At 40.0% G+C, this 136,125-nt stretch overlaps 7 protein-coding genes, 5 long non-coding RNA genes and 2 pseudogenes across 15 annotated transcripts; 6 read left to right on the forward strand and 8 right to left on the reverse strand.

Moving 5' to 3' along the window:
* The first annotated feature begins 42,716 nt into the window (after positions 1–42,716).
* On the forward strand, positions 42,717–45,276 carry LOC121760783. Its single transcript, XM_042156401.1, has 3 exons — positions 42,717–43,460; positions 44,353–44,521; positions 44,700–45,276. The coding sequence occupies exons 1-3, from the start codon at positions 42,717–42,719 to the stop codon at positions 45,143–45,145; spliced, it is 1,359 nt and encodes a 452-aa protein (XP_042012335.1). The 3' UTR covers positions 45,146–45,276.
* Positions 45,277–50,895: 5,619 nt separating this feature from the next.
* LOC121761124 lies at positions 50,896–60,755 on the forward strand (annotated as a pseudogene).
* A 106-nt stretch (positions 60,756–60,861) lies between these two features.
* LOC121762918 lies at positions 60,862–63,176 on the reverse strand (annotated as a pseudogene).
* Positions 63,177–78,730: 15,554 nt separating this feature from the next.
* On the reverse strand, positions 78,731–80,432 carry LOC121761469. Its single transcript, XR_006041992.1, has 2 exons — positions 80,296–80,432; positions 78,731–79,143 (listed from the first exon to the last, which is right to left on the reverse strand). It is a non-coding gene; the product is annotated as an uncharacterized LOC121761469 (long non-coding RNA).
* On the forward strand, positions 79,157–83,365 carry LOC121761468 (myb-related protein 2-like). 2 transcript variants are annotated; one of them, XM_042157115.1, is made up of 7 exons: positions 79,158–80,972; positions 81,053–81,271; positions 81,343–81,419; positions 81,602–81,659; positions 81,762–81,834; positions 81,923–81,992; positions 82,399–83,365. In XM_042157115.1, exons 2-7 carry the CDS (start codon positions 81,061–81,063, stop codon positions 83,143–83,145), a joined length of 1,236 nt encoding a protein of 411 aa, XP_042013049.1. In that variant the 5' UTR covers positions 79,158–80,972; positions 81,053–81,060; the 3' UTR covers positions 83,146–83,365. The 2 variants fall into 2 exon arrangements, with proteins under 2 accessions (XP_042013048.1, XP_042013049.1); XM_042157114.1 differs by having other exon boundaries at positions 79,157–81,271.
* A 3,605-nt stretch (positions 83,366–86,970) lies between these two features.
* LOC121760784 (pentatricopeptide repeat-containing protein At3g46790, chloroplastic-like) lies at positions 86,971–87,720 on the forward strand. The gene has a single exon (XM_042156402.1). It carries the CDS (start codon positions 86,971–86,973, stop codon positions 87,718–87,720), a length of 750 nt encoding a protein of 249 aa, XP_042012336.1.
* A 299-nt stretch (positions 87,721–88,019) lies between these two features.
* Positions 88,020–90,001, reverse strand: LOC121762886 (heme-binding-like protein At3g10130, chloroplastic). The gene is made up of 8 exons (XM_042158902.1): positions 89,701–90,001; positions 89,496–89,585; positions 89,308–89,378; positions 88,960–89,061; positions 88,771–88,881; positions 88,492–88,627; positions 88,293–88,402; positions 88,020–88,220 (listed from the first exon to the last, which is right to left on the reverse strand). The coding sequence occupies exons 1-8, from the start codon at positions 89,885–89,887 to the stop codon at positions 88,149–88,151; spliced, it is 879 nt and encodes a 292-aa protein (XP_042014836.1). The 5' UTR covers positions 89,888–90,001; the 3' UTR covers positions 88,020–88,148.
* A 1,886-nt stretch (positions 90,002–91,887) lies between these two features.
* LOC121761634 lies at positions 91,888–92,883 on the reverse strand. Its single transcript, XR_006042058.1, has 2 exons — positions 92,421–92,883; positions 91,888–92,305 (listed from the first exon to the last, which is right to left on the reverse strand). It is a non-coding gene; the product is annotated as an uncharacterized LOC121761634 (long non-coding RNA).
* An 18,992-nt stretch (positions 92,884–111,875) lies between these two features.
* On the reverse strand, positions 111,876–113,577 carry LOC121761526. The gene is made up of 2 exons (XR_006042025.1): positions 113,441–113,577; positions 111,876–112,288 (listed from the first exon to the last, which is right to left on the reverse strand). It is a non-coding gene; the product is annotated as an uncharacterized LOC121761526 (long non-coding RNA).
* LOC121761525 (myb-related protein 2-like) lies at positions 112,303–116,510 on the forward strand. Of its 2 annotated transcripts, XM_042157169.1 has the most exons (7): positions 112,303–114,117; positions 114,198–114,416; positions 114,488–114,564; positions 114,747–114,804; positions 114,907–114,979; positions 115,068–115,137; positions 115,544–116,510. In XM_042157169.1, exons 2-7 carry the CDS (start codon positions 114,206–114,208, stop codon positions 116,288–116,290), a joined length of 1,236 nt encoding a protein of 411 aa, XP_042013103.1. In that variant the 5' UTR covers positions 112,303–114,117; positions 114,198–114,205; the 3' UTR covers positions 116,291–116,510. The 2 variants fall into 2 exon arrangements, with proteins under 2 accessions (XP_042013103.1, XP_042013102.1); XM_042157168.1 differs by having other exon boundaries at positions 112,303–114,416.
* A 3,608-nt stretch (positions 116,511–120,118) lies between these two features.
* On the forward strand, positions 120,119–120,868 carry LOC121760786 (pentatricopeptide repeat-containing protein At3g46790, chloroplastic-like). Its single transcript, XM_042156403.1, has one exon. It carries the CDS (start codon positions 120,119–120,121, stop codon positions 120,866–120,868), a length of 750 nt encoding a protein of 249 aa, XP_042012337.1.
* Positions 120,869–121,201: 333 nt separating this feature from the next.
* LOC121762834 (heme-binding-like protein At3g10130, chloroplastic) lies at positions 121,202–123,150 on the reverse strand. The gene is made up of 8 exons (XM_042158840.1): positions 122,850–123,150; positions 122,645–122,734; positions 122,457–122,527; positions 122,109–122,210; positions 121,920–122,030; positions 121,641–121,776; positions 121,442–121,551; positions 121,202–121,369 (listed from the first exon to the last, which is right to left on the reverse strand). The coding sequence occupies exons 1-8, from the start codon at positions 123,034–123,036 to the stop codon at positions 121,298–121,300; spliced, it is 879 nt and encodes a 292-aa protein (XP_042014774.1). The 5' UTR covers positions 123,037–123,150; the 3' UTR covers positions 121,202–121,297.
* A 1,886-nt stretch (positions 123,151–125,036) lies between these two features.
* Positions 125,037–126,032, reverse strand: LOC121761630. Its single transcript, XR_006042055.1, has 2 exons — positions 125,570–126,032; positions 125,037–125,454 (listed from the first exon to the last, which is right to left on the reverse strand). It is a non-coding gene; the product is annotated as an uncharacterized LOC121761630 (long non-coding RNA).
* A 6,560-nt stretch (positions 126,033–132,592) lies between these two features.
* Positions 132,593–133,804, reverse strand: LOC121760125. 2 transcript variants are annotated; one of them, XR_006041825.1, is made up of 3 exons: positions 133,175–133,804; positions 132,999–133,084; positions 132,593–132,894 (listed from the first exon to the last, which is right to left on the reverse strand). It is a non-coding gene; the product is annotated as an uncharacterized LOC121760125 (long non-coding RNA). The 2 variants fall into 2 exon arrangements; XR_006041826.1 differs by having other exon boundaries at positions 132,999–133,099.
* Positions 133,805–136,125: the final 2,321 nt, after the last annotated feature.

The following is a 136,125-nucleotide window of genomic DNA, read 5'->3' on the forward strand; positions in this document are numbered from 1 at the left end:
GGACAAGTGGTTCCAGATGAATACTCAAATATTAACCACTTGATCAGTTTCTTCCTTGTTCTAATTCTTAATTTCCTATGTTTTTAAAACTAATAATACAAAAAATATTTACACTAACTACCAAGGACTTGACTGAGTGCCCTTAGGACATCACTTGATCAGTTTGTATGTTTAGAATTTAGTTGCTTGATCAAGCAGACTACCCAAGAGTACTCAGTCGGTCCTTATACCTGCTTTTACTGGAAAGAGTTAGGCATGAGCAGTGGAATGTCGTCCACCACACACACCTCCGTTCCATCTCTATAAGGCTTCACCCTATGCCCATTCACCAAAAAGGAAGGCGAATCATGATCGCTTCCTTGGAGTTCGATTGCTCCATTTGCTCGCATGGCGATGATGGTATAAGGGCCTATCCACCTTGACCTCAGCTTCCCAGGCATCAACTTGAGTCTTGACTGGAAGAGCAACACCTTCTGGCCCACCTTGAGTTCCTTCTTGCGAAGGTTCTTGTCATGCCACATATTTGTCTTTTCTTTATACCACATGGCAGAGTCGTAAGCGTCAAGGCAGAGCTCCTCCAGCTCTTGCAGCTACAATCTCCTTTCTTCAGCACCAGACTCGGCATTCATATTCATCTCTTTGATCGCCCAGAAATCTTGATGCTCGACTCCCTCAGGTAAATGGAATATCTTCCCGAATACCCGCCGGTAAAGGGACATTCTGAACGGCATCTTGAAAGCGGTCCTGTACGCCCACAACGCGTCCTCCAGTCGACGGCTCCAATCTTTCCTCGTGGGGTTCACGTCTTTTCCAAGATCGCATTGATCTCCCTGTTAGACACTTCAGCCTGGCCATTTGACTGAGGGTGGTAAGGTGTGGACAGTCGGTGGTGGACGTCGTATTTCTTCATCAAAGCTTCGATGGTCTTGTTGACGAAATGAGTCCCTTGATCAGAGATGATGGCCCTAGGTACCCCGTACCGGGTAAAGATGTTTGATTTTAAGAACTTGGCCACCTCCCTGGACTCACACATCCTTGTCGCCTTCGCCTCTATCTATTTGGACACGTAGTCCACTGCCACCAGAATATAGAGATTGCCTTCAGAAGATGGGAAGGGTCCCATGAAATTCATTCCCCATACATCGAATATCTCACAGACTATTATGGGGATCTGTGGCATCTCATCTCTCGCAGAAATCCCTCCGGTAAGCTGGCATCGGGGGCATCTCTTGCAGAACTCGTAGGGCCAGTAAAACCCATTGTCAAGCACCTTCCTCGCTGTCTTCTTTGGACCGAAATGACCGCCACAAGCTAGTGTGTGGCAGTGGACCAATACGTCATCTTGTTCCCAATATGGTATGCATCGTCGGATGACTTGATTAGCCCCCATCTTCCACAAATATGTATCATCCCAATAGAAGTATCGTGAGTCGCTTTTGAGTTTCTGTTTCTGTGGTCTCGTGGCTTCATCATTTCCGGGCTGCTCGCCCTTCACCAGATAGTTGGCCATGCCCGCAAACCATGGCTCCTTCTGCCTGTGTTGGATCTCTCTCTCTCGGTTAGCTTGATCAATCCTCTCAGCTCGGTTGATCCACTGAAGGCTGGACGTTGACTTGATCAGGTACAAGGGCTCCTCAGGGAAAGCATCAAGAGATGGCTTCCCCATTATCTTCTTGCATAATTCAGCTTAACTGATCAGCCACTCTATTCTCGCTTCCCTTCTTGTCGACCGCCTCCCAGTCAAACTCTTGCAATAGGAGCACCCACCTAATCAAGCGCGGCTTCGACTCTTTCTTCGCCAAGAGGTATTTAATAGCCGCATTGTCTGTGTAGACAATCACCTTTGCACCCAACAGGTAAGGTCTGAACTTCTCGAAAGCATAGACCACCGACAACATCTCCTTCTCGGTCGTATCGTAATTCTTCTATGCTTAATTAAGAGTCTTTGAAGCGTAGAAGATAACATAGCTTTTCCCGTCGATCTTTTGACCCAAGACCGCCCCCACTTCGTAATCACTTGCATCGCACATCACCTCGAAGGGGTAACTCCAGTCGAGGGCGCGTATGATCAGAAAGCTGATCAGTCTGTCCTTCAATAGCTGGAAGGCGGCCTTGCAGGTATCAGAAAACTCATAGTCCACATCATTCTTGAGTAGTCTTGTCAGGGCTGGGCTATCTTCGCAAAATCTTTGATAAATTGCTATAAAATCCCGCATGGCCCAAGAAAGCCCTGATCTCCTTCTGATTCATCGGGTATGGGACCTTCGCTATAACTGCCACCTTGGCTTGATCCACTTCTATCCCTCTGTTTGACACCACGTGGCCTAGGACTATGCCTTCAGTGACCATGAAATGGTACTTCTCAAAATTTAGAACCAAGTCCTTCTGCCGGCAGCTCTCCAGCACTTTGTTCAGGCTATGCAGCCCCTGATCAAATGTGTCCCTATAGACGGTAAAATCGTCCATGAAGATCTCTATGCAGTCCTCCAACAAATCAGAGAAGATGCTCATCATGCATCTTTGGAAAGTGCCTGGGTGGTTGCAGAGGCCAAACGGTATCCTACTGTAGGCGTAGGTACCAAAAGGGAAGGTGAAAGTGGTCTTCTCTTGGCCCTCTGGATTCACCGCGATCTGGAAGTAGCCACTGTACCCATCAAGGAAACTGAAATATTGCTTCTCCGCCAATTTCTCAAGCATCTGGTCAATGAATGGCAAAGGGAAGTGATCATTCTTTGTGGTCGTGTTCAGCTTCCTGTAATCAATACACATTCTCCACCCAGTGACAGGCCGTGTCGGAATCAATTCATTCTTCTCGTTCTTTACAACTTGGATTCCACCATTCTTCGGTACCATATGTACTGGGCTGACTCAGTTGCTATCCGGGATGGAGTAGATGATTCCTATGGATACTAGCTTGACTATCTCCTGAGTACCTCTCCCCTCATGTTGGGGTTGAGTTTGCATTGCTCGTCACGGTATGGCTTAGCTCCTTATTTCAGTCTGATATGGTGCATGCATAAATCTGGGGTGATGCCCACTAGATCTGTCAGCTTCCATCCGATGGCCTTCTGATTCCGCCTCAGTACTTCCAGCAATTTGTCTTCCTGCCCCCTGGGTCAACTGACGGTTGATGATAACGTGCTTTGTTTCGTCTTCCCCCAGGTAGGCGTACTTCAAATGTGCTAGAAGGGGCTTTAACTCCTTCGCAGGTTTCGGCACTTCAGTAGGCTGAGTATTTTCTTCTGCTTCTCTTCTCAGCTGAATGCCTTGATCAAACAGCTTTTCGAGTCTAGACATTTGAGCCTTCCTGCTTAGTCCAGCTGATCGCGGCCGCTGGCAAAAATCCATCACCGCTTTCGCGATGGCTTGATCATCCATTTCACCGACGTTCATGGCTTCATACCATTCAGCAACTTCTCTCTCAACTTCCTCGTCCAAGGCGGAGTCTGTGAACTGCCTTTGTAAGAACTCCTCTTCCAGATACTCCTGCACCAGCGGCTCGGTCACATCCACTGAATACACGTTTTCACTGTCTGTTGGCCTCTTCATTGCTTCATCAATATTGAACGTAAACTTTTCTCCATTGAAATCCAAGCTTATCGTCCCATTACAGACGTCTATTATAGTGCTGGCCGTCGACAGGAACGGTCTTCCCAACAGGACTCCACTTGACTTATTCGCCGCTGTCTCTGTCATCTTGATGACGAAGAAGTCGGCTGGATACAGAAAGTTATTCACCTTCACGATTACATCTTCCAGAATTCCCTCCGGGTGAATGCAAGATCTGTCGGCTAGCTGTATCATGATGTCTGTATCAACCAGCTTAGCCTCCCCCAGCTTCTTGTAGATGGAATATGGCAGAACGTTAATGGATGCCCCTAAATCGAACATTGCATGCTCCACTTGAATATCTCCAATCAAAATCGGGAGTGTGAACATCCCTAGGTCAGTCTTCTTTGAGGGATGTCGCTCCTCTGGATCACTGTGGAGACATTCTCTTCTGTAATTAGTCTCCCTTCTTCATTGACCTTTCCCTCCAGGTAGTCGTTGATGAATTTACTGATCGGGGGCATATTTAATGCCGTCAAGAGTGGTATCTTGACTTCCACATCTTTGAAGATAATGGGCACATCAATTGTGGCGTCTCTCTTCCTGGTAACCATTCTGTGGTATGGGTACGGCTTAACCTTCTCGGCTTCTTCTCCTATACTCTCCCCCGAGGTCTCGCCGCCTACTTTCGCTTTGCCTTTATCTCTTCCTTTGGCTTGATCAGCTCCACTGGACTCTCCTTCTTCTTGGTGGCTCTGTCCAGGCATAGACACTGGAGACACCGCGGGTGGGCTGGGGCTCTGGTATACCTTCCCTGACCTCAGGGAGACTTCGCTTATATTCTCACGCCCAGACTGTTGCACTGTGGCAGGAATCTTCCCTTCGTTGTGTAACACCCGGACTTTTTATAGTACGTGGAACAACACCAAGCTGCTACGAGGCAATTAATGAATGAGATGTTGAGATGGGTTTTAGTGCTTGGCGCGCATAAATCGAGGAACGGTTGAGGAATTTATATTTGGAACAACACCAAATATAAATTGTTGCGTTTGGCGATTTTAATCTTTGTTGGAGACAAGATAACGAAATTAATTAAAGCTCCGTGAATTTTTAATTATCGAAAAAAATGCGAGAATATAAAGTACGGTTTTATCTTGGGCTTCTCAAATTAAAAGTAGAGTCCAAATGTTTCTTTTAAATGGCTTGGGGCCATGACCAACTAAATAATTATACAAATTGGGCTTGCAACTTAATGAGCCCAAATCAATTAATTTAATTTGGGAGTCCAATTCTTCTTTCCAAACAATTGGGAACAAGCCCAAAAATGTTTGTCTTCTTCCTCACACATATGGCCGATTACTTCCCCCTCCACCCATGGAGACTTTCCACTTTTCATCTTCTCCAACTCATTCACCTTCTATCTTCCACCATCAATGCCCACAAACCAAGAGTTACCACCACTTCTCAATTTTTGCTCTTCTCTAACTCCTCACATTACACTACACAAAAAAAAAAGAGAGAGTGAGAGAACCGAGAGAGCGCCGAGAGAAAGCAAGAGGAGGAGGAGTTCATTCTTCACCATTCTTGTTCATTCACCACCAAGACCAACCTATTGGAAGGTGGTTCGCACGCACGCTAAAGTCGGAACGAGGAACTTTTTTCGGAAATCCTAAGCTTTCGAGGTGGGCTTTATTACTTAAATACTTTTTATTTGAAATTGATATGTTTATGGTGAAATAAGGGTGGTTTAAAATAGTATGTCATGCCGATTTTATGTTTTGAATTGCCCATCTGATTGTCTACTGGGATATTATCCTACTAGACTTTGATAGTTAACGAATTCGGGTCTGACTAGGGAGTGAGTCCCTACTCGGACTAGTGCACTGATAGGGATCGTGAGCCGTCCCCTAGGTCGGCTGGTCCAGTGATCGAGATTGTGGCCACTGTCTCGTTTCACATGATGGTTCAGATATGGTATATGATGGATGATGATGATTGTCAGCGCTGACACTTTTAAAGGAATGATTTTGGTGTCTCTCGGTCTTTTTAAAGTAAAACCCGAGTTTCACTCAACGATGGCTTGACATAACTTAAATGATTAATGTATTTCGGGCATGAGTTCACTGGGTGCATCAAGTACTCAGCCCCTGCATATGTTTTCCCTATGTGCAGGTTGAGCGAGGTCGGGAGGCGGAGGATGTTGAGCAATGAGCCAAGAATTGTAATCAATAACGTTCTGGTTACTATTGTGTCTTCATACATAGTAGTAGCTAACTCTCAATTGCTTCCGCTACTCTACGTTTTAAGAATTTCTTCTATTTCCTTGGAATTGTCAAACCATGTCATTCACGTTATGTACCTTCGGGATTTGAAACTTTGATTTGATAATGAAATTTCCTCTTTTGATCGTTAAGTTGCATTGTCTTGATTGTTTTCCCCCTTCTTCCCCGCTTCTTAATTCCCCCATTAGTCACGACTCCCCGTGCTTCCTATCCTTAGGAAGCGGTCGTGACACGTTGCCTCTCAACTCTCCCAGCGACATGGCAACTTGAGATAACTGCTTTGTAAGCATTTCCACCGCCACCCTCTACTCCTTCTGGACCTCCTGAATTTCTCGCATCGCATCATTAGGCTGGTGCGGAACCATCATTTCTCCCGGGACTTCATTGGGGTGCCGGTTATATCTTCTATTTGATGGACCCCCACCGTGGTTTGGCTGAGCGTAGTTAGACGGCCCATAGTGCTCTGGCTAGTACGGTGGCTGACTGTGCTGTTGATTCCCTTGGTACTGTTGGTTACCTCTTTGATGTGGCAGAACGTAGCTAACCACCTGGTTGTTCGGTTGTCTCCCCTAGTTGCATGACTGGGGGCCTTGATGTCTATACCCCCAGTTTCCTTCCTGCTGTCTGCCTGACCAATTAGGTTGTCCTTCACTGGACCAGTTACCCTAGTGACCGCTTGACCAATTGCCTTGTGGTCCACCTGACTAGTTCGCTTGACCACCCTTCATTTTGTTCCCTCCGTTTTTTATCTCTCTTGGTTTTGAGCGGGCCAATTGGGCTGCCCTTCAAAGGGTTGTATCTGCTGTGTCGATTGTTGAAGCGGTTCGTTTTGGTTCTGATCACTCCACCTGAAATTAGGATGATCTCTCCACGGAGCATCCCTCTTCTTCCCTGGATTCAGTTGCCACTTGCGTTCCAATAGCCGAAGTCATTCACCTGAGGTTGCGGCTCCGCTTCAGGAGGAAACTCGCAGTAATAGTAATGGTGCTCCTCCGGCGGTGGTGGCACATATGGCTTCTCCTTGGGTGCAGGCGGTGGAGGCACTCTAGTCTTTTCTACTGCCTCTAGCAGCTTCTTCTCCATTTGCTCGAATCGAGCCTCCACCTTCTCGTCACTTCTTGCCTCCGCTGCGTGCTTGGCCCCTCGTCTGTATTGGCCACGGGAGGTCTCATACGATTTCTTCGCTTCGATTAACCTCTCCAGAATACTCTTCGCTTGACAGAATGGGGTCTTGGAGAAATCCCCTTGAGCCGCTAGGTTGAGATTGTTCTTGCTGTCCACCGTGAGTCCGCCATAGAAGGTCGAGTAGATCTCCCGCTCTCCCATCTTGTGGTTGGGGTATGCTTGAAGCAGTCCCTGAAATCTGTCCTAGTATTGGCCCAGAGGCTCATCATTCTCTTGCTTTGCCTCTGTAATCTCTCTTTTCAGACCACTCTTCTTCGACGCTGGGAAGAATCGGTCTAAGAATATCATGCGAAACTCGGCCCATGTCCTGATCGATCCCTCTGGCAACCTCGATAGCCAGACTCCTGCGTCGCCCTTCAAGACGAAGGGTATAGCCTTGAGCCTATAATCCTCTGATGTGGATCCAGCCGACACAGGCTGAATATCACAGTATCTGCAAAATTCCTCTAGAAAAGCGTGAGGACATTCCTTCGAAAGACCATAGAAATTTGACAATACGGCTAGCACCTCTGATTTGATCGCGATTGTTCGCATCCCTGGAATGATAGCGATGGCATGGGTGGGCTCCTTCTCGTCATGAGCGTGCAGGGAGACAATTCTTGAGTCGTTGTCGATGAGGGCCATTTCTGCTTCTGCTGGCTCAAGTGGTGGTAGCTTAGGTGGCACGTTCTGTTCTCCTTCTTCCTCGCTGGTCAGTTTCTCAGCGGCCGCTGCTGCTGCTAACGCGGCTCTGTATCGAGTGGTTACAACACCGGCTTCCTGGACTCACCAATGAGCGTTTGTATCTGTATATGAGAGGATGATTTAAGTTTCCTCCGCGGTGGTACCTTCTCATGAATGGAAAGAAAAACAATTAGAAAAGAAACAAACAAAAACTATTTACACCTATGCACTAAACACATCCATGTAATAATACCATGCTTCCTCGGCAACTGCGCCATTTTCGGTGGAAGATATTCGAGACAGACGAACGTGGATGGATCAAGTTATATGGAAGATAACCAAACTGGGTGGATCAGTTAGCAAATGTCGTTGCTACTTGATCAAGGCGTCTTCTCTCGTCCACACAAATATATTTATAACTCCCGACCGTGCACTACTTTAATAGTAAAGCGACAAGTACGGGGTCGATCCCACAGAGAAACCGGTGCGTTGAGTGTGTGAATAGTGAACAGGGGTCGGCTGCGGCCACGCTTTAAGTCAGGAGTTTTAAAACTACTGGATTACGCTAGGTGGAATATAAACTAACTACTGGATCAAGTAACTCATCATGCTGGAAAAGGACTGACGGATCAAGTAAATGACAATCTCAAATAAAAGTCTTAACTACCTAAGCATGCTACGAAACTACAAATCACTTTGTCATTCATCATGATTAAACACTGGATCAAAGATTTTAAAGTTTAAGCTAAGCTGGAACAGTGGACAAAAATCCCGAAAACAAAATAACTTTGATTTTTATACTCAATACTCAAAATAGTACAGTGAACATGCGGAATACAAAAAGATCGATTCTTTAACTACGGAACAACACGGAATTAAACTTAAACAACTAAAACTGGAAAGTAGGAAAGCGAATAAAGCCGAGGAGTTCTCGGTTGGAAAATTGAGACAACGCCGAACATGTATTGAATTCTCTGTCGCGCTCCCTTCGGTCGCTCTCTTCTTAACTAACCATTTCTATTATCTAACTAAGCTATCTTTGGAACTGGGGAAGAACTTGGAACTGAAAACTAAACTAAAAAGTAAAGCTAACCTAGAAGCGGAAGGAAGAAAATCTTCATTATGATGCTGCGTCTTCTATTCATAAGCTCGTCGCAACAACCTCCAGCTAGGATAACAACTTCGGCAGCGAATATTCGTCCTTGCTGGGATTGAGCGCCTCATCGATTGATACGTGCTCTTCTTCTAGAATGTCGTCGTTCCTCTATAACAGAATGAGGATTCGGCTTCGTCCTTGCATCTTACGTATCAACACGTGCCCCCTTCTAGAATGTCGTCATTGATAACTGATTGATGATCGCCATCCAGCGCATCAGCCTCACGTATCTTTCTTATAGAATGCAGTGGTCCCCCTTCTAACTGCTTGATCACCTCCTTGATCATCCCACCCGATTTTGTCCATTTTTTCGCCTCCTGCGCCAGCTTGATCAGCTTGGCCTTATTGCCCTTGGTCAAGTGATATTCTTGCACAAATAACACTTGCTTGAGCGATAAACTGATCAAGTAGCATACTTTTTACCCCTAAACCGATGCATGAAATATGCCTTATCACCTACAAACACTCGTATGCATTCTATGTTTTCTTTAGTACACTCTGATGTTCGAGGCCCAGCGCCTTTTGTTGGGGGAAATGGCTTTCGATATTTTGTGATTTTTGTGGATGAGTGTACTAGGATGACATGGATTTATTTTTTGAAACACAAATCAGAAGTCTTTGATAGATTTGCATCCTTTTTCAAACTGATTCAGACACAATTGCACACCACCATAAAATCCCTTAGATCAGACAATGGGGGGAATTTGTTAATAGTGCGATGACCCAGTTTTGTAAAGATAATGGGATCATTCACCAAACTTCTTGTGCCTATACACTCGAACAGAATGTGGTAGCAGAAAGGAAAAATAGAGTTATTCTAGAGATGACCCGAGCCCTTATTATTGAATCCAAGGTCCCTAAACTTTTTTGGCCCGAAGCCGTCGCTACATCTATCTATCTTATCAATCGTCTTCCGACCAAAATCCTGAAAATGAAAACCCCCCTCGATATCTTGTCTAAACAAGCCCAAATCCCCGACTAGGCATGCACAAGGGTCGTAAACCGCCGGTTCCGGGCCCGAATCGGCGGTTCAAGGGTCGAGAAAATGCCGAACCTGAACCGGCCCGCCTAGCTCCCGGCGGTTCCGGTTCAGGTTCAAAAAACCGGCGGGTTACGCGGCGGTTCAAAACCGCCGGTTCCGGGCCGGTTCGGCGGTTCGACGATTTTTTTTTTTTTTTTTTTTTTTGCATTTTTCAACTTTTCAATTTTAATCAAATTAATTTACACTTTTCAAGTTTGTTTTTGTATGCAATGTGAGTAAATAAAATTGAAAAAAATACGGCTAAAGTTGCAATTTTATTGAAATTGCATGTTTACAAAATGACAAATGAGACTACTAGTGAAGAACTAATTACAAATGACAAGAAATGACGTTGAAGTTCTTAAACGTATAAGTGTATTATATATATACTCTTAACCGGCGAAGAAGATCTTTCTATATAACTAAATTAAGGACACATTTAGCAATTCAACTTTAAATGTTGAGTTTCGTCTAACAATCAACAATTATAGTAGAATTGTCAAAAGTTTCCCTCATTTAGCCGTATAGAGAAATATACTTCATCGACTAGAGTATATACAATACAATTATGTAATTGTATTTGCATATTTTTAAAGTAGGAATTAATGGGAAAAAAAAGAAATAAAAGAAAAAGGACTTGAGCTCAACTTAAATTAAAAAATTTAAGTTGAGGTGCCTACGTATCCCAATTGTTCATTTGCATTAGGGAATCAAAGTCCACGTAGTTCTCTTACCTTACTTACCTATTTGGCTTGGCCGGCGGCGGTTGACGGTTGGCCTAATCTTCATCCCCGGTGAATTCATCTTGTGATCCCTCTTGACGATCATTCCAATCATTTTCTTGTTCTCGGACGTCAGCTTTGGCCCAATCATCAAGTAACATCACGACTTCCATATTTTTTGCCGAGAGCTTACTTCGTGATTCATCCAAAACGCGCGAGCCAACACTAAAAGCGGACTCGACGGCGACGGTGGAAGCCGGAACAGAAAAAATCTCCTTGGCCATTGAAGCAAGGATGGGAAAATCTTTGTCGTGGGTTCCCCACCAATCAAGGACGTCGATTTGGGCGGGAGGAGTAGGACCTTCATCACCAAAGGAAAAGAGTGATTCAAAATATAAATCTAATTCACTGACCATACCTGAGGACCTTCCGCCGGTGCTGTAGTTGTATAGGTCGGCTAGTTGGGATTGCGCGTCGGGGTCATCATAATCGGCTTGAAATGCAAAGCCATAGTTATGTTGTGGAGGAGGTGGTCTTCTGACTTGGTGAGTGGTGTTATACTTGGTTTCATATTCGGTGTAGAGAGAGCGCAAGTTATACTCGAGGTTTTGTTGCACAACTGACCGGTCCGGGAGGTTTATTTGAAAGGTTTCTGAGAGGTCGACTCCAAATTCGTCACTGGTATCCGATTGGATTGCTTGAAGGGGACCAAGATCAATTGAACTCAAATTGTTATAATAAAAATCTAAAATTCTAGAGGTACCTGCTAATTTCCATTTTGGATCCAATACCTTTGCAATCAAAAACACGTTAGGAATCTCACTGAAATACTTGAGTCATTTTTCAATCATATAATACAAAACGCACATTAACTCGGGAGAAGAGGAAGCATTTTTCATTGCAGTTTTAAAACCAAGGGATATGTACATGCAATGCTCCAAAACACGAACAGCAGTGCAATAATAAACACCCGACAATTCAACAGTAGCATTTTTGAAATATTTGAACAATTTAAATAAAGCCAAACTGTTATCCCAACAACTATGCGAAAGATATAAATCACGGTAGGGGTTAGTTCTATAAAAATCACATAAAGCATCTTTATGTGGCAAGGTAGAATACAGACAATCATATGTCGAATTCCATCTATGAGACACATCCATAGTAAAATTCGTGTACCTGACATTCTTTTGATGGCAATATTTCTTTCATGCTTTGCCAATAGCTGGCTTTTGATGGATTAATCTAACTGCATTTCTAATAGGAGAGACATGCTTTTGCCATAATTCAAGCGCATCCTGTACACATAAATTTAAAATATGGCAAATGCATCTTTGATGAAAATACTTACCTCCAATTACCGGTGTACAAGCCGCAATCAAATCGGCAATACTTGCGGTGTTGGCAGTTGCATTATCAAAACCAATAGAAAATATCTTGTTGCATAACTGAAACTCATTCAACACTTGTATAATCAAAGAAGCAATTTCGGGTGCAGTGTGTGGACTTTCAAATTCTCTAAAACCAATTAAACGCTTGTTCAAAGTCTAACTGTTGTCCACAAAGTGAACCGTAATACCCATGTATGAATGACGGTTAAAACAATCCGTCCAAACATCTGAGCAAATGTTCACCCTGTGGCCCATGTTAACTAAATAACGTGATAATTCTACCTTTTTCTCCAAGCACTGCCGAACGGTAGATCGTTGCACGGTCATTCGACCTATTCTTTTGATTGCTACATTCAACCCACTTTGCATAGTAACCTTAAAACTTTTGTCATCAAAAACACTAAAGGGCATATGCTTCATAGCCGCCCATCTAGTCATTGTATCATCAAAATTCTTTTTATCATATTTAAATAGAGGCGCACCTGACGAACCCGAGCCGGCGGGTTGGAAGTTTAGTTGGCTTTGGGTAGAGGCAGTGCCGCATTCTACCGAATGCTTTGCCACTAAATGGCGACGGAGGGTGCCATATCCACCACCGGCGGACCATTTGTACACTTTATCGCAATAGTTGCAGTAAACATGAAAGTCCGAAGTCTCTTCTTGAGAGTTCGGATCGTGAGAACTTGGAATCACCACCGCCACCTTCTTGTAGTGTTTGATAAAAATGTCCGATTTCAAAGCTTTTGCCGTGTTAGTGGGTGCAGGGGGAGGCATCTCCTCATTTCCGCCGGTGCTAGAAGGAATACGAGAATGCGATCTATCCTCGTTGTTGTCCGAGTCCGACGATATAGTAACGTCGAACTCCTCATCTTGTTGGGAACGACCTCCCCTACCCCCACCTTGTTGCATTTCAGCCAGTAGCATGGCGGTCCTATGATCTTCTTCCATCTACAAATATTATGTAAGTAGAAGTTAAAAGTATGAACGCAAAAAAAAATTAATGAAATTTTGTGCATGTGAATTGGAAAACAAATTTTTCATTACTTACTTGCATGCGTTCGGCTGCCAATCGGGAAACCTCTTCCATAACATCTCGACGACTAGGTCGTCGAGATTTTGAGGGACGCGTAGTGCTTTGATCTTGGGCTATTCCCTTGCCCCGATCACCACGTCCCAATCCACCACGAGAAGAAGACATATTGAATATATTGATAAATGAAAAGTAATATTGACTTGGAATGAAATATGTATAAAGTATAAAAGAAGTGGTAAATTATGAGCACAACAAATATAGTAGTGAGCAGAAAGTGTAGAATTAAACTTGCGCAATTAGAGAGAATGATGAGAGAATAGAGAAATGGAGATTGAGAATGAAATCCTTGTTAACACAAGAATGGGGTAAGGAAATATGAAGGAGAAGTGGGGTATTTATAGGAGTAAAATTGGAAGAAACAAAAAAAAAATTCAAATTTCAAATTTTCAAATTTTCGGCCGAACCGCCGGTTTACCACCTGAACCGGCGGTTCAACCACAAAACCGGCAGTTTTTCCACAAAACCGGTGGGTTGGTCCACGGTTTTCCGACACAAACCACCGGTTTCTGACCTCACCTAGCCCCTACGCCTGAAAAGCTTCCGGAACCGGCAGAAACCGGTCGGAACCGCCGGTTCAAACCGGCGGTTTTCGTCCAAAACCGGTGGTTTTCGCCCAAAACCGGCGAACCGCCGGTTCATACCAATCCCTACTTTGAACCCCTACGGACCCCTACGAACCCTATGCCGTTCGACCCTTTGAACCGGCGGTTCGAACCGCCGAACCGCCGGTTCAGGTTCAATATATTGCCGAACCTGAACCGGCCCTTCCGACCCTGCGACCCTTCTGTCGGTTCAACCCGCCGGTTCTGGGCCCGGTTCCGGTTCCGGTTCATGAACCGGCGGTTCCGAACCGCCGGTTAACCGCCCGGCCGGGTCGGTTTGTGCATGCCTATCCCCGACTACCTCAGCCTCTCCTCTAAAGTCTTTTGGTGTACCGTTTACGCCCACATACCTAAACATGAAAGAACGAAACTCTCCCCATGTGCAATAAAATGTGTTTTTGTGGAATATGGGGTGAACCAAAAGGGGTACAGATGCTATGATCCCTACACCAAAAAAATCATTACCACCATGAACTGCAATTTCTTGGAAACCGAATTCTTCTACCACACCCACCTTAGTAGTCAGGGGGAGAGCGATCCAGATAGTACCATAGACTATCTAAGTTGGGTTGTGCCAGTTCCAAGCTCCTCGACTGAGGAACCAACAACAGATCCAGTTGTCACTTCTGTCGAGCAGGTCTCACCGCAAGAGCCTTCTCAACCAAGCCCCAGCGATCCTTCTCCGATGATATCCGAGGTAATATCTGAATCGAGTACAATTGAGATTCCAGTTACCACTGACCCTACTGAAACAGAGGCTCAAGACATACAGTCGATGGAGACACAGGAAGATATATGCTCCCCTGTCGAAGTACAAGGGGAATTCCACCGAAACGATACTCCCCAGAAAAGATTGGAAAAAAGAGTCGCTATGTCGTGGCAAACTTCGTGTAAGGGAATCTGACGAAAATGGCTCGAGCGTTTGAGGCTGCGCTGTATAAAGAAGAATAAATCCCACAGACGGGCGAAGAGGCAATGAAACATAAACGGTGGAAGGACGCAATGATGGTTGAAATGAAGGCGTTGATGAAAAACAATACATGGGTACGGAGTAAGCTACCTGAAGGAGTAAAGACAGTAGGATGCAGATGGGTATTCACGATAAAGAGGAAATCGGATGGTACTATCGACAGGTACAAAGCTCGCCTTGTGGCGAAAGGGTACACCCAGACTCATGGTGTAGATTATGATGAGACATTCTCACCAGTGGCAAAAATCAACACTGTCAGAGTACTATTCTCAATTGCCACTAATAAGGAATGGCCACTTCATCAGTTTGATGTGACCAATGCATTTCTCCATGGGGAATTGCCAAAACCCGTGTACATGGAACCTCCACCTGGTTTCTCTGGAGATTTTCTAGATGGGGAAGTGTGCCAACTAAAGAAGACACTATATGGGTTAAAGCAATCCCCAAGGGCATGGTTGGGCAGGTTTACAGAAGTGATGAAGAAGTACGACTACGAGCAGAGTAATTCAGACCATATATTGTTCATCAAGAAGAAGAACGGCAAGATCACGTGTTTGATTATATACTGGATGACATGATCATTACCGGAGATGATGAGAAAGAGATAGCCGAACTGAGGAAGAATCTGTTTCATGAATTTGAGATGAAGGATCTCGGTCTTCTCAAATATTTCTTGAGAATTGAGGTGCTAAGGTCAAGAAAAGGGATTTTTATAAATCAGAAAAAGTATGTACTCGATCTATTAGCAGAAGTTGGGATGGTCGACTGCAAACCCGCAGATACCCCGATGGTGCAAAATCACAGACTACAGATAAGGGAAGGGGCAAGACAAACCGACAGGGGAAGATACCAACGACTAGTAGGAAAGCTCTTCTATCTATCTCATACGAGGCCAGATATTGCATATGCAGCGGGAGTGGTGAGCCAATTCATGCATGCACCTCAAGAGGAACATTGGGAAGCAGTCTTGAGGATTGTCCGATATTTGAAAGGAACGACGGAACACAGACTTATGTTTGCAAAACATGGACACATGGAGATACATGGCTTCACTGAAGCAGATTGGGCAGGGAACCCAAATGACCGAAAATCCACTGCCGGGTACTTTACCTTTGTGGGGGGAACCTCGTAACATGGAGGAGTAAGAAGTAGAAGGTAGTAGCTCTATCTAGTGCAGAGGCAGAGTTTAGAGGAATCAAGAGTGGACTGACAGAGATATTATGGTTACGAAAGTTGATGACAGAATTGGATCTCCGACCGGTTCTTCCATACAGATTGTTTTGAGACAATAAGGCGGCCATAAATATCTCCAAAAACCCAGTACAACGTGACAGAACCAAACATGTGGAGGTAGATAGGCACTTCAGCAAAGAGAACATTGAAGCCAAGGTAGTAGAAATGCCTTATGTTAAGTCTGAAGATCAACTAGCAGATATCTTGACAAAGGCGGTAAACTCGAAGTCATTCCAGAGTCTCTAAGCACTACTTCATGAATCCATCTTCGTGGGATCGACCCCGCTTCCCTATACTAATTTATAGTATTCGGGTTGAGGGATTTAATATTTTTTTTAAGGGGAGTCGAGTGTGTCCAACGACAAAATTACTCCGTGTTCTCTTGAGTTCCTGGACCTGGTGATCCAGTGGATTTAAGGAGCGTGGTGTCTTGACCAAGCACTTGCATTAGTCCGTAAATACACACTTGCTTACTCCGTAATACACAAACACAACGTTACCTTCAAATGGCGCCGTTGCCAGGGATGGATGGCGTGCTTTGTGTTAAGTGTTCAGAGTCTGTGGTGTAAATAGTTTTGATTTATTTTCTTTATCTTTTATATGTAGTTTATGAGCAGAGGCTCAAGATCTACCTACTGGAGCAAGTCATCTGGGTGGAAGCACGGCCAGTTAAATTGGCGAGTTAAGGATACAGTCTCTACTGTGACCACCAGATCAGGGTTTACCACGGGAGATCCGTTTCCGAGTGAATTTACTAGCGACGAATCTTGGACGTCGTCAGGACGCGAAGATCCAGAGTCACCACCCGAATCAGAAACAGAGTCAGAAACAGGGGAAGCAGAGGAAGTAGTCATGGCGCACGTAGTAGATCTAGATCCAGAGATCGGCTCGCTCACTGCCCATTTAGATGGAGAACCAGCCCAAGCCATAGTAATGAACCAGCGCCAGAGGACTATTGAGATCAAGACAAACGTACTCAGCTTCTTGCCAACGTTCTCTGGGCGCAGAAATGAGTGTCCGTATGAGTTCTTAAATGAATTCAGTAAGTTGTGTGGAATTCAGAAGAGGCCGAATGAAACAACATAGGAGGATTATCGCCTACGGGCAATTCCGTTTACCTTGAAAGGGGAAGCTAATACGTGGTTATTGAGGTTGCCCCCGGATTCTATCCGCACATGGATGGACTTCAAGTTGGAATTCTTAGATTATTTCTTCCCATCTAACAAGACGAATGCACTGAAAAAAGAAATACTAGAGTGTAAGCAGGATTACGATGAATCTCTGAGTCAGTATTGGTCGAGATTCAAGGGGTTGTTGGATGCGTGCCCGAACCACTGAATGATAGAGGCAGAAACCTACTCTCTGTTTTACGAAGGGGCAACTCCTGAGTCAAAGGACTTAATGAATTCCTCGAGAGGGGGGAATTTCACAAGAAAAATGGGAAGTGAAGCAAGAGAAATCCTGGGGAAGTTGATCGACGCTAAGAAGGCGTACTATAACCCTAGGAATGCAGTGAGAAGAGGATCGGTGCATGCCATAAGAGAACAAGAAGATGATAAAGTAGAAGCGAGGATTGACAGGCTCGAGAAGGCTCTTTTGAACGCGATTGAAAAGACAATTCCACAAGCTTCACAAGGGAAGGATAAATCTCCTGGTCAAGGAGATAATCAAATTCAGTAATATTACGGGACCCAGGAAGGAGATTATCAGGCCCAGGTCAATGCAATGGGAAGTTGGAATCCCGATGGGAGCTGGAATCCAGGGAGACAGAGAGATGCGCCCTGAAGAAACCATCCAAATTTCAGATGGACTGACAATGAGCAGAATCAGCCAGCACCACAACAAAGTCAGCAGTTTGCACCTCAGCCCGAGAGACAAGGTAACTGGTCAGGAAGGAATCACGAGGGGCAGGGCAGCTGGATCAATCGGAACCAAGGAGACCACTTGAACTTGGGAAACAGAAAACAGAACAATCAAGGGAACTCTTATGTACCACCGCACCAAAGGAATTTTCAAAACAATTACCAGGGTCAAGGAAATCAATACAACAACTCTTCAGGAGGTCAAGGAAACGCTCGTCAGGGTCAAATGAGTGGACCAACTCTGAGTATAGGGCCAGGGCCCAGCCAGCCACCAAGGCCACCAAAGAGTATCGATGATATGGTGCACGATCTCGTCAGTTCTCAGCCACATATGCAAAACAACCTGCAATCGAACAATGACGTCGTGCACAAGCTTCGAGACACTCAACAGGAGCAGAAGGAAGCAATGGATATGCTGGCCAAGCAATTATCCGAGATAGCCACTTCTTTGAGTGATATGAGGGGGAATGAAGGAAAGATTCCCGCCTCGGTAAGGCCACCGGATAGAGCGAATATAAGTCAGATTACTTTGAGATCCGGGAGGGGATATGATGGGCCATTGGTAAGAATGAAGGAAGCGACAGACCCCAAGGAAGGCAAAAAGGAAGAGGATACAATTCCTAGGTCTAGGAACTTGGAGGGAGAAAATTCCTTGGTCAAGGATGACCTTAAGACAGGAGATTTGGAGAAACCTCTGCCTAGGTCAACTGAACCATTCTTCCTCGATCCAGAGCCAGCATTGAGAAGTAAGGCAGTAGGGGAAGAAATCGAAGAATTCTCAATTGAAAGCTCTATCGGAGCAGGGAAGCGGCTGAAGCCTTTCCCATGCCGGGGGGAAGCCAAGAAGAAGAAGGAAGAGCCGGTGGATTTCATGGATATTTTTGGGAAATTGGAGATTAATCTACCATTCTTACAGGCTTTGAAATTGCCGGTGTTTAGCAAGTTCATCAAGGAATTTATAGCTGGGAAGGCTAGACCCAGTGGGAAAATTTTGATAGGTGAGAACGTCTCTGCAGTGATTCAAAAGCGGAGGATGCCTTCGAAATTCAATGATCCAGGTATGTTTACCTTACCCATCTCTATTGGTGATGTAAAAATCGAGCATGCTATGTGTGATTTAGGTGCATCCATAAATGTGTTACCACTGTCTATATACAAGAAGTTAGTAGGTGTAGGCATGGTGGACACCAAAGTTGTGATCCAATTGGCAGACAGGTCATGCATTTGTCCTGAAGGAGTGCTTGAGAATGTAATAGTAAAGGTACATGACTTCTTGTACCCAACTGATTTCCATGTGATTAGAATGAGTGATAATGAGTCTACAGAGTCCGGCGGCGTACTACTAGGGAGACCCTTCCTGCGTACCGCTAAGACTATCATTGATGTTTTTTATGGTACCATCTGCCTTGATTATAATGGGGAGAAATATACATTCAACATAGGTGAGGCAATGAAAAAACCTCTTGACGTTGAAAATTTGCATACTGTAGATGTTATTAACCCCTTGGTCCAGGAATATCTTGAGGCAGAGTTAATGCAGGAACAAATCGAGAATTCCGAGATGAGTCATGCCATTGATAGAGAAGTAGCTAGTTGGTGTCAAGAAATGATCACGAGTGAGTTATCAGACGATGAGCTAGCTGAAGCGATTCTGGAATTTTGTACGAACTCGGAGCTAGCTCGATCAAGGAAGACATCTTATGTGGCGAGCATGGACAGTTCTACTGAGTCTAAGAAGGGAATAGCAATTGAGTCGACAGAGAAAAATCCCTTGCCCCAGGAAAAAGATGTTCCCAAGAATTGAAGACGCTTCCACCTGGGCTCAAGTATGCGTATCTGGAGGGGAATGAAAATTTCCCGGTGATTATTAACAGCAGCTTGACCGAGGGACAAGAAGAGGAATTGTTGAAGGTAATTCGGAGGAACAAGAAGGCTATTGGGTGGACACTCTCTGACTTGGTTGGAATTAGTCCAGATATGTGCATGCATCACATTCGCCTAGAAGAAGGAGCAAAAGCCTGTAGGGACCCGCAACGCAAATTGAATCCGAACATGAGGGAAGAAGTGCTGAAGGAAGTATTGAAGTTGCTATCCCTAGGAATCATATATTCCATACCAGACAGTGAATGGGTTAGTCCAGTACATATGGTACCGAAGATGTCAGGAATACAGGTGGTCAAGAACGATAGATATGAGTTGGTCCCCACTCGACTTGTAACTGGGTGGAGGATGTGTATTGACTACAGGAAGCTGAACGAGGCTACTAGGAAGGATCACTTCCCGTTACCTTTCATTGACCAGATGTTGGAAAGATTGGCGGGAAAGCAATATTTCTGTTTCCTGGATGGATATAGTGGGTATTTTCAAATCTATGTGGATCCCGAAGACCAGGAGAAGACAACTTTACGTGTCCCTTTGGAACGTACGCTTACAGAAGGATGTCGTTTGGTCTGTGCTATGCGCCAGACACTTTTCAGCGGTGTATGATGAGTATCTTCTCGGATCTTCTGGAGGATTGCATCGAGATTTTTATGGATGATTTCACTGTATACGGGAATTCATTTTACTCATGTTTGGCGAGCTTGGACTTAGTGCTGAGAAGATGCCAGGAGAAACATTTGGTTTTAAATTTCGAGAAGTGCCACTTTATGGTCCCTGAGGGAATTGTCCTAGGGCATGTGGTATCGGAAAGAGGCATACAAGTAGATCAAGCAAAAATCAATGTTATCTCAAAACTGCCTTACCCGACGAATCAAAAAGAAGTGAGAGGATTCCTAGGGCACGCAAGATTTTATAGGAGGTTTATAAAGGATTTCGCAAGAATTGCTCAACCGCTCACTCATTTATTGCATAACGATGTGGAGTTTGTTTTCGATGAGGAGTGTAAAAAAGCTTTTCAGCTGTTGAAGGACAGATTAGTATCCGCTCTCATTATCAGAGCACCTGACTGGAATCTACCCTTTGAAATCATGTGCGACGCTAGCGATTATGCAGTTGGGGCGGTGCTGGGTCAAAGAGTTGATGGAAAAAGCTACGTGATTTTCTATGCTTCGAAAACGCTAAATCAAGCCCAGAAGAACTACGACACCACTGAAAAAGAGATGCTGGCTGTTGTATACTCATTTGAGAAGTTTCGACCATACTTGCTGGGGTCGAAGGTGATCGTTTTCACAGACCACGTAGCTATTAAGTACCTGCTGGCGAAGAAGGAGTCCAAACCGAGATTAATCCGTTGGGTGCTACTTTTACAAGAATTTGATTGGGAGGTTAAGGATAAAAAGGGAACTGAGAACAAGGTGGCTGACCATCTGAGTCGTATTTTTCAAGGGGAGACCGAGGAAGCAATACCGGATGCATTCCCCGAGGAACATTTGTATTATTTAGGGGAATTTCCTAGACCTATCAATTGGGAAGAGATTATGGCATTAATAGGTCCAGGAGATTCTGAAAAGGGTAAATGTCACCTAAACGATGAGCCATGGTTCGCAGACCTGGCAAACTACTTGGTCACTGGAGAGGTGTCCAGTTCGCAGGAAATCTCCCGGGCCCAGAGAATGAAGCTTAAAAGTGAAGCCATGTATTATTTCTGGGACGACCCGTATTTGTGGAAAATAGGAGCTGACCAGGTGATTAAAAGATGTATACCAGAATGGGAACAAAGAGATGTGCTGAACCATTGCCACGCCCTAGCTTGGGGAGGTCACTTTGGACCTAGGAAGACTGCAAGGAAGGTGTTGGATAGTGGTTTTTACTGGCCTACGTTGCACAAGGATTCATTCGAATTTTGCCAGAATTGTGAGAGGTGTCAGCAGACTGGTGGAATCTCCAGGAGAGATGAAATGCCGCAAGTCCCTGTGATCGTTTGCGAAATCTTCGACGTATGGGGAATGGACTTCATGGGTCCATTTCCGACTTCATACGGGAACACATACATACTTGTGGCGGTTGATTATGTTTCGAAATGGATAGAGGCCAAGGCGACCACTTCTTGTGAAACTAAAGAGGTAGCAAAATTTCTTAGAACTAACATCTTTAACAGGTACGGAGTGCCCAGAGCTATAATATCTGACAATGGGACGCATTTCCGTAACCAGACTATTGAAGCTCTAATGAGAAAGTACGGAGTTCACCACCGTCTTTCCACACCGTATCATCCTCAATCAAATGGGCAAGCAGAGATCTCCAACAAGGAGATAAAGTGATATTGGAGAAGACAGTTAATCCGTCAAGGAAGGACTGGAGTAAGAGACTTGATGACGCATTGTGGGCATACAGAACAGCGTATAAAGCACCCATTGGAATGTCCCCTTACAGGTTAGTATTCGGCAAGATGTGTCACTTGCCGGTGGGAATTGAGAATAGGGCGTACTGGGCGGTCAAGGAGATTAATATGAACCCTCAAGTTTGTGAGGGAGAGAGGAAACTACAGCTCCAGGAGTTGGAAGAATTGAGGCTCGAGTCTTACGAATCAGCGATGTGGTACAAGGAAAAGACCAAGCTTTGGCATGATAAGAATCTCCGGACCAAGGAACTGCAAGTTGGGCAGAAAGTTCTCCTATTCCAATCCTGGCTCAAGTTAATGCCTGGTAAGCTTAAGTCCAAATGGATTGGACCATACACTGTTGTGAGTCTTCGTGCAAATGGGGCAGTAGAGATCCAGGGAAGTGCTTCAAACTCTACTCCTTTTCTGGATAATGGTCATAGAGTGAAGATATTTAGGGATAACTCGGAGATGTGTGTAGTGGACGAAGTGCCGCTACGCGCACTCCTTGAGATCGCCTGACTGGTCTGGGAAGGAAGTGTTCTTAGAAAATTCCTGGGTCAGGTGACTTAGATTTCTTTATATATACCTTGACCCAGGGAATCTTGAGAACACTTGGAAACAAAATTTGTAAATATTTAATTGCTTTCTTTAAATAAAAAAAATATAATTTTCCAAAAATATTTTCGAAATATCAGACTCCTCAGGAATGTTTTTTATATTGTCATATCCTAGACCTGTGGGGTCTGGCGTTTCATTTTTTTAGTTTGATATCTTTTTATGTGCAGTTTTGCAGAGAGTATCTACTGGGGCAGGGAGTTGCGGAGTACAAAATTTGGAGGGAGTTGGCACCGGTTCGGATTTCAAAAGGCACTTTTATGTGGGAGGCGTACGGTAGCTAGCGTCATACCTGCAACAGCCTGCAAAACGTCCTCTCCCATACCTACGCTATAACCGTGTTTGTTTTTTTTACTCATTCTCTCTCTACATTCAAAAAAAATTCTCAAATTCTCTCTCGTGTTTTCTTTCTCTAACCCTAATCAGGATACAAGTTTCGTCCAAGTTTCTCCAAATCTTTCTACAGAATTCCTCATGGATAACAAACAGGGGACCGGAAACACGTCAGAAACCACCGATTCAAGCGCGGCAGCGTTTATGGCCGACATACTACGAAAATTTGGGGGACCAAAAAAGGCGATGGAGGCGTTTGCTATGTTCGCGGCTGTGATGGGGAAATCCGTACCGGCAGATTCAACATCTGTCGTACCACCACCGGAAATTTCAGGGGTTTCAACATCCCAACCGGAGGCTGTCGCGGAGCCAGTACCCAATATACCAGAAGCCGTCGCAGAGCCCGACACTACTGTTCCAGAAACGACCACCGCAGAAACTCATGCAGAAGAAGCAGATCTGGCGGCAGGGTTGGAGTTGTTGGCTATGAGTGAACCCAGGTTAGATTCTGCCACTGAGGAAGAAACCCCTGGTGTTTCTGAGGGGGTAGGTCCTATTATCGCCGCCGTGGATTTTGTTGAGGGGGAAACCCCTGGTGTTTTGGAGGAGTTTGTTGAGGGGGAAACCCCTGTTGTTGGTAATGATGTTCCAGAGGGCAACGAAGCCCTAAATTCTGAAAGAAACTTAGCGGGGGAAACCCCAGAAGTGGTTGGGGGCACCGAAGCCCAAATTGTTGAGGAAGACGTCAAAGAGGGGGAAACCCCTGAGAAGTCTGTGGGTATTGAAGCCCACGTTGAACAAGAGTTGGTTGGGGTAGAGTCCCCTGTTTATCTCAAGGGGGCGACCCCTTTTATGTTTGAAGAGGAAGAAGCCCTCGTTGCTGATGCTGAACAAGACCCTGTTGAGGACAAGGTTAAATTGATTGTGGATCTGACGGATGTCCCATAGGGGAAGAATTTACCGATCGACGCAAGGGACGCAAGGAGGCAAGCTCGTCGGAGTTTACGTGATGAAATCGAGGAACACGTTCCACAGATAGAAGAAGGGTCGTTGGGTCTAGAGACCGCAGCACCTGAGCAGGTAATCTCTCCTAGACCTAGCGATAGGGAGAACGACGAGGAGGAGCGCCGCCACGCGGTCGAAAGGAAGAGAAAAGAAAAACAGATTGCTCCTTCCTCGACCAAGAAAGCAAAAGGGAAGTCCGTTGAACCCTCTCTCCCTTCACCTTTTAAGGTACCGTACGCTGCTGAGTCCGAAAGCCCTAATGGGTCCGGCGACTCAGAAGAAGAACAAGAAGAGAAGCTCAACTTCGAGCCGAAAGAAATCTGGATCACCAAAGAACTGCTGAACGAGATGAGGAAGTTTACGGACCTAAAACGCGCCGCCATACACAAAGAGAAGAGTGGTTTGGGAAAGGTTACTAAGTCCAGGAAAATGTATGACTCGGCGGTACTCAAGGAGATCGCGTCAAATGACGAGTTTCGGGGGTATATAGATGCAATCGGCTTTGGCTGGTTGCTAAAGCATAGCACCCTTAAGGTTCCGATAGACTTGGCACGGTAATTTTTCTCGACTTTTCGGTTTAAATCCACCACCGACTTGGAGGCCGATTCCGTTAGCTTCCGGCTCTTCAATGAAGAGCGTGTGATGAGCATCCGTGAGTGGACTTTACGGATGGGCAAACGCGTACAGAAGATGACGAAGGATTATGGAACGAGAGAATGGTCGGCCCACCGAAGTTCACACCAGGTTTCAAAGCGCAGAGTGCATGGGAGTTCTTGACTCACCCGAGGGTGGGTCAATTTAAAACTAGTTTTTCGAAGGCCCACCATATCGAGAACAGGATCCTGAGGTTCGCCCAAACCTTCATTAGCTACAATCTGATGGGCACAGCCAACAACGCATTGACGACTCCCGACTTATACTTTACCTGGTGCATGGCCACAGGTGTACGTGTCCACTTGGGTTACTGGTTAGCTCAAGCCTGCCACCAAGTAACTGCCAACCCTTCCCAGCATCTATACACATGCCATCTTCTTGGGGCGTATCTACAGCGGAATGTGATTATGAAGATCCACAAGTCCTGCCGATAAGTGAAGATGTGTCTACCCCCAGAGGTTTTCAACATGGATTACTTCTTCAACAAGGGGTTGCTAATCACGCACGAGAAGGACGTCTGTTTCTATGAAGTTGGTAAGTCGGAAGCCCAGATCAAACAGGAGCAAGAGGTGGCGGGAGTGAAGGAAATTGCTGATGTGGATGAAGCCAGAAGATCAGTCGTGGAAGTTGAAGAAATGAGGAAAGAAGTCGGATGGATGAGATCCGAAATTAAAATGGTGAGAGAAGAGATCGTGGCCCTACGGGGCAAGGAAAGGACAATGCTGAAAGTGAGAGAGTACGGAAGGAGGTCCCGGGAGTAAGAACGGAAGTACACAACATGCGAATGGAAGTTGGGCAAGTTAGGGAAGAGATCGTGGCCCTTAAAGGGCGTGTTTCCGATCTAGTGGCTACATCAGCCAAGTATACTGAGAAGATGACGGAGGCCGTCGCACTGATGATGACGATGGCAAAATGGTTTAGAAGGAAGTTCCCAGACACACCAGAGTTGCTTCCTGGACATGGGAGCACTTCGGAATCGCCGGGGCAGGGAAGTTTATCTCTTCAAAAGCTTTCCCAACCGACAAAACCTCTAACCGCCCCGTCTGCAAGCAAGCCCGTGACTGTGAAATCAATCCCCAAATCTGTGACCCTGAAGAAGACCGTACCCATACAGACAGCAGAGACGACAGAGAAGCTGGAATCGCCGGCGAGAAAGAAAGCTAAAGTGACCCAACAGGCCGTGCCGCCCAAGTCTGGCTCCCGAAGGGGCTAGACCCTGAATTGAACCCCCCTAACCCAAGTAACTTTTACTTTTCATCCATTTTGTTATTGCTTTCCGTTATGTTTATCCGTGCCAGCATGCTTTGTTTTGTACATATGTGTTGCACCTTCCCACACTTAGCCCAATCTTTGGTCTAAGTGTGAGAAGGGGTTGCGTTTATTTTTGCATGTTTGGTTTTGTTTGTTGAGCCTTCTCCCACTTAGCCCGGTGTACGGTCTAAGTGTGAGAAGTTTGTTTTGTTTCTAGCATGTTGTTTGTTTGTTTGTGGTCTGTTTTGTGTCTTTTATACTTCCCTATTCCCCCACTTCACTAGGATAGCTTGGGGACAAGCTTGAGTGAAGTGGGAGGGGGAGGGAATAGGTGCAAGTATTTGCTTTGTTTTTCTTTTTCTGTGAATAAGAGTCTTAGAGTTTTCAGTTTTGTTTGTGTGTTGCGTGTTGCATGAGCTAGTGGATACAATAAGGCAAAAATTCCCTTAGTAAGAGCAATTGAAGAAAGGATACACGTCAACTTTGATGCCCTTTTCCTTAACAAACTAAAAGCGGTCTGAATGAAGTAAGGACGATAGAAAATGCCTTAGATAACCTAGCTGTGCAGCCCTACTATAAAGTGAGTTATAAGCCTAAACACATTGAGCTAACATGTAAAAAATGGGCAACCATTTGATGCTTGGGGAGTAGAGTATAAAGGAGAAAAAATGGGTTATGGAGGTATAAGCTGGACGAAGTCCAGGAAACGGAGGTATAAGCTGGACGAAGTCCAGGGGAGGAGTAAATTTAAATATATATATATATATATATATATATATATATATATATATATATATATATATATATATATATATATATATATATATATATATATTGAAAGGAAAAAAGAAAAAAAAACGGAGGTATAAGTTGGACGAAGTCCAGGGGGAAAATAAAAAGAGGAAAAAAAAGATTAATTACCTAAGGGCAGGAAGAAAACTCTCATAACCCAACGCATCAGTGGTGTAACTTTAACTTTGGAGCGTTTTGATCCTAACATCCCTGGTGAGGAATGAGTGATCGAGCGAACCTAATGGCTGGGAAATCAATAGGCTATCTTGACAAACTGACGGACCGTTTAGGTCGACAAATGAAGAGGGAGGATTGGAAGACTGTAGACGATCAGAGAGAACTTAAGCTTGTGGGGACAGTCGCCTAAAAGTTGAAACTAGTACATGCTTATTTGTTGTGTTTTGTGTTCTTTTTGTGTTATTTTCTTTTCTGAGTCTGTATGAGTCTAGGTTTAGGAGTCTGTTTCTGTGTTAGTGTCTTGTTTGTAGAGTCGTTCTTGGGAACCGTGCATTGAAATTCGCTTTGCCTTATTTCTTTTTCTTGTCTTTCATACTTGAGGACAAGCATGGTTTAAGTGTGAGCAGTTTGATAAGGCTAATTTCATGCATAGGTCTAGGGCTTTAATTCGTGAAATTTCTGGGTCTAACGCACGTTTTAAGCCAGGTGTGTGAAGATTTTTCGCCAGGTCCAGGAAAGGAGGAGGGCAGTTGCGTGGACCTAGGAAATAGGCGCATGAGTGGACATTATGCGGAAAATTGTTTGACGGAGGAAACCTCGGAGTTGAAGGGTAGAATAGAGATTTCTACGAAGACTCTAGAAGGCTATGTCCGCATCTATAAAAGGGAGAAGCATGCACGCTGGAGGATTTACTGGGTTGGAGGCCTCGCTAATAGCCTGTAGCTTAGTTCACTTTTCACACACTTGGGTTCTTTTCGTGGGGAGATTCAAGGTTTGCACTGGGGTTCATGTTTAGTTTTCTTTGAAGCTATTGTGGGTTGTAATACCGTCCTTCTGTGGGACGAAGAAAAAATTTAATTTCTGCTTTCATACTTTCCTGATTTCGCCGAGCTTCGCTGTCCGAAGCTCGGAGCTCTATTTGTTTGTTTTGCCGAATATTCTCTAATTTTAATGCAAGTTTGATTTTCTGTTACGTTGATTTTCGGAATTTTAGAGTTGGATTGTTCGAGTTGGATGCATTTCGCAGTTGTTTTCTGAATTTATGCAGGTTTGCAGTTGGATCTGGGTGATCGGAGTCTGTTTGTGGATAAATCGGAGGGTTGAGTTCGCTGGAGTTGTAGAGTTGTTTGTGGTTGTTTGAATTCGGAGTTGATCGGAGCAGATCTGTGAAAACCGGAGTTATGGAGTCGGTTGTGTCTGTTGTTGGGTTCGGATCGCTTAGATCCGGAGTGGATTAAGCATCCGACGTGAATCTGAGCAAGATTGATTTAATTTCATGCCTAGTTTACGTGTTTTCATTTCATTTCGCCTAGTTTACGTAGATCTGATGTATTTCCGGTTCATAGCAAGTTTCCAACATCCAAATCTTTATATTCTGTTCGAATCTAGATATATGCTCTGTTTTCTCCATTTGCGTGCTTGAATCGGTAAGGAAATTGCATGTCGTTGTTAGTTGGAGCATGAGTTTGTTATTTGCAGCTTTAGCCGTACTTGCTATAATTGGAGTCATGGTCCCCGCTTTATTCTCCCTGTCTAGTCTTAATTAGTTAGTCGTCTACTCCATCCAGGAAGCAAAATGTGTCTCTCATTATTGAAGTCTGATTCTATTACATGTTCTGTGTCCTAGGTCTAGCATTTACATTTCGTGTCTAGGTCTAGAAGTAGTTAAAATTCTCAACCCTTTTGCGTGGCAGCAGCCGCTTGTTTCCAGAGTCTCTAAGCACTACTTCACGAATCCATCTTCGTGGGATCGACCCCGCTTCCCTATACTAATTTATAGTATTCGGGTTGAGGGATTTAATATTTTTTTGAAGGGGAGTCGAGTGTGTCCAACGACAAAAATACTCCGTGTTCTCTTGAGTTCCTGGACCTGGTGATCCAGTGGATTTAAGGAGCGTGGTGTCTTGACCAAGCACTTGCATTAGTTTTCTCTGTGCACACTTGCTTACTCCGTAATACACAAACACAACGTTACCTTCAGTACCCAAACCCGCAGGCATAATTTGAATTGTGAATTTTATTATTCAATGGTATTATACTTTTAGTTTTCGCTTATCATCAATGCTAGTCATCTAATACAATAATTTTATGTACTCCCTCCGTCCGCGAATAGGAGTCCTGTTTTTTCATTTTGGTTCGTCCGCGAATAGGAGTCCTGGTTCATTATTACTATAAATGGTAAGAGATCCCACATTCTATCAACTTATTCCTCTCACATTACATTTAAAACTAATATATATAAGTAGGACTCATATTTCACTAACTTTCTTTCTCCCATTTTTCTTAACATTTCTTAAAACTCGTGCCGGAATGAAATGAGACTCCTATTCGCAGACGGAGGGAGTACATGTTTTGTTGCTAGTTGCTACACTACGATTTTAGATTTGTATTTTTTTTTACTTTGTTGTATTTGCATAATTTCCAACTATTAACTATCCAAATATGGTGATTTCTCATCTCTTAAATATAATATAACTACATATGAAATATAATGCAAATCTAAATTTCAAATAAGCAAAAACCATCAAGCATGTCTAAAATTAAATCACCATTCAAAAATTTATATAAACTGATTATATATATATATATATATATATATAGTCCCATTATTCACAAATTCACTCTTAAAGACCGAACCACCGAACCATACCAAATTAGGGTTTTTAGATCTAGTTTTTTATGGATGAGAGACACAAATTTATCAATTATTTTCGCCTTCATCACGAGCCTATTTTAATTCATCCGAAGGTAAATAAGTCATACTAACATGTTACGAAGATTTAACTTCATTCCAGTAGGTTTTTACTTCATTCCAGTAGGATTATTATTTCATTCCAGTACGTAAATGTGGTTTCGCCGTCGCGTGCTGTTCTTTCTCTCTACAATATCTATCACCACCGCCACAACGCTGATATGGTGTAATAAACACATGGAATGATGTAATAAATTATTGGAATGAAGTATGTGTAGAAGCATTTGAAGTCCTACTGGAATGAAGTAAAAATCTTATCCAATGAAGTAATAACGTTTCTGAATGAAGTAATAAACGCACTTGAATAAATTACATTTTTTAATGTAAATAAAGTAAAAACTCAGGTCAATGAATTCAAATGAAACATATGTTGAATCATTTCAAAACCTACTAGAAAAAAGTAAAAACATGTTTTAGTTTCAAGGTATTACGTACGGAATGAAGTAATAAACATATACAATGAAGTAAAATGGGCTTGTAATGAAGACCGAAAAATTTACACAGCAGCACATCTCATCAAAAAAACTAGATCTAAGGGCACAGATTTGGTCTCTAGTTCGGTCTTTAAAATTGGTTCGACATTGATCACAACTCTCTCTCTCTATATATATATATAGGATTATATATATATATATATATATATATATGTATATTTGAAACTAATTAACTAAAATAAAATATTTGAAAACACTAACCCTAAAAATAACGGGTATACCCACGCGGGTAGCGGATATACCCATACCCGCAAAAATTTAAAACAAACTACCCGATCCCATCCTGTTTCCCGTTGTCGTCGGGTAGCGGGTCAGGTTGAGGGTTTCCCGATACCCGCTACCCGTTTCGACACTCCTAGGTAGATTTATTACTTTATGGAATAAATTCGTAGGCTTGAGGTCAACTGAATCGAATCTCATGGAAATTATTTAACTTTTCAATTTTTTAATTTTGATATTACGTTGAAGTCGTACATAGTAAGAAAGACACTTCTTTGGACATTTCTACGCATAATATTTTTTAAAAAATAATATACTTACTACTATAATTAATGCCCTAAAACGTATATATCATTTAAGGTGGTGTTTAGTTTACTAGATAAATTAGAACTCGGATATAATTTATGATTAAGTTGTGAGATTATTTAGTAGGAGACCGGAGTTGGCTATGGCTAATTATCATATATCCATCTAGGATTAAGTCATAACATTCAATCTCATGAACCAAATATAATATAAATTTAATTATGAGATATAATCTTGCAAAACGAACATCCCTCATGAGACTAAATTAGAGACACTTGTTTGTGTTGAAATTTTTAAAGAACCGTCCAAATTCAAGGGCCAAAATATGCGTATTTAAATTAGTGAGGCATTTAAGAACACATTAGATTTTGTCTCTAGGTACAAAGGTAAATAACTAATTGCATACAACATATGTTGACATGTAAATAGTTGCCTATGTTCACATACAATTAGTTAGTATCAAAATATTAATTTTATTAAGAGTTTATCAATGTCTTAATTGCATATGTTCATATGCTTGCAATGTCATTATATTAATAGTACAATGTCATTACATCAGTTATACAGGTATCACACCAAATGCCAATTGTATGATATCATTACGTCAGTTGTAGTACAATGTCATCACATATGATGCCATTTATCACCCTAAGACATCCACAATAGTAATAGGACATCCACAATAGTAATAGGCCAGTCATAGGCTAGCCACAAACTCCCTCTGCCATATCATTAGGACTAAAGCTCCTTATGCCACGTCATAAAGACAAGCAATTGTACAAGCAATAGGCTAGCCACAATAAACAAAATTATAAAAAATAAATAATTAACAATCACACAAAATACGAAATTAAATTTACAACACAGATACGAGAAAATTCAATAATAATATTTAAATTAAAAAAGTACATTAATTAAAAAAATTACATTAATTAAAAAAATCTAACGACGTGCAGTCCTCTGCGCCCACAACTCTTCAATTAAATCATTTTGGAGTCGAATATGAGCATCCACTTGGCGCATGTCGGCATGTGCCTTGAGGCGGCCGACTTCATCATGAGGTACCCCCTTCGTACGTTGGGGGCGGCCACGCCGTGGCTTGGGCCGGCTTCATTAGCATCGTCATTGGCCCAACTAGTCAGTTGTACACCTTCATCTTCGACAATCATGTTGTGCAGGATAATACAGGAGTACATTATATCAGCAATGCAGTCGACATGCCACAAACGCGTTGGACCCCTAATTGCCGCCCATCGAAACTGGAGCACACCAAATGCGCGCTCCACGTCCTTGCGCGCTAACTCCTGCTATTCCGCAAAGTAGGTCTTCCTCTCACCTGATCATATCTGATCGTCTTCACAAAGACGGGCCACCTAGGGTATATCCCATCCGCCAAGTAGTAGCCCATATCATGCTGGTTCCAGTTGGCGATAAAACTGATGGTCGGACCGACGCCCTGGCACTGCTCGTTGAAAAGGGCGACGAGTTGGGACATTGAGGTCGTTGTTCGACCCGGCTACCCCAAAATATGCATGCCAAATCCACAGCCGGTAATCAGCTACGGCCTCGAGGATGATCGTGGGATTCTTTCCCTTGTAGCCGGTCGTGTAGAACCCTTTCAAGGCAGCGGGGCAGTTCTTCCACTCTCAATGCATACAATCTATGCTGCCCAACATCCCGGGGAACCCATGCTTCTCCCCGTGCATCTGCATTAGATCCTGGCACTTTTCAGGGGTAGGGCTTCGAAGATACTGATCACGGAATATTTCAATGACGCCCTAACAAAAATACTTCAGACAATCCAGGGCAGTCGTCTCACCGATGTGGAGGTACTCGTCCCACATGTCTGTCGTGCCTCCGTAGGCCAACTGCCTGATTGACGCAGTGCACTTTTGTATAGGTGTGTGGCCGGGTCCGCCAGCTGCATCGTACCTGAACCGGAAACACAAATATCGACACTCCAAAGCATCAACGATACGCATAAACACTGCCCTACACATCCTAAAACGCCGCCTGAAAAGAGGCGCCCCAAACCGCGGCTCCTCCGCAAAGTAGTCTTCATATAGTCGCTGATGTGCAGCTACGTGATCCCGATCAATCACTGCTCGTCGGTGGACAACGTCGAGGTACCGCCGGCTGCAAGGCCTTTTGTATCAACCGGTTTATCTCGCGGGACGTATAGGCCTCCAACTCTTCGTTCATTTGCCGTTCGTACTCCTCAGCATCCCCACCACTACTACCACCCGCATTACACATTTCACGTTATTGCTCTTGTATAGAAATTAAGATGGAGAGAAAACTCGTTAAAACAAGTGGTGCGAATGAAAATGACATGCAAATCGCGTATATATAGTGTTTCGAAAAATTAAAAAATAAAAAATAAAAAATAAAAAATTGAGTTGGTCGATCGCTAGCCAATCGAGAGCCTGCAATGGTGGCCAGCCGACCGGCTAGCGGATCGGCCAGCGCCCGAAAATCGGTGTCGGGTCGCCGATTTTTTCACTGAAATGGCGCTCGACGGTTCAAATGGTTCGGCGAGCGGACCGGCTAGCGCCGAGAATCGGCTAGCCTATCCGCTCGCCGCCGTTGGAGATGCTCTAAGGGTGTGTACAAGTCTACATTGACTCGTGTGTCAAGAAATGAAGTTAAAATTCCTATTTTACCCCTACGAAATTGGTCTTCCCCAAAAATTTTGCTTTGGCAGAATTGCCTAGAATAATGTGATTTTTGTGGGATATTATGGTCAGATAACACAGTTGACTAATTCAATAATTTGATTAAAAAATTCGACAGTTTCATTTCTTGGTTTATTTCTACAACAATGAACACATAAACCATCAACAAATATCTTGGCTTAACAGTGACAAATCTGGTCTACAGTTAATTCTCAGTTTCTCATATCAAATAAATTGAACACCATATAATGTAATCACACCAATTATACAATCTAATCATAACAATTTTATAATGATCATGAAAATTTCTTCTTATGAACTTATGCATGTAAAATTTTATTAGAATCTTTAGAAAATTACATTGTACGTGTTAGTATATATTTTGTAAAAATAATTTAAATTAATAAAATTAAGTCTAATTTTAATTTTGAGTTAATTTAGGATAGAGAAAATGGTTTATATAATGATTTGTGATATTTAAATCAAAAGCAACTATCAAAAGCAACTAAAACATCTTTTTATGGTAAAATAATTTGGATAAGATCGTTACGCGGTGATATACTTGGTTTTGCATGTAAAATTTTATTAGAATCTTTAGAAAATAACATTGTACGTTGAAACTCGCTTTGGAAACGTGTGTGCTTTTAATGCTAGGTCAAGCTTCTCAGATCCAGAGAATCCGCTAGATCACGAGGTCTAGGAACTCAGAGGATATCATAAATCTCAGTCGTTGGACATACTGATTCAAAACCCTGAACCCGCTATACTATGAATTAGTACAGGGAAGCAGGGATCGATCCCACGAAGATGGACGCGTAAGAAGGCATTTAGAAGACCTTGGAAATGGTGAATGGCTGCTGCCAAGCAATTTTGGGTTGAGGTATAACTACTGCTAGACCTAGGAACGAATTAAACACTAGACCTAGGAAATTGAAAACATCATGCTGACATCGAACTTCCTCATAACTGCGAGATATTAAACTAACTTCTTAGACCGAGCAAACAACTTCCTAATATAGCTAGACAGAAAGTGAGTAAACAGCGGGGACCATTTTCCAGAAACAGCAAGTACGGAATAAAAGCCGCAAATAACAAACTAAGGATTTAACTAACAACTACCTGCATTTCATTACCTAAATCACACGCGAACATAAAGAAAACAGAGCACATTTCCAGATTCAAACAGAATGTAAAAGTGCGGACGTCAGAAACTTGCAATTAGCCGGAAATAAAACAGATCTACATGTACTAGACGGAATGAAACGAAAACACCAAAACTAGGCATCAACTCCGATCACTCTGTTTCAGATCCAAACGTCGGATGCTTAATCCACTCCGAATGCAAGCATTCCGAACCCAATAACCAACAAAATCAACTCCATAACTTCTGATTCAACCGATCTATCCCGATCAGCACAAGCTTTCAACAATTCTGCGCAAACTCAGTAAACCAACGCAAAAATCACAGTAACTACGGCAAACTCAAAACCAAATGCATCCATGATCGAAATCAACATCAGCAAAGTAAATTCGGAAACAAAAATTTGCATAGAAAACGAGAATTCGACAGAAAACAGAGCCGAGCTTCGAACAACCAAGCTCGGTGAAATTCACGATAACAAACTAAAACGAAAGTAATAAATTGTATCTTCGCCCTCTTCAAGGACGGTGTTACCCAACTACGTAACAGCAATTGAAACCCGAAACCCTCAAGTTCCCGAAAAAAAAACCCCAGAGTGTGTAGAGTGTGCGAGTGAGCTAAGAAAGCCAAAAGTGTCGGGAGACGAGAACTCCCCAGCCTCCAAAAAAAGGTTTTTTTTTTTCTTTTCCTTTCCTCCCCTTTTTTTCTTTTTTTTTTTTTGAAATGCATGCTCTCTTCCTTATATAGGTGCGGGTTTGATCTTCTAGAAGCTTTAGCAGAAATCTCCGTTCTGCCCTTCAGCTTCTTGATCTCCTCCGTCTGATCATTTTTCCACAATGTTCACTTTTATCGCCATTTCCTTGCGACATGCAAACGTCCTTCTCTTTTTCCTGGACCTGGCAAATTCTCTACACACCTGGCTTAAAAAGATGTGTTAGACCCCGTAAATGCACAAATTTAACCCTTTAACCAATGCATGAAATTAGCCTTATCATACGTGCTAGTATATATTTCGTAAAAATAATTTAAATTAATAAAATTATGTCTAATTTTAATTTTGAGTTAATTTAGATAGAGAAAATGATTTATTAATGATTTGTGATATTTAATACAAAAACAATTATCCAAAGTAACTAAAACATCCTTTTATGTTAAAATAATTTGGATAAGATCGCTACGTGGTGATTTACTTGGTTATGCATGATTTTAGAGAGTACTTTTACTTGGCTTTAATCATATATTGTATACTTCAAGATATGGTTATAGCTACTTCTCTATGATATTGGTATTTTGATCACTTTGTGAAGAATGTGTAGAAAAAGGATCGAAAACGAGCTTAAACGACGAAAGAAAGCGTCCGGGATGAAAAAGGTCAAAAATGTCGAACGCAACTGGCAAGTTACCAGCTTCGCACGTGACCAACCTGGCGACTCGCCAGGATCATCGCACCAAAATGCCGTGAGCAGATGGCGACTCGCCAGCTTCGACGCTCAATGAACCTGGCAATCCGCCATGATCGACCGACAGTGCTATTGATGGAAATTAGAGCCCTAATGAATAAAACATGCAAGGGACGCCTCCTACACAACTTTTACATGCCTCTAACCCAAAAATTCCAGTTTTCCACCTAGGAAGAAGAGAAGAATGAGCAGAGGACGAATATTCATTGCAAGATTGAAGACGAGGCCTCCAATCCGCCTAATCCAGTTCTAGGAGTTCATATTTTAGTTTTATCTTTGTTCAAACAATGTTTTTGAATATGTCTTTAATATTTCTTTGACTTCTGTGATGAAATCATCCGTAGAGTTCTACGAGGGAGATACAATGATTCTTATGTTTAATTGATTTCCTTTTTCTATGCCTTGGCTAATGTGGTTATTTTGATTTCTTATGTGCTTATACATTTATTTGATTGATCACCTTATAAATGCATGTGGATTTTATTACAATAACCGAGAGATGAATAGTCTAATTTGAAAGAGAAAAATTGACGTCTTCGCCAATATAATCGAGAGATTTGAGCCTTTGAGTGAAGCAATTTATCTTAGGAACTTTTATGAGTTGTTGCCTAGTTCTAGGAATGAGACTTCGTTTCTAGGTAGCAGTCTATAAATTGTATGCTTTGAGAGGAGGTGTCGTTTTACCTTAGTGATAGCTTAATAGCCCTTGAGACCCTTTGTTGACATAGTTTGGAATTCAGTTGAACATATGATAGTTGTTATTTATCCCGTAAGATTCTAGCTTCCCAATTCTTGATCTACATTCGTTATCTTTTATGTGCTTTTATTTGTCCAAGTTGTCTCTATTTGCTTTGGCTAGTGTTTACGCTTTTGCTTTTAAGTAGATTTAGAAAAATAAAACCTTTTGATTCATCTCGATAGTAGTTGAGATTGGTTCGTGGTACTTAGGTTGACACTTATTGTCTTTGTGGATACGATACTCTTGGTTGTTAATTGCTACAGTAGCCCTCGCACAATTATTCTCTTAAATTTTATTTATTTTATCTTATTGCTATTTGGTCTAACATTTAAAAACTATAGTATATATATATTTTCTAATAATGACATTAACAGATTCAACTTTCATTGAAGAAATATATACTAGTACTATATGGTACTTCGAATATAAAAGCAACTCGAGCACCTCTAGTTTGAAACTTGATTTTCTAAGTGTAATTGATTAAAAGGTGCAAACCTCAAATTTCACATATTCTCGAAACTACCCTTGGTAACACCATCGCGACTATAAATGAATGCCCAATACTAAACTTTTATTCTTAACTCAAGAAATACTAAGCCTATTCACATCTCAACTCCAAACCTTGACTCTTCGAAAATGACAGCCACCACTCATAACTCAGAAAACCAAACCTCCCCCGCCCGATCCCTTGGCAACACCGAGCAAAATTGGTGCCGCGCGGTGGCGTCCGGCACCGGCATCACCGTGCTAACTGGCCAATCTGCCGCCGCAGGCCTTGTCCGGAGCCCTCCACCGGCTCCAAACACTCCCCCCTCTCCTCGCCGCCAAACTCCACTACAACCCCTCCACAAAAGCGTTCTCCTTCCTCGAATCCGCCACCCCGCCGCCCCACGCGATCGAGCTCCACGACAGCTTAACGACGGTATTCGACATCGTCCACGAAGATGAGTTCCATCAACTGTTAAAACTGGTTTGCATAGTTGAAAAGCCTCCACAGCTGGTCCAAAAGCCTAAAATACGTACTTGAATACCTTGTTCATACGTGGCTTAATCTGTCATCATGTAACCATTCCACAATTGTACCAGGATTTTGTCTTTGCATTTCATTCAAATAAGCCGGTAAAACTTTGAATGACCACTCCCATCCACCATATACAAGCTCAATAGCTGTCATCCGAGCATACCATGCTTTCTTGTAACTAATTTTCACATGAAATCTATTTTCAATATCCGCCACAATAGCTTTTATCTTGTAGGTAGGATCGTTTTCTATCTGATGTCGAACACTCAATGATATCATGGACGACGAAAGATTAGCGTGCCCATTATAATTATGATCCCCCTTACAAGTATGAGCAGTACTAAACATTCTAATTTGTCAGTGTTCATCATGTTTTCTCAATGTTGCTCGACACTCCCACAAACATTTCGGTAATGACTTATCTTTCGGATTTCCTAGTGGCCACTTAAAAACTGCATGCCATCTCTTTCATTTACTTTCAGCAACTGTGTATTGTCGGATTTTTTCCAAATACCAAAAAGTCACAGCTGTCTTCAATTCCAACTTCGTTCTAAATTTAGTATGCAAACCGACATTGGTAGGATCTTTTTCACTCCAATAATGCACACTGGGATCAGCATGCTCAAAGTTCTTTGGATCAAAACTATCATATGTACCTGGTAAGGTGCGAAATAGTTCATTCCACTCTGTGAGAACTGTGGAACTACTCTTCCTCCAACTGGTCTTCCACCAACTGCTGTTTCTCCAACCACTGTTTCTCCAACTACTGTTTCTCCAACTGGAATGGATGGTCTTGAATTAACAAATTGTTCATCATCAGATGGATCACCATCTGAGTCTATACTAACAGTGTTTACATCTTCAAAATCATAAGGTGATTGTGGATCAAGAAAGTCGGCTTTATCAGAACCTATAATGTCATCAACCACATGACAATTGTCAGTGTCCTCTAAATGCACGCCTCCAACATCAAAATCTTAAGTTGCAGCCAAAATTGGCTCTTGGGCTCTCGTAAATGTATCAACATCATAACTTATGACGTGATGACTATTTTGTTGAGTATTTACCGAATACTCAACAAATAATTCAATTTGACGTTATGTATCCATACTCTCACTGAACATTAGTGGCATGCATAATTCTTCTAGTAGAGTACCTATAAACATGACTCCGGATCGAAACATATATTACGTTTCCATATTATTTGAACTTTGTTTTCAAATATGCTTATCCCCATCCTTTCACAAATTGTTTCCACAAGTTTATCGTGGGAATCACTTTCATCCAACAGAATGAATCCTTTTGAAAAATGAGGATCATATGAAATAATTGCTCCGGGAATTATCTTTCCACCCTAATATAAATTCACACACCACATCATACTATCTGCAATAATGTAAAACACAAATAAATATGTATTATTTTTACATTTATCATTATGTAGAGTGAGCCAAAAATTGGTCAAAAATTAAATATTAATTACATCAAATATATACTATCATAACAATCAGTCAAATATTGGTAAAAAAATTAGATATACTACAATATATAATATAATAACAATCCTTCAAATATTTCTATTAATTACACTACAATATATACTATCATAACAATCCATCAAATATTGCTCAAAAATTAGATATACTCACCGAATAGGAGGAATAATGTTTGGAAGAATGAGCCAAAATCAATATCATAACAAATCGCCGATTGCGTCAACCCGAGCTAGGGTTTCATGGTTTTTCGCATTTGGGGAGGGTTTTCGCTTTTGGGGAGGGAAAGTGATTAGAGTTCGCGATTGTGGGAGAGATCCGACTGATATCTGGTTCAACGGTAACACGCTGTTAAGGTTGGCGTTTTTAGCTTAAACATGCCAACGTGGTAGGCGTTTATATGTATTAAACACGCCAACGTGAATGACGTTTTTTATTAAACACGCCAATGTAGATGACGGTTTTTAATTAAACACGCCAATCAAGTGGGCGTGTTACGATAAATACTGTATTTCCATAAAATACGATGAAATTGTAAAAAGCCAATACGGTTGGCATTTTACTTATTAACACGCCAATTAAGCATGCACAAACCGAACCGGCCCGGCGGTTCCGAACCGCCGGTTCATGAACCGGAACCGGCACCGGCGGTTTCGCGGTTCAAGAAGGCCGGTTCAGGTTCGAAAATATGACGAACCGTATTGAAAAATTAAAGCACCTCTCATAGATATGCTGCAGTCCATGGCATATCCATGGCACAAGAAGATCAATGCCTTTGTTTCATGGTTTTCTGGCCACCATTTGCATGTGAAGAGCTTCACTCCTCGTGAATTTTCTATGAATTCCTGCCAATATACAGATTGTTTGATTTAATATCTACCATAATTACGATTATTAATCCAATACAAAAATTAGATTTACCTCTTCGTATTTGATTTTCTTGATATCACTATTCTCCTGTTAAGTGAAACACACAATGCAACCATCACCTAAATATTAATTCCACTGGAAATATGTCTAGCTAGAGAGAGAGAGAGAGAATTACGAACCATAAAATTGACAAAGAAATAGTGGAGAAATTGAAGATGTAGATCAGGTTATAAAGTAAAGTTAAAGGGAGTTAGTTTTGATGCAGGATACAAAACATGGGTAAGTGCAAAGACTATTTTGTTGCAAGAATCGAACTGATAGACATACAAGAAATGTAAGATTGATGTATATAATATGGGAGAAGATAAAGAAAATGATCTTTTCAATTCGTGTAAAAAGCTTGTGTTTGGATGGCTATTTATAAGGATCTGAGATCCAATTAAGATATGTCTGTGACGAACCAAATTGGCCAGCCATGAACCAACTATGCCTCTTTTACTCTGTTTCTATTTTTTACTAGTAAATAATACTACTACTCCCTCCGTTCACGAATAGGAGTTCCACTTTTCCATTTTAGTCCATCCCCGAATAGGAGTCCCGATTCATTTTTACCATAAATGGTAATAGGGTTCCACATTCCACTAACTCTCCTCACACACATTTCATTTAAAACTAATATATACAAGTGGGACACATATTCCACTCATTTTTTCCATTCACTTTTCTTAAAACCCGTACCGTCATGGAATGAGACTCCTAATGGCGGACGGAGGGAGTATCATTTAACATTTTATGTTATTATAAATGCATGTCGTGCCAGTTCACAATTTGCAACGTTATTTGCCAAATAATAATCTCTACGGTTACACCATTCCAATTCATTTGTTGCCTCTCCAAATTAACGGATGTGGATTTTTATGTAATCTATATGTAAAATAATGTTATAGGTGTGCGCTGACTTATATTCACATTTGCCTAAAAAATCATAACGAGACAATTACAAATTTTTGAAACTTCATAATTTATTACATTAAAATTTTGAAATATATAAAATAGATTAAAAATTTATCAAACTTTATGATTTTATAGTAATTAGCCTTTTGTTTTTTAGACGTCTCATTATTGTAATAGACTAATTTGACTTATTTGATATACGGATCAAGTTGGAAACTGACTATTGACTTATTAATACATTCTGATTCGATATTTAATTAAAAAAAGACAAGTCCAGAAGATAACTCGAATGACTACAAATATAAGGCTATTATAATATGTAGTTGGTGTCAAATAGTAATAAATTACCAACTAATCACCGATTAAATATATTATTCACTGAATGATTGTGTATGGGGATGTCACGCTTAGAACTTTTAAAGCTGTCGCTTATCATATATTTTGAATTACTACACAGAAATTAATAAATATTTGAACAAAGTCCATCAAATGGCATTGCTCAATTTTGAACTGCCCTTTCGGTATTAATTTATAAAATCAATTCCTATTTTTAGTATTTGGATATCCTCATTTTCCATTAGGTGACAATAATAAAAAAAAAAAACCGACCGAAAACGAGTACAAAGAAGAAATCGAACGAGATGTGCCTCTCAATGAGTTGACTTATATTTTCTTTTCCAATATATTCATTAGAAATTGCCCACCCTACCAACATTAGAAACTTATGTTTTTTCTGCAAGGAGTAAGGAATACTTCATTCATCCCATTAGTATTAAAGAGAATTTCTTTTCACACGGAATAAGGAATAAATATTTAGAGAAAGTGAAAATAAAATACAAGAAATAATAAAGTAAATAAATTATAAGAGAATAAAATAAAAAATAATAAACGTATTAAATTTTTTTAAAAGGAAAATCGATTAATTGTAATGGAAAAATTAAGAAAAAAATAAGACTAACACTAATGGGACGAATAGAGTAAAAAAACTAAAATAATAAAGATTCTATATAAATATGCTTCATGGATTATGTTTTTATTCGTGCAAGATATTATTAGACACCACAAAAATTATTGGTTACATGTACATAACATGATTCACAGAAATGTGAATTCACTTAAAATAAAATTTATCACAGTATACTAACATGACACTGGTATGACATAGATACTAAACAAGTGTTATGATAAAGACAAAAATACGGAAGACTAGATATTAATTTCAATTGTGCTTTTATGGATAAAGACAAGAATGCCATAAGAGTAGATATTAATTGATCAATTCTGTTTGTATTTGTATTGTGTTTTTATGTTGTCAATTCTACATAATGTATTGGGATCATTATAATGGCAAATATTATGGTTGATCAATATGTTGTTAAAAGAATACGCACGCATTATAAAAGTAAGTATTGCTTGTTCGGCAATTGGAGTTTATAGTATTATAGTAATGTGTAAACTAATCAACATATTATAATAAAAATGCCGATATAATAATAAATTTACAAAAATATGAGTTGGATTTTATTACGCATATAATGAATTAAATATAAAGAAAAATAATCAATTCTACAAAACTTAGGTAGGTCGCGCCAAAATTATCGGGTGGGGAAATGTAATCCCTTGATCGTCTCCTATTTATAAACTACCTAAATATACGTATATAATCACCTTTCATTTGCATGCATAAATTCAGCAAACAAGAAAATTGCATCGTTGAGGTCGATGAACATCTATCTCTCCATCACCATCTTGCTCAAATAACTCCAACCTCAATGTCGCTTTCCTCCCGCGCCGTGTGCCCCACCGAGCTGAGCTGGTGCCGCGCCGTCCCCACCGGCACCGGAATCACCGTCCTGGCCCTCCTCTTCTCGAAGCCCCCCGACGTCCCCTTCCTCGAAAACGCCCTCCGCAGCCTCCAATCCTCCCACCCCATCCTCAACTCCAAGCTCCGCTTCGACCCCTCCTCCAACTCCTTCTCCTACGTCACCCCCCAATCCCCCTACCTTCAAATCCGCCCCTTCGATTCCCAATCCACCGCTCACATCCTCCGCTCCCCGAATCCCAACCCCATCCCTCCCTTGCACCTCATCCTCGAGCACGAGCTCAACACCAACTCCTGGCAGAATCCCCACCCTTCCTCCGACACCGATCTCTTCTTCGCCAGCCTCTACTCGCTCGAGGGGGGAAATTCGGTGCTCGCGCTCCGCCTCCATACCTCCGCCTGCGACAGGGCGGCCGCCGGGGCGCTGCTTAAGGAGCTCGTCGCATTTATGGAGGCAAAACAGGGGATTCAAGGGGAATCGGGCAAGGAGATGAAGGTCAGTTTGGGGATTGAGGATTGCATCCCTTCTGGCCAGGGGAACAAGCCGTTTTGGTCGCGCGGCGTCGACATGTTGGGGCATTCTCTCAACTCTTTCCGCCTCGCCAATTTGAGCTTCAAGGACACCGCCTCGCCCAGGCTGTCGCGCGTCGTTAGGTTCAAGATGAGTGAGGAGGATACTGGAAAAATTCTGTCTGTAAGTTCAATTCTGTTAGGGTTTTCTAACCTCTGATTTCGTGCTTGATAATTGATTTGATCAGTTGTAGTAGTTCGATAGGTGCATTGATGGCGGGAATGTTAATATTGGTGGATGATTGATTATTGTGTTGTGCATTTTATGCAGTAAGCTTGCTTCTTCTTAGTCTGTTGTTATGCGTGCTTGATTTGCTTGTGTAAGGATGTTAGCAATTTCTTTTTCTAGTTTTAGTTGGGATTTGAGTTTGAATGCACGATGACAGCTATGGAAATGGGAGTTGAGTAGATATCATGCTTAATATTGAAGGGGTTCAACTTTGGTCTTTCAAGTTTGAAGCAAAATAGATGATATAATGAATTTCTATCTATCTGCCTGAGACTGAGGGTGCTTAGTGCTTACTGTGCATGGTTTGCTTTTTTGCCTTTAGATAATACAGGGTTTTGCTCCGTTCAATTTCCCACTCGGTTATCCAAATTTCTAAAAAATCGATATTACTTAAAACCATACGCTGTCTGATTTTGTTGCTTTTCTAGGATTGGATGATTTTGCCTGCTAGATATTGACAGGAGAAACGTAAAGGCAAATAAGATCAGGTTAAGAAACAGTAAGGTTTGCAACAATCTTGTTCCTGATAGAGAAAACTACTGTATTAGATAATGATGGAAATTGGAAACAGTTCTAGTAAGAGTTGATGGAGCATTTTGAATAATGAACATTTACTCCATGTTTTCTTGGTTTGCATCATTTGGAAATGCAGTACTGCTTATGCAAAATGGATATATTGCCTGGTTGAACTCAAGATGATTTTTTTAAGTACTACTGACTTAGTTTGATCTAACCATCCTGTAACAACTATTTCCTCTTACTGATTTTCTTGGCATTACTTTCGCAGCGTTGCAACTCTAAAAAGATAAAGTTAAGTGCAGCTTTAGCAGCAGCCGGGTTAATTGCTTGTCATGCCTCAAAAAGGTTCCCTGATGAACAGTGGGAGAAGTATGCAGTTGTAACTCTCATGGATTGTCGACCTGCTCTTGATCCCGTGCTTAGCAGCCAACATATTGGTAAGTTCTGTTGGGTTCACTTTTAAAGTTAGAACCATGCTTAGTAATATTAGAGTTTCACATAGTTTACAGCTCTTTAGTCTTCACACAAGAAATCATCTATTCAATCTTGATATGTATCACGTAATCAGCTACTTCTCCAGATCTGTTGTTAACCATATTGGTCGAAATAATGCAGGTTTTTATCACACTGCCATTATGCACACTTATGATATTCATGGAGGAGAAAAGTTGTGGGAGCTGGCAAAGCTAGTCCATTCTTCATTTATGGACTCGAAGAGCAAGAATAAGCATTTCACAGACATGGCCGATCTCAACTTCTTAATGTGCAAGGCAATAGAGAACCCCAGTTTGACCCCATCATCGTCTCTCAGAACTTCACTAATATCTGTCTTCGAGGACCCTATTTTCGATCCTCCAAACAAACTGAAGGAGACCATGGGGTTCGAAGACTTCATTGGATGTGCCTCAGTTCACGGAGTAGGCCCATCAATTGCAGTATTCGACACAATAAGACGCGGGGCATTAGATTGTGCCTTAGTATATCCATTCCCATTGTTTTCAAGGGAGCAGATGAATGACTTTATAGATAGAATTAATAGGATTCTTTTGAAAGGAATATAGCTTAATCGGTCGATACCACCGTGTACTCAATATATGTTGTGTCTTGAAAATAGTTGTATACTTTGATGAATTATATTTTCATCCCAACTTTTGTTGGGCAATGAATACAGTTAATCGCTCTTTCTCCTTCATTATACGCTTATGAAATTGTTTGTATTGGTTGGAATAATAATTTACTCTAGCACTCCATTATATATCTCCAGATTCTACCTTCTCTTCCATGAGTTTTCTCTTCTTCTCCGTAGATATCAGACAGTCTGCAATTCTATCTATATCAGTATCTCTTTCGCCATCTCTCTCTCTACACTGTCAAACTACCGGCTCCGTCATGTGTTACCGCCGCAATAAATCGGTCGTCGCAGGCAAGTCGGCCACCATCACTCACTTCTCTTTGCTTCACACCTAGTACTTGAGGCCATTGTGTAGTTTTCTTGTTTTGCTCGATTATTTTGGTGTATTTTGAACACCCCGGAATATTGGTGTACTCAAACACTTGTGGTATACGAGATTAACAAGCGATATCATGTTGTCGTTTCTAAACCGCGCAACTGCCGCTGCATGTGAACATGAAAGTCTCCACATCTGCCACTTTTGACATTCGCAGTTCGACTCCAAGTACAACACCTTCCACTTGTTACCACCCTTTCCTCCAATTCGACGTCTTGTTCGAACCACATAAATCCCTTGAATTGTGCTTGGTGCTCTCACATTATGTAACTGACCTTTTGCATTATTTTTGCACACCTTTTCATGCGCCCACGGGGTAAATTGTGTTGCACACTGTCTTGATGCAATTGACCGCTCATTGAACCATTCTATTGTCCTCCAAAATGTCATATCAATGCAAGCTTTGATTGGGAGTTCTCTTGCTCCTCTCAACACATTGTTGTAAGTTTCCACCATATTAGTGGTCACCTCACCCCATTTTTGTGTTTGTCGTACACCAAATTCCATTTTTCTATATCCACGGTATCAAGCTACTGCAAAGCCTCGTTGTTGACGTCTCGAAGTAAATGATGTCTTTTCTTAAACTTGCGCTTTTTGATAGCAATACCCATTTTCCAAACCAATCTTTTAACCATGATACCTTTGTGATTCTGCATAACATTCTTTCTAACATGTACCAAGCAAAACCAGTGATGACCTTTAGGTTCTTCTTTCCATATGAGAGAATTCATTGCATCTATGATTCCCACATGCCTATCAGATATTACACATATTTCATGCTTTGCTACATGAATTCTTATGCATTCCATAAACCAATTCCAACTTTCTTTGGTTTCCTCATCAACAATGGCATATGCAACAGTCAAACATTTCTTATTACCATCAAATCCAACGGCAATGAGAATTTTACCTCGACATCGTCCACGAAGATGAGTTCCATCAAATGTTAAAACTGGTTTGCATAGTTGAAAAGCCTTCACAACTGGTCTAAAAGCCCAAAATATGTACTTGAATACCTTGTTCATATGTGGCTTAATCTGTCATCATGCAACAATTCGACAATTGTACCAGGATTTTGTCTTTGTATTTCATTCAAATAAGCCGGTAAAACTTTGAATGACCACTCCCATCCACCATATACAAGCTCAAGAGCTGTCATCCGAGCATACCATGCTTTCTTGTAACTAATTTTTATATGAAATCTATTTTCAATATCCGCCACAATAGCTTTTACCTTGTAGGCAGAATCGTTTTCTATCTGATGTCGAACACTCAATGATATCATGGACGACGAAAGATTAGCGTGCCCATTACAATTACGATCCCCCTTACAAGTATGAGCAGTACTAACCATTCTAATTTGCCAGTGTTCATCATGTTTTCTCAATGTTGCTCGACACTCCCACAAACATTTCGGTAATGACTTATCTTTCGGATTTCCTTGTGGCCACTTACAAACTGCATGTCATCTCTTTCCTTTACTTTCAGTAACTGTGTATTGTCGGATTTTTTTCAAATGCCAAAAAGTCACAGATGTCTTCAATTCCAACTTAGTTCTAAATTTAGTATACAAACCGACATTGGTAGGATCTTTTTCACTCCAATAATGCACACTGGGATCAGCAGGCTCAAAGTTCTTTGTATCAAAACTATCATATGTAGGTAAGGTGCGAAAATAGTTCATTCCACGCTGTGGGAACTGTGGAACTACTCTTCATCCAACTGTTGTTTCTCCAACTGGAATGGATGGTCTTGAATAAATAAATTGTTCATCATAAGACAGATCACCATCTGAGTCTGTACTAACAGTGTTTACATCTTCAGAACTATAAGGTGATTGTGGATCAAGAAAGTCGGCTTTATCAGGACCTATAATGTCATCAACCACATGACAATTGTCACTGTCCCCTAAACGCACGACTCCAACATCAAAATCTTGTGTTACAGCGAAAATTGGTTCTTGGGCTCTCATAAACGTATCAACATCATAACTTATGACATGATGACTATTTTGTTGAGTATTTGCCGAATACTCAACAAATAATTCAATTTGACCTTCTGTATTCATACTCTCACTGAACATTAGTGGTGTGCGAAAATTGGTTCTTGGGCTCTCGTAAACGTATCAACATCATAACTTATGACATGATGACTATTTTGTTGAGTATTTGCCGAATACTCAACAAATAATTCAATTTGACCTTCTGTATCCATACTCTCACTGAACATTAGTGGCATGCATAATTCTTCTAGTAGAGTACCTATAAACGTGACTCCGGATCCAACACATATAGTACGTTTCTATATTATTTGAACTTTGTTTTCAAATATGCTTATCCCCATCCTTTCACAAATTATTTCCACAAGTTTATCGTGGGAATCACTTTCATCCAACATAATGAATCCTTTTGAAAAAGGAGGATCATATGAAATAATTGCTCCGGGAATTATCTTTCCACCCCAATATAAATTCACACACCACGTCATACTATCTGCAATAATGTAAAACACAAATAAATATGTATTATTTTTACATTTATCATTATGTAGAGTGAGCCAAAAATTGGTCAAAAATTAAATATTAATTACATGAAATATATACTATCATAACAATCAGTCAAATATTGGTCAAAAATTAGATATACTACAATATATAATATCATAACAATCCATCAAATATTTCTATTAATTACACTACAATGTATACTATCATAACAATCCATCAAATATTGCTAAAAAATTAGATATACTCACCGAATAGGAGGACTAATGTTTGAAAGAATGAGCCAAAATCAATATCATAACAAATCGTCGATTGCGTCAACCCGAGCTAGGTTTCAAGGTTTTTCGCATTTGGGGAGGGAAAGTGATTAGAGTTCGCGATTGTGGGAGAGATCCGACTGATATCTGGTTCAACGGTAACACACTATTGAGGTTGGCGTTTTTAGCTTAAACACGCCAACGTGGTAGGCGTTTATATGTATTAAACAAGCCAACATAGATGGCGTTTTTTTATTAAACACGCCAATGTAGATGACAGTTTTTAATTAAACACGCCAACCAAGTAGGCGTGTTACGATAAATACTGTATTTCCATAAAATACATTGTAATTTTAAAACGCCAATACGGTTGGCGTTTTTACTTATTAACACGCCAATTAAGCATGCACAAACCGAACCGGCCCGGTAGTTCCGAACTGCCGGTTCATGAACCGGCATCGGCGGTTCGAACCGGCCGACGGTTTCGCGGTTCAAGCGGGCCGGTTCAGATTCGAGAATATGACAAACCGTAACCGGCGGTTCGCGGGTTCAAACCGCTAGTTCATAACATTTATAAAATATATTTATTATTTATAAAAATCAATTTTTATATATAAAAATCAATTTTCACAAATAAATAAATACAATAATTTCTTTATAGCCCATATTTATTTGTTGGGCCTATGATTCTATGAACCATTCTTGGTTGTTTCTCTTTTATAGAGACATCCTCGAATATTTTGTGTTTCACTTTCAATGTGGGACAAAATATGTTGAAGTATTTTCTTGTATAACTACATGTTTAGATCATTCATTCATCATTTTCCGATGTGGGATACAAAACTTTCTTTTATTTTCTACTTTTCTTTATTTTTTACTACATTTTATTATTCACTAACTTTATCTTTATTTTTGTTATGATTCATTTTCTAAGACAAATTTATAGATAATAATAGAATCAAATAGAATAGTTCAATTAAATTTGAATGTTGCATGTTACTCATAATTTGTATATTTATAGAATGTGAGTGTGTTCAAATAATAATAATAATTGAATTTAAATGTGCTCACTTTTAAGAATTCTAAGAAACCATTCTTGGTTGTTTCTCTTTTATGGAGACATCCATGAATATTTTTTGTTTCACTTTCAATGTGGGACAAAATATGTTGAAGTATTTTCTTTTATAACTACATGTTTTGATTATTCATTCATCTTTTTACAATATGGGATACAAAACTTTCTTTTGTTTTCTACTTTTCTTTATTTTTTACTACATTTTATTATTTACTAACTTTATCTTTATTTTTGTTATGATTTTTTTCTAAGACAAATTAATAGATAATAATAGCATCAACTAGAATAGTTTAATTAAATTTGAATGTTGCATGTTGCTAATAATTTGTATATTTATAGAATGTGGACGTGTTCAAATAATTGGATTTAAATGTAAGTATGTTGCTAATTTTTCTCAATATATTGATTAAAATGTGAAAAAAACAACAATTAATATAATTGGTATAATAATGATAAAAATAGATAACTAAAGAATGATTTGTTTAGTGGTATAATATAGTTTATATATTTATATATTAGTAGTACACTAATAGTATGATTTTGTATAATAGTTTTTATTCTAATAGGTGTAGTATAATTTATATAAATAAAATTATTATTCGTGAATATATTCTTGATAGATAAGAATAAACAATTATTGAGTAATATGATTTGTATATAGATAAATAATTATTCATATTATAGTTATCACTAGATTAATACAGTTTGTATAATAATTATTCTCGTATAATTGTATTTATTAGTTAACATACACATAAACTTATACACAAACAAATCGATAATGATAAAGAATTAAAGAATAATACTTTATGTAATTATATTTGTTGTTAAGTTATAATAATAGAAGATAGTTAAGATATAAACTAATATGAACAAAGATGATGGAGATGTATCATGTAGTTATAAATAAGGAGTTTTATCCCACATTGAAAGAAAGAGCAACACATCTAAGAACATGTAGCTATAAAAGAGAATCATCCAATACACTCTCTTTCAACCCAAAGGCTCAAGTCCAACATTAAGTGTAAATTGTAACTTATAAATTGTGACTTATGACTTGTAGTCTCATTGAAATAAACACTAAAACGAGAAGGGGAAAAAATTAAGAACCGCCGAACCGGCCTGAAACTGGCGGTTCAGGCAAAAAACCGGCGGTTTTGAACCGCCTCGTGAACCGGCGGTTTTTGAACCGGAACCGAAACCGCCGGGACCCTTGGCGGGCCGGTTCCGGTTCATGGGTATGATGAACCGCGAACCACCGGTTCATGAACCGGAACCGGCGGTTCCCGAACCGTGTGCATGCCTAACGCCAATGAGGGTGGTGTTTTCCCATAAGATGGAAAAAATAACAAAGTGGGTACATTTTCGTTGTTATAGTAGTAGAGTGCCCTACGGATTCGATTTTCTCTAGATTCTACCTTCTATTCCATGAGTTTTCTCTTCTTCTCAGTAGATATCACACAATCTGCAATTCTATCTATATCACTATCTCTTTCCCCCTCTCTTTCTACACTGTCAAACTACCGGCTCCGTCATTTGTTACTGCCACAATAAATCGGTCGTCGCCGGCCAGTCGGCCACCATCACTCACTTCTCTCTGCTTCGCTCCTAGTACTTGAGTACATTGTGTAGTTTTCTTGTTTTGCTCTATTATTTTGGCGTGTTTCCTCTCCCAAATGCATCCTCAAAGCCTCTCTTTCTCTAAAACCCTAAACCCTAATCTTATCCACGGGAAAATCGGGTTTATGGGGCACTTTACACTAAAGATTACGTAAATGTACCCATTTTGTTATCTATTCCAAAAATGGGAAAAACGCCAACCACATTGGCGTTTCTATTAGTAAAAACGCCAACCTCATTGGCGTTTATCTTCGCGTCGTATTGGAGGTGTATTTTCGCCAAATACAGCGGCGGGAAAAAACGCCAATGAAGTTGGCGTGTTTTAAGGTAAAACGCCAATGTAGTTGGCGTGTTTAATTAATAAAAACGCCACTGAGGTTGGCGTGTTATGCTTAAAAACGCCAATTTGAGCGGCGTGTTTCTGTTGAACCATATCCTTATCAGATCTCCCCCAACATCGCGACCCTAAACACTTTCCCTCCCCAAAACGCGAAAACCCTTCCCAAACGCATAAAAACCTTTCGCTCGGGTCGATCCGGTGGTGGATTTAAGCGTGGATATTTTGAATTTGGCGAATTCTTTCAACCATTAGTCCTTCTAATCGGTTAGTATATCAAATTTTAGACTCATTCTTCTAAACATTAGTCTTCCAATATTTGATTGATTGTTGTGATAATATATATTGTAGTGTAATTAATATAATAGTTTGACCAATTATTATGGGTACACTAATATTTTGATGGATTATTATGATAGTATATATTTTAATGGAAATATTTTGACCAATTGTTATGCTATTATATGTTATAGTATATTTTATGGATTGTTATGATAATACATATTGTAGTGTATTTAATAGAATTATTTTGTCAATTTTTTGGCTGACTCTACATAATGATGAATGTAAAAATAATACATATTTATTTGTGTTTTACATTATTGCAGATAGTATGACGTGGTGTGTCAATTTATATTGGGGTGGAAAGATAATTCCCGGAGCAGTTATTTCGTATGATCCTCCTTTTGCTAAAGGATTCATTATGTTGGATGAAACAATTTCGTACGATGACCTTGTGGAAAAAATTTGTGAAAGGATGGGGATAAGCATATATGAAAACAATATTCAAATAATATGGAAACGTACTATATGCTTTGGATCCGGAGTCACGTTTATAGGTGTTCAACTAGAAGAAGTATGCATGCAACTAATGTTTAGTGAGAGTATGGTTATTGGAGGTGTAATTGAATTATATGTTGAGTATTCGGCAATTACTCAACATCATAGTCATCATGTCATAAGTTATGATGCTGGTACGTCAACGAGAGCCCAAGAACCATATTTTGCTGCAACACAAGATTTTGATGTTGGTACGTCTACGAGAGCCGAAGAACCATATTTAGCTGCAACACAAGATTTTGAAGCTGGAGGCGTGCATTTAGGGGATCGTGACAATTGTGATGTGGTGGAGGACATAATAGGTCCTGATAAAGCCGACTTTCTTGATCCACAATCACCTTATAATTCTGAAGATTCCGACACGGTTAGTACAGACTCAGATGGTGATCCGTCGGATGATGAACAATTTGTTGCTTCAAGACCATCCATTCCACTTGGAGAAACAGCAGTTGGAGAAACATCAGTTGGTGGAAGGGCAGTTGGAGGAAGAGTAGTTCCACAGTTCCCACAGCCTGGAATCAACTACTTTCGCACCTTACCAGGTCCATATGATAGTTTTGATCCCAAAAACTTTGAGCGTGATGATCCTAGTGTGCATTATTGGAGTGAAAAGGATCCTACCAATGTCGGTTTGCATACTAAATTTAGAACGAAGTTGGAATTGAAGGCAGCTGTGACTCATTGGCATTTGGAAAAAATCCGACAATATACAGTTGTTGAAAGTAAAGGAAAGAGATGGCATGCAGTTTGTAAGTGGCCACAGGGAAATCCGAAAGATAAGTCCTTACCGCCATGTTTGTGGGAGTGCCGAGCAACACTGAGGAAGCATGATGAACACTGGCAAATTAGAGTGTTCAGCACTGCTCATACTTGCATGGGGGATCGTAACTATAATGGCCACGCTAATCTTTCGTCGGGTATGATAGCGTTGAGTGTTCGCCATCAGATAGAAAACGATCCTTGCTACAAGGTAAAAGCAATTGTGGCGGATATTGAAAATAGATTTCATGTCAAAGTTAGTTACAAGAAAGCATGGTATGCTCGGAGGACAGCGATTGAGCTTGTATACGGTGGATGGGAGTGGTCGTTCAAAGTTTTACCAGCTTATTTGAATGAAGTGCAAAGACAAAATCCTGGCACAATTGTGGAATGGATGCACGATGACATATTAAGCAATGGTATGAACAAGGTATTCAAGTACGTATTCTGGGCTTTTGGACCAGCTGTGGAGGCTTTTCAACTATGCAAACCAGTTTTAACGGTTGATGGAACTCATCTACGTGGACGATGTCGAGGTAAAATTCTTATTGCCGTTGGATTTGATGCTAATAAGAAATGTTTGCCTGTTGCATATGCCATTGTTGATGAGGAAACCAAAGAAAGTTGGAATTGGTTTATGGAACGCATTAGACTTCATGTAGCAAAGCATGAAATATGTGTCATATCTGATAGGCATGTGGGAATCATAGATGCAATGAATTCTCCCATATGGAAAGAAGAACCCAATGTGGGTCATCACAGATTTTGCTTGGTACATGTTAGAAAGAATGTTTTGCAGAATCACAAAGGTATCATGGTCAAAAGACTTGTTTGGAAAATTGGTATTGCTACCAAGAAGCGCAAGTTTAAGATCAGACGTCGTTTACTTCGAAACGTCAACAACGAGGCTTTGCAGTACCTTGATGCCGTGGAGTTAGAAAAATGGAATCTGGCGTATGACAAACACAAAAGATGGGGTGAGGTTTCCACTAATATGGTGGAATCTTACAACAATGTGTTGAGAGGCGCAAGACAACTCCCAATTAAAGCTTGCATTGATATGATATTCTGGAGGACAATAGAATGGTTCAATGACCGGTCAATTGCATCAACACAGTGTGCCACACCACTTACCCCGTGGGCGCATGAAAAGGTGTGCAAAAATGATGCAAAAGGTCAATTGCATAATGTGAGAGCACCCAACACAATTGCAGGGCATTATGTGGTTCGAACAAAGCGTCGAATTGGTGGAAAGGGCGCTAATAAGTGGAAGGTAAAGTACTTGGACTCGCACTGCAAATGTCAAAAGTGGCAGATGTGGAGACTTCCATGTTCACATGCAGCGGCAGTTGCGCGTTTTAGAAACGACAACATGCTGTCGCTTGTTGATCCCGTATACCGCACAAGTGTTTGGGTACACCAATATTCTACGGTGTTCAATCCACCCAGACACCAAGATTATTGGGCCGTGCCTGAATGGACTTTGCAATGTTCACGAGCTCAGTTAATGCCTAAAAGTCGCGGTCGATACCGTACTACTAGGATTCCTAATCAGATGGATGTCCGTGAAGCTGACCAGCCACGAGCCCGACGCCGATGTAAACATTGCCGTCAACCAGGTCACGACAGGCGCAACTGCCCGAATGCTCATCCACCTCCACCAAGGATGGATACTCAGTTGATAGATGATGCCGCTGACGATTCTTTGCCTCCACCTCCACCAAGATATGCAGTTCGAGGTCGTCATTCTGTCAGTCACACTGATGATGTCGATCACGATTTTATGCCTCCACCTCCACCAAGATCTGCAGTTCGAGGTCGTCACTCTGTCAGCCACACTGGTGGTACAGGCGAACACATCGGTCTCAGTGATGTCCCACATTCTCCACCTCGGTCTTCTGTGCGAGACGAATATTTTGGGGTTGATTTAGAGAATGTCGTTGTGCGAGAGACTCCTCCGTCTAGACTCTCAACCGCCAGAATCGGGAAGGGGATCCGTAGCTTTTTTACGCGGAAAAGGCGAGACAATTGAACGTATGCATTGTGTAATATTGGATTTCTGTATTTAGCAAGATTTGGACTAATGTATAGGGTAATATTTGTATGTACTTATATATTGAATAATGATGAAATGATTAAAAACTCTTAACTGTGTGAGCGTTTTTTTATAGGACACGCCGATGTGAGTGGCGTGTTTAAAGAGACGCCTACTTAATTGGCGTCTTTTCACTTTAAAACGCCAACGTGAATGGCGTGTTATTACTGAAACACGCCAACGGGACTGGCGTGTTTGTTCAGAATGTCCGCTTTCGGCGTAGAAAAAACGAGCAACGAAAAAACTAACTTAAAAACGCCAATGGCGTTGGCGTTTTTAAATAACACGCCAACGGGAATGGCGTCTTATTAAAAACGCCAACGGGAATGGCGTGTTTGTTCAGAATGTCCGCTTTCGGCGTAGAAAAAACGAGCAACGAAAAAACTAACTTAAAAACGCCAATAGCATTGGCGTTTTTAAATAACACGCCAACGGGAATGGCGTCTTATTAAAAACGCCAACGGGAATGGCGTGTTTGTTCAGAATGTCCGCATTCGTCGTAGACAAAACGGGCAAAATATAAACTAACTTAAAAACGCCAATAGCGTTGGCGTTTTTAAATAACACGCCAACGGGAATGGCGTCTTATTAAAAACGCCAACGGGAATGGCGTGTTTGTTCAGAATGTCCGCATTCGTTGTAGAAAAAACGAGCAAAATATAAACTAACTTAAAAACGCCAATAGCATTGGCGTTTTTCACAAAGACTTACATTCACAAAAACGCCAATATCTCTTTATTTGCCTGTTTTCATTTTCATTTCTACTAGGAAATAATAATTCAGACATCCAAATACTTAACCATAAAGACTTAAAATCAATGAGTTCAAATCAAATGAAAAAACATCAATATCAAATTACAGTAATATCAAGAGTTCAAATTAGTTCAATCGTCACGACGTTTCCGCATAAACAGACGCCGTATCCCCTTCCCAATAGTAGATGTAGATCTAGGGATCCTTGAGGGAGGAGTATCTTGAACAACAGCGTTCTCAAGATCCTCCTGCACAGACGACCGCGGTGGAGAAGCGGGGACATCACTGAGGCCAATATCTTCTCCGGTACCACCGGTATGGCTAATAGAATGACGGCCTCGAAGTGCAGAGCTCGGTGGAGGTGGGTCCTCAAAATCGTCATCGGAGTCGTGTACGAACTGAGATGACGACTCTCCGCGGACGGTTTTCTGCTTGGTTCGTCGTTTTGCCTTTTGCCTTATGGGTACGTCCACGTCCATTGCAGAGCGCTGCGAAGGAGGGTAGTCCATCAGCTGAGGCTCCCCGGATATCTGCAGTCCTTCTTCAACCATCCTCGAAATGGTTTCCATATCCGGACAGAAATGTCCTGTCGCAGCTCGGCCACTTAGATAGTGACGTATTTTGTGAAGCGTCTCCACCTACAATTTTTCAAAGTTAAGTACATATCATAATATGAATTTGAATAAGTAATCAGGGTTTAGTTAAGTATAAATAATGTACCGTAAAGTTATGAGAAGATGCGGTTTCGTGGAATCCCTCTTCAGCATGCACGCCGGGTTTGGTTAAATACACCACAGTGATCTGGCGAAACCAATTCATATATTCTTCCGTTGCAACAGGCTCAGTACTGTCCTCCAGATCAGTCCATATCGTAAAGTGTCTGTTGTCCCACTCCTGTATATAATTGGCGTGCCATTGAACCCAATTCCGACCAGCTTTTCCACGGCGATCCTGTTTCAAAAAATCAGAACCGTGGAACCGGGGGAGATCCGGGATATACGGTTGGACAATCCCGAATTGGCGCAACACTCGGTGTGGCAGGTGTGGCTCAGCCAGATTCCAACAAATAAGCGTTGTGATCGACATCCATATAGGACGACCGGCATCACAACTTTCCGGCAACTCCCGGTGGAGATAAGGCCTCCAAATAAACTACATGTGATACAAATTTTTCAAAATAATTTCCATAAAAACAAAAAACAAAAAACCAAAAACATTTTATAAATATATGAAGTACCTGATTAGGATGCATCATGGAGAACTGATCTCGGAAATTTTCAACACAATGTCCGGGTGCTTTTACATATGACGCCGGGCCATTCCATCTAAAAAATTTAAATTATGAGCGAAGAACACGAAAATTGATGAACATTAAGTTTAAAAACGCAATTAATGAACAACTTACGCGCTTGCACATGGTAGATAGTCTGTATGCACGGGATCTAGCATCCTCGGTCTAATATTTGGGATTTTCTCCCAAGCCCAAAGTTGTAATAGAGTTAAGGCTCCCCCTACATCCGTCCTCTGACCAACGGCCGCTTCACACAAATTGTGGTACAAGCAAGCAAGCGTCGCCCCACCCCAGCTATATGTAGAACACCGTTCTATATCCATGAAAAAGTGTAGGTAGAAGAACGGAATTTTATTTCCGGTGGCGTTGGGGATCATCAGACCACCAAGTAATAGCAGACAATAGATACGAGCCCGCTGAGCATATATGTAGTGTTCGTGGTCATTAGACAGCTCAATCCTCAATTGGCGCGATAAGCTCGTCTGCTTAAAAGCCATTTCCTTCAACTCGGATGCTTCCGGTATGAATCCTAGAAAATCCATACACCTGTCCGTCCAATATCCCGCGTCCGTCGGGGGGATGTAAGTTGTCAGAGCCTCTCCATCAACTTTCAGGCCCCATAAGACCTCCACGTCTTCCAGTGTCACAGTCGCTTCACCGACTGGAAAGTGAAACGTGTGAGTCTCTGGCCTCCAACGTTCAATCAGAGCTGTGATAAGATGGTGGTCAATTTCTTTTGGTTTACCACACCTTAACATACCCCCAAACCCCATCTGGTCCACTATTGTCAAGACATGTTGCTGGATGGGAACATCCCAAATTTTTCCTTCAAATCGTCGGCAGCGTACATCTTCGGATGGAACTCCTGCCCATATGTTGTTAGAGACGTGTTGTCTCTGAAAATATAATACAGATGGATCCGCAGGACCACATGCAAGCCGACGACGAGAGGTTGAAGATGATGCCATAATTTACCTACATAATTCAAATTCAACAATAACCAACCATAACATTTAATCCAATTTCATAAACCAAATTCAACAATAACCAACCATAAACCATTTCAATAATTAGATACAATTTAATCCAATATCACAAAATTGAACACCAACATCAAATAAGCAAGTTACACAACATTGCACATTCAAAATCATAAACCAATTCACCTACACAAAATTAACAATTTCAATTAACAATTCGCCCAACCTACCAATTTCAATTTTGCCTAACCTAAACAAATTTAACAATCTAAACTAATCAACCAAAACCCACATAAATCAAAACAATTTGCCCAATTTTTTAGCTATAAAAACCCTAGGGTTTAGGCTTATAATCAAATTTATACACAAATTAACTTAAACCCAACACAATCCAACATAATAATCAACAATAATATCATTCAACCAATCCAAAATGCATAATATTTCTACTCAATTCACAACCCATTACAAACCCTAGCTATCCACCAATTACTATAATTATGTAAAAGGTAAGCATACTAACCGAATAAAATAGATGAATTTGGGGGAGAATAGCACCGATTGATGAATGTAGGCCGAAATCACGGAGAGAAGGCGCGCAGCTGGAGAAATCGCGAAGGCTGTGTGTTGTGAGGTTTTCGCGATTTGGGGGAGGAACGCCTGGTATATCAGTCTGATTAAACACGCCACTCAGAATGGCGTTTTTCATGATTAAGTAAATACGCCACTCCGGTTGGCGTCTTTTACAAAACGTCAATATGTTCGGCGTTTCAACAAAGAAAACACGCCATTTACAAATGCGTTTTTTTATTTATACACGCCAACCAAGTTGGCGTGTTTAATCGTAATTACAATCCGAGAGCATACACCCAAAATACGGCACAAGTATAAAACGCCATCATCGTTGGCGTATTTACCTTAAAACACGCCAATGACGTTGGCGTATTTACTAATAAAAACGCCAATGTGGTTGGCGTTTTTCCCATTTGTGGAATAGATAACAAAATGGGTACATTTACGTAATATTTAGTGTAAACTCCCCCATAAACCCGATTTTCCCCTTATCCACTTCCCTTTCCACCATTTCCTTCCCGCCTTCCATAAGCCTATCAAACTCAAACTTCACTGCCAAATTATCCCCAAATTACCCGCCCAAAATGCCACCCACCGCTCGGACTTTCGCACTTTCGCCGGACGGAGCAAAGGAAAGTCTGGAGGAAGCATCGACGGCGGCGCGGATCTCCTCCGGGAGTCCAAGAGGAATGCTCACCGGAGAAGCAAAAAAATGGCGGAGAGCCTATTTTACCAATTGAAAAATCCCCACAAGAACTACCCGGATAATTTTTCGGAGGAAGAGCTCCAGATGATTGGTTTGGGGTATGATAGGTTGGTGAAGTTCATGGACAAGGACGACCCTAATTTGAAGCACCCGTACGATTGGTATAAATATGGCGAATTCAGGCCCTACTCCTGGCGTGGGATCGTATTGGGCGACCCTATTCGCGGTGACTTTTCCGACGAGCGCGTAACGATGATTGACGAGGTTAGGGATCAGGAGGAGTGGGAGAAGATTGAGCAACATGACATGGCGAGGGAGTTTCAGAGGAGATTGGGTGCCATGGATAAGGGCAGGAAAAAGAGGTACTTTTGGGTGTTTGTGAGGCATCCGAAATGGAGAGTCTCTGATTTGCCATGGCAGCAGTGGACATTGGTGTGTGAGGTAGCTCTTGAAGCTAGGGATCAGAGGTTGGATAAGTGGACGTTGATGGGAAGGCTAGGGAACAAGGCGCGCGCTATGATCACGCAATGTGCTGCTTGGATGAGGCCCGACATTATATATGTCAAGAGGCCGGTTTACCAGTGCAGGTTCGAGCCACAAGATGACTTTTTCCAGCCTCTGGTGCCGTTGCTTGACCCAGAGACCGAGAAGGACTACATGTGTGAGTTGGTAGGGATGGTGGCAGTGTGGAGATGTGTACGTATTTTGGAGGGCTGTGTAAGATTGTGAGGATCAGTCCGAAAGCTTTTGTGGATGATGTGACTAACGCATATGAGAAGTTGAGCGATGAGGACAAGTCCAAGTGCTTGGAGTTCTTGCTGGGAAATCATCCAATGCTGCTCCTGCATCCGTATACGAAAGAATGGAAGGAAAAGTTGAAGGAAATGGAGTTGGGCTGTGACGCTCGTGATGATGATGATGGTAGAAAGAAGGTGGGGGTGGTTTTATAGATTGGGTTGAGGACGAGGGGAATGATGAGGAGGGGAATGTTGATGATGATGAGGAGGAGGAGGATCCGGATGATGTGATTCTTGATGTAAAAGGTGCTGGGGATGAAGTATTAGGAATTCAAGAAGATGAGAGTTTGGAACTAGAGGAAGATGATAAGTATTGGGAAGAGGAGTTCAAGAATTGAGTTTGCTCCGGTGATGAATTGTGTTTCTGTTTATTGTAAAGTTGGGCTACCAATTTTTAAAATATTGAGGGAAAAAGTTCACACCTCTAAGGGCTTACTTGGTTACTTTGAAAAAACATGAAAAGCTCAGTTTTTAGCCATTTTCATGCTGTTTGGTTAGATGTGTAGAGTTTCTATCAGACCCAGTTCACCAGCCAAGCTATGGTTATTGGCCTTGAATATTTGGTTGAATGTGTATGTTTTTTGCTTGATTAGTATACAGTTACTTATAAGTTTTAAATAACAGGTCTCTAAGTTTGCCAGCATAAAGAACAACTGATGGAAGCAAAAATTCGAAGAATCAAGTAAAACAATAGATGAATCATGCACTTTAAAATCACTATCACACTACAAATAATGGTAATGTTTATCTTCATCCAAGAAAGAAATCAAAATGAAAATGGTTATCTAGAGAGAAAAAATATCTTCAACAATCAGCCAAATGCATGATTCCTCAAATCTCACCTCCATGCTTCCACCCTTTCTTTATACGAACTTACGCGACTTACAGCAGTTAGATCCTTGTTTTTCTCTACACATCCATCACAGTGAAGAGCTGATCTTGGAGCGCGTTTGCTAGCTCCCTTCTTCGTCTCATTGGGATTGCTCGTCTGGCTGCTTTTCGCCCTTCTACCATGAGCTTTTCTAGCTGTTGCAGATGCATATACGTGTTCAACCCCATTGTCTCTCGTTTTTCCAACAGAATTTGGAATTTCAGCAGGCAAACGATCATTATCTCATTTTCCTTCAGACAATATGTTTTCTATTGAATTCAGAAAACCATGAGTTTGTCCATGGCAGATTCTTGATTCAACCTGAGAGGTAGAGCTCATAATCTGATCCAACGGAGGTTCTTTGACAGCTTCTGCTTCCTCATCCTCGTTGCCCTCCACGTGGTTTCTTGGTCTTGAGGTGCTGTGATGACCATCCTCATCCGAAGGCTCTCCCTGCAGCACGGGACCAGCTTCGACCACACATTCATCCCTCTCTCTCAGCGTCTTCACCACGAGGGTCTTGAGGAAATTCATCACTTGAACAACATACATCAACGCTGTCAGAGGGTCCGACATCTGCAGCAAGAAACAAATAATGCATGGTTACAAGAAGAAAAGCACAACAAATGGTGTAGGAGTTTTGTATGTTCCATTTATGCTAACCTTGGTCATATTTGGTGTAAAAACCATCGCAATGTTGCGTGCATTCATCTTGTTGAAATGCTCAAACTGAGCAACATCAGCCATGAGGTTGACGGCCCAATCCAACAACGCAGCCTCTGTTGGTGGGAGGAATCCCACGAGGCGAGAGCACTCTTCTTCTGACTGCGCCTCCATCACCTGCTCAGGAGGGAAAGAATCCAATATCCCACTCGGTATCTCTAAACCAAGCCTACAAAGAAGAAGCAAACACACTTTAATCGCAAACTAGTCAAAAACCGTAACCAAACCTATGATAACAAGTCAAAGCACCTTAAGTAGGCCAGCTAAGCAATGAACATCAATGTTTTCTGGGATCACCCCATTGTTTATCTGCTCCCTCGCATTTTCTTCCTGGTCATTATCCGGATTGATTCGGAAGATTCCTTCAGACTGGAATGTGCGGAACACAAGTTACGACTCTGGTTGTAAAAGCAAAAACGGATCCAGAATATCATCAGCCATCACATAGTTGATACCTGGAGACCGCCTTGCAAATACAAGCGCCTCTGCATCATAAGTAGTATGGTTGGCACGCAATTACCCCTGGGGTCGTACGAGAGCTGCATTGACTCTGTTGAAACCCCAAAGACTCTTGTGCTGCACCATGGAGATTTCGAGGTCAGTATGTGAACGATGAATGCACTTTCGCGGTAAGGTTATTTTCAGTATATGGAAGCTGAATTAAGGAAATTGGAAGTATGAGAATTTTTTTGAATAAGCTAATGAAACGGCTATCTAATACATAAAGATTAAAACTCTTAAATCCTCACAAGATATGAACCAGAATCACAAACAAACCCTCATTAGAACATGCTCCCACATCACGTACAAAAAAAAACACAATTTATTAACTAGGGAATGGAATATGAAACACAATTAAGAAGGATGAATGAATGAGGCACCTGGCACTAGGAGGCCTTCTGGGAACCTCAGGCTCAAACTCAACAGGGAGGCCAACAAAGCCATCAAACCTATCAAATGTGACATGAGCAATGTGTCTGACATTAGTAGGCCAACCAATCTCCATAATCCTATCACAATTCTCACCACTGATGTTCTTACACCCCACCAAAGATTTCCTGAAAACAGTGAGCAAAAGAGCCAAAACAAAGAAGTCGTCCCTCTTCCTCCCCACTTTCTACTTGTTGTTGTATACGTCTACAATAATTGGAGCCGTACAAATCTACAGGGGCGGGGCTAATAAGAGGGGAATGATTGAGTTGGCCAAAACCATCATTGTTTGAAGGGGAAGAAGGAAAATGGGATGAGGATTGATGAAGTATATCTGTCACTATATCTGTCATTCTGAAATGGTTGTTGAGTGGAGTTGGATTGAAGCAAGAGTTTTATTGTTTTGGGTTCATTGCTTAGTCTGCAATTTGCTTAATTGACTAGGAATTGCTTTGCTTTGCTTTGCTTTGATGTAAAGAGAGGAGAGTTGTAATCAATGTGGTTATGGAGTTGTGTGTTCCTTTATAGTAAGTGATAATACCAATTAGTAACCAACAACGGTACCAAACACTCTCCAACTTTTTTTTTGAATAATCCCTCGAAATTCTCACTATTGAATTTGCAGTTTTGGTCTATTTTTTTCTCAATAAAGCTATACAGTCGGGCCACACATACAAGGGTATAATTGGATTAAGCACTATTCAAATATTATGAGAATTAAGCCGGTTATTAGTGCATTAGAATATAATTCTAAAAGAGAATAGTGATAATAGTAATAATGGTGATATTCATAATATTTAATTCTGTACTATTCTTTTTATAGTATATCGCATCTTAAAAATCTTGTTGATTTATAAAATATTGTAGGATTATTATAATTTTATATATTAATATTCTTAATTATTATTAATTACATATATGTGATATAGTTTTATAAACTAATATATGACGTATTATTTACGTCGTGTGATATAACAATATATTAATTACACTAATTATCATAAAGAGTGAACTACAAAAATAGTTCCTAGACTATGCGTTTATCTCGCCATTAGTCCCTGAACTTTCAAAATATCCTCAGACAACCATGGACTAAGCGTTTATCTCGAAAATTGTCATTTTTCACTGTTTCGGGATGAAAATACCCTTTTGGGGGATTGTGGGGGGTTTGGGCAATTTGATCTTTTTTACACTTTTAACATTTTAAATCTGATATTATTTTAGTGATGTACAAAATCTGATATTATTTCAAAATTATCATTCTTCTTCCCTTTTTTTCCATCATTCACTTTGTTTCTTTATTTCAATATTAGATTTAATTTTATAAAATTAAATTTTAAATTTTGATTTTTAAATATCAATAAATTTTTAAATTAAAACTATTAGTTCATGGACACTATAAATATTGATTAAAACTATTAATTTTGTTATTTAATATAATATTCAGTTGAATTGAAGAAGTATAGATTAATCATGATGGAAAAATAAGAGCTATTCTATTTAGCCCTCGTTCGGTTGTTATAATTGCTTGTGATTAAATATTATGAAGTTGACTAAAAATTTGATACTACTAAAAATTTGATATAGGAGAATTTTTGTTGAAATTTTCTAGTTAATTTTGATTTTTTTCGAATTAATAAACTAAAATTATATTAGTTTTACATTAGATGCATATTTATTTCAGAATAAATCGTGTTATATGATCTATTTATGATTGAAACTATTAAATATTGATTAAAACTAAGGCGTCGTCGTACCTTATTGATTAAATATTAGACACTATCAAATATTGATTAAAACTATTAATTTGTTATTTAATAGTAATTTTAATAATTATAAAAATTTATTAATATTTAAAAATTGAAATTTTAATTTTATTAAATTAAATCTAATATTGAAATATAGAATCAAAGTGAAGGATAGTAAAAGGGAAGAAGAATGATAATTTGGAAATAATATCAAATTTAGTACATCACTAAAATAATATCAGATTTAAAATATTAAAAGTGTAAAAAGGTCAAATTGCCCAAACCCCCAAAAGGGTATTTTTATCCCGAAACAGTGAAAATGACCATTCTCGAGATAAACGCTTAGTCTATGGTTGTCTGGGGATATTTTGAAAGTCCATGGACTAATGGCGAGATAAACGCATAGTTCATGGACTATTTTTGTAGTTTACTCTAATATAAATGGTGTTTATGTTTTCATATTTTAATTATTTTTGTACATCAAATTTGGAAATAATATCAGATTTAAAATATTAAAAGTGTAAAAAGGTCAAATTGCCCAAACCCCCAAAAGGGTATTTTTATCCCGAAACAGTGAAAATGACCATTCTCGAGATAAACGCTTAGTCTATGGTTGTCTGGTGATATTTTGAAAGTCCATGGACTAATGGCGAGATAAACGCATAGTTCATGGACTATTTTTGTAGTTTACTCTAATAATTAAGCTCATGTATTTTTCAATAAAAAATGAGTTGGTAAAAAACCAAAATTTCACATTGCACTTTGAAATTTTGATAGTAGATAATTAAACTTTGTCGTGAAGTGCTGAAATGTCCTCTTCTCCGCGTGAATGTCAATGGTAGAGTATCATAAGTACATAATAAGAGTAGATTAGTCTTGTCTCTACCAAAAAAATAATTTTGATTAATGTTGAATAATTCAATTTCAAAAGGTCGGATATATGTTCGATACGAATGTGTTACAGCATTTTTTAATCGTAAAAAATGTCAGACCAGTGGCATAAATTAAGTTATTGATTTTTAAACTTGCACTTTTTCGTAAGAAATTGTTGTACTGAATTAAATTTGTCAAATTGGGGTAATTATGTTGGCCACTAAGGATTTTGCGCGCCACTTTTGTAGGCATACTAATTCCACGCACTTAATCATGTTTGTTTGTCTTCAATGAGTTATGGTCTGATAATTAGAATGAATAATAGTTTTAGCACTCCACTCTCAATGTTCATATTAGGGTTATTAATTATTTTTTTAATTTTTTATAATTAATTGAAATTCTCAATAATTCATCTTAATTTACCCTCTAACTATTAATTAAATATACAAGTTATTGAATATCTAATTATTCAATGAAACATACTAATTATTGAAAATCAATTGAAAACTTTATCAATTAAATCGAATAACAATTGAAATTAAATCTTCAAATATTAATCGAGATCCAATATACTATCAATTGAAAAAAAATAGAATTCAATCGATAATAACAAATTAAACATGTTACCATTGGTACAAGTTCAAATTCCATTGTCCAGTAACAATTTTCCAAAGTCTAGTCTGAAATTCGAGTATACCATTGGGAAGGTTTCGATGATACCTTCTTAATTGTACGTCATGAATAAATCCAACTTTCAAATAAAAAGGCAAAATATAAACTACTTTCGTTACCCAAAACCAATAGTATGGGTATTATTAGAGCTTTATGATAATTCATTTGGATTTCATCGGATTTATGTGAACCAAGTTATTGTCCAACAAAGTTGGACTTAAAATTTTTTTACTTAAATTTGAAAATAATTTATGTATGTAAAAAAAATTAACTTATTTTTATTGCTATAATAAAAGATAAAAATTTTCAGATCATCAAATGTAGCTAATTAATTTAATAATAATATAAAAATATAGTAGGAGTATAATTTAAAAATACTTTTATTTTTTTAAAAATTTGGTATGGAATACATGGACTTTAAAACGGTTCTAGCAATGCACTCTACTATGATATGTTATTTTAAATTCATATATATTTCATCTCTATTCTATTTTATTTCAAACTGAGTTCTTTTCTAACTCACAATTTTCTCTTTTAACATACAAATGTATCTCTATTACAAGCTCAATAATTATACATTGAATATTTATTTTTAATAAACTCTAAACAATTATAAGTTCGTTAAAATAAACTTAATTAAACACCCGTTGTATTTTGTCTAATCCACTAAATTGAACACTGCTGTTATCATCCTAGAATATTTCATAGAGTAGTTGCGAGCAAGTCCACCACGCATCCCATATTAGGAAAGATTGACTTATTCTCAATGTTATCAATCTCGTATGGCGGCTTAGGGCGGTTTGCCTAAAAACCGCCACATGGATATGGCGTATTAGTATGGCGGATATGGCGGTCAAAAATTAAATAAATAAAATAATACTTATATATTTATATATAATTCAAAATTTTTAAAATATTAAAAATATAACATCTAAAACACTTTAAACAATTAATAAAGCATAATATACCACTCTGACCACCATGTTTCTTGCATAATGCCCTATTCCTAAATGCAGTACACACGCAATGTTGTCAAATATCGGATATGGCGGTGCTATGGCAGCGACATGGTGCTATGGCGTTTCCACCACCGAACGCCATGCCATAGCGCCATGGCACCGCCATATCCGCTATTTGATAACATTGCTTATTCTCAAAAATTTGTCAAGGATAATAAACTTCAAACCCTCAACCTCAAATTTCATAAATAACTAAGCATGTATTTAGGCGTCATACTATATAAGTACTATATTTCTTGTCTTCCCATTAAACTTCAAAATAGCTCTTTCGTGGACTATTACTTTTCAATCATAAAAGAAACTTGTTTGGAAATAATGAAAAATATAAGACATCCACAATTAGCATCAGTATGTGCGTTCTCTAGTTACTTGCAGCAAAGTAGGAACAAAACGACTTGAACAAAAAATATCCTGAAACATAAGATAACTTTAGAGGGTTTGAACAAAAAATATCCTGAAACACTCAACAAAACTTAAGAAGAATACAAACAAAAATGTGTGTTGTCTTTACATATACTCAAATATTCCTACCTAAAGTGGCTCGAGCAAATGTAATCAATCCATCACTTCTTTCTCCCTTTACTACGTATATATCATTAGATTAGGGGTGTATTAGGGTTCTTACATCACAGTCTTTGGATCCTTAAATTAAATGGTTATGATAAGCTACATTATTATACTAAAAATTTACATTATTAGCCGTTGTACATTATTAGACTGGAAATGTACATTATTAGACTAAAATGCTACATTATTATCCGAGCTACATTATTAGGCTAAAAATCTACATTATTAGATGACACGTGACATTAATCTGACCGTTAGATCACAAGATCCAATGGACTGCAAGTGTTTTGAGTTTTACTTCTACTTAGCATTTTGATATGAATACATCCCTATATCGTTATATCCAACATTACCCTCTTCTTTTATGATTTTATCTATTCAATTTATATATCCACATATTTTGGCCGCTATTAAGAAATTACATCTTAAAGACTCAAAAAATATTTTATAAGATATAAGAAATTTTAAGATGTATACAATAAATTTAATCAAACATCTATTTCATCTATCTTTATCATTTACGCTCATAGAGTATTTGTCATATGTTATTAAAAATGAAAAGGAAATATTTTGGTGGTCTTTATTGTTAATAAATTAAAATAAATGAGACATAACTAACGTTTTAAGTAAGAACTTCTCCAAGCCGAATTAGATCGAGAATTAGACATAATACTTGTTGGCTTGAAGAAAGTGTTAAGATTATTGGTAATACACTTGTCTTGCTTTACTTGATCAATTGGATGAAAATATAAATTATGACTTGGGTGGACGGTAGGGCCCTCGAGTATCTAAATCACGCCCAAGATCGCGTCTAAATCTCACATTGAGAAATAATAAACAAGTTATTATCATTCCTAGTTCCAGCGGAAATCACCCCTAGCTAGACGTCACCACGGTTCGGGAACCGGCGGTTCACGGTTCGGAACCACCGGTTCCGGTTCAAGAAAATCATGAACCTGAACCGGCCCGTCCTAGGTTCGACGGTTCCAGTTCCTGAACCGTGAACCGGCGGTTCATCTAAACCGCCGGAACCGCTAGTTCCTATCCGGTTCCGGGCCGGTTCGGCGGTTCATGTTAATTTTTTTTTACATTGTAATTCAAGTAAAAAATGTAAATAGACTTGCATAAATAAAATTAGAATAATGCGAATGCGATGTACAAATGCAATTTTATTGATACAAATTACAACTTCAAAATTACAAATTACAACTTTAAAATTACAAATTACAACTTAAAATTTACAAATTACAACTTAAAAATTATAAATTACAAAAGACTTAAAGTCTTGATTACAATTTACAAATTACATATTCGAAACAAAGGGGAGAAAAAAGAAATAAAGGAAAAGGACTTGAGCTCAACTTAAATTTAAATTTAAGTTGAGATGCCTACGTATCCTCAATGCTCAATTGCATTTTGGAATCAAAGTCCACGTAGTTCTCTTACCTTGCTTACCTATTTGGCTTGATCGGAGGAATTGGCCTACACTTCTTCGTTGGGGAAGTAGTCTTGGTGGGTTTTACTACTTGATTGTCCCAATCCGGTTCTTGGTCTCTAATTTCGGCGGAGCACCAATCATCAAGTAACATGGTGGCTTCCATGTTTTGCCCTGTGAGTCTACTTCTTTTGTCGTCCAAGACGTTGCCTCCAACACTAAAGGCGGACTCGACTGCGACAGTGGAAGCCGGAACCGAAAAGATCTCTTTGGCCATTGATGCAAGGATGAGAAAATCTTTCTCGTGTGATCCCCACCAATCTAGGACGTCGATTTGTTGGGGAACGGGACCTCCTTCTTCATCATTAAATGAAAAGTGTGAGTCAAAATATAAATCTAACTCACTTGCCGAATTTATCGTCCTTCCTCCGCTGCTGTAGCCGTATAGGTCCGCCAATTGGGGTTGGGCGTGGGGATCATCAACTTGGAAGAAGCCAAAGTTATGTGTTTGATGGGGGGGTCTAGGTCTCACTTGGTGGGTACTGTTGTACTTGACTTCGTAATCGTGAAAAAGAGCCCGCAAGTCGAACTCAAAATTTCTTTGGAGGGTTGGGAGGTGGGGGAGGTTTATTTGGAATGTTTGGGCTAGGTTTATATAGTTTTCGTCGTCCTCGTCATTCGATTGCAAAGCTCGGAGTGGTTCAAGATCAATAGAAGTCAAATTGTTGTAATAAAATTCTAAAATTTTTAAAGTACCAACTAGTCTCCATTTTGGATCCAAAACTTTTGCAAGCAAGAAAACCGTTGGGATCTCATTGAAATACTTGAGCCATTTTTCAACCATGTAATATAAAACACACATTAATTCAAGATTATTTGCGGAATTTTTCATTGCAGTTTTAAAACCAAGTGATATGTACATGCAATGTTCTAAAACACGAACGGATGTGCAATAATACACACCCGATAACTCAACGGTGGCATTTCTAAAACCTTTGAATAATTTAAATAAACTCATGTTTGATCCCAACAAGATGAGGTTAGATATAAATCATCTACAAGGAAAGTTCTATAAAAATCAACCAAATATTTTATATGCTCTAATGTAGAATGCAACATATCATATGTAGAGTTCCATCTAGTAGACACGTCTAAAGTAAAAGTTGTGTACCTTATTTTCTTCGAATGGCAATACTTCTTCTACGCCTTGCCAATTTGAGGCTTCCAGTGGATCAAGGATACAGCTGTTGTAATAGGTTGAGTATGTCTTTGCCATAAAGATAAAACATCTTGTACACATAAATTTATAATATGACAAATACATCATAGGTGAAAATACTTACCACTTATCACCGGGGAGCAAGCCGCAATTAAATCGGGTATACTTGCAGTGTTAGCGGTTGCGTTATCAAAACCAACCGAAAATATTTTGTTGCATAAATCATAATCATTCAAAACTTGAATAATTAAATATGCAATTGTTTGTGCGGTGTGCGGTGAAGGAAATTGTCTAAAACCAATTAAACGTTTATTTAAAGACCAACTATTATCTATAAAATGACATGAAATTCCCATGTAAGAATTTCTTTGGAAAGAATCCGTCCACACATAAGAGCAAATATCAACTTTGTGCCCCAAGTTAGATAGAAATTTTCCAACTTCTCTTTTTTTATCAAAAAATTGTCGGTTGTTAGATCTTTGAGCAGTTGAGGGTAGAATTCTTTTTGTAGCCACATTAAAAGCGGTTTGCATAGTAACTTCATATTTTTTATCATTAAAAAAATTAAACGGCAAATGTTTCATTGCCGCCCATCTTACCATAGCATCGGTAACATTTTTGAGATCATATTTAAATAGAGGCGTACCTGTTTGAGACGATGAGCCGACAGGGAAGTTTATTTGGCTTTGGGACATAGTATGCCCATATTGCACGAGGTGTTTTGTCTTCAAATGGCGATGGAGAGTACCATATCCCCCACCGGTTTCAAATGGATAGACTTTCTCGCAATAGTTGCAATATGCTTTGAACTCATTTGTCTCCACGGTAGTGGTCGGATCATTAGGATTTGAAATTATCACCGGGACCTTCTTGTAATGTTTGGTGAAAATATCGGATTTCAACTTTGGAGGCATCTTCTTCTTTTGTCGTCCTGAAGGAGGAGGAGCATCGGCCTCTTCATCATTTTCGCCAACTTGGCTGGCGCTAGAATGGGGGAATTGATGCGATCCATCATCGCCTTCATCCGATGATAGATTCACATCGTATTCGAATTGCGAAGCCGAATGTGAATGCCCCCCTTGTTGGTCGTCGTCGGCGAGGGAAAGTAACAAGGCCGCATTTCGATCTTCTTCCCCCTACGAAAATTATACAACTAAGTAAAAATACTAACACAAAAATAAAACAGATAGACACATAGATGTTAAAAAATGAAATTATGAATTTAATAAAAATGAATTAACAAAAAACATAAACATATTAGAACTTACTTGCGATCGAAGAGCGGCTCGCCTTCCCACCTCCTCCGCAACTTGTGCTCTAGTAGGGGCACGTCGACGACGAGTATCACTTTGATCTTGGGAAATTCCCTTGCCCCGATCACCACCACGACGAGATGAAGACATGATATTTATGAAAATTGAAAGTGGAGAATAGAGAGTAGTGTGATTGTGTGAATATGATAACGTGAACAACGTGAGTAAATTATGAGGGCAAATAACGTATACAACTTGAGAGAATGAGGATGGAAAATAGAGAAATTGAGATTGAGAAGAGAAATTCTTATGAACACAAGAATGAAGTGAGTAGAAATGAAGAGGATGGGGGTATTTATAGGGAAAAATTGTGATTAAATAAAAAAAAATCAAAATTTCAAATTTTTGAAAACCGGCAAAACCGCCGGTTTACCGCCGGTTTTCGGTTCAAACTGCCTGTTTTTCGGTGGAAACCGCCGGTTTCGTCAACGGTTTTCTGACAAAAACCAGCGGTTCCTGATCGGTTTCTGAAAAACCTAGCGTTAGGTCCGAAATAGGCCTGAAAAGGTGTCGGGAACCGCCGAACCACCGGTTCGGAACCGGCGGTTCCGGTGAAACCAGTGGTTTTGAACCGCCGGTTACAGTTTTCGAAAAATTGAAACCTGAACCGGCCCGGTGGAACCGGCGGTTCCGGTCACAGTTCGAACCGCCGCCGCCGATTCCGGTTCCGGTTCGGAACCGCCGGTGACGACTCCGGGCCGGTTCGGTTCGGTTTGGGGACCTCTACCCCTATCACCCATATAGATCAAGGATCTATCAGTGGAATGGAGTTGTCATTTGCCAAAACTGAGTCCTAAGCTTCTATTTATAGTTAGGAAAAGATCAAGCTTCAAAAGGTAATAAATTTGGGTAAAATCTTATATTTTGAATAGAAATTATAACTTTATATGGAAAGGTTTGCATTGTCTTGCATCTCAAATCAACCAGGGCTTTGGACACTGATCTCACCTGCAAACATTAGTTATCCTGTCTGTTGGAAGATGTTGGAAGATCCCGTTGGAAGATCCCGTGATAGAGGGGAGAAGATCTCGGAGCTGATTTCCTGTAATCACATTAATTTGAGAGATTAGGAATTGATTTCTTCCTTGTATAGAAGATTATGATTAGGAGAATATCTTACCTTATTTGTATATGTGGAGGCCTTTAAAGAGGCATGTAAATCAATGAGAAGAAGTGAATAACAATTGAGAATTCCCTGAAGTCCCTTTCTACATGGCATCAGAGCCAGAATCAAATTAGGGCTCAGATTATTCGATCATCACAGCCCCATACCCATACCATTCTCGGCCAAAATCAACAAGAAACCAGTGAGCAAACAAATCCAAGTCAGTAACCAAAATGTCAGACGAGAAACCAACAGATAAGCCGACAGAGTTAGAGTCATCAAGCAGTAAGATTCGAGCAAGTAAGAACGTGACAGTAGCGTTCAAACTTAACGGGGGAAATTACCCGTTATGGTCGCGATTGATGAAAGTCGCGATTGGGAGCAGGGGAGGCTACTCCCATATAACTGGAAAGCCAACTCAACCACTGCCGGGAAGCAGGGAGTACGACGATTGGGAGGAGACGGACCTGATCGTGTTCTCATGGATTGTAGATAATATCGAAACCGATATTATTGCCGACTTCGCCCATCACCAATCGGCGAAGGCTCTCTGGGACAGCCTAGCCACCACATACGAGAGTGAGGCCGACCTCTATCTCGTATACGATCTGGAGGACAAAGCAAACACAATCAAATAGGGCAACATGGATCTAGAGACGTACTACCGCAAAATCCACGGAATGTGGATTAATATCGACCGGTGTCAGAAACAACCGGTTGATTGCTGCGAAAAAGGAGTAAATCAGTTCAGAGTCTACACCAACACCAAACGATTGCTTCGGTTCTTGGCGGGATTGAATGAAGAACACGAAGGTGTTCGACGGGATATTCTCAAAGAAGTAACACCGCCCCCACTGGAGACCGCTTACGGGTGGATTAAGAAGGAGGCGGCACGTCGGAGGTTAGGGCCACCAGAATCCTCACTCACCCAGAACCACGGTGGGGAATCGCAAGAAATTGGCCAAGGATTGGCGGCTCAGGGACAGCGACAGAGCAATCGCAACGGATCCTGGCGTCAACCGACCGCCGCTCACCGCCCGGGAAGCAAACCGATCGATAAATCGAAGCTCTGGTGTTCTCACTGCGGACAGCAAAAGCACACCCGAGAAACGTGCTTCCAATTGCACGGTTATCCCGAATGGTGGGAGGAAAGGCAAACGGCGAGGGCTAAGATGGCGGTAGGAGTCACCGCCGAGAATGAGGCGATGAAAACCGGGTCTGGAAATAATCGGGACTCGGTAACCAGACGGGGAAAACAAGAGCCGGAAGCCTCCAGCGGAGGAGGGAGCGGCGGTGCGGTCATCGACGCAGGGAATTTCGCCGGCAAAGCTGGGGAGCGAAAGTGGGAGGGAGGCGGCGCATGTGACGGAGGTAAAGGGTTAGGGGGTGATAACCCTAACCCTATTTTCTATTATGCACCCCATAGTTACCCGAAATCACATAAGCCAGCCCCAAATTTTATGAAATTACACCACATACCCCATCTTTTGCATAGAGACCCCCGACCTACCCGTAAATCACAATATGACCCCCGATTTATAAATTATTATGATAAACCCCCTGATTATGTGACCAATGTGCAATTTAGTGCAATTCCCTTGGAAAATAGATTCGAGCCCTTGGATCATATTTCCGCTGCTTTTACCGTAAAGAGGGATAATAGGGATGATAAAAAGGGATGGATATTTGATTGTGGGGCCACCGACACCATGATACCTAATAAAAGTGATTTTGTTAGTTTTAGTGATATTACTAAAACTTATATACAGACTGCTAGTGGGAATTAATTACCGTTGCCGGGGCGGGTACTATTGAAATATCCTCAACCTTGAGACTATCAAACTGTCTTTATGTTCCGACTTTGTCCCAAAGATTGATGTCTATAAGCCATGTCACAAAAGAGTTGAACTGTACCTTGCTAATGCATCCCGACTTCTGTATTTTGCAGGATATTCGGACGAGGAAGATACTTGGGCGTGGCACTGAGAACCAGGGACTCTACTACGTGGATGAGATAGCTCAACAAGGCAGTGCGATGCTAGCTCACGGGTCCACGAAACGGGAGATTTGGCTTTGGCACCAACGACTGGGACACCCTTCCCCTGGTTATTTTAGTTTACTTTTTCCTAAACTTTCTATTCCAAAAGACTTTTCGTGTGAGACTTGTGTTTTGGCCAAGAGCCACAGACAATCATTTAAATCCACAAATACTCGTATGCAATCTGTTTTTTCCCTTGTTCATGCTGATGTGTGGGGACCTGCACCTATTGTTGGGGGGAATGGGTTGAGATATTTTGTGATATTTGTAGATGATTGCACTAGGATGACGTGGATATATTTTTTGAAACACAAATCTGAGGTAATTAACAAATTTATCCTTTTCTTTAACCTTATCCAAACCCAGTTTCAGACCACGATAAAAACCCTTCGATCCGACAATGGGAGGGAATTTGTGAACCAAAAAATGACAGACTTCTTTACCCAGAAAGGCCTGATCCATCAAACATCCTGTTCGTACACACCAGAACAAAATGGGGTGGCAGAGAGAAAAAACAGAACCATCCTCGAAATAACCCAAGCCTTAATGTTAGAATCCAAAGTCCCAACTCACTTCTGGCCCGAAGCTGTTGCCACCTCAATCTACCTCATGAACCGACTCCCCACTAAAATCCTAAACAAAAAAACTCCCCTCGATACCCTCTCCAAACTTACCAAATTACCCCAACACCTTAATCTTCAGCCCAAAGTTTTTGGATGTACCGTATACGTTCATATTCCGAAACATGAAAGAACCAAATTATCACCTTGTGCCACCAAATGTATGTTTGTGGGGTATGGGATGAACCAAAGGGGATATAGATGTTATGATCCAGCTACAAAAAAGGTGGTAACCACAATGAATTGCAACTTTTTGGAAACTGAGTTCTACTACCAAACCAACCTTAGTAGTCAGGGGGAGAGTGAGTCGTTCAAAACATTAGACTACCTAAGTTGGTTTGTGCCTGGGCCAAATCCCCCCAACGAGGACTCAACAGAGAAAGTTAGCGCTATCACCGAGCATGTCCCAAACGCTACAGAGTCCACTCAACCACACTCGAGTATCTCTCCTCAACCGGTATCCCAGGCAAATGAGGTAACTCCCGATCCACCTCCAGAGAATACTACTACTGAATCTACTGTTACAGAGATCATAGATGAGAACACGACACTGGATGAGAACACAGGTCGCTATATCCTCCCACCACGAAGCACTCGTGGGATTCCTCCAAAAAGATTCTCCCCAGAAAGAACAGGAAGGCAAAGTCGATATGTAGTTGCGAACTTTGTCAAGGGAAACTTAGCCAAAATGGCTAGGGCTTTTGAAACTGCCTTGTACGAGGAAGAAGAGATTCCCTATACCGCAGAAGAGGCATGGAAAACTAAGCATTGGAGGGATGCTATGTTTACAGAGATGGATGCCCTGTTGAAGAACAAGACTTGGGAAGTAAGTAAGCTACCCGAAGGAGCAACTACAGTGGGATGCAGATGGGTATTTACAATCAAAAGAAGGTCCGACGGATCTATTGATCGATATAAAGCAAGACTGGTCGCAAAGGGTTATACACAAACCTATGGAGTTGACTATGCAGAAACCTTTTCCCCGGTAGCCAAGATTAACACGGTGAGAGTATTATTTTCAATAGCGGCTAATAAAGATTGGCCCTTACATCAATTTGACGAAACCAATGCATTTCTACATGGAGAACTGACCAAACCCGTGTATATGATTCCACCACCTGGATTCACAGGAGACTTTCAGGATGGAGACGTCTGCAAGCTCAAGAAAACACTGTATGGCCTTAAGCAGTCCCCCCGAGCATGGTTCGGAAGATTCACTGAAGTAATGAAGAAGTATGATTACCGTCAAAGCAACTCAGATCACACCCTGTTCCTCAAAAGGTGAAATGGTAAGATCACTTGCCTTATTATTTATGTTGATGATATGATTATCACTGGTGACGATGAAGAAGAAATCGATCAGTTGAGGAAGAATTTGTCTAGAGAATTTGAGATGAAGGATCTTGGCCACCTAAAGTACTTCTTGGGAATTGAAGTGCTTCGATCGAAGCAAGGAATCTTTATTAATCAGAGGAAATATATACTCGATATTCTAGCAGAGACAGGGATGATAGACTGCAAACCGGCAGACACGCCAATGGTCTAGAATCATGGACTGCAGATTCGAGAAGGAGCCAAACTCGTGGATCGAGGGAGGTATCAACGGTTAGTCGGGAAACTCATCTACCTATCTCACACTAGGCTAGACCTCGCCTACGCCGTTGGAGTAGTAAGTCAGTTCATGCACGCACCACAGGAAGAGCATTGGGAGGCAGTGTTGAGAATAGTGCGATACTTGAAGGGCACATCGGGACATGGAGTGCTGTTTAAGAAACATGGGCACTTGGAAATACATGGTTATACTGATGCAGACTGGGCAGGAAATCCTAATGATAGGAAGTCAACAGCAGGGTACTTCACACTTGTCGGAGGAAATTTGGTAACATGGAGGAGTAAAAAACAGAAGGTAGTTGCGCTATCAAGTGCCGAAGCAGAATTTCGAGGAATCAAAAGTGGACTGACGGAAGTATTGTGGCTCAGAAGACTCATGACAGAACTTGACCTTAAGTCCACCCAGCCTTGTCGATTGTTATGTGATAATAAGGCGGCTATTAGTATCTCCGAAAATCCAGTACAGCACGATCGGACCAAACATGTGGAAGTAGATCGACACTTCATAAAGGACACAATTGATGCAAAGGTAGTCGAGTTGCCCTACGTCAAGTCAAAAGATCAACTAGCGGACATCTTGACAAAGACAGTAAGCTCTCACTCATTTCGAGATGTATTGGACAAGTTAAGTATTGGTGATCCCATTACTTAACTTGAGGGGGAGTGTTGGAAGATGTTGGAAGATCCCGTTGGAAGATCCCGTGATAGAGGGGAGAAGATCTCGGAGCTGATTTCCTGTAATCACATTAATTTGAGAGATTAGGAATTGATTTCTTCCTTGTATAGAAGATTATGATTAGGAGAATATCTTACCTTATTTGTATATGTGGAGGCCTTTAAAGAGGCATGGAAATCAATGAGAAGAAGTGAATAACAATTGAGAATTCCCTGAAGTCCCTTTCTACACTGTCATATAGAGATAAGCCATCAAATAGTCACTACAAATTTAAATATAATTTTTACCATAGCAAGAATGAAGAATGTAGCATTTAACGTTTTCAGTGCAGGGAGGTGTGGTGAAAGAGCCAATATGGCAATATGTCAATAGTACCCAACAAAGACAATGTTCTTTTTACCTATTTTCATTTCTCTCATTGGCATATTATTGATGTGACCACTTCAATGTTACTCACACCTTAATTAGGATTTAAATAAACTCAAACTAGGAGTTCAATTGAATTATAATGGAGAGAACTAAATTCTAATTAATAGCTAATTAGTCCCTAATGTAAGCTACTAGATGCGGACGTTTATATGGAAAGAAGTTTAGTATAGTATTTGTGATTAAGATGAAGAGTGAGATTATGATTTACGAAACATGAAGAACAATGATATTCATTAGAACGAGCATATGCAGATATGCTCTTCCACGAGTCCAACAACAAATCTCAAACTTTTTTCTCAAATATTTGATCCCAACTAACCTCAATTTGCATTAACATTCGAACACCTTTAAATGCCCTTTAATTGTTCAAAGAACATTCCAATCGGCCAACATTTTGTTTAGCACCATCTTTATTTTCATCTTAGTACTAATCTAACAAATTTTCTCTCCAAAAAAATAAATAATCCTAAGCAAATTAATTACTCCATATAGGTGACCTGAATTAAAATATTTATAACTCCAAATTCATTGACTCCTATACTAAGCTGCTAAAAATCTACAGTCACTTTCCATATAAAAGTTGCAAAATTATGTAGATACTTGCAAGATCGGATGCTTTGATGATAATATGCCACTGGTATTATCAATCGATAAGGAATACTAGGAACCTAGGCCATAACACAAGAATCATAGCAACCAATACTAATATAATCATTTGAAGGCCTTTTCACACTTAAACTAAAAGATGGAGAGAAGATTTTGAAATATGATCATTCGTGTTGTGAAAAAAAAAAGAAACTCTGCTTATCAGGTAATAATGTAGCAAAAAATGAGGAATCCGAAATAGAGAATAAAGAATGGAAACGGAAAGGAAGGAACCCATTTTTTGTGGCCCTGAGCAGGAAAGAATAAGCAACATTCTTGACTTGGGAATCTGGCTTGTCACCTTTACTTTGGTTAATATTCCGATATTCCATTCCCTTCGAATCTCAAACTTTCCTGCACCGAATAGTAGCATAGCATCCCATAGTCATTTTTATCATTCCAGTTTCGTTTCAGCCAATACAATTATGCAAACACGTGTAGCCGCGGCCAATCAGCACGATGCATAGGTTCCTGTCATTGAACGAATGAAAGATTAAAGTCCATAAAAAGAAAGTGGAGGTACCAGACAGAACAACCCAATTTTAAAGTGGATAAATTGTACATGGATGCAAGAACCACTTTAATTTAGAACATTATGGTAAAAGTGAAAGCTGCAGCTCGATTGGAACATCCACACACAAAGAAGATGAATGTTATTTACATGGCATAGATTAGCTCGTTGACTATTAAACAGGAAGTATTGTTCTCAAAGAAATGCCAAAAAAAAAAAGTAGTAATAAATACTTAGACAACAAATATTAGTCTGGTGGCTGAAATTACACTTGCAAAACAGTAAAGCAAATAACTGGTAATCTTTTGTTTGTGATTAGTCATGTTTCAAGGCTACAGCCAATGCAAGTATAAATGTAAGTACAACCCCTTCTCTTTTCCGAAGGGCCCACTGAAGTGCACCAAATTCCTTGTGCCAATTAAAAGATCTATTTGGGAATTAAGTCCATGATAAATAAGTACCATACTTACTAAAGGAGACATAAAAAAGAATGTGTTCTTTATGCTATTCTTGGCCTTCAAACAAGCATTTTTCCCACTTTTATGACTTGATGAACTAGATTAGATTTAATAACACTTGCTATAATTTATAGAATTGATTTTGCAAGAAAGATATACCCAAATCCATTTACTTTTAAAGAAGAAACAAGAAGAATCTCCCATCTCCATCTAAGTGGATGAATGAGTGAGGTAGCAATTAAATACTCCATCCGTCCCATAAAAATATGCACTTTTGGTTGGACACGAGTTTTAATGCACAATTGGTGAAGTAAGAGAGAGATAGAAAGAAAAAGTAATTAAAATATCGTTAATGGAGAATGAGTCCACCTCAATAGAGAGAAGAGTTTCCATAATTAGAAAGTGCACGCTCTTGTGAAACGGACTAAAAATGAAAGACTGCATACTCTTCTGGGACGGATGGTGTATTTATAATCTTCAAGACAAACTCGTTTTATATACGTGTCTCGAAGTCTACGCACACCAGATGGCTAAGTTACTATTTTTGTCAAGTTAAACATATAAACTAAGTTTTATGTATGATTGAACCTTCGCATGCTTCCTTAACTGTTATATCCTGTGACAGGCAAAGAGGAAAAGAAATGAATTTCTTACCCAAATCTGGACTTGAAAGAGTTCAACAAGGAGCATCAAGTCACTGGATTGTTAATTATTTGTCCCCTTGAGAAGAATTGTAGCAAAGATGCTAACTGGAAGCTTTTGTCAACAGAATCTTCCATTAAAAAAAATGACTAGTATTGTTTCAGGACATCGTAGATAGTGGGATTCCTCAAATGCCCATCAGATGGAAAAGAATTCCACCATACATTCCTGGAATAAGGTTCGAAAACTTTGCAGATGACAAGTATGAATGAACCAATAAGAAAGACTCAGGTGGATCTATTTGTACCTATCACAGGATAATGCATTTCTAACATGGCCATAGTGTTAACCGTGTAAGGAATTTTAAATGTGTAGTGCTGTCAGATATCGGAAAAGGGGAGTTGGGGACCATAGATGCGTGGAAACGGAAGGACAAGATTTTAGTTCTAGTCATTACAAAGATTGGATTGCATCTGATATTCTTTTACCCCTGCCAAAGATTCTATTCCTCACTTGTATCGCACTCCGAACACCCCCCCTCCCCATTCAACCAAGTAAGCTTATAAGACATCCCTCGGCTACATTTCAAGTCCGTAAAAATCGATCAAGTAACAGATAAGAGCAGGACAGAAAGCTTTACCAAGTATCAGATAGCATAATCTTACTGTCCAGAAAATTGTCCTTTTCAGGTATGATGATCTCCTGATCCTGATATAATCCTTCCACTATCTGCACCTGAAACTAATGCTTGTGAATTGTCATATCAAAGATAATACAATGTATCACCGTCGCCACCACCAAGAAAAGAATGTTCATCCTTCCTCGAGGATGTCCATTCCATCGGAAAGATGCATGTTCCTTCAAGGTGTGACTGTGACAGGAGATTCTGGTCTTGTACTTTCAAGTGATGCTAAGCCAAGACTGAAATGGACTCTAGACCTCCACGAACGGTTCACCGAAGCAGTGAACCAATTGGGAGGGGCAGAAAGTAAGCATGAATCCAATTTCTGGATATCATATTACATTGTCCTGTGTTTGGCTAATATATTATTCTTGCAGAAGCTACACCAAAGTCTGTTTTGAAACTTATGGGCATCCCGGGATTGACCTTATATCACTTGAAGAGTCACCTTCAGGTATATTTCAACAAAAATAGACCTATCTATATTACCGTTTATGTTAACAAAATCATCAAAGAATGGTATCCACATAAAGATGGACAGAACCTTGAATTAAATTGTCTATAAGACTGATTTCATACTTCATTTCTGCTACAAGCATGTAATAAATGTAAGAACTGGATGCTCATTTCATGCAGAAGTACAGATTGAGCAAGAACCTCCACCAGCAAGCTAATAGTGGGAGCAATAAAGCTGGTAAGGAATCCTATGATTTACAATAAACTGAACCTATATGGATAATGGTCACGCACAAGTTACTTATATATTGTGCTTACCTTGCTGATAACTGATTTGCAGCCAAAGCAGACAGACTACCTGAGGTAAATGGACCTCACGTGCCCAATCACAACATTTCAAACCAAGCAACAAGGTATGAACTGGAAAATCTAAGGATACGGATTTATTTTGATTCCATATGTACATTTTGTCTAGCATTAATTTTGTATATCTCACACTAGAAACGTACAATTGGATGAAGCAATACAGATGCAAATTGAAGTGCAACAAAGACTACATGAACAGCTGGAGGTAAACAACTTAAAAATATTCAATTCAATTAGCTAATAGTACCTGTTTCCCCTTCACATAGTTGCGCTAACAAAAATAAATTGTAAATTACTACTGCAAATCTGTAAGTACTGCACAAGACAAAGTTAACGATTGGAAGAATAAACTAATGTTAATAATATATACAGACTACATACATACTATTTAAGAAGATAAGGAAAGAAAAGTTGCTTGATGAGTACTATATAAATCATTTGGTAGAGTAATGTCCGAAAAACAGCATCTTTTATATAATAAGCCTCTAGCTCAACAATTTCAAGTCTAGTTCCTTCAAAGTACTAATGATCACATTTTCGGAAGTGATCATGAAAATTCAAAATAATCCTGATGTTGGTAACAGTGGTTAACGGTTACTCTATTTTCACAGGTACAACGCCATCTGCAGATGCGTATAGAGGCTCAAGGCAAATACTTGCAATCTGTACTAGAAAAAGCACAGGAATCACTCGGAAGACAAAACGTTGGAACACTTGGTCTGGAGGCAGCCAAGGTCCAATTATCAGAGTTGGTCTCACAAGTATCAAACCAGTGCCTGAACTCTACATTTTCAAGAATAAACGACCTCTCAGACCTGTGTCTGCAGCAGCAAGCACAAACCACACAGCCAAAAGATTGTTCGGGTGACAGCTGCTTGACCTCATGCGAAGGTACCATAAGGGACCATGAGCTGTACGACAACTCTTTGGGTTTAAAACCGATGAATTCTAGAGCACCTATAGAGCAGATGACTGACGAGAAAGATACCGGTCTACAAAAGATGGAGCATAGAGGGCATGAGAACCTGAAATATGGTGGTAAATATCTTTCAACGGGAAATGACAATGTGGACAACACATTTGTTACAGAAATGAATCCCAGTAATTTATCGATGAGCATCGGCCTTCAAAATGGTAAATGGGATGTTAATGGGAACAATCCAAAGGAAAGGATCAATGGAGCAGAAACAGATACCAAATGTTTAGGGAAGAACGCAATGAAACCAGATAGGCAGAAGTCTTCCTCAGAATCAAAACTACCTTTCTTCCCAGCAAAATTGGATCTTAACATGAACTGTGAAAAGGATGTTGATTCAAGCTACAAGCAGCTTGATTTAAATGGTTTTAGCTGGAATTGAGAGACAAACAATATAAAATCTACATTGAAGAGGCATCTGGCTCCATTTTGTTATGGGAAATGATCATTTACCAGTTCAAATAGAAGAAAACAGAAAACATAAAACAGATTCTCCTGATTGTCTCGAACAATGTCATATATCGAGGTGTATGTAAACAATTTTTTTCAGCAGTGATTCCAAATACATCACCATCATACTCTGTTTCTCTAATGAAAATGAACTCTACTCTCTCTCTTTCAAACACCAATAAAATGCGCAAGGCTCATGGATCGAAAATAATTATTTCAAAGAATTTAGTGCTTCAACAATAAAAAAGCGTATCATAAACAAATACAATCAGTAATTGCTCAAATTACCTCAATTTACTGTGATACCGGGATACCGATTATTTACCGCGGCAGTGATGGACTTCGATTAGTGAAGATCATAATAATTCTATGAATGAAGAAAACAGAAAAATGAAATCACCCACTTTGGTTATTTTTTTTCATAAACTTCAAAAATAGTCGATTATATCACGGCTTTTTCTCGAAGTGGACGAATATAAATAAGGAACAAATTCTGTGTTTGGGAGACTTTTGTTTTTACTTCCGAGAAATCATAAGACGCATTTGGATTTCACATAATGCATTTGTTACGATCGCAAAAGGTAGAAGGAAAAGAAAAGCACTCAGCTAGGAATAGCAATTTATATGCCACGTCAGCTCAAATAGAAATGAGAGAGAAGGCACATCTGAGGAGTATAAATACGGAGACCATCTTCTTCAATTGGATTCATGAAAATCATGTGTAAGCTTTGAATGTATCTTATCATTCTTCTGTCGTTGTGTCTTTCGCGACACAGCCTTTAAGGCATCTCCAACGGTATTGGAAAACTCAAAATTGAGGGAAGAAATCACCTTCAACCATGCTCCAAAACCCATCGCAAATCCCCCCATTTTTGCGTTTTGAGGGTTTTTTCTTATTTTGTTCTAGACTAGAGATATAATTCCGTGCTTGTACTAGACTTTTTTTTGTTACAATTTAAGGAGAGACGCATGACCCTCATGTGTCTCCTTTTAATGAGACGCATGACGATAATGCGTCTTTCATAATGACGCATGAGGATCATGCGTCTCTCTTTTTTTTTCATTTTTTTAACGACGCATAAGGGTCATGCGTCTTAGGTAGAGACGCATCTCCCTCATGCGTCTCTTATTTTTTTTAAAATTTCACGGACGACGCATGAGCGTCATGCGTCTTAGGGAGAGACGCATGATGCTCATGCGTCTTTAATTCGAATTAAATCGGTCGACCGAGAGGCAGAAGGCTCATTCAAACGCGGTAGAAAGAGTCTAAGGCGAATTTGGCGAATTTTCCTGGGCAAATCCGGCGAATCCGACGATTTCCCCTTGTGTTCCAGTAAGTTTCGTTCAATCCTTCAACATTCCTTTCTTATTTGTTGTTAATTTGCATAGTTTGTTAGATTTCCCCTAATTTTTGTAAATTAGGGTTTATAACAAATTGCTCAATTTTGGCCGATTTTTTGTTGTGTAGTTAATTGTAATGGAGTTTAGTGGTTAAATTCATTCTATTGTATAGTTATTGATGTGTTATTCTACCACCCCAATATAAACTCACGAATACTTGCATGATTTATGCATTAATATATATACAAACCAACAACAATTAAAGACAATTTTTTCAATAAACCCTAATTTAGTAAGTTTAAAATAAATTTATCAAAAACCCTAATAATATGCAAATAAACAACAAATAAGGGAACAATGTTGAAAGATTGAAGGAAACATACCGAAATATGAAGGGAATCGCCAAGTTTTGTCTTCCTCTCTTTCTCGGGCAAATTCTGCCTATTCTGCCTCGCTGGGCACTGATTTTAGCAAGTTAGAGACGCATGAGCCTCATGCGTCTCTCCCTAAGAAGAATGACGCTCATGCGTCGTCCGTGAAATTTTAAAAAAATAAAAGACGCATGAGGGAGATGCGTCTCTACCTAAGACGCATGACCCTCATGCATCGTTTAAAAAGAATGAAAAAAAACAGAGACGCATGACCCTCATGCGTCTTTATAAAAGACGCATAATCGCCATGCGTCTCATTAACATAAACATATGTTGCTACATCTTGGCATTGGACGGCACAGCCTTAACCAGAGGAGATTTCAACCATCGACCTCCAACCAGATTCTCCGGAATCAAGCGCATCTTTTTATTCTTCGACACAAGGAAGATGTGTCAGCATACAAGACCAGTCCTAGAAAACATCTTACAACCACATTGACACACAGAATCCTCCATAGAGAATGTGACAGTCCATGTGTTTGAAAATTGATCCAAAACCTTGTAAACCTCTGGACTTGAATAATTTGATATTGATACAAGGCTGCAGTGGTTATAAGCCTCCAGTATCTGTTCTTGAATTTCCTTGAATGCACCATCTGTGAATATTGTAGATGCATGCTTCTCAAGAGACCACTCTGTTTTCATCTTTGCGGTAATATTAGAATCCATATAATCCAGCTTTTGCGGAGTGGTTTCGTTGGGCATCAACATCATTGTTGAAATTCATTAAAAACACAACAAGGTTAGCCCTGGACTGAGTATATCTCTTGAAAAAACTGTTCTGAGATTCCGAAACAGAAGTCGTCTTTATCAAAGAACCGTTAGGGAAGTCCCTAAAGTATGCACGAACCCAAAACTTTCTTGATTCGAACATAGAAACGAACCATTCAGCGCCTTCAAGTTCATATGTCTCCATAACAGTCTTCCACTTGTCTTCAAACTCGGTGGGTTCAATCAACTCAGACCAAACTCATGAATTCAAATCCTTTTTAAATTCAGAATTACCCAGAAGTGACTTAGGAACCTTTTCAGCTACTTTTGCCATGATGTGCCACATATACCATCTGTGACGTGTATTCACAAGAACTTTTTCAACAGCAACTTTCATGCCCAAGTCTTGATCAGTAATTATCAACTTGGGAGCTATGTCCATGCACTTGACAAACTGCTTGAATAGCCAAGAGAATGAGTCTGCGCTCTCACTATAAAGCAAACCAGCTCCAAAGGACAATGCGTGCCCATGGTTGTCCTTCCCAGTGAACGGAGCAAAAATCATAGAGTACCTTCACAGAAACATAACAAAGGATTAAATCATTTACAAGTGGATATTGATCTAGCATGCTAATAGGTCATAATAAACTCAAATCATAGCATAACAGAAAAATGCAGCAATTTTAAGTGGACAACATTTACCTATTAGTTGAGTACGTAGTGTCAAATGAGACAATGTCACCAAATTGCATGAAATTCTTCTTAGCAATAGGATCACACCAGAATAAATGCATCAGTCGACTACGAGAATCAACTTCATAGTCGTACGTGAAGGCGTCACAATTTTCCTGATACAATCTTCCAGAAAATAGATTGAAAATGGAGTTTGAACGATTCGGCTCAGAGAATGAATGGAATAAATAAATGGAGGATCGATAACATAGATTGTATCTGTGGTTTGGGGAAGAAGTCGACATAATAAATTAAGAATAAAGATAAATTAATATAAAACAAAATACTCTTTAATTTTAAATCGGTTTTCTTATCAACCATTATTTCTTTACTATATTACCCCTTCTTTTATATTTGCAAAGTCAAATCACTCTCAAATTACATTAATTGTGGAGTAAGGGCAGGTAATTCAGTTAGTCGGTTAACCGATGACCGAAACCGAATATCACACTTCTCGGTTCCAAAATTAAGGAATCTACTCGGTTATCGGTTCGGTTCCAATTGGTTCTTACCGATTGGAACCGAATTACTCATTTAAAGCTATGCAGATGGATAAGAGGGATGTTGTTTCTTGGAATTCCATGATTTTAAGCTATGCAGTTCACGGGCACGGATCAAAGGCGCTTGCGACCTTTCAGGAGATGGTGAAACGAGGTGTATCGCCTACTCCAATAACGTTAATCAGTGTGTTGGGAGCTTGCAGCCATTCTGGACTCGTTGATGAGGGAAAATCGTTGTTTCATTCGATGAGGAGAGAGCATGGGATTCGCCCTAGCGTGGAGCATTACGCTTGCATTGTGGATCTTCTTGGCAGAGCTAATAGACTAAAGGAAGACGCTCGGATCATAGCCGATATGCGAGATGAGCCAGGGGCGATGGTGTGGGGTGCTCTCCACGGATCGTGCATGATTCATTGCAACGTGGAGCTTGCAGAGAGGGCTAGCAGGATGCTGTTTGAGCTCGAGCCCACGAATGCAGGGAACTATGTGCTTCTTGCTGAGATATACGCGGAGGCAAAGATGTGGGACGGGGTGAAGAGAGTGAAGAAGGTGTTGGAAGAGAAGGCGCTGCAGAAGGTACCGGGATGCTGCTGGATTGAAGCGAAGAAAAGGGTGTACTCGATTAGGTCTGTGGACGAGGTGAATCCTCAAATCGAGTTGGTCCATGCTTTGGTGGTGAAGCTGTCGGAGCAGATGATGGAGCAGGGGTACGTGCCGGAGACGAAATCGGTGTTGTACGAGCTTGATACGGAGGAGAAGCAGTGGGTGCTGTTGGGGCACAGTGAGAAATAGGCAATGAACTGCATAATTTTTTTTTAATTCGGTTCCGGTTCGGTTAACCGGAACCGAGGCCAATTCAGTTTCGGTTCCGGTGCTTCAATCTCGGTTACTTTTATGCTCGGTTAACCGTGTTGTCGGCTACCGAACCGACCGAATAACCTGCCGTAGTTTTAGGGTTTAGGAATTTGATTGTGTTTTTGGTCATTTAGTATTTGATTGTTAGAAAAGCATGATAAAAAGGCGTTAGCAGTTAAGAAAAGAAACAGTTGCTGCAGTAAAATGGAAGGTTTTTTGAGTGACTTAAAGGTGCATAACTAATCAAGATTTGCATAGCACAAGCTCATTAAAGGTATGTAATCATGATATCAATATACTAGTATTTATTTGTAGTAGCCGTACATTGATGCAAAAATGAGCAGTAGGCTTTGTGAAAACTGAAGCTAAGCTTGCTTCTCAACTTCAAGAGCAATTTCATTACGGCGATTGAATAGGAGTGCGAAAGGCGGGTTGTACTGCACACCACAAAGATATACTAGTATGATTAGTACCATGGATTTATTTGCCTGCTTCAACTACAAAATTACCTGTGCAACTTCTACAGAGGCGCCATCTTTCACTCTGTATTCCTGGTCTTTCTTCAGTAGCTCCCACAGCCTTGATTCGCGACGTGCAACTTCATCATCAGTAACAAATCCTGGCTCATATCAAAATGGAATCCTTATTTCTTGAATCATCTATACCTCTGTGTGAACCAAATTCTCCAAACAAAGTTGGAAGGCTAACCTGAAAACGCAACAACTGCAACGATCCGTTTTGGCACCTCTTTGATACTCACAGATGAATCCTTCGGCAATGGTAAGTCGGAGCCATACTTTGAGGGCATGACGAATGACATCTTCCACTTATCTTCATCTTCCACCTAAACAGAATCCCATCATAACTAAGTTATTCAAGATAAATTCATCAAGAAGTTTGACATTAATTTTGTATCTCAAACAGAAAACAGATAAATAAATGATCCACGAGAAAAATGTACTACTCCGTAAAGAAGGTCTTACTTACTCTTCTGGTTATCACTGGGGTAGTCATATCCATTTTCTCTCCTTCTGCTTCAGATCCAACCCGACGAGTAAAACCTGGTGTAGTCATCTCCATTGACTTCTCTTTAGTGTTCTGAATTCAACACGGAGAACGAGCATGAAATGACAGCACTAGCAACGGTAGTCATGTAAGAATCACTTCTTGTACTACCTTACCAAACAAGTACTCAGCCAACACGTTGAAAGATCGAGATGCACCAGCAAAATCAAACCCGTACTTCCCAGGCATCGTTGTTTCAGCTATAAAATAAGACTGATTCGGCCCGCGTGGAACAAAATGCAGAGACAGAGAGGGGATGATCACAAAAAGCAAACAAAGAACACATTTTATAGTAAAACATACAAGATGCTCAAACTCGATAACAAACTTTGAATAATATGCTCAACATTAGAAATAAGTTTAACATATCAATAAAACAATCTACAGGAGTACTAAAGAACTTATCCCACCACAAAACAATATCAGTACAAACTAAATTAGAGAGGAAAGAATGCATACCTCAACTTCTCTTATTTCGTACCTCTCATTGCGCTTCAAAACCTTAAATTCCACGGTCTCAATATCCGGCACTTGAGTCAACCAAGAAATACAATAAATAAAACATACTAGTAGTATTTACAAACAACCAATAAATGTGTTGATCAACATGAAATTTGGAAAGTTACAGCAACTAAATTAAAGAGTACCAGACATCAATGCTTCCTCTAAATTCCTGCTCTCGAACCTCCTACTCGGGAACACGTATCTTCCCGTCTCCGTAGCCAAATCCATCAACACTAAGAGCAATCGAGAAACCAATAAAACACCAACAAACATCAGAATTCAAAAATGTCTTCACAAGGGTCCTTGAGAAAACTGCAAAAACTAACACCAAATTTAACAACTCATTACAGCGCTGAGAGAGTGAAGAAGTCTGAGCTGCGAGAGCAAGGACGAGGGAGACGCGGGCTTCAAGAGGCGACGTGGCTGCCCTGTCGTTAGTTTTCGCCATCGAATTTATTGGACGTGAATATGAATTCATAGTTTTGAGGATTGGGTTTTGAAAGGCGGGGATCGAAGAAGGGCTGAGTAGATTCATTTTGTTGATCTTTGAGAATTTCAGGAAGCGGAGTGTCACAATTACAGAGCTTTCTGGTTTTTCCACGTTTGTTTTTCCGGTTGAGTTGTGTGGTAGTAATCTTTACTTCCACAATTTCAATTTTATGTTAATTTCCTTTTTCCTTCCCATCTTATTTAGGCTTTCACAATTACGTTTAAAATTCAAATATAACTATGAAATAAAATATCCAAATCATAGATAATTATTAATGCACATTTTACTCATCCTCTTTTTTATTCCTCCAACAAAAAAGTGACCATCGTATTACAAAAATATAAACGTTACTCCCTCTGCCTTTTTCATTTTGGAACATGACAAACAAAGTAAATGATGTACTTCACATTTCTTTTTTTTAGCAAAAACTAACTCTTATATTTTGTGTATATAAAATACAAATATGACTCCAAATTTTGACGTTTATTTTTTTGGAATAAGGCCGATATTTAGAAAGTGAAACATTCATATGATTTCGATGTTTTGTAGTGTATGTGATATCCTCAGCAAATAAATAATAGAGTAAAACCCATGGTGAAGAGGAAATATCAAATAAATCTTGATAGACGAATGGTGACATAATGTTCAAACGGAATATAATGTTTTTCTTTGGACAACTACTAGTATTTTAATACTACCATTAACAAAATGAGATTGATTTTCCTCCATAATCCAAGATTATTGGTTATAATTCTCCCACTTCAGTTGCTGTAGAAGATCACCAACATTCAAATTTTGTAATAAGATGCTAATAAAATTAAAATTTGGGTATGAATGTGGTTATAAATTGCAGAATCAAGACGGGATAATATGAACACGAAACCTTTTTAACTTTACAAAAAGCAAAACTCAGCTTCGCAACTTGTATCTTCTACATTTATTTATAATGTAACTTTCCCCCCTCGTATTTATGTACTGAAAAATCTCTTATTAACTAACTTACATCAAAAAGAAAAATATCTTATTAATACCATTTGACAACAGCTTTGCTAAAATAGCTAACATCCAAATTACAGATGAACTAAAACTAATAGTTGTACAAAATTATACTCCATGCGCACCGAATCAATTGAATACAAAGCCAATATTACATAAAAAAAATTAAATCTGCTAATATGCAGGCAAATAGTAAACTATTTAAACAAAGTATACATAGACTCACGATTAATCGGTGAAAGGAAGGAATTTTACACGCATGTCGTAGGCGCGTGTCCTTTCCTATTCAACAAGATTTATAAGTTCCCACTTCCCAAAATACTAGTATTAATTAGTATATGGTAAGTCGGATGTTGATCCCACGAGGAACAAAATGAAAATTATAAACAAAATGAACCTTCACACAATATTCACTATTTATGATTGTAAAAAGTAAAAACTTTGAAATTTGATGGGCATTTGCAATATTTGCATGGATCGATAAAGGAGTTCATATTCTCTTACCTTTTGTATGTTAATTGGCAAATGAATTAAAAATCAAATACTACTCCTTCATCAGTATAAACATAAAACTGAAATCATTATTTAAATCTTATAGTGTCTTCTTCTATAACCAAATGAAACTATATACTCATATTTCTATCATGGTATCAGAGTTGGCCATTATCTAGTTTTACTAAAATTAAAAGAAAATTGAATATACAATATCATGCATCTCTATGAAAAGATAACTGACCACTATATAAGTTTCATGGATCTCTTCTCCTATAACCAATTGATTATAGGATGGATCCTTATAAATGAAACCCTTTGAACCGAGAAAATTGGCCAATTCGATCATGAATAGTCGGCCGGTTGAACCGTCCGTGTCCAGTCTAAACAATGCTCACATATTTTTAAAAAAGTGTATAATCTGGCAAATCGTCCAACATAGTAATTGCCAATTTTCGCACTATCATACTAAACCTGCACTACACGTAACAATATGCATTTCATTGATACTAATATATGTATAAAAAAACATGAAACTCGATCATGACAACAGAATCCAAACATAAATATTCCAACACTTCATTGATAACTAGATCAATCCCCAGCCAGCTGCTAATTTGTTCTTCGAAAGAACATTAATCAACCATGTTGCTTACAAATAATGTTATACTGCTACATATGTAAGATTATGCTAATCCAGATATACTAGTACTCTAAATCAGTATTTTGACAAATCTCTCATATGTCAAAACAGTTCAGCAACATGACTATTTCCGAATCTTGTAAGGGTTCAATTTCCGTTGCCATATCCAAATCAACTTCATTTTCCACAGCTGAATTCTGCTGATCTTCAGTTATCATCACAGCCTCATCACTACTTTGATGGTGATGGTGCAACGCCACCGGCCGCCTATCAAACGCCCTCGGATATTTGGATCTCTTGTAAACTCGGCACAAGCTGAGCTCTTCCTTCAACTTAATTTGCATGACAAGTAATTCAAATAAACATTCAAATTAATTCATCATTATCGAATACTCACATTATAAACCCTGTAATCAAGTCTGAACTAGTAAAGCCCTAGAAACAGACCCGAGGAATAGCAGCAGCAGAAGATTGATAATAGAGTTTATACTCGTTCATTTTCCAGCTAGTTTTAGACCCGGGGGAGCTTGGCCCTCGTAAAATACCATGGTTTTTTTCCTTCCGATTCGGATATTTTGACAAGTATAAACATCACAAGGAGAGCCAGTAGCTTTCCAGTATCCAGCCTCGGTTAGGCGATTAGGTCTTCCTCCGCGGGCTTCCCTTTCTTGCATCGTGGTGAAGAAGAACCACTGATCTCCGTCACAACGACACACTTCTCCAGCAAATTCTGCTCAACACCCAATTATATAAACTTCACACTAAAATAATTTACATGAAAAATTGAAAGGTTAGTTACAAGAATAGAAAATAAATTACTGCATGATAATACCATCTCCATTAAGTTAGTTAGAGGTAAATTGGTAACTAAAAGTGTCGGTTCCATATTTTAGAAATGTCAAGTGTTTAATAAACAACCATTAATTTGGTTTTGTTTTGTGTTTTTTTTATCAATTATCCACACTTTGCGATGGAATTAAAATTGGATAGTTCGATCGACGATTCTAATTATCATGAAATTATTTTTCAAGCCATTCCATACAACCAGGATATGGTTGTAGAATTGTATAGTTGTGTGTTGTTTTTATTGACAATGAATTGATACATCATATATAGGCCTAGGGAGTACTATACAAGGTAAGATTTCCTCAATCAAATCTCCCTAATTGTCGTCTAAATATCCCGTCTAATATTCTCCCGATTTAACGTAATCTTCTTCATTCTTTGCGAGATATTCTCCAATCTCCAACACTCCCCCTCAAGTTAAGTGACGGGATCCCCAAAACTTAACTTGCCCAAAACTTCGTGAAAGTTCTTTGCAGGCACGGCCTTGGTCAAGATGTCTGCGAGTTGATCTTCGGACTTCACATATGGAATTTCTACAATCTTCTCTTCAAGGTTCTCCTTTATAAAATGTCGATCAATCTCGACATGCTTCGTTCTATCATGTTGCACTGGGTTCTCAGAAATGCTAATTGCTGCCTTGTTGTCACAGAGTAGTTTGCAGGCCTTTTTTGAGTCGAGGTTTAGCTCTTTCATTACTCTTCTGAGCCACAGGATTTCAGTAAGTCCACTCTTGATGCCTCTAAATTCAGCTTCTGCGCTTGACAAGGCCACTACCTTCTGCTTTTTGCTCCTCCAAGTGACCAAGTTGCCGCCCACGAATGTGAAGTACCCTCCTGTAGATCGCCTATCAACTGGGTTCCCTGCCCAGTCTGCATCAGTGTACCCGTGAATATCTAGGTGTCCATTCTTCCGAAATAGTATTCCATGTCCGATTGTTCCCTTCAGGTAGCGCACAATTCTGAGTGCTGCCTCCCAATGCTCCCCCTGTGGGTTGTGCATAAACTGACTAAGCACTCCGACTGCATATGCAATATCTGGCCGAGTGTGGGATAGGTAGATGAGCTTCCCTACCAGCCTTTGGTATCTGCCTCGATCGGTTGACGCTGCTCCTTTGATTATCTGAAGGCCATGGTTCTGTACTATTGGAGTATCTGCTGGTTTACACTCTAGCATTCCCATTTCGGTCAAAAGATCGAGAACGTATTTCCGTTGACTGATGAAGATTCCTTTCCCCGACCTGAGCACTTCGATTCCAAGGAAATACTTGAGGTCTCCTAGGTTCTTCATCTCAAATTCTGCAGCCAAATGCCCTTTGAGGTCCTTCAATTCTTCTGCATCATCCCCTGTAATAATCATATCGTCTACATAAATTATCAGGCAGGTGATCTTCTCTCCTCTCCACTTGATGAATAGTGTGTGGTCGGAGTTACTCTGCTGATAGCCATATCGTTTCATAACTTCTGTGAATCTCCCAAACCATGCTCTCGGGGATTGCTTCAACCCATATAGAGTTTTCTTCAACTTGCACACCTTGCCTTGTCCAAATTCTTCTGTGAAGCCCGGTGGGGCCTGCATGTAGATCAGATCCTTTAATTCTCCATGGAGGAATGCATTGGTGACGTCATACTGATGAAGTGGCCAGTCCCTGTTTGCTGCAATGGATAGCAGCACTCTTATAGTGTTCATCTTTGCGACCGGGGAGAAGGTCTCTGAGTAATCTACTCCCTGAGTCTGAGTATACCCCTTTGCGACTAATCGAGCTTTGTATCGCTCAATGCTTCCATCGGGTCTCCGCTTGATCGTAAAAACCCATCTACAGCCAACTGTATACTTCCCATCGGGCAATGGACTGACCTCCCAAGTACCGTTCCGTTTCAGTGCCTTCATCTCGACGAGCATTGCCTCCCTCCAGTGTTTGACTCTGAAGGCTTCTTCAAAGGTTCTCGGAATCTCCTCTTCATAGAGCGCTATATGAAACGCTCTTGCCATTTTGACATGTTTGCTTCTGCAAAGTTAGCCACCGAGTATCTGCTTCTCCTCCCTATTTGTTCAGGGGAGTATCTCTTGCGTGGAATTCCTCTCGTACTCCTTGGAGAAAGCACGCACTGCCCTGTATCCTGGTCAATTGTAGTATCTTCTTCGTCTTCTTCTGTACTTGGTGAGTCAGGAACAATAGGTGAAATATCACGACTCGGACTAGATATTACCTCGGATTCCGTTTTGGTTGGATCAGAGGAACGCGGCGGAAGCGTTGTAGGGATCGTTTCTGCAGACAGGATCGGCACATGAACAGTGCCAGCTTGCTCTGTTGGATCCGAATCAAAGTTACTTGGCATATACCACCGAAGGGAGTCATCTTCTTGGGTCTCCCCCTGTCTCACACTCTCCCCCTGAGTCCCAAGGTGGTAGAAAAATTCGATTTCAAGAAAGTTGCAGTTCATGGTGGTTATTACCCGTTTGGTCTTGGGGTCGTAACATCGATAACCCTTCTGGTTAATCCCATACCCCATAAAGACGCACTTAATTGCACACGGGGAGAACTTATTTCTTTCATGCTTGGGAACATGTACATAAACGGAGCATCCAAAGGTTTTAGGTGGTAGAGATAAGGCTGATGGAATTTTGGTTAAGGTGGAAAGGTGATCTAAGGGTGTTTTTCGGTTTAGCGTTTTAGTGGGAAGGCGATTTAGAAGGTAAACGGAGGTGGCTACGGCTTCTGGCCAAAAAGATGGGGGTACCTTTGAATCAAATAGGAGGGCTCTGGTCATTTCGAGGATGATTCGATTTTTTCGTTCTGCTACCCCATTTTGTTCTGGTGTGTGGGAACAGGAAGTTTGATGTATCAACCCATTTTCACCAAAAATTTTTGTCATGGAACTATTTAAAAATTCCCGCCCATTATCAGATCGTAGGATTTTGACGGACGTTTGAAATTGAGTTTGGATCATTTTATAAAAAAGCAAAAATTTGTCGTATACTTCAGATTTATGCTTCATGAAATAAACCCAAGTAGCTCTACTGCAATCATCCACAAATATCACAAAGTATTTAAAAACAGAACTAGTTCCTACAGGCGCTGGGCCCCACACATCAGAATGAATCAAGGAAAAAACTGTGTCAACACGAGTATCATTCGGTTTAAAAGAGTTTCGGTGGCTCTTGGCCAAAACACATGCTTTGCAAGAGAAATTTCTAGGAACAAAAAGTTTAGGAAATAAAGATTTTAAATAACCCGGAGAGGTATGGCCCATCCGTCGGTGCCAGAGCCAAGTATCTTGATTAGTGGATCCTTGAGCAAGCATCGCCGCACCATCTTGTCGAGCAATCTCATCCACAAAATAGAGCCCGCGACGCTCAGTGCCACGTCCAATAATCTTCCCCGTTCGGATATCCTGTAACATACAGAAGTTTGGGTGCATCAGCAACGTACAATTTAAATCCTTAGTCACATGACTAATTGACATTAACTTCTGTGACAATTTAGGAACATAAAGGCAGTTGGGAATATGAACATTCGGAAAAATTTCTATAGTCCCCGCCCCTTCGACTGGTGTCATTCCTCCATTTGCAGTTTTTATATGAGACTTAGGAGTCTTATGAATCTCCAAAGAGTCACGTATGTCATATGACATAATGTCGGTGGCCCCGCAATCAAAAATCCATCCCGTGTCATCAACAATATCACAATTTTGGGCCTCAAATGCACATGATAAGTTTTCTAAGCATGCAAATGAATTCTTGCATAAAATGGGGTCTGTTCCGCAAATATTAGTAAGCTGGGGGTGGTTTTTAGTATAACTTTCGGGATGGGGTCGTTTGTCATAATATTTGATAGATGGGGTTTAATAGCAAATAGGGTTTTATTAGGGTTAGGATCCTCAATCCCTAACCCTTTACCTCCAATCTCGGCGCCGCCATCCCATCTGAGAGAGGCGATCATCGCCTCTGCCGTCTTCCCCCCACCACCGCTGTTCTCGCAGCGCCCGCCACCGCCGGTTGGGAGGCCGCCGGTCTCCGGCCTCTTTTTTTCTGGAATCCCGTCGCTTCTTGGCTTCCTTCTGTCGGGTTTCTTCCCCCGCTGTTGGTTTTCGAGCGTTGCATCGTTGGCGGTTGTCCTCTGTTTTGCGGCTGTGGTTGACGATATTCCCGAGCTCCAAATCTGAATCCGATCCCCGATGATGTCTCGCTTCCGACGGTGATGGAGGTCGAATCGGATGCAAGTGGCATGATCTTGAGTCGAGCCGCCTCCCGTTTCACCCACCCATATGCAACGTCGGCTGAGGGGTAGGGATCCTCCTTGAGGATCTCGCGTCGGACCCAATCGTACTTCTCGTTCAATCCGGTGAGAAATTTAAATAGCCTTAATTCGGATTTGATGTCTCGGTATTGCGCTACTCCTTTGTCGCAGCAATTCACGGTTTTTTGAGGGCATCGATCGATGTCGATCCATGCCCCGTGCAGCCTGCTCCAGTAGGCTTCTAATGTTGAATCTCCTTGCATAATCTTGCTTGCCTTGTCTCGCAGATCATATATGAGATATGAGTCCGCTGAACTTGCGAAAGTGACGACGAGGGTATCCCACAGTGCCTTCGCCGTTTGATGATGTGCGAAGTCGGCAATGAGGTTGGTTTCCATATTGTCGATTATCCAGGAGAAGACTATTAGGTCTATCTCCTCCCAATCGGAATATCCCTTCTCCGTCGGTAGTGGCGGAGGTGGTGTTCCTGATATGTGGCGGTAGACTCATCGGCCGCCTATGGACACTTTCATCAATCGTGCCCATAATGGATAGTTCAAGCCATTCAACTTGAAGGCTATGGTAACACTTTTACTTGACCTGATCTTCTCGGCCACAGGTTCGATTTCTGGTTTCTCGTATGCCATTTCTTTGGCTTGATTGGTCTTCTCGCCGTTTCGGTCGAGAGAGGTATGTTATTAGGCTATGATGAAATTTTTTCTAAGCCTAACCTGCTCGGATGCCATGTAGAATTGTATAATTGTGTGTTGTTTTTATTGACAATGAATTGATACATCATATATAGGCCTAGGGAGTACTATACAAGGTAAGATTTCCTCAATCAAATCTCCCTAATTGTCGTCTAAATATCCCGTCTAATATTCTCCCGATTTAATATAATCTTCTTCATTCTTTGCGAGATATTCTCCAATCTCCAACAATGGTTTGATTATGTTTTTTTTAAAATCATATTTAATGGTATACTAAAAGTAGTAACTCTCACTTCTAATGACTTTCTCTTATACACGCAGTCTACTGTCCAACTTTCCTAACAACACTAGTTTTTTAAATAAGGAACATGGATTAATTAGTCATTAAAGTGAAGCTCTTTAGATGTAACTAATTATAAAATAAGAAGTATGTACAGTTACGTAATGAATTTTAATTTCCTTAGTAAAAGTCTTTAAGCAAAGGAAAAAAGCAAGATATTCCTATAGAATACTAAGATTCACTATGATGATCGATAGTAATTACGAAACTTCTCCTAGATTTCGTGTCTGCCTAATTCCACAAATAGGTAGAAAAGTCCAACACGGTCTGACTGCATACTAAATTAATTGTTAGGGTCTTCTTTATTTGGTGACTCCTAATAAAACTGATTGCATGCAAGATTGTTTTTAGGTCTTTTTGCTAATATTCTGCATGGTTTAATAAAGTTATTAGGTGATTGTAATTGGGAGTGGAGTGTATTTAGCGAGTGGATAATATAATCCTTGATTTTTTTGGTAAATAAATTGAAAACATTGGAGCAATATATGTTACTCCCTCTATCGCATAAAAAGGACATTTTCCTTTTGCGTATGTTCCATAAAAATATCTCATTTCCATTTATGAAAAGTTCTCACAAATTCATTATTCATATATATATATATATATATATATATATATCAATTTATTTATAACTTATACCATTAGGGTAAAACATCCACAATAAACGGACTAGTCAATAGCCTAGCACTAGGACTAACCAAAAACACATCCTGGCACGTCACTATGACTTCCCACAGCCTACCACATCATCAGGACTTCCCACATCCCAGTAATAGGCTAGCAAGACTTCCCACAGCTCAGTAATAAACTAGCAAGACTTCCCACAGCTTGCCACATCATCAGGACTTCCCACAGCATGGTAATAGGCTAGCACTACGACTAGCCGAAGCCCTAACCAAGCAAATAAATTGACAAATAAAATTTATTCATTTTAATTGTTGGTATTTATCAAATACTGTATTTAAAAAATGAAGTGCAATGTTGTAAATATATAGTATAAATTGAATCTAAGCAATCGAACCATTTATTAAAGGTAAATTAGGATAAATCTTGAGTTTATTATGACAAGCAAACAAGCACGTATTATGTTAAGCATATATTCAGAACACATTACACTGAACAGAAAATGTTAAAAGCTCGAGAAAGTTAATCTTGGATAAATGAACAGTCCCCACCTTCGTTTTGTTGACCAAAAAATATTGTACATAAAACAATCAAATCTTTAGAAAATCTTGAATGTAAAATTGCAATATATGAACTTTGTAATCGATTGTGATCTAGGCATAGATGAAAATAAAAGGAGTAGAAACCATTAACAATTCTAATTTATAACTAAAAACCAAATTAATGCCAATAAGGCAATGATGGGCAATGTTAAGCTAGTTCGAGCAAAAATACTAGTAGTAGTATTTCATAATTGGTCGATGTCGCAGAGTGAAAAACATCAATGGTTTTTGGTAGAACTATAAAATTTTCAAACACTGGGTAGAAATAAGAAACTCCATAAAAATGAAATGAACCACAGATAGAATGACCAAAATGACAAGATTACAGCCTTCTTCCCCTTCTACCACCCTTTCTGCGAGTGCTGTCAGTTGGAATTGGAGTCACATCCTCTGCAAGTGTAACCGTGCCATTTATGAAAAGTTCCATTGAATGAAATGAAACATGATTAAAAAAAGGCATCAAAAATTCAGACATCAACAAATTTTTCCCATACCTATACGGCCAATCTTCATGCCAGAACGGGCAAGAGCTCTGAGCGCAGACTGAGCACCAGGACCAGGAGTCTTAGTTTTGTTTCACCTTCTCAGAAGAAAGCTATCAGTGTATTATTCCATTAATCAATTAACCAATAATATTCCATTTAATATATATGCATATGCTATTAGTTACCTGCATCCTACGCTGAGAATCTCTGTATATCGGAGATCTCTGTTCATCCCCGTCTTTTAACCTCTTAGTGAAGCTTCTGGTGACCTTCTTCCCATGAATGGACAATAAATTTCCAAAGGTACCAAAAATGTTCATTCTCCCATAATAGTCCCTCAACTTATTATCCTGCAAGTAGCTGCTAGCTTCTGGCCCAATAGCTTTCAAATGTTGAGTTATTAAACTCAATTACTTCAAGACTAAGAAAAGTGATAAGTAGGTGCATCACCTAGTTATTATACGTGGATGAATTTTGTTTCCTCACGGCATACTTATCACTAGGAGGTGGATTTAGTGGATAACATTTGTTAGTAATAATAGGTGACGTAGTGTATACATATATGATAGCTAGTAAATATTTTCCTATAAATAGCATAGTTGTGTTTTGTAAAATTATCAATTAAGAAAAGAAGTTAGAATTGTGAGTGAGATAGAGAAAGAGCAGTAGCTAAAAGTGAGAAAGAGAGAAGAAAGCTTTGAAGTGCTGAAGCACTCTTTGTTCGAGTGTATTTTATAATCCCTTTTGTGAGAAGCATATTAATACTTATCCTCCATATTTCATCCTTGTTGAGTGTTCCTATATTTTGTGTGTCAAAATATCCAACAAATCTGATATCTAGAGCCACTCGATCCTACCTATGGCGGCAACGTTGAACATGGTTCAACCTCAGATTCCCAAATTAGAGAAACATAATTATGGGAATTGGAGTATTCAGATGCGAGTCTTGTTGCAATCACAAGAGTTGTGGGATATTGTTCAAGACGGCTACACTGAACCCACCTCCCAAGAAGCCGAAGATGCCCTGACGAACAACCAGAAGAACGCCCTCAGAGACGCAAGAAAACGAGATAAGAAGGCGTTGTTCAATATCTATCAAGGTATTGATGAAACCACATTCGAGAAAGTAAGTGCAGCCACCACGTCAAAACAAGCCTGGGAGATTCTGAAGAATTCTTTCACCGGCGTTGATAAGGCGATACGAGTTCGACTGCAGATCCTACGTGGCGAGTTTGAAAGTTTGGTGATGTCTGAAACGGAAAATATTTCGACTATTTCACAAGAACATTAGTTATTGTGAATCAAATGAAACGACAAGGAGAGATAATTGAAGATGTTCGTGTCATTGAGAAAATTCTTCGTTCCATGACGTCGAAATTTGAGCACGTCGTTGCGGCAATCGAAGAATCAAAAGATCTCAACACTATGTCAATCGACCAGTTGCAAAGCAGCTTGGAAGTCCATGAGCAACGCATGAAGAAACAGACCACTCCGTCACTTGAGCAGATGCTACAAGCGAAGATGTCAATACAAGAAGACAAGAAGTTTGAGCCTGGGACATCACGTGGCGGATACAACCGAAGTCGAGGCCGAGGTCGAGGTTATTGTGGCCGAGGAGGACGCAACCAAAATTACCATTACGAAGGAGGACGTGGCCAGAATTACCAAAATCGAGGAGGACGAGGTCAGAATTATCAAAATGAGGGAGGACGCCAAAATTCCACCTATCGAGGCAGAGGTCGAAATTCTTATGGACAACGAGGACGAGGAAGAGGACAATATAGAGGCGGTTATTCTCAAACCTATAATCAACCAGGGTTTGATAAAGCAAATGTTGAGTGCTATACTTGTCACGAATTCGGTCATTACAGCTATGAATGTCCAACAGTCGGAAATACCAGGTCCAACCAACAAGTCCATTATGCCGATGGTGGAGACAATAATGAGCAGGTAATTTCAACCTCTCTTTTTACTCATAAAGGACTTGAAGGTGATCAGTGCAGCACGTGGTACTTGGATACTGGAACTAGTAACCACATGTGCGGGAATAAGGAACTCTTCATGGAGTTGAAGGAGACATCTTATGGGGATGTTACTTTTGGAGATTCCTCAAAAGTTGCAGTGCAAGGAAAAAGTAATATCTTGATTAAGTTGAAGAATGGAAATCAAGGTTTTATATATGACGTCTATTATGTGCCTGCCATGAAGAACAATATTTTGAGTCTTGGTCAATTGCTGGAGAAAGGATTTGATGTTAATATCAAGAATTCTTATCTGTCTATCAATGATGCTCGAGGTAGTTTGGTTGCCTGTGTAAAGATGTCCAGAAATAGATTATTTGCATTGAATATGAAACATGATATGTTGAAGTGCATGAATGCAATTGTTAAAGATGAATCGTGGTTATGGCATTTGTGTCTTGGACATCTGAATTTTGGTGGTTTGAAGCTTCTGTCTTCAAAGAATATGGTGAAAGGCTTGCCGCGTATTGATCATCCTGAAGAAGTTTGTGAAGGATGCATATTGGGAAAACATCACAGGCCAAGTTTCTCAAAAGAAATGAGATGGAGAGCATCACGCCCCTTGGAGATCGTTCATACAGACGTTTGTGGTCCCCTAAAGCCTATTTCTACTGGAGGTAATCAGTATTTTCTAACTTTCATTGATGATTATTCCAAAAAGACTTGGGTGTATTTCTTGAAAAGGAAATCTGAGGTGTTTAATATTTTCAAAGAGTTCAAAGTCCTTGTTGAAAGGCAGAGTGGGAACTATATTAAAGTTCTCAGATCCGACCAAGGAGGCGAGTTCACATCCGATCTATTCGAAAACTTTTGCAAGGATCATGGAATCGTTCACCAGCTTACACCTGCATATACTCCTCAATTGAATGGCGTTGCTGAAAGGAAGAACCGAACAATTCTTGATATGGCGAGGAGTATGATCAAAGGGAAGGACTTACCTCGAGAATTCTGGGCTGAAGCTGTCGCAACAGCAGTATATCTCCTGAACCGGTGCCCCACCAAAAGTGTTCGCAACATGACGCCCGAAGAAGCATGGAGCTCGTTCAAGCCCAGTGTTGCGCACCTGAGAGGTTTTGGCTGCATTGCCTATGCCAAAATTCCTGAAGCTCGAAGAATCAAGCTTGATGATAAAGGCGAAAAGTGTATCTTCGTGGGATATGGAGATCGAGTAATGGGTTACAAATTATATAACCCACTCACAAAGAAGGTGATCATAAGCCACGATGTGGTGTTTGAAGAAGCTCAGACATGGAGCTGGGAGGATAAGAAAGCTGCAAGATCGTCAGAAATTGTACCTGATCAGCAAGAAGATGCACGTGAAGTTGAAGAACCTGAGTCACCTACATCATCTCAAGGTCCAGGTGGAAGGCCTAGAAGAATGCGCAGTCTAAATGATATATATGAAGCTACAGAAGTTGATGAAGTTGTGGAGGAAAATGTGAATCTTATTTGTTTTTATATGGATGTTGATCCTATTGCTTATGCAGATGTTGTGCAAGACAGGAAATGGAAGATTGCAATGGATGAAGAAATCAATGCGATCGAGAAAAATGATACTTGGTCGTTGACAACACTGCCAGAAGGCCGAAAAGCAATTGGTGTGAAATGGGTATTCAAAATAAAGAAAAATGCCAACGGTGAAGTGCAAAGGTACAAAGTGAGGTTGGTGGCGAAAGGATACAAACAGAAGGCCAGAATTGATTATAGTGAAGTCTTCGCTCCTGTTTCTCGTCTTGAGACGATCAGATTATTTATCTCGCTGGCCGCCCAACACAATTGGAAGATCTATCAGCTCGATGTGAAGTCGGCTTTCCTAAATGGTTTTCTTGAAGAAGAAATTTACGTGGAGCAACCTGAAGGTTATGTGAAACGAGGAGCTGAAGATAAAGTTTACAGATTGAAAAAAGCTTTGTACGGGCTCAAGCAAGTATCTCGTGCATGGAATTCCAGAATCAATGAGTATTTTCTGAAAAATGGCTTTGTGAAGTGCCCTTTCGAACATGCTCTATACTTGAAGAAGGATGCAGCAGGTAACATGTTATATGTTTGCCTATATGTTGATGATCTAATCTTTACTGGAAATTTTGAAGCAATGTTTCACAAATTCAAGAAGAGCATGATCAAGGAGTTCGAGATGACGGACATTGGTTTGATGGCACATTTTCTGGGAATTGAGGTAGTGCAAAATGAAGATGGGATATTTATCTCTCAAAGCTATTTTGCAAAACAAATCTTGGAGAAATTCAAAATGGAGTCCTGCAATCCTGTTAACACTCCCGTGGCGATCGGTCAAGAATTAAGGAAGCATGATGGTGAAGCAGAGGTGGATCCAACTTACTTCAAAAGCCTCGTTGGAAGTCTACGATATCTAACGTGCACTAGGCCTGATATTCTCTATGGAGTTGGATTAATCAGCAGATACATGGAAACGCCGTCACAGTCTCATTTGAATGCGGCCAAGAGGATTTTGCGCTATATTAAAGGTACGCTGAATGAAGGTATACTTTATCCCTCTAATCAAGAAGTTAAGCTCGTTGGTTATTCGGATAGCGATTGGGGAAGAGACTTGGATGAAAGAAAGAGCACTACCGGGTACTGTTTTTATATTGGAGATGCTGTCTTGTTGGTCGTCGTCGGCGAGGGAAAGTAACAAGGCCGCATTTCGATCTTCTTCCCCCTACGAAAATTATACAACTAAGTAAAAATACTAACACAAAAATAAAACAGATAGACACATAGATGTTAAAAAATGAAATTATGAATTTAATAAAAATGAATTAACAAAAAACATAAACATATTAGAACTTACTTGCGATCGAAGAGCGGCTCGCCTTCCCACCTCCTCCGCAACTTGTGCTCTAGTAGGGGCACGTCGACGACGAGTATCACTTTGATCTTGGGAAATTCCCTTGCCCCGATCACCACCACGACGAGATGAAGACATGATATTTATGAAAATTGAAAGTGGAGAATAGAGAGTAGTGTGATTGTGTGAATATGATAACGTGAACAACGTGAGTAAATTATGAGGGCAAATAACGTATACAACTTGAGAGAATGAGGATGGAAAATAGAGAAATTGAGATTGAGAAGAGAAATTCTTATGAACACAAGAATGAAGTGAGTAGAAATGAAGAGGATGGGGGTATTTATAGGGAAAAATTGTGATTAAATAAAAAAAAAATCAAAATTTCAAATTTTTGAAAACCGGCAAAACCGCCGGTTTACCGCCGGTTTTCGGTTCAAACTGCCTGTTTTTCGGTGGAAACCGCCGGTTTCGTCAACGGTTTTCTGACAAAAACCAGCGGTTCCTGACCGGTTTCTGAAAAACCTAGCGTTAGGTCCGAAATAGGCCTGAAAAGGTGTCGGGAACCGCCGAACCACCGGTTCGGAACCGGCGGTTCCGGTGAAACCAGTGGTTTTGAACCGCCGGTTACAGTTTTCGAAAAATTGAAACCTGAACCGGCCCGGTGGAACCGGCGGTTCCGGTCACAGTTCGAACCGCCGCCGCCGATTCCGGTTCCGGTTCGGAACCGCCGGTGACGACTCCGGGCCGGTTCGGTTCGGTTTGGGGACCTTTACCCCTATCACCCATATAGATCAAGGATCTATCAGTGGAATGGAGTTGTCATTTGCCAAAACTGAGTCCTAAGCTTCTATTTATAGTTAGGAAAAGATCAAGCTTCAAAAGGTAATAAATTTGGGTAAAATCTTATATTTTGAATAGAAATTATAACTTTATATGGAAAGGTTTGCATTGTCTTGCATCTCAAATCAACCAGGGCTTTGGACACTGATCTCACCTGCAAACATTAGTTATCCTGTCTGTTGGAAGATGTTGGAAGATCCCGTTGGAAGATCCCGTGATAGAGGGGAGAAGATCTCGGAGCTGATTTCCTGTAATCACATTAATTTGAGAGATTAGGAATTGATTTCTTCCTTGTATAGAAGATTATGATTAGGAGAATATCTTACCTTATTTGTATATGTGGAGGCCTTTAAAGAGGCATGTAAATCAATGAGAAGAAGTGAATAACAATTGAGAATTCCCTGAAGTCCCTTTCTACATGGCATCAGAGCCAGAATCAAATTAGGGCTCAGATTATTCGATCATCACAGCCCCATACCCATACCATTCTCGGCCAAAATCAACAAGAAACCAGTGAGCAAACAAATCCAAGTCAGTAACCAAAATGTCAGACGAGAAACCAACAGATAAGCCGACAGAGTTAGAGTCATCAAGCAGTAAGATTCGAGCAAGTAAGAACGTGACAGTAGCGTTCAAACTTAACGGGGGAAATTACCCGTTATGGTCGCGATTGATGAAAGTCGCGATTGGGAGCAGGGGAGGCTACTCCCATATAACTGGAAAGCCAACTCCACCACTGCCGGGAAGCAGGGAGTACGACGATTGGGAGGAGACGGACCTGATCGTGTTCTCATGGATTGTAGATAATATCGAAACCGATATTATTGCCGACTTCGCCCATCACCAATCGGCGAAGGCTCTCTGGGACAGCCTAGCCACCACATACGAGAGTGAGGCCGACCTCTATCTCGTATACGATCTGGAGGACAAAGCAAACACAATCAAATAGGGCAACATGGATCTAGAGACGTACTACCGCAAAATCCACGGAATGTGGATTAATATCGACCGGTGTCAGAAACAACCGGTTGATTGCTGCGAAAAAGGAGTAAATCAGTTCAGAGTCTACACCAACACCAAACGATTGCTTCGGTTCTTGGCGGGATTGAATGAAGAACACGAAGGTGTTCGACGGGATATTCTCAAAGAAGTAACACCGCCCCCACTGGAGACCGCTTACGGGTGGATTAAGAAGGAGGCGGCACGTCGGAGGTTAGGGCCACCAGAATCCTCACTCACCCAGAACCACGGTGGGGAATCGCAAGAAATTGGCCAAGGATTGGCGGCTCAGGGACAGCGACAGAGCAATCGCAACGGATCCTGGCGTCAACCGACCGCCGCTCACCGCCCGGGAAGCAAACCGATCGATAAATCGAAGCTCTGGTGTTCTCACTGCGGACAGCAAAAGCACACCCGAGAAACGTGCTTCCAATTGCACGGTTATCCCGAATGGTGGGAGGAAAGGCAAACGGCGAGGGCTAAGATGGCGGTAGGAGTCACCGCCGAGAATGAGGCGATGAAAACCGGGTCTGGAAATAATCGGGACTCGGTAACCAGACGGGGAAAACAAGAGCCGGAAGCCTCCAGCGGAGGAGGGAGCGGCGGTGCGGTCATCGACGCAGGGAATTTCGCCGGCAAAGCTGGGGAGCGAAAGTGGGAGGGAGGCGGCGCATGTGACGGAGGTAAAGGGTTAAGGGGTGATAACCCTAACCCTATTTTCTATTATGCACCCCATAGTTACCCGAAATCACATAAGCCAGCCCCAAATTTTATGAAATTACACCACATACCCCATCTTTTGCATAGAGACCCCCGACCTACCCGTAAATCACAATATGACCCCCGATTTATAAATTATTATGATAAACCCCCTGATTATGTGACCAATGTGCAATTTAGTGCAATTCCCTTGGAAAATAGATTCGAGCCCTTGGATCATATTTCCGCTGCTTTTACCGTAAAGAGGGATAATAGGGATGATAAAAAAGGATGGATATTTGATTGTGGGGCCACCGACACCATGATACCTAATAAAAGTGATTTTGTTAGTTTTAGTGATATTACTAAAACTTATATACAGACTGCTAGTGGGAATTAATTACCGTTGCCGGGGCGGGTACTATTGAAATATCCTCAACCTTGAGACTATCAAACTGTCTTTATGTTCCGACTTTGTCCCAAAGATTGATGTCTATAAGCCATGTCACAAAAGAGTTGAACTGTACCTTGCTAATGCATCCCGACTTCTGTATTTTGCAGGATATTCGGACGAGGAAGATACTTGGGCGTGGCACTGAGAACCAGGGACTCTACTACGTGGATGAGATAGCTCAACAAGGCAGTGCGATGCTAGCTCACGGGTCCACGAAACGGGAGATTTGGCTTTGGCACCAACGACTGGGACACCCTTCCCCTGGTTATTTTAGTTTACTTTTTCCTAAACTTTCTATTCCAAAAGACTTTTCGTGTGAGACTTGTGTTTTGGCCAAGAGCCACAGACAATCATTTAAATCCACAAATACTCGTATGCAATCTGTTTTTTCCCTTGTTCATGCTGATGTGTGGGGACCTGCACCTATTGTTGGGGGGAATGGGTTGAGATATTTTGTGATATTTGTAGATGATTGCACTAGGATGACGTGGATATATTTTTTGAAACACAAATCTGAGGTAATTAACAAATTTATCCTTTTCTTTAACCTTATCCAAACCCAGTTTCAGACCACGATAAAAACCCTTCGATCCGACAATGGGAGGGAATTTGTGAACCAAAAAATGACAGACTTCTTTACCCAGAAAGGCCTGATCCATCAAACATCTTGTTCGTACACACCAGAACAAAATGGGGTGGCAGAGAGAAAAAACAGAACCATCCTCGAAATAACCCAAGCCTTAATGTTAGAATCCAAAGTCCCAACTCACTTCTGGCCCGAAGCTGTTGCCACCTCAATCTACCTCATGAACCGACTCCCCACTAAAATCCTAAACAAAAAAACTCCCCTCGATACCCTCTCCAAACTTACCAAATTACCCCAACACCTTAATCTTCAGCCCAAAGTTTTTGGATGTACCGTATACGTTCATATTCCGAAACATGAAAGAACCAAATTATCACCTTGTGCCACCAACTGTGTGTTTGTGGGGTATGGGATGAACCAAAGGGGATATAGATGTTATGATCCAGCTACAAAAAAGGTGGTAACCACAATGAATTGCAACTTTTTGGAAACTGAGTTCTACTACCAAACCAACCTTAGTAGTCAGGGGGAGAGTGAGTCGTTCAAAACATTAGACTACCTAAGTTGGTTTGTGCCTGGGCCAAATCCCCCCAACGAGGACTCAACAGAGAAAGTTAGCGCTATCACCGAGCATGTCCCAAACGCTACAGAGTCCACTCAACCACACTCGAGTATCTCTCCTCAACCGGTATCCCAGGCAAATGAGGTAACTCCCGATCCACCTCCAGAGAATACTACTACTGAATCTACTGTTACAGAGATCATAGATGAGAACACGACACTGGATGAGAACACAGGTCGCTATATCCTCCCACCACGAAGCACTCGTGGGATTCCTCCAAAAAGATTCTCCCCAGAAAGAACAGGAAGGCAAAGTCGATATGCAGTTGCGAACTTTGTCAAGGGAAACTTAGCCAAAATGGCTAGGGCTTTTGAAACTGCCTTGTACGAGGAAAAAGAGATTCCCTATACCGCAGAAGAGGCATGGAAAACTAAGCATTGGAGGGATGCTATGTTTACAGAGATGGATGCCCTGTTGAAGAACAAGACTTGGGAAGTAAGTAAGCTACCCGAAGGAGCAACTACAGTGGGATGCAGATGGGTATTTACAATCAAAAGAAGGCCCGACGGATCTATTGATCGATATAAAGCAAGACTGGTCGCAAAGGGTTATACACAAACCTATGGAGTTGACTATGCAGAAACCTTTTCCCCGGTAGCCAAGATTAACACGGTGAGAGTATTATTTTCAATAGCGGCTAATAAAGATTGGCCCTTACATCAATTTGACGAAACCAATGCATTTCTACATGGAGAACTGACCAAACCCGTGTATATGATTCCACCACCTGGATTCACGGGAGACTTTCAGGATGGAGACGTCTGCAAGCTCAAGAAAACACTGTATGGCCTTAAGCAGTCCCCCCGAGCATGGTTCGGAAGATTCACTGAAGTAATGAAGAAGTATGATTACCGTCAAAGCAACTCAGATCACACCCTGTTCCTCAAAAGGTGAAATGGTAAGATCACTTGCCTTATTATTTATGTTGATGATATGATTATCACTGGTGACGATGAAGAAGAAATCGATCAGTTGAGGAAGAATTTGTCTAGAGAATTTGAGATGAAGGATCTTGGCCACCTAAAGTACTTCTTGGGAATTGAAGTGCTTCGATCGAAGCAAGGAATCTTTATTAATCAGAGGAAATATATACTCGATATTCTAGCAGAGACAGGGATGATAGACTGCAAACCGGCAGACACGCCAATGGTCTAGAATCATGGACTGCAGATTCGAGAAGGAGCCAAACTCGTGGATCGAGGGAGGTATCAACGGTTAGTCGGGAAACTCATCTACCTATCTCACACTAGGCTAGACCTCGCCTACGCCGTTGGAGTAGTAAGTCAGTTCATGCACGCACCACAGGAAGAGCATTGGGAGGCAGTGTTGAGAATAGTGCGATACTTGAAGGGCACATCGGGACATGGAGTGCTGTTTAAGAAACATGGGCACTTGGAAATACATGGTTATACTGATGCAGACTGGGCAGGAAATCCTAATGATAGGAAGTCAACAGCAGGGTACTTCACACTTGTCGGAGGAAATTTGGTAACATGGAGGAGTAAAAAACAGAAGGTAGTTGCGCTATCAAGTGCCGAAGCAGAATTTCGAGGAATCAAAAGTGGACTGACGGAAGTATTGTGGCTCAGAAGACTCATGACAGAACTTGACCTTAAGTCCACCCAGCCTTGTCGATTGTTATGTGATAATAAGGCGGCTATTAGTATCTCCGAAAATCCAGTACAGCACGATCGGACCAAACATGTGGAAGTAGATCGACACTTCATAAAGGACACAATTGATGCAAAGGTAGTCGAGTTGCCCTACGTCAAGTCAAAAGATCAACTAGCGGACATCTTGACAAAGACAGTAAGCTCTCACTCATTTCGAGATGTATTGGACAAGTTAAGTATTGGTGATCCCATTACTTAACTTGAGGGGGAGTGTTGGAAGATGATGGAAGATCCCGTTGGAAGATCCCGTGATAGAGGGGAGAAGATCTCGGAGCTGATTTCCTGTAATCACATTAATTTGAGAGATTAGGAATTGATTTCTTCCTTGTATAGAAGATTATGATTAGGAGAATATCTTACCTTATTTGTATATGTGGAGGCCTTTAAAGAGGCATGGAAATCAATGAGAAGAAGTGAATAACAATTGAGAATTCCCTGAAGTCCCTTTCTACACTGTCATATAGAGATAAGCCATCAAATAGTCACTACAAATTTAAATATAATTTTTACCATAGCAAGAATGAAGAATGTAGCATTTAACGTTTTCAGTGCAGGGAGGTGTGGTGAAAGAGCCAATATGGCAATATGTCAATAGTACCCAACAAAGACAATGTTCTTTTTACCTATTTTCATTTCTCTCATTGGCATATTATTGATGTGACCACTTCAATGTTACTCACACCTTAATTAGGATTTAAATAAACTCAAACTAGGAGTTCAATTGAATTATAATGGAGAGAACTAAATTCTAATTAATAGCTAATTAGTCCCTAATGTAAGCTACTAGATGCGGACGTTTATATGGAAAGAAGTTTAGTATAGTATTTGTGATTAAGATGAAGAGTGAGATTATGATTTACGAAACATGAAGAACAATGATATTCATTAGAACGAGCATATGCAGATATGCTCTTCCACGAGTCCAACAACAAATCTCAAACTTTTTTCTCAAATATTTGATCCCAACTAACCTCAATTTGCATTAACATTCGAACACCTTTAAATGCCCTTTAATTGTTCAAAGAACATTCCAATCGGCCAACATTTTGTTTAGCACCATCTTTATTTTCATCTTAGTACTAATCTAACAAATTTTCTCTCCAAAAAAATAAATAATCCTAAGCAAATTAATTACTCCATATAGGTGACCTGAATTAAAATATTTATAACTCCAAATTCATTGACTCCTATACTAAGCTGCTAAAAATCTACAGTCACTTTCCATATAAAAGTTGCAAAATTATGTAGATACTTGCAAGATCGGATGCTTTGATGATAATATGCCACTGGTATTATCAATCGATAAGGAATACTAGGAACCTAGGCCATAACACAAGAATCATAGCAACCAATACTAATATAATCATTTGAAGGCCTTTTCACACTTAAACTAAAAGATGGAGAGAAGATTTTGAAATATGATCATTCGTGTTGTGAAAAAAAAAAGAAACTCTGCTTATCAGGTAATAATGTAGCAAAAAATGAGGAATCCGAAATAGAGAATAAAGAATGGAAACGGAAAGGAAGGAACCCATTTTTTGTGGCCCTGAGCAGGAAAGAATAAGCAACATTCTTGACTTGGGAATCTGGCTTGTCACCTTTACTTTGGTTAATATTCCGATATTCCATTCCCTTCGAATCTCAAACTTTCCTGCACCGAATAGTAGCATAGCATCCCATAGTCATTTTTATCATTCCAGTTTCGTTTCAGCCAATACAATTATGCAAACACGTGTAGCCGCGGCCAATCAGCACGATGCATAGGTTCCTGTCATTGAACGAATGAAAGATTAAAGTCCATAAAAAGAAAGTGGAGGTACCAGACAGAACAACCCAATTTTAAAGTGGATAAATTGTACATGGATGCAAGAACCACTTTAATTTAGAACATTATGGTAAAAGTGAAAGCTGCAGCTCGATTGGAACATCCACACACAAAGAAGATGAATGTTATTTACATGGCATAGATTAGCTCGTTGACTATTAAACAGGAAGTATTGTTCTCAAAGAAATGCCAAAAAAAAAAAGTAGTAATAAATACTTAGACAACAAATATTAGTCTGGTGGCTGAAATTACACTTGCAAAACAGTAAAGCAAATAACTGGTAATCTTTTGTTTGTGATTAGTCATGTTTCAAGGCTACAGCCAATGCAAGTATAAATGTAAGTACAACCCCTTCTCTTTTCCGAAGGGCCCACTGAAGTGCACCAAATTCCTTGTGCCAATTAAAAGATCTATTTGGGAATTAAGTCCATGATAAATAAGTACCATACTTACTAAAGGAGACATAAAAAAGAATGTGTTCTTTATGCTATTCTTGGCCTTCAAACAAGCATTTTTCCCACTTTTATGACTTGATGAACTAGATTAGATTTAATAACACTTGCTATAATTTATAGAATTGATTTTGCAAGAAAGATATACCCAAATCCATTTACTTTTAAAGAAGAAACAAGAAGAATCTCCCATCTCCATCTAAGTGGATGAATGAGTGAGGTAGCAATTAAATACTCCATCCGTCCCATAAAAATATGCACTTTTGGTTGGACACGAGTTTTAATGCACAATTGGTGAAGTAAGAGAGAGATAGAAAGAAAAAGTAATTAAAATATCGTTAATGGAGAATGAGTCCACCTCAATAGAGAGAAGAGTTTCCATAATTAGAAAGTGCACGCTCTTGTGAAACGGACTAAAAATGAAAGACTGCATACTCTTCTGGGACGGATGGTGTATTTATAATCTTCAAGACAAACTCGTTTTATATACGTGTCTCGAAGTCTACGCACACCAGATGGCTAAGTTACTATTTTTGTCAAGTTAAACATATAAACTAAGTTTTATGTATGATTGAACCTTCGCATGCTTCCTTAACTGTTATATCCTGTGACAGGCAAAGAGGAAAAGAAATGAATTTCTTACCCAAATCTGGACTTGAAAGAGTTCAACAAGGAGCATCAAGTCACTGGATTGTTAATTATTTGTCCCCTTGAGAAGAATTGTAGCAAAGATGCTAACTGGAAGCTTTTGTCAACAGAATCTTCCATTAAAAAAAATGACTAGTATTGTTTCAGGACATCGTAGATAGTGGGATTCCTCAAATGCCCATCAGATGGAAAAGAATTCCACCATACATTCCTGGAATAAGGTTCGAAAACTTTGCAGATGACAAGTATGAATGAACCAATAAGAAAGACTCAGGTGGATCTATTTGTACCTATCACAGGATAATGCATTTCTAACATGGCCATAGTGTTAACCGTGTAAGGAATTTTAAATGTGTAGTGCTGTCAGATATCGGAAAAGGGGAGTTGGGGACCATAGATGCGTGGAAACGGAAGGACAAGATTTTAGTTCTAGTCATTACAAAGATTGGATTGCATCTGATATTCTTTTACCCCTGCCAAAGATTCTATTCCTCACTTGTATCGCACTCCGAACACCCCCCCTCCCCATTCAACCAAGTAAGCTTATAAGACATCCCTCGGCTACATTTCAAGTCCGTAAAAATCGATCAAGTAACAGATAAGAGCAGGACAGAAAGCTTTACCAAGTATCAGATAGCATAATCTTACTGTCCAGAAAATTGTCCTTTTCAGGTATGATGATCTCCTGATCCTGATATAATCCTTCCACTATCTGCACCTGAAACTAATGCTTGTGAATTGTCATATCAAAGATAATACAATGTATCACCGTCGCCACCACCAAGAAAAGAATGTTCATCCTTCCTCGAGGATGTCCATTCCATCGGAAAGATGCATGTTCCTTCAAGGTGTGACTGTGACAGGAGATTCTGGTCTTGTACTTTCAAGTGATGCTAAGCCAAGACTGAAATGGACTCTAGACCTCCACGAACGGTTCACCGAAGCAGTGAACCAATTGGGAGGGGCAGAAAGTAAGCATGAATCCAATTTCTGGATATCATATTACATTGTCCTGTGTTTGGCTAATATATTATTCTTGCAGAAGCTACACCAAAGTCTGTTTTGAAACTTATGGGCATCCCGGGATTGACCTTATATCACTTGAAGAGTCACCTTCAGGTATATTTCAACAAAAATAGACCTATCTATATTACCGTTTATGTTAACAAAATCATCAAAGAATGGTATCCACATAAAGATGGACAGAACCTTGAATTAAATTGTCTATAAGACTGATTTCATACTTCATTTCTGCTACAAGCATGTAATAAATGTAAGAACTGGATGCTCATTTCATGCAGAAGTACAGATTGAGCAAGAACCTCCACCAGCAAGCTAATAGTGGGAGCAATAAAACTGGTAAGGAATCCTATGATTTACAATAAACTGAACCTATATGGATAATGGTCACGCACAAGTTACTTATATATTGTGCTTACCTTGCTGATAACTGATTTGCAGCCAAAGCAGACAGACTACCTGAGGTAAATGGACCTCACGTGCCCAATCACAACATTTCAAACCAAGCAACAAGGTATGAACTGGAAAATCTAAGGATACGGATTTATTTTGATTCCATATGTACATTTTGTCTAGCATTAATTTTGTATATCTCACACTAGAAACGTACAATTGGATGAAGCAATACAGATGCAAATTGAAGTGCAACAAAGACTACATGAACAGCTGGAGGTAAACAACTTAAAAATATTCAATTCAATTAGCTAATAGTACCTGTTTCCCCTTCACATAGTTGCGCTAACAAAAATAAATTGTAAATTACTACTGCAAATCTGTAAGTACTGCACAAGACAAAGTTAACGATTGGAAGAATAAACTAATGTTAATAATATATACAGACTACATGCATACTATTTAAGAAGATAAGGAAAGAAAAGTTGCTTGATGAGTACTATATAAATCATTTGGTAGAGTAATGTCCGAAAAACATCATCTTTTATATAATAAGCCTCTAGCTCAACAATTTCAAGTCTAGTTCCTTCAAAGTACTAATGATCACATTTTCGGAAGTGATCATGAAAATTCAAAATAATCCTGATGTTGGTAACAGTGGTTAACGGTTACTCTATTTTCACAGGTACAACGCCATCTGCAGATGCGTATAGAGGCTCAAGGCAAATACTTGCAATCTGTACTAGAAAAAGCACAGGAATCACTCGGAAGACAAAACGTTGGAACACTTGGTCTGGAGGCAGCCAAGGTCCAATTATCAGAGTTGGTCTCACAAGTATCAAACCAGTGCCTGAACTCTACATTTTCAAGAATAAACGACCTCTCAGACCTGTGTCTGCAGCAGCAAGCACAAACCACACAGCCAAAAGATTGTTCGGGTGACAGCTGCTTGACCTCATGCGAAGGTACCATAAGGGACCATGAGCTGTACGACAACTCTTTGGGTTTAAAACCGATGAATTCTAGAGCACCTATAGAGCAGATGACTGACGAGAAAGATACCGGTCTACAAAAGATGGAGCATAGAGGGCATGAGAACCTGAAATATGGTGGTAAATATCTTTCAACGGGAAATGACAATGTGGACAACACATTTGTTACAGAAATGAATCCCAGTAATTTATCGATGAGCATCGGCCTTCAAAATGGTAAATGGGATGTTAATGGGAACAATCCAAAGGAAAGGATCAATGGAGCAGAAACAGATACCAAATGTTTAGGGAAGAACGCAATGAAACCAGATAGGCAGAAGTCTTCCTCAGAATCAAAACTACCTTTCTTCCCAGCAAAATTGGATCTTAACATGAACTGTGAAAAGGATGTTGATTCAAGCTACAAGCAGCTTGATTTAAATGGTTTTAGCTGGAATTGAGAGACAAACAATATAAAATCTACATTGAAGAGGCATCTGGCTCCATTTTGTTATGGGAAATGATCATTTACCAGTTCAAATAGAAGAAAACAGAAAACATAAAACAGATTCTCCTGATTGTCTCGAACAATGTCATATATCGAGGTGTATGTAAACAATTTTTTTCAGCAGTGATTCCAAATACATCACCATCATACTCTGTTTCTCTAATGAAAATGAACTCTACTCTTTCTCTTTCAAACACCAATAAAATGCGCAAGGCTCATGGATCGAAAATAATTATTTCAAAGAATTTAGTGCTTCAACAATAAAAAAGCGTATCATAAACAAATACAATCAGTAATTGCTCAAATTACCTCAATTTACTGTGATACCGGGATACCGATTATTTACCGCGGCAGTGATGGACTTCGATTAGTGAAGATCATAATAATTCTATGAATGAAGAAAACAGAAAAATGAAATCACCCACTTTGGTTATTTTTTTTCATAAACTTCAAAAATAGTCGATTATATCACGGCTTTTTCTCGAAGTGGACGAATATAAATAAGGAACAAATTCTGTGTTTGGGAGACTTTTGTTTTTACTTCCGAGAAATCATAAGACGCATTTGGATTTCACATAATGCATTTGTTACGATCGCAAAAGGTAGAAGGAAAAGAAAAGCACTCAGCTAGGAATAGCAATTTATATGCCACGTCAGCTCAAATAGAAATGAGAGAGAAGGCACATCTGAGGAGTATAAATACGGAGACCATCTTCTTCAATTGGATTCATGAAAATCATGTGTAAGCTTTGAATGTATCTTATCATTCTTCTGTCGTTGTGTCTTTCGCGACACAGCCTTTAAGGCATCTCCAACGGTATTGGAAAACTCAAAATTGAGGGAAGAAATCACCTTCAACCATGCTCCAAAACCCATCGCAAATCCCCCCCATTTTTGCGTTTTGAGGGTTTTTTCTTATTTTGTTCTAGACTAGAGATATAATTCCGTGCTTGTACTAGACTTTTTTTTGTTACAATTTAAGGAGAGACGCATGACCCTCATGTGTCTCCTTTTAATGAGACGCATGACGATAATGCGTCTTTCATAATGACGCATGAGGATCATGCGTCTCTCTTTTTTTTTTCATTTTTTTAACGACGCATAAGGGTCATGCGTCTTAGGTAGAGACGCATCTCCCTCATGCGTCTCTTATTTTTTTTAAAATTTCACGGACGACGCATGAGCGTCATGCGTCTTAGGGAGAGACGCATGATGCTCATGCGTCTTTAATTCGAATTAAATCGGTCGACCGAGAGGCAGAAGGCTCATTCAAACGCGGTAGAAAGAGTCTAAGGCGAATTTGGCGAATTTTCCTGGGCAAATCCGGCGAATCCAACGATTTCCCCTTGTGTTCCAGTAAGTTTCGTTCAATCCTTCAACATTCCTTCCTTATTTGTTGTTAATTTGCATAGTTTGTTAGATTTCCCCTAATTTTTGTAAATTGGGGTTTATAACAAATTGCTCAATTTTGGCCGATTTTTTGTTGTGTAGTTAATTGTAATGGAGTTTAGTGGTTAAATTCATTCTATTGTATAGTTATTGATGTGTTATTCTACCACCCCAATATAAACTCACGAATACTTGCATGATTTATGCATTAATATATATACAAACCAACAACAATTAAAGACAATTTTTTCAATAAACCCTAATTTAGTAAGTTTAAAATAAATTTATCAAAAACCCTAATAATATGCAAATAAACAACAAATAAGGGAACAATGTTGAAAGATTGAAGGAAACATACCGAAATATGAAGGGAATCGCCAAGTTTTGTCTTCCTCTCTTTCTCGGGCAAATTCTGCCTATTCTGCCTCGCTGGGCACTGATTTTAGCAAGTTAGAGACGCATGAGCCTCATGCGTCTCTCCCTAAGAAGAATGACGCTCATGCGTCGTCCGTGAAATTTTAAAAAAATAAAAGACGCATGAGGGAGATGCGTCTCTACCTAAGACGCATGACCCTCATGCATCGTTTAAAAAGAATGAAAAAAAAACAGAGACGCATGACCCTCATGCGTCTTTATAAAAGACGCATAATCGCCATGCGTCTCATTAACATAAACATATGTTGCTACATCTTGGCATTGGACGGCACAGCCTTAACCAGAGGAGATTTCAACCATCGACCTCCAACCAGATTCTCAGGAATCAAGCGCATCTTTTTATTCTTCGACACAAGGAAGATGTGTCAGCATACAAGACCAGTCCTAGAAAACATCTTACAACCACATTGACACACAGAATCCTCCATAGAGAATGTGACAGTCCATGTGTTTGAAAATTGATCCAAAACCTTGTAAACCTCTGGACTTGAATAATTTGATATTGATACAAGGCTGCAGTGGTTATAAGCCTCCAGTATCTGTTCTTGAATTTCCTTGAATGCACCATCTGTGAATATTGTAGATGCATGCTTCTCAAGAGACCACTCTGTTTTCATCTTTGCGGTAATATTAGAATCCATATAATCCAGCTTTTGCGGAGTGGTTTCGTTGGGCATCAACATCATTGTTGAAATTCATTAAAAACACAACAAGGTTAGCCCTGGACTGAGTATACCTCTTGAAAAAACTGTTCTGAGATTCCGAAACAGAAGTCGTCTTTATCAAAGAACCGTTAGGGAAGTCCCTAAAGTATGCACGAACCCAAAACTTTCTTGATTCGAACATAGAAACGAACCATTCAGCGCCTTCAAGTTCATATGTCTCCATAACAGTCTTCCACTTGTCTTCAAACTCGGTGGGTTCAATCAACTCAGACCAAACGCATGAATTCAAATCCTTTTTAAATTCAGAATTACCCAGAAGTGACTTAGGAACCTTTTCAGCTACTTTTGCCATGATGTGCCACATATACCATCTGTGACGTGTATTCACAAGAACTTTTTCAACAGCAACTTTCATGCCCAAGTCTTGATCATTAATTATCAACTTGGGAGCTATGCCCATGCACTTGACAAACTGCTTGAATAGCCAAGAGAATGAGTCTGCGCTCTCACTATAAAGCAAACCAGCTCCAAAGGACAATGCGTGCCCATGGTTGTCCTTCCCAGTGAACGGAGCAAAAATCATAGAGTACCTTCACAGAAACATAACAAAGGATTAAATCATTTACAAGTGGATATTGATCTAGCATGCTAATAGGTCATAATAAACTCAAATCATAGCATAACAGAAAAATGCAGCAATTTTAAGTGGACAACATTTACCTATTAGTTGAGTACGTAGTGTCAAATGAGACAATGTCACCAAATTGCATGAAATTCTTCTTAGCAATAGGATCACACCAGAATAAATGCATCAGTCGACTACGAGAATCAACTTCATAGTCGTACGTGAAGGCGTCACAATTTTCCTGATACAATCTTCCAGAAAATAGATTGAAAATGGAGTTTGAACGATTCGGCTCAGAGAATGAATGGAATAAATAAATGGAGGATCGATAACATAGATTGTATCTGTGGTTTGGGGAAGAAGTCGACATAATAAATTAAGAATAAAGATAAATTAATATAAAACAAAATACTCTTTAATTTTAAATCGGTTTTCTTATCAACCATTATTTCTTTACTATATTACCCCTTCTTTTATATTTGCAAAGTCAAATCACTCTCAAATTACATTAATTGTGGAGTAAGGGCAGGTAATTCAGTTAGTCGGTTAACCGATGACCGAAACCGAATATCACACTTCTCGGTTCCAAAATTAAGGAATCTACTCGGTTATCGGTTTGGTTCCAATTGGTTCTTACCGATTGGAACCGAATTACTCATTTAAAGCTATGCAGATGGATAAGAGGGATGTTGTTTCTTGGAATTCCATGATTTTAAGCTATGCAGTTCACGGGCACGGATCAAAGGCGCTTGCGACCTTTCAGGAGATGGTGAAACGAGGTGTATCGCCTACTCCAATAACGTTAATCAGTGTGTTGGGAGCTTGCAGCCATTCTGGACTCGTTGATGAGGGAAAATCGTTGTTTCATTCGATGAGGAGAGAGCATGGGATTCGCCCTAGCGTGGAGCATTACGCTTGCATTGTGGATCTTCTTGGCAGAGCTAATAGACTAAAGGAAGACGCTCGGATCATAGCCGATATGCGAGATGAGCCAGGGGCGATGGTGTGGGGTGCTCTCCACGGATCGTGCATGATTCATTGCAACGTGGAGCTTGCAGAGAGGGCTAGCAGGATGCTGTTTGAGCTCGAGCCCACGAATGCAGGGAACTATGTGCTTCTTGCTGAGATATACGCGGAGGCAAAGATGTGGGACGGGGTGAAGAGAGTGAAGAAGGTGTTGGAAGAGAAGGCGCTGCAGAAGGTACCGGGATGCTGCTGGATTGAAGCGAAGAAAAGGGTGTACTCGATTAGGTCTGTGGACGAGGTGAATCCTCAAATCGAGTTGGTCCATGCTTTGGTGGTGAAGCTGTCGGAGCAGATGATGGAGCAGGGGTACGTGCCGGAGACGAAATCGGTGTTGTACGAGCTTGATACGGAGGAGAAGCAGTGGGTGCTGTTGGGGCACAGTGAGAAATAGGCAATGAACTGCATAATTTTTTTTTAATTCGGTTCCGGTTCGGTTAACCGGAACCGAGACCAATTCAGTTTCGGTTCCGGTGCTTCAATCTCGGTTACTTTTATGCTCGGTTAACCGTGTTGTCGGTTACCGAACCGACCGAATAACCTGTCGTAGTTTTAGGGTTTAGGAATTTGATTATGTGTTTTTGGTCATTTAGTATTTGATTGTTAGAAAAGCATGATAAAAAGGCGTTAGCAGTTAAGAAAAGAAGCAGTTGCTGCAGTAAAATGGAAGGTTTTTTGAGTGACTTAAAGGTGCATAACTAATCAAGATTTGCATAGCACAAGCTCATTAAAGGTATGTAATCATGATATCAATATACTCCATTTATTTGTAGTAGCCGTACATTGATGCAAAAATGAGCAGTAGGCTTTGTGAAAACTGAAGCTAAGCTTGCTTCTCAACTTCAAGAGCAATTTCATTACGGCGATTGAATAGGAGTGCGAAAGGCGGGTTGTACTGCACACCACAAAGATATACTAGTATGATTAGTACCATGGATTTATTTGCCTGCTTCAACTACAAAATTACCTGTGCAACTTCTACAGAGGCGCCATCTTTCACTCTGTATTCCTGGTCTTTCTTCAGTAGCTCCCACAGCCTTGATTCGCGACGTGCAACTTCATCATCAGTAACAAATCCTGGCTCATATCAAAATGGAATCCTTATTTCTTGAATCATCTATACCTCTGTGTGAACCAAATTCTCCAAACAAAGTTGGAAGGCTAACCTGAAAACGCAACAACTGCAACGATCCGTTTTGGCACCTCTTTGATACTCACAGATGAATCCTTCGGCAATGGTAAGTCGGAGCCATACTTTGAGGGCATGACGAATGACATCTTCCACTTATCTTCATCTTCCACCTAAACAGAATCCCATCATAACTAAGTTATTCAAGATAAATTCATCAAGAAGTTTGACATTAATTTTGTATCTCAAACAGAAAACAGATAAATAAATGATCCACGAGAAAAATGTACTACTCCGTAAAGAAGGTCTTACTTACTCTTCTGGTTATCACTGGGGTAGTCATATCCATTTTCTCTCCTTCTGCTTCAGATCCAACCCGACGAGTAAAACCTGGTGTAGTCATCTCCATTGACTTCTCTTTAGTGTTCTGAATTCAACACGGAGAACGAGCATGAAATGACAGCACTAGCAACGGTAGTCATGTAAGAATCACTTCTTGTACTACCTTACCAAACAAGTACTCAGCCAACACGTTGAAAGATCGAGATGCACCAGCAAAATCAAACCCGTACTTCCCAGGCATCGTTGTTTCAGCTATAAAATAAGACTGATTCGGCCCGCGTGGAACAAAATGCAGAGACAGAGAGGGGATGATCACAAAAAGCAAACAAAGAACACATTTTATAGTAAAACATACAAGATGCTCAAACTCGATAACAAACTTTGAATAATATGCTCAACATTAGAAATAAGTTTAACATATCAATAAAACAATCTACAGGAGTACTAAAGAACTTATCCCACCACAAAACAATATCAGTACAAACTAAATTAGAGAGGAAAGAATGCATACCTCAACTTCTCTTATTTCGTACCTCTCATTGCGCTTCAAAACCTTAAATTCCACGGTCTCAATATCCGGCACTTGAGTCAACCAAGAAATACAATAAATAAAACATACTAGTAGTATTTACAAACAACCAATAAATGTGTTGATCAACATGAAATTTGGAAAGTTACAGCAACTAAATTAAAGAGTACCAGACATCAATGCTTCCTCTAAATTCCTGCTCTCGAACCTCCTACTCGGGAACACGTATCTTCCCGTCTCCGTAGCCAAATCCATCAACACTAAGAGCAATCGAGAAACCAATAAAACACCAACAAACATCAGAATTCAAAAATGTCTTCACAAGGGTCCTTGAGAAAACTGCAAAAACTAACACCAAATTTAACAACTCATTACAGCGCTGAGAGAGTGAAGAAGTCTGAGCTGCGAGAGCAAGGACGAGGGAGACGCGGGCTTCAAGAGGCGACGTGGCTGCCCTGTCGTTAGTTTTCGCCATCGAATTTATTGGACGTGAATATGAATTCATAGTTTTGAGGATTGGGTTTTGAAAGGCGGGGATCGAAGAAGGGCTGAGTAGATTCATTTTGTTGATCTTTGAGAATTTCAGGAAGCGGAGTGTCACAATTACAGAGCTTTCTGGTTTTTCCACGTTTGTTTTTCCGGTTGAGTTGTGTGGTAGTAATCTTTACTTCCACAATTTCAATTTTATGTTAATTTCCTTTTTCCTTCCCATCTTATTTAGGCTTTCACAATTACGTTTAAAATTCAAATATAACTATGAAATAAAATATCCAAATCATAGATAATTATTAATGCACATTTTACTCATCCTCTTTTTTATTCCTCCAACAAAAAAGTGACCATCGTATTACAAAAATATAAACGTTACTCCCTCTGCCTTTTTCATTTTGGAACATGACAAACAAAGTAAATGATGTACTTCACATTTCTTTTTTTTAGCAAAAACTAACTCTTATATTTTGTGTATATAAAATACAAATATGACTCCAAATTTTGACGTTTATTTTTTTGGAATAAGGCCGATATTTAGAAAGTGAAACATTCATATGATTTCGATGTTTTGTAGTGTATGTGATATCCTCAGCAAATAAATAATAGAGTAAAACCCATGGTGAAGAGGAAATATCAAATAAATCTTGATAGACGAATGGTGACATAATGTTCAAACGGAATATAATGTTTTTCTTTGGACAACTACTAGTATTTTAATACTACCATTAACAAAATGAGATTGATTTTCCTCCATAATCCAAGATTATTGGTTATAATTCTCCCACTTCAGTTGCTGTAGAAGATCACCAACATTCAAATTTTGTAATAAGATGCTAATAAAATTAAAATTTGGGTATGAATGTGGTTATAAATTGCAGAATCAAGACGGGATAATATGAACACGAAACCTTTTTAACTTTACAAAAAGCAAAACTCAGCTTCGCAACTTGTATCTTCTACATTTATTTATAATGTAACTTTCCCCCCTCGTATTTATGTACTGAAAAATCTCTTATTAACTAACTTACATCAAAAAGAAAAATATCTTATTAATACCATTTGACAACAGCTTTGCTAAAATAGCTAACATCCAAATTACAGATGAACTAAAACTAATAGTTGTACAAAATTATACTCCATGCGCACCGAATCAATTGAATACAAAGCCAATATTACATAAAAAAAATTAAATCTGCTAATATGCAGGCAAATAGTAAACTATTTAAACAAAGTATACATAGACTCACGATTAATCGGTGAAAGGAAGGAATTTTACACGCATGTCGTAGGCGCGTGTCCTTTCCTATTCAACAAGATTTATAAGTTCCCACTTCCCAAAATACTAGTATTAATTAGTATATGGTAAGTCGGATGTTGATCCCACGAGGAACAAAATGAAAATTATAAACAAAATGAACCTTCACACAATATTCACTATTTATGATTGTAAAAAGTAAAAACTTTGAAATTTGATGGGCATTTGCAATATTTGCATGGATCGATAAAGGAGTTCATATTCTCTTACCTTTTGTATGTTAATTGGCAAATGAATTAAAAATCAAATACTACTCCTTCATCAGTATAAACATAAAACTGAAATCATTATTTAAATCTTATAGTGTCTTCTTCTATAACCAAATGAAACTATATACTCATATTTCTATCATGGTATCAGAGTTGGCCATTATCTAGTTTTACTAAAATTAAAAGAAAATTGAATATACAATATCATGCATCTCTATGAAAAGATAACTGACCACTATATAAGTTTCATGGATCTCTTCTCCTATAACCAATTGATTATAGGATGGATCCTTATAAATGAAACCCTTTGAACCGAGAAAATTGGCCAATTCGATCATGAATAGTCGGCCGGTTGAACCGTCCGTGTCCAGTCTAAACAATGCTCACATATTTTTAAAAAAGTGTATAATCTGGCAAATCGTCCAACATAGTAATTGCCAATTTTCGCACTATCATACTAAACCTGCACTACACGTAACAATATGCATTTCATTGATACTAATATATGTATAAAAAAACATGAAACTCGATCATGACAACAGAATCCAAACATAAATATTCCAACACTTCATTGATAACTAGATCAATCCCCAGCCAGCTGCTAATTTGTTCTTCGAAAGAACATTAATCAACCATGTTGCTTACAAATAATGTTATACTGCTACATATGTAAGATTATGCTAATCCAGATATACTAGTACTCTAAATCAGTATTTTGACAAATCTCTCATATGTCAAAACAGTTCAGCAACATGACTATTTCCGAATCTTGTAAGGGTTCAATTTCCGTTGCCATATCCAAATCAACTTCATTTTCCACAGCTGAATTCTGCTGATCTTCAGTTATCATCACAGCCTCATCACTACTTTGATGGTGATGGTGCAACGCCACCGGCCGCCTATCAAACGCCCTCGGATATTTGGATCTCTTGTAAACTCGGCACAAGCTGAGCTCTTCCTTCAACTTAATTTGCATGACAAGTAATTCAAATAAACATTCAAATTAATTCATCATTATCGAATACTCACATTATAAACCCTGTAATCAAGTCTGAACTAGTAAAGCCCTAGAAACAGACCCGAGGAATAGCAGCAGCAGAAGATTGATAATAGAGTTTATACTCGTTCATTTTCCAGCTAGTTTTAGACCCGGGGGAGCTTGGCCCTCGTAAAATACCATGGTTTTTTTCCTTCCGATTCGGATATTTTGACAAGTATAAACATCACAAGGAGAGCCAGTAGCTTTCCAGTATCCAGCCTCGGTTAGGCGATTAGGTCTTCCTCCGCGGGCTTCCCTTTCTTGCATCGTGGTGAAGAAGAACCACTGATCTCCGTCACAACGACACACTTCTCCAGCAAATTCTGCTCAACACCCAATTATATAAACTTCACACTAAAATAATTTACATGAAAAATTGAAAGGTTAGTTACAAGAATAGAAAATAAATTACTGCATGATAATACCATCTCCATTAAGTTAGTTAGAGGTAAATTGGTAACTAAAAGTGTCGGTTCCATATTTTAGAAATGTCAAGTGTTTAATAAACAACCATTAATTTGGTTTTGTTTTGTGTTTTTTTTATCAATTATCCACACTTTGCGATGGAATTAAAATTGGATAGTTCGATCGACGATTCTAATTATCATGAAATTATTTTTCAAGCCATTCCATACAACCAGGATATGGTTGTAGAATTGTATAGTTGTGTGTTGTTTTTATTGACAATGAATTGATACATCATATATAGGCCTAGGGAGTACTATACAAGGTAAGATTTCCTCAATCAAATCTCCCTAATTGTCGTCTAAATATCCCGTCTAATATTCTCCCGATTTAACGTAATCTTCTTCATTCTTTGCGAGATATTCTCCAATCTCCAACACTCCCCCTCAAGTTAAGTGACGGGATCCCCAAAACTTAACTTGCCCAAAACTTCGTGAAAGTTCTTTGCAGGCACGGCCTTGGTCAAGATGTCTGCGAGTTGATCTTCGGACTTCACATATGGAATTTCTACAATCTTCTCTTCAAGGTTCTCCTTTATAAAATGTCGATCAATCTCGACATGCTTCGTTCTATCATGTTGCACTGGGTTCTCAGAAATGCTAATTGCTGCCTTGTTGTCACAGAGTAGTTTGCAGGCCTTTTTTGAGTCGAGGTTTAGCTCTTTCATTACTCTTCTGAGCCACAGGATTTCAGTAAGTCCACTCTTGATGCCTCTAAATTCAGCTTCTGCGCTTGACAAGGCCACTACCTTCTGCTTTTTGCTCCTCCAAGTGACCAAGTTGCCGCCCACGAATGTGAAGTACCCTCCTGTAGATCGCCTATCAACTGGGTTCCCTACCCAGTCTGCATCAGTGTACCCGTGAATATCTAGGTGTCCATTCTTCCGAAATAGTATTCCATGTCCGATTGTTCCCTTCAGGTAGCGCACAATTCTGAGTGCTGCCTCCCAATGCTCCCCCTGTGGGTTGTGCATAAACTGACTAAGCACTCCGACTGCATATGCAATATCTGGCCGAGTGTGGGATAGGTAGATGAGCTTCCCTACCAGCCTTTGGTATCTGCCTCGATCGGTTGACGCTGCTCCTTTGATTATCTGAAGGCCATGGTTCTGTACTATTGGAGTATCTGCTGGTTTACACTCTAGCATTCCCATTTCGGTCAAAAGATCGAGAACGTATTTCCGTTGACTGATGAAGATTCCTTTCCCCGACCTGAGCACTTCGATTCCAAGGAAATACTTGAGGTCTCCTAGGTTCTTCATCTCAAATTCTGCAGCCAAATGCCCTTTGAGGTCCTTCAATTCTTCTGCATCATCCCCTGTAATAATCATATCGTCTACATAAATTATCAGGCAGGTGATCTTCTCTCCTCTCCACTTGATGAATAGTGTGTGGTCGGAGTTACTCTGCTGATAGCCATATCGTTTCATAACTTCTGTGAATCTCCCAAACCATGCTCTCGGGGATTGCTTCAACCCATATAGAGTTTTCTTCAACTTGCACACCTTGCCTTGTCCAAATTCTTCTGTGAAGCCCGGTGGGGCCTGCATGTAGATCAGATCCTTTAATTCTCCATGGAGGAATGCATTGGTGACGTCATACTGATGAAGTGGCCAGTCCCTGTTTGCTGCAATGGATAGCAGCACTCTTATAGTGTTCATCTTTGCGACCGGGGAGAAGGTCTCTGAGTAATCTACTCCCTGAGTCTGAGTATACCCCTTTGCGACTAATCGAGCTTTGTATCGCTCAATGCTTCCATCGGGTCTCCGCTTGATCGTAAAAACCCATCTACAGCCAACTGTATACTTCCCATCGGGCAATGGACTGACCTCCCAAGTACCGTTCCGTTTCAGTGCCTTCATCTCGACGAGCATTGCCTCCCTCCAGTGTTTGACTCTGAAGGCTTCTTCAAAGGTTCTCGGAATCTCCTCTTCATAGAGCGCTATATGAAACGCTCTTGCCATTTTCACATGTTTGCTTCTGCAAAGTTAGCCACCGAGTATCTGCTTCTCCTCCCTATTTGTTCAGGGGAGTATCTCTTGCGTGGAATTCCTCTCGTACTCCTTGGAGAAAGCACGCACTGCCCTGTATCCTGGTCAATTGTAGTATCTTCTTCGTCTTCTTCTGTACTTGGTGAGTCAGGAACAATAGGTGAAATATCACGACTCGGACTAGATATTACCTCGGATTCCGTTTTGGTTGGATCAGAGGAACGCGGCGGAAGCGTTGTAGGGATCGTTTCTGCAGACAGGATCGGCACATGAACAGTGCCAGCTTGCTCTGTTGGATCCGAATCAAAGTTACTTGGCATATACCACCGAAGGGAGTCATCTTCTTGGGTCTCCCCCTGTCTCACACTCTCCCCCTGAGTCCCAAGGTGGTAGAAAAATTCGATTTCAAGAAAGTTGCAGTTCATGGTGGTTATTACCCGTTTGGTCTTGGGGTCGTAACATCGATAACCCTTCTGGTTAATCCCATACCCCATAAAGACGCACTTAATTGCACACGGGGAGAACTTATTTCTTTCATGCTTGGGAACATGTACATAAACGGAGCATCCAAAGGTTTTAGGTGGTAGAGATAAGGCTGATGGAATTTTGGTTAAGGTGGAAAGGTGATCTAAGGGTGTTTTTCGGTTTAGCGTTTTAGTGGGAAGGCGATTTAGAAGGTAAACGGAGGTGGCTACGGCTTCTGGCCAAAAAGATGGGGGTACCTTTGAATCAAATAGGAGGGCTCTGGTCATTTCGAGGATGATTCGATTTTTTTCGTTCTGCTACCCCATTTTGTTCTGGTGTGTGGGAACAGGAAGTTTGATGTATCAACCCATTTTCACCAAAAATTTTTGTCATGGAACTATTTAAAAATTCCCGCCCATTATCAGATCGTAGGATTTTGACGGACGTTTGAAATTGAGTTTGGATCATTTTATAAAAAAGCAAAAATTTGTCGTATACTTCAGATTTATGCTTCATGAAATAAACCCAAGTAGCTCTACTGCAATCATCCACAAATATCACAAAGTATTTAAAAACAGAACTAGTTCCTACAGGCGCTGGGCCCCACACATCAGAATGAATCAAGGAAAAAACTGTGTCAACACGAGTATCATTCGGTTTAAAAGAGTTTTGGTGGCTCTTGGCCAAAACACATGCTTTGCAAGAGAAATTTCTAGGAACAAAAAGTTTAGGAAATAAAGATTTTAAATAACCCGGAGAGGTATGGCCCATCCGTCGGTGCCAGAGCCAAGTATCTTGATTAGTGGATCCTTGAGCAAGCATCGCCGCACCATCTTGTCGAGCAATCTCATCCACAAAATAGAGCCCGCGACGCTCAGTGCCACGTCCAATAATCTTCCCCGTTCGGATATCCTGTAACATACAGAAGTTTGGGTGCATCAGCAACGTACAATTTAAATCCTTAGTCACATGACTAATTGACATTAACTTCTGTGACAATTTAGGAACATAAAGGCAGTTGGGAATATGAACATTCGGAAAAATTTCTATAGTCCCCGCCCCTTCGACTGGTGTCATTCCTCCATTTGCAGTTTTTATATGAGACTTAGGAGTCTTATGAATCTCCAAAGAGTCACGTATGTCATATGACATAATGTCGGTGGCCCCGCAATCAAAAATCCATCCCGTGTCATCAACAATATCACAATTTTGGGCCTCAAATGCACATGATAAGTTTTCTAAGCATGCAAATGAATTCTTGCATAAAATGGGGTCTGTTCCGCAAATATTAGTAAGCTGGGGGTGGTTTTTAGTATAACTTTCGGGATGGGGTCGTTTGTCATAATATTTGATAGATGGGGTTTAATAGCAAATAGGGTTTTATTAGGGTTAGGATCCTCAATCCCTAACCCTTTACCTCCAATCTCGGCGCCGCCATCCCATCTGAGAGAGGCGATCATCGCCTCTGCCGTCTTCCCCCCACCACCGCTGTTCTCGCAGCGCCCGCCACCGCCGGTTGGGAGGCCGCCGGTCTCCGGCCTCTTTTTTTCTGGAATCCCGTCGCTTCTTGGCTTCCTTCTGTCGGGTTTCTTCCCCCGCTGTTGGTTTTCGAGCGTTGCATCGTTGGCGGTTGTCCTCTGTTTTGCGGCTGTGGTTGACGATATTCCCGAGCTCCAAATCTGAATCCGATCCCCGATGATGTCTCGCTTCCGACGGTGATGGAGGTCGAATCGGATGCAAGTGGCATGATCTTGAGTCGAGCCGCCTCCCGTTTCACCCACCCATATGCAACGTCGGCTGAGGGGTAGGGATCCTCCTTGAGGATCTCGCGTCGGACCCAATCGTACTTCTCGTTCAATCCGGTGAGAAATTTAAATAGCCTTAATTCGGATTTGATGTCTCGGTATTGCGCTACTCCTTTGTCGCAGCAATTCACGGTTTTTTGAGGGCATCGATCGATGTCGATCCATGCCCCGTGCAGCCTGCTCCAGTAGGCTTCTAATGTTGAATCTCCTTGCATAATCTTGCTTGCCTTGTCTCGCAGATCATATATGAGATATGAGTCCGCTGAACTTGCGAAAGTGACGACGAGGGTATCCCACAGTGCCTTCGCCGTTTGATGATGTGCGAAGTCGGCAATGAGGTTGGTTTCCATATTGTCGATTATCCAGGAGAAGACTATTAGGTCTATCTCCTCCCAATCGGAATATCCCTTCTCCGTCGGTAGTGGCGGAGGTGGTGTTCCTGATATGTGGCGGTAGACTCATCGGCCGCCTATGGACACTTTCATCAATCGTGCCCATAATGGATAGTTCAAGCCATTCAACTTGAAGGCTATGGTAACACTTTTACTTGACCTGATCTTCTCGGCCACAGGTTCGATTTCTGGTTTCTCGTATGCCATTTCTTTGGCTTGATTGGTCTTCTCGCCGTTTCGGTCGAGAGAGGTATGTTATTAGGCTATGATGAAATTTTTTCTAAGCCTAACCTGCTCGGATGCCATGTAGAATTGTATAATTGTGTGTTGTTTTTATTGACAATGAATTGATACATCATATATAGGCCTAGGGAGTACTATACAAGGTAAGATTTCCTCAATCAAATCTCCCTAATTGTCGTCTAAATATCCCGTCTAATATTCTCCCGATTTAATATAATCTTCTTCATTCTTTGCGAGATATTCTCCAATCTCCAACAATGGTTTGATTATGTTTTTTTTAAAATCATATTTAATGGTATACTAAAAGTAGTAACTCTCACTTCTAATGACTTTCTCTTATACACGCAGTCTACTGTCCAACTTTCCTAACAACAATAGTTTTTTAAATAAGGAACATGGATTAATTAGTCATTAAAGTGAAGCTCTTTAGATGTAACTAATTATAAAATAAGAAGTATGTACAGTTACGTAATGAATTTTAATTTCCTTAGTAAAAGTCTTTAAGCAAAGGAAAAAAGCAAGATATTCCTATAGAATACTAAGATTCACTATGATGATCGATAGTAATTACGAAACTTCTCCTAGATTTCGTGTCTGCCTAATTCCACAAATAGGTAGAAAAGTCCAACACGGTCTGACTGCATACTAAATTAATTGTTAGGGTCTTCTTTATTTGGTGACTCCTAATAAAACTGATTGCATGCAAGATTGTTTTTAGGTCTTTTTGCTAATATTCTGCATGGTTTAATAAAGTTATTAGGTGATTGTAATTGGGAGTGGAGTGTATTTAGCGAGTGGATAATATAATCCTTGATTTTTTTGGTAAATAAATTGAAAACATTGGAGCAATATATGTTACTCCCTCTATCGCATAAAAAGGACATTTTCCTTTTGCGTATGTTCCATAAAAATATCTCATTTCCATTTATGAAAAGTTCTCACAAATTCATTATTCATATATATATATATATATATATATATATATATATATATATATATATATATATCAATTTATTTATAACTTATACCATTAGGGTAAAACATCCACAATAAACGGACTAGTCAATAGCCTAGCACTAGGACTAACCAAAAACACATCCTGGCACGTCACTATGACTTCCCACAGCCTACCACATCATCAGGACTTCCCACATCCCAGTAATAGGCTAGCAAGACTTCCCACAGCTCAGTAATAAACTAGCAAGACTTCCCACAGCTTGCCACATCATCAGGACTTCCCACAGCATGGTAATAGGCTAGCACTACGACTAGCCGAAGCCCTAACCAAGCAAATAAATTGACAAATAAAATTTATTCATTTTAATTGTTGGTATTTATCAAATACTGTATTTAAAAAATGAAGTGCAATGTTGTAAATATATAGTATAAATTGAATCTAAGCAATCGAACCATTTATTAAAGGTAAATTAGGATAAATCTTGAGTTTATTATGACAAGCAAACAAGCACGTATTATGTTAAGCATATATTCAGAACACATTACACTGAACAGAAAATGTTAAAAGCTCGAGAAAGTTAATCTTGGATAAATGAACAGTCCCCACCTTCGTTTTGTTGACCAAAAAATATTGTACATAAAACAATCAAATCTTTAGAAAATCTTGAATGTAAAATTGCAATATATGAACTTTGTAATCGATTGTGATCTAGGCATAGATGAAAATAAAAGGAGTAGAAACCATTAACAATTCTAATTTATAACTAAAAACCAAATTAATGCCAATAAGGCAATGATGGGCAATGTTAAGCTAGTTCGAGCAAAAATACTAGTAGTAGTATTTCATAATTGGTCGATGTCGCAGAGTGAAAAACATCAATGGTTTTTGGTAGAACTATAAAATTTTCAAACACTGGGTAGAAATAAGAAACTCCATAAAAATGAAATGAACCACAGATAGAATGACCAAAATGACAAGATTACAGCCTTCTTCCCCTTCTACCACCCTTTCTGCGAGTGCTGTCAGTTGGAATTGGAGTCACATCCTCTGCAAGTGTAACCGTGCCATTTATGAAAAGTTCCATTGAATGAAATGAAACATGATTAAAAAAAGGCATCAAAAATTCAGACATCAACAAATTTTTCCCATACCTATACGGCCAATCTTCATGCCAGAACGGGCAAGAGCTCTGAGCGCAGACTGAGCACCAGGACCAGGAGTCTTAGTTTTGTTTCACCTTCTCAGAAGAAAGCTATCAGTGTATTATTCCATTAATCAATTAACCAATAATATTCCATTTAATATATATGCATATGCTATTAGTTACCTGCATCCTACGCTGAGAATCTCTGTATATCGGAGATCTCTGTTCATCCCCGTCTTTTAACCTCTTAGTGAAGCTTCTGGTGACCTTCTTCCCATGAATGGACAATAAATTTCCAAAGGTACCAAAAATGTTCATTCTCCCATAATAGTCCCTCAACTTATTATCCTGCAAGTAGCTGCTAGCTTCTGGCCCAATAGCTTTCAAATGTTGAGTTATTAAACTCAATTACTTCAAGACTAAGAAAAGTGATAAGTAGGTGCATCACCTAGTTATTATACGTGGATGAATTTTGTTTCCTCACGGCATACTTATCACTAGGAGGTGGATTTAGTGGATAACATTTGTTAGTAATAATAGGTGACGTAGTGTATACATATATGATAGCTAGTAAATATTTTCCTATAAATAGCATAGTTGTGTTTTGTAAAATTATCAATTAAGAAAAGAAGTTAGAATTGTGAGTGAGATAGAGAAAGAGCAGTAGCTAAAAGTGAGAAAGAGAGAAGAAAGCTTTGAAGTGCTGAAGCACTCTTTGTTCGAGTGTATTTTATAATCCCTTTTGTGAGAAGCATATTAATACTTATCCTCCATATTTCATCCTTGTTGAGTGTTCCTATATTTTGTGTGTCAAAATATCCAACAAATCTGATATCTAGAGCCACTCGATCCTACCTATGGCGGCAACGTTGAACATGGTTCAACCTCAGATTCCCAAATTAGAGAAACATAATTATGGGAATTGGAGTATTCAGATGCGAGTCTTGTTGCAATCACAAGAGTTGTGGGATATTGTTCAAGACGGCTACACTGAACCCACCTCCCAAGAAGCCGAAGATGCCCTGACGAACAACCAGAAGAACGCCCTCAGAGACGCAAGAAAACGAGATAAGAAGGCGTTGTTCAATATCTATCAAGGTATTGATGAAACCACATTCGAGAAAGTAAGTGCAGCCACCACGTCAAAACAAGCCTGGGAGATTCTGAAGAATTCTTTCACCGACGTTGATAAGGCGATACGAGTTCGACTGCAGATCCTACGTGGCGAGTTTGAAAGTTTGGTGATGTCTGAAACGGAAAATATTTCGACTATTTCACAAGAACATTAGTTATTGTGAATCAAATGAAACGACAAGGAGAGATAATTGAAGATGTTCGTGTCATTGAGAAAATTCTTCGTTCCATGACGTCGAAATTTGAGCACGTCGTTGCGGCAATCGAATAATCAAAAGATCTCAACACTATGTCAATCGACCAGTTGCAAAGCAGCTTGGAAGTCCATGAGCAACGCATGAAGAAACAGACCACTCCGTCACTTGAGCAGATGCTACAAGCGAAGATGTCAATACAAGAAGACAAGAAGTTTGAGCCTGGGACATCACGTGGCGGATACAACCGAAGTCGAGGCCGAGGTCGAGGTTATTGTGGCCGAGGAGGACGCAACCAAAATTACCATTACGAAGGAGGACGTGGCCAGAATTACCAAAATCGAGGAGGACGAGGTCAGAATTATCAAAATGAGGGAGGACGCCAAAATTCCACCTATCGAGGCAGAGGTCGAAATTCTTATGGACAACGAGGACGAGGAAGAGGACAATATAGAGGCGGTTATTCTCAAACCTATAATCAACCAGGGTTTGATAAAGCAAATGTTGAGTGCTATACTTGTCACGAATTCGGTCATTACAGCTATGAATGTCCAACAGCCGGAAATACCAGGTCCAACCAACAAGTCCATTATGCCGATGGTGGAGACAATAATGAGCAGGTAATTTCAACCTCTCTTTTTACTCATAAAGGACTTGAAGGTGATCAGTGCAGCACGTGGTACTTGGATACTGGAACTAGTAACCACATGTGCGGGAATAAGGAACTCTTCATGGAGTTGAAGGAGACATCTTATGGGGATGTTACTTTTGGAGATTCCTCAAAAGTTGCAGTGCAAGGAAAAAGTAATATCTTGATTAAGTTGAAGAATGGAAATCAAGGTTTTATATATGACGTCTATTATGTGCCTGCCATGAAGAACAATATTTTGAGTCTTGGTCAATTGCTGGAGAAAGGATTTGATGTTAATATCAAGAATTCTTATCTGTCTATCAATGATGCTCGAGGTAGTTTGGTTGCCTGTGTAAAGATGTCCAGAAATAGATTATTTGCATTGAATATGAAACATGATATGTTGAAGTGCATGAATGCAATTGTTAAAGATGAATCGTGGTTATGGCATTTGTGTCTTGGACATCTGAATTTTGGTGGTTTGAAGCTTCTGTCTTCAAAGAATATGGTGAAAGGCTTGCCGCGTATTGATCATTCTGAAGAAGTTTGTGAAGGATGCATATTGGGAAAACATCACAGGCCAAGTTTCTCAAAAGAAATGAGATGGAGAACATCACGCCCGTTGGAGATCGTTCATACAGACGTTTGTGGTCCCCTAAAGCCTATTTCTACTGGAGGTAATCAGTATTTTCTAACTTTCATTGATGATTATTCCAAAAAGACTTGGGTGTATTTCTTGAAAAGGAAATCTGAGGTGTTTAATATTTTCAAAGAGTTCAAAGTCCTTGTTGAAAGGCAGAGTGGGAACTATATTAAAGTTCTCAGATCCGACCAAGGAGGCGAGTTCACATCCGATCTATTCGAAAACTTTTGCAAGGATCATGGAATCGTTCACCAGCTTACACCTGCATATACTCCTCAATTGAATGGCGTTGCTGAAAGGAAGAACCGAACAATTCTTGATATGGCGAGGAGTATGATCAAAGGGAAGGACTTACCTCGAGAATTCTGGGCTGAAGCTGTCGCAACAGCAGTATATCTCCTGAACCGGTGCCCCACCAAAAGTGTTCGCAACATGACGCCCGAAGAAGCATGGAGCTCGTTCAAGCCCAGTGTTGCGCACCTGAGAGGTTTTGGCTGCATTGCCTATGCCAAAATTCCTGAAGCTCGAAGAA

Source organism: Salvia splendens, chromosome 13 (genome assembly GCF_004379255.2).
Source record: "Salvia splendens isolate huo1 chromosome 13, SspV2, whole genome shotgun sequence".
Lineage (NCBI taxonomy): Eukaryota > Viridiplantae > Streptophyta > Magnoliopsida > Lamiales > Lamiaceae > Salvia > Salvia splendens.

Coding starts and splice junctions, on each gene's coding strand:
- LOC121760783 (XM_042156401.1), top strand. CDS start 42,717: ATGTCGCTTTCCTCCCGCGCCGTGTGCCCCACCGAGCTGAGCTGGTGC. Junction 43,461..44,352: donor ATACTGGAAAAATTCTGTCT/GTAAGTTCAATT, acceptor TTACTTTCGCAG/CGTTGCAACTCTAAAAAGAT. Junction 44,522..44,699: donor GCTTAGCAGCCAACATATTG/GTAAGTTCTGTT, acceptor GAAATAATGCAG/GTTTTTATCACACTGCCATT.
- LOC121761468 (XM_042157114.1), top strand. CDS start 81,028: ATGCTTGTGAATTGTCATATCAAAGATAATACAATGTATCACCGTCGC. Junction 81,835..81,922: donor ATTTCAAACCAAGCAACAAG/GTATGAACTGGA, acceptor ATCTCACACTAG/AAACGTACAATTGGATGAAG. Junction 81,993..82,398: donor GACTACATGAACAGCTGGAG/GTAAACAACTTA, acceptor CTATTTTCACAG/GTACAACGCCATCTGCAGAT.
- LOC121760784 (XM_042156402.1), top strand. CDS start 86,971: ATGCAGATGGATAAGAGGGATGTTGTTTCTTGGAATTCCATGATTTTA.
- LOC121762886 (XM_042158902.1), bottom strand. CDS start 89,887: ATGAATCTACTCAGCCCTTCTTCGATCCCCGCCTTTCAAAACCCAATC. Junction 89,379..89,495: donor AGAGGAAGCATTGATGTCTG/GTACTCTTTAAT, acceptor GGTTGACTCAAG/TGCCGGATATTGAGACCGTG. Junction 88,221..88,292: donor CCTCTGTAGAAGTTGCACAG/GTAATTTTGTAG, acceptor TGTGGTGTGCAG/TACAACCCGCCTTTCGCACT.
- LOC121761525 (XM_042157168.1), top strand. CDS start 114,173: ATGCTTGTGAATTGTCATATCAAAGATAATACAATGTATCACCGTCGC. Junction 114,565..114,746: donor ACTTGAAGAGTCACCTTCAG/GTATATTTCAAC, acceptor CATTTCATGCAG/AAGTACAGATTGAGCAAGAA. Junction 114,805..114,906: donor TAGTGGGAGCAATAAAACTG/GTAAGGAATCCT, acceptor ACTGATTTGCAG/CCAAAGCAGACAGACTACCT.
- LOC121760786 (XM_042156403.1), top strand. CDS start 120,119: ATGCAGATGGATAAGAGGGATGTTGTTTCTTGGAATTCCATGATTTTA.
- LOC121762834 (XM_042158840.1), bottom strand. CDS start 123,036: ATGAATCTACTCAGCCCTTCTTCGATCCCCGCCTTTCAAAACCCAATC. Junction 122,735..122,849: donor TTCTTCACTCTCTCAGCGCT/GTAATGAGTTGT, acceptor GATTGCTCTTAG/TGTTGATGGATTTGGCTACG. Junction 122,528..122,644: donor AGAGGAAGCATTGATGTCTG/GTACTCTTTAAT, acceptor GGTTGACTCAAG/TGCCGGATATTGAGACCGTG.